Genomic DNA, 144,179 nt, shown 5'->3' with positions numbered 1-144,179 from the left:
TGGCTGGACAGGCTTTGTAGGAGAAAGGCTGGAGGGAAGGAGGAGACAGAGGAACACAGCGAAACAGGAATAAAATGCATGCTGGACTCATCAAGAATATAAAATGACAGGTATATGAAGGTTCACCTGCTTTTCTGTTTCTCTGTGTAGTCCTGGCTGTCCTAGAACTCACTCTGTAGCCCAGGCTGGCCTCAACACAGAGACACACAAGCTTCTGTTTCTTGAGTGCTGGGATAATGTATGCACTTCCATGCCTGGCCTTAGGTTCACATCGCTTCACCAAGATTTCAACATGGAGCACATCTCTTCAGGGCGGCTGTGCAGCATCCTGCCTTTCAGATAAAGACAACGCTGCTGGTGCCTGTGTGTCATTTCTGGTTTAGTTTCTGTAGAACAAGTGAAAATGTGGAGCATTTTAGAGTGTGCTGGCTCCCTTCCTCTCTCCCGTTGCCTTGCCTACACCCCATTCAAAAATAATCTTTTAGCATCTTTAGTTCGTCTTTGTGAACCTGTCAGCTCATTTTTTTTGCAGAAACAATGCCTCCCTTTCTTTTGCAATCATATCTCACCAGTTTACCTGACATGGAAGAAAACAGAATGGACACAAAAGAGGCTTGGAAGCCCAGTTCCTCTAAGCGCATGAACTGAACTAGCAACAGAACAATGTCTCAGTTGCCGGTCTTGGTGGGTGATGTGGGCTGCCTTCTGGCCTGAGCACCTAGTGTACCCACAGGAGGCAGCACTGAGAATTCCTCAGAGAGAGGGTATGTAAGGTCATGTGACCGGGTGAGTCACTTCTAGAAGCAGAAGTTTGCCAGAAGCCCCATGTGCCAGGAGTTGGGTAACTCCGAGTTTTCTCATTTGGTCCCTCTGTCATTGCTTCCGCAGTTGAAACATGCAGAATTACAAGAGAATGACTACTTGCTATGGCTGGATCTTGACTATCCTCCAAAGGCCCAGGTGTGGAAGGCTTCCGGAAAGCCTATGGCGCTATCAGGAATGACAGAACCCTTAGGAGATAGTGCCTAGGGAGGAAGTTGGGTCATTGGGGTTATGTCCTTGACATAGATATAAGGATCATAGGCCTATATTGCCAAGAATGACCTTGAATTTCTTCCCTTTACCTCATATGTGCTGGAATTACCCATCTGTGGCTCCATGCCTGGTTCCTAAGGTGTTACAAGGCAAATCCAAGGCTTGGCACGCTAAGAAAGCATGCCACTAAGATATCCCCAGGCCTCCCTCCCTCCTCGGAAGTTGATTTCTCTTAGGTGTTTTGTCATAGCAAAGGTCGGCCCACAAACACAGTGGGTGTGGCTGGGGAGGCATGCAAAACTACAGGCTTCTTCTTGCAATCCACCGCATAGCACAGGACTGATGTGGCACATTTGGGGTAGGGGTCCTGGCTTGGCAGAGCAGACAAAAGGCTTACCATCCTGCCTTAGGACGGGCAATATAGTATAGGCCCAGCTTCAGATCCCAGATTCGTGCTGGGTGACTTTGGATACCCTGTCACATGTCATCACATTTGACCCTTGTCTCCGTGAAGGAATGACTCTGCCTGACCCGCCAAGTTACTCTGAGACTCGAGTGAGACTCTTAAAGGGTTATGCCACAACAATGTTAGCATCTGGGTACATCCGTAGCAGTGAGAGACAGCTAGGGACTCTCCCCCTGCCACAAGGTACCAAGAGCCGGGGGAAGACCCCACTCTTAGGGATAGAAGCGAGGCTCTGGGAATCACTTTCTCGGGAGCTTCCTGTTCCTCTTCCACATCGTAGTTCATCATTGAAGGAAGGCAGGAACTCAAACAGGGCAGGAACCTGGGGGCAGGAGCTGATGCAGAAGCTGAGAAGGGTCCGGCTTACTGGCTTGTCCTTTGTGGCTTGATCAGCCTGCTTTCTTATAGAACCCAGAGGCACCAGCCCGGGAATGGCACCACCCACAATGGGCTGGACCCTCCTCATCAATCACCAATTAAGAAAATGGAGCCAGGTGGCACACTCCTTTAATCCCAGCACTCAAGGTGCAGAGGCAGGTGGATCTCTGTGAGTTCGAGGAGAGCCTAGTCTACAAGAGCGAGTTCCAGGACACGCTCCAAGAGAAACCCTGTCTCGAAAACAAACAGAAAGAAAGGAAGAAAGAAAGAAAGAAAGAAAGAGGAAAGGAGAGGAAAAGAGAAGCGAAAAGAAAAGGAAAAGAAAAAAGAAAAGAAAAGAAAAGAAAAGGGTCTACAGGCTTGCCTACAGCCAGATCTTATGGAGGCGTTTTTCTCAACTGAGGTTCTCTCCTCTCAAGCTAAATGACTTTAACTTGTGACAAGTTGACAGAAAACTATCCAGCACTATTATCTCCCTGTCAACTTGACACACAAACATCACACTGTTAAGTCTTAACCTTTCCTTTTCCATCCATCTCCAAGATCTCACACTAAAAACATAAATAACTTGGAAAGTCCCACAGCCTTTACAGATTCGAACACATTAAAGCTTCAGTCTCTTTAAATAGCCCATCCCTTTAAATCCAAAGTCTTTTAAAATTCATAGTCTCTCAACTGTGGACTCCTATAAAATCAAAAATAAACTAAATATACTCTCCTACTTCCAGAAGGAAGAACCAAGACACAATCAAAACAAGGCAGAACCAAACTCCAAAAGTGTAAATAATTTTATGTCCAATGTCTGTGATTCACTCTCCATCTACTGGACTCTTCCAAGGGGCTTGGGTCATTTGTCCAGCCCCGCCCCCTGCAGCACACACGGCTCGGGTCATTTGTCCAGCCCCGCCCCCTGCAGCACACACGGCTTGGGTCATTTGTCCAGCCCCGCCCCCTGCAGCACACACGGCTCGGGTCATTTGTCCAGCCCCGCCCCCTGCAGCACACACGGCTTGTCTTCTGAGGCCCAGCCGGCTCCACTCCGCTGCTGCTGCTGCTCTTGGTAGTCGCCCCATGGTACTGGCTTCTCCAAAATGTTGGGGTCTTCTGCTGTAACCAGGCTGCACTTTCAACAATGGCCTCCCCTGGCCTCTCCCGGAAAGCACCACTTTTTAAAAGATCACAATGCATGCAATGAAAGATGAGCAAAATAAAATAAAATAAAACCATCCAGAAAACTAACAGTGGAGGGAAAGTTAATTAAAGATCATTAAGCATCACCACTTGGTCAGGAGAAATCCCCAAAGATGTCAATGCTCCTAATTGATTAAATTAATTAAAACAAGATAAGCAAAGAGGTAGATATTGAAGTTTTATTAATAGCTTGTCTTTCGGTAATGCCAGGAACGCAGTATTTTAATGTATTCTGGTTTTGATTTTCTTAATAAATAAAATATTTAAACTTAAGATAATAAAGAGCTTTAATATACCTACGTTTCAATATTTTAAAGCTACCTTAATATTCTAGAAGAATTAACTATTAATAAGAGGCATAGAGATATGCTCATGAGGGCACACATATTTTTCTTTTGCTCCGGGCACCAGGCGCCGTCTGGGCTGGCAGGACGCCAGATCTCCAGAGACACCGGCTGATGAAGTGGTTTAATGAGGGCTGTCCCTCCCAGGAAACCGCCTGCGAAGCTCAACCTCACATCACAGACCTAACACACCACCCGAGCTGCTTCCTGCAAGTGGAGGTGAGGGGACCCCGGAGGTTGGTGAAGGAGACCTTGGGGGTTGGGGTGCTTCCCAGCAATCTCTACATCGAGTCATGGAAGCCAGCTCTAATGAGCTCTAACTGTTCTTCTAAAGAGAAGAATCTTGGGGGAAGGCACTGTGGAAGCCAAAAAGTTGGCTCACACCTGTAACCCTGGCATTGGGGAGGCTGAGACAAGAGAGTCATCACACTTTTGAGGGCTACACATGAGGTGAAGTCTCAAAAACGAAAGAACAAAAGCGCCGGAAAGAGGATGGCAAGATGGTTCTGCTAGAGGTGCTGGCGCCTGCCCTCCAGGCAAGGTGTCTTTGTTCTCTGGAGTCTATGTGAGGAAAAGAGAGCCAGTTCCCACTTGTCCTCTGACCTCACAGTGGGATGTGTGTGCGAACACACACACACACAGACACACACACACACACACACACACACACACACACATAATACATGAAATGCGATAAACAGTATTAGAAAGGAAGAGGGAGAGAAAATATTGAAAAAAGAGGAAGGACACTCCCCCTCCCCCTCAAACATCAGCTCAGGTATTCTGGCAAGTGGCTCTCACTCTTCACTGCTGTCCTGACTTCTGACACTGTCTACTCCTCCCATTCAGACCCAGAGGAGATGGTGTCCCTCAAGATGGCCAGTGCCAGAAAAACCCTGTCTCGAAAAATTAAAAAAATAAAATAAAATAAATAAAATAAAAAGATGTCCAAGGCTGTGAGGGCAATTGTTGCAAGGCATGCTGGGAGGTCATGCTATGCAAGGGAGTGGAGCCCAAACCACTGAGCATCCTTCGAATCGAATGAGCTCTAACACCTTGTTTAGGGACCTCCCTCTCTGTGTTCTCATCCATCCCATAGGCCTAAGATTCCTCTAGCGTTTAAAGCTATAAAGTGGAGTTGGGCACCACCTGTGGTGCCTTTGCACCACGTGAAGCTCACATGACTAGGAGGAAGCTGCTCTGCAGAGAATACTGAATGAAGAAGTTCTTCTGCGGGGCAGCCACAAAAATCAAGCTTGGAGACGGTGTTCTGAGGACTCCGAACTTTACAGAGAAGACTGGCGGCACACACTTCCAGGACTCTGCCACCTACAACCGAATGACCTTGGGCGCATCCTTGTCTGTCCCCTCCTTTGTAGAACAGTGTCAGCAATAGTTCTGCCTTCAACTCACAGTGAATGAGGAGAGTTGGAGAAAACTCTGGGAGCAGGGAAAAGGTGCCGAACCATAGGGAGGGGCCTGAGTTAGGGGCGGGTGTCTGCAGCTGAATTGGAGCTGGCTGGAATGTTGGCCTCACAGAGGACAATGTAGGAGGAGGGGGAGGGTTGGGAGCACACAGCATGATGGGATAGAAGCCCAAGACAGGCAGCCCTGAGACTTGTTTACTGGATGTCAGGCCCAGGAGGAGAGTTAGGTAATCTGTTGGCATTCTGGTGAAATAGCCTTCCCCGGCTCCCCAGCCTCTGTGTGCTTAGACTGTTGTTGGCTCTGGGGCTTCCAACCAAGTACTTCATAGCCTGGAAACTCCCTTCCCTAGTAGCTTGGGGAAAATAACCGGAGTCCGGAAGGATCTACACTGGCCTATGCTAAGAGCTCAGTCTTGGTAAAGAAGCTGACGGGAGAGGTGTAAATGAGAATCTCTACCCTCTTCTAATTCCTTGCCTTTCTTTGTGTTTTCTTCTTTAAAACAAACAAAAACAGCCTCAATAGAAGCATAATTCACATACTGTACGATGCACCCATTGAAAGGGTACAAACCTATGTATTCACAGCTGTATGATTATTGCCATCCATTTTAGAACATTGTCATTATCCCACAGGGAATGATAGATGCTTATTTAAATCAATGGATTAAAAACCCTATCATGTCAACAAGCAAACAGTATAAACATTGTTAATGAGGTATTTTACATTTTGCCAGACTAAGTCCTAAAACTCCATTGTGTATCTTCCGCTGGCAGCCGGACTCACGTGGACCACCACGGTCCCGTGCTCCACAGCCATTCAGGCTAGTACAGATGATCCTGGGCATTTGGACAGCCATACCATATGGTTCCTCCCCACAGAGGGCACTGGGCTCAGCCTAGAGCTGGGCCAGTGGTCCACAAGCCCCAACCACAGGGTTGGCTGCAGGGCCATCTGTCCCCTCCAACCAGCGGTCTAGGCTGTTCACACTCTGCCTCTGGCCCTCGGCAAGGCTCTCCATCAAGTTTCACTGCTTTCCAATCAAAGGCATTAAGATTAAGTTAAGGAAGGGAGTGTTTCTGAAGGGTCAATTCTCGGAAGTTCCTCGGGATGAACTGTACTAAGCATGGAGGTGGTCATCTTCTCCACTTGAAGGAACTCAACCAATGTGTTGTCAAGACCCATAGGTGCTCAGTGCCCCTCCCCTTAGCTAAGATATCCTGAGAGCAGGAAATTACCTCAGCTTCTGGAGACTAATGAGTAATTATAACACTGGTGCATTACAAATACTCCTAGGGCTGGCTCAGCAGTTAACAGCTCTTGCCGCTCCTGCAGAAGACAAGGCTCTGTTTTTAGCACCCACATCGTGACTCAAAACTGGCTCTAATTCCAGTTCCAGGGAATCCAATGCCCTCTGCAGGCACGGCATACATATGGTGCTCTTATACATGCAAGCTAAACACACACACACACACACAATTACACCTTTAAAAATATGTATTAGAAATCTGTCCTCACAAAACATTTATTCCTTCGGTAAAAACTTTCTTTTGACGGCCTTCTCTGATACTGTTTAGTGGACAGTCAACAGGCAAACAGTGCATTACCAAGGGGGCTTTGTGCTATTTGTAGCTTGTCATATGGAAACAGCACATTGGGAAATTACATTTGAGCATTAGCGCTCCCAAAAAGCTCCTGTCTGACCTATTCCAGGGCTAACATGTATGGTACCACGTGCTACCATGAGCCAAACACTTAAAATGTACCTGTCCTGAGACCGAGGAACAAAAGGTAACTGGTGTGTGTGTGTGTGTGTGTGTGTGTGTGTGTGTGTGCGCGCACGCGCGTGTGTGCGTATGTGTATGTGTGCGTGTGTGCGTGTGTGTGTGTTGTTTTATTCTTGAGACAATATCTCACTGTGTAGTCTTAGCTGGCCTGGAATATACCTAAGAAACCAAGCTGGCTTCAAACTCAAAGATGCACCTGTCTCTATCTCCCAAGCACTGGTATTAAAGACATACACCACCACACCAGCCTAACTAAAATGTGAAAACAGAATTATATTAAAATTTGAAATATGTACTTAAAATATGAAAAGAGATTGTATTAAATCACCGTGTGTGACTACTATATGGAAACGGGATGCTCAGGGAAGCAGAAACCCGATTTGTAAATTTGATTGTAGTATCCCAGCGTGAAGTGACACAGGTCTTAGATGCCCCTCACGACCTCATGGAAAATGTCCTCCAAGTGTTTCCTGTGGAGGAGAATCAGCTGGCGAATTTCATTTTGGTGACAGCTGGTGTCAACCATTTACCCCTCCCATTTTCATCCTGGTTAACATCCTTCAAGACTTAGGGGGTTCCCAGTCAGCAGAAAAGGACAAGCTGGGGCCAGGTTACCTGTCCTCAAGGTGCATGGCTTCCTCTAGAGCTCCCAGGGGACAGAGAAATGAGGAGAAGTGATACCAGCAGGATAGCTGCATGCTTCAAGTTAGTGTCCCCTTTGGTCCCTGGACAAACCCCTGGACAAAACCCCTTTGGTCTCTGGACAGCCACCTGTGCCATCACATGGAAGTGGGGTGAGTGGCAGGCAGGAGAAAGGGGGCTTTGGCAGAGTCTGGCTCCAGGCCAGAAGTAGAATGTGTGTTGAAACAGACCATGGTCACAGGGAGGCTCTGGAGCCAGTCCTGGGAATAGTGAGCTGTGTGGCCCCCATCCCCTGCCAGTCCCAGGAACAGTAGGCAGTTCCCCCGCACTCCCCAGCCAGTCCCTGGACTAGTAGGCTGTGTTCCCAGACCTGCAAAATACTTGGGACTCAAAGCACTGGCATTCTGCAGAGGGACCTGGCATGCGAGGCAACTCCAGACAACAAAGAAAACAAAAAAGCTTTTGTTTCTTTTCAACTCCCTAAAACGCCAAACTGAATTCTTCTCTGAGACATTTATTTTCTAGCCTTTGAAAAGTCAAGTTAGGTTTGAAATTAATTCTCTTAAGAAGCGTTTGCATCCTTTTAAAAACAGAAAAACACTGGTCACAATGACAAGTAACGGTGCTGTTGTGAACAGCAGCCAGCACCCCAAATAAACTGCACAAGTTAAAAAATAGAATCAGCCAGGCGGTGGTGGCGCACACCTTTGATCCCACACCTGGGAGGCAGAGGCAGGTGGATCTCTGTGAGTTCGAGGCCAGCCTGGTCTTCAGAGTGAGTTCCAGGACAGCCAGGGCTACACAGAGAAACCCTGTCTGAAACAAACAAACTAAAGCATTAGCCAGACTCATCGAAATAGACACCGTCAAAGTTGGACTTGCGGCTATCCCAGCATGGAGAGACTGAGGCAGGAGCATTAGTACAGAAATCATTCTGGGCTATGCAGATGGCCTTGGCCTTGTCACAAAACAAAACGAACAGACCACACACACTGGGGGCCAGAGAGGTGGCTTAACAGTTAAGGGCACACACTGCTCTTCCAGGGTGGAACCTAAGTTCAGTTCCCAGCATCCATGTCAAGTGGCTTACAACTGCCTGGAACTCCAACTCCAGGGGATCTGATGCCCTCTTCTGGCCTATTCAGGTACCTGTATTCACATGTATGTATGTACACACACACACGTACACACACACAGGGTGGGGGAGAGAGAGAGCAGCACATTCCTACTTGAAATTTGCCTCTTTGATAATATTTATGTGTATTCTCTGAATCAGTATTCACAGCGGCCATTCTCAGACATGAGCAGGGCCCTAAGTTGCCCCTGGAACCATTCTTAGTTGAGGTGGAGCCCACCAAAGTGCTGCCTTTGACTTTAGCTGTTCTTAACAAGTATTGAGGTTACAGTCAGTTTAGAACTATGCTTTTTACATGTTTCTGGTTTTTGTGTTGATTTCTTGGTTTTAAAGGGTTCCCGTGTGTGGTGTTGAAGCACGGCTAGTTCCTAAGTGTGAGAAGACTATCACACATTACTACAAAAGCATATGTGTTAGCCAAGCTCTATCCGGCCCTAACTGGAGTGTGGTTTACTGTGAATCACTAATTATCCATTACTAATGAATCAACCGTGTGTCTGTTCTGGTTGCTTTTCTCATTTCTAAGGTGAGACACTCGACAAGAGTAACTTCCAGAAAAAGGAGGGGTTTACTTTGTCTCACAGTTTAAGGACACAGTCCGTCATGGTGGGGAAGGCCTGGATGGCAGCAGGGGCATGAAGCTGTTGGTCACTTAGCAACCACAGTCAGGAAGCAATGAGAGATACTCATCCTGGGACCCCAGCCCTCCCGCTGATGCCACCCATCTTCAGAGTAGATTTCCTCTCCTTTATAAAGTGTTTATGGATATACTCCTTGGACATACCCCGAGTTTGTTTCCATGGCGATTCGAAATCTCATCAGGTTGATAATCAAGATTACCAATCTTTAAACAGAAGCACACACCAAACAGACCTATGTGGGGACTAGCTAATGGATATGCTTTGATCAGAGGCACCTGGGAATCTGACCCTGGCTCCTTAGGACCAAGAGGTTCAGGGCTCACTGATTCAGTGTCCATTGTGACTTTATGGGACACAACTGACACAGAAGAACAGACCCATCTTTGTTAAGGTTACTATTGCTGTGATGAAACACCATGACCAAAGACACTTGGGGAGAAAAGGGTTTATTTGGCTTACACTTCCACATTATAGTTCAACAGAAGAACGTCAGGACAGGAAGTCAAACAGGGCAGGAGATAGGAGCTGATGCAGAGGTCATGGAAGGGTACAGTTAACTGTCTTGCTTGTCCTGGCTTGCTTGGCCTGCTTTCTTATAGAACCCAAGACCACCAGCCCAGGGATGGCACCACCCACCAGGGTCTGGGCCTTCCCCATCAATCACTAATCAAGATCTAATGGAAGATCTAATGGAAGAATTTTCTCAATTGAGGTTCCCAACTTTCAGATAACTCTAGAGTGTGTGTCAAGTTGACATAAGACTAGCCAAAATAGACTCTAACTTTCCTCGGAGGATGTAGAAAACCCCATTCCTCTTCAGACAGCTCAATGTATCCACTCCAGAGTCTGTAGTCAGAAAACAGGACATTGTGTGTGAGAGAGCATGTACTCTCTTTTTTTTAAAAAAAAAAAAGTTAAAAAATATATGTATATGAGTGTTTTGCCTGCATGTATGACCATGAGTGTATACAGTACCTATGCAAGCCAGAAAAGGCCTTCAGATCCCCTGAAACTGCCGTGTGGGTGCTGGAAACTGAATCTGGGTCCTCTGGAAGAGCAGCAAATACTCTTAACAGCCAAGTCTTCCTTCCAGCCCATAGAAAAAGTTAGTTCTTGTCATCGGGGCACATGCACGTCTACATAGGCACACAAAAAACAAATAGATCAAAAAACATAAAAACAGTTTTTAAAGGAGGGTGCTTGAGAGAGAACACATTTTCTCTCAATTTATTTAAAATGTATTTAAAACATGAATCACACATAGGCACATGCAGGTAATTGTGTCAGAATGCAGGGTAATCCTATGTGTGTTTTCTCCCAGTCTTATCAGAGTTTTGTTGTTTGTTTTTTGTTTAGATGCCTTACCCTCCCCATAAGCACCCATAACAGCCTCTAGTTCAATAAACTGTATTTTAAAGCCTCAGTGGGTAAAGGCACCTGTGGCCAAGCCCTGTGGCTGGAGTTTGATCCCCAGAACCTACATCAGGAGAGCCATCTCCTCCAAGTTGTCCTCTGCCCTCTACACATGTGCTGTGGCTCATATGCGCTTGCTCATATGCACATTAAATAAAACAGTTTATCTTAAACCTTAGGGTATATCTCTCATTATTTTGATAATGTACAGAAGATGTGTATCACATATAATACATGTGTGTGCATTGTTTCATCAAAGTGGTCTTATGTATATGTTCCTTTACCTTTCTCCTGTCTCATGTGTGTGTGTGTGTGTGTGTGTGTGTGTGTATGTGTGTGTGTGTGTATCTTCAAAAAAAAAAGGGCCTCATTATGCAACCCTGATTGTCCTGGAACTCACTCCATAGACCAGGCTGGCCTTGAACTCAAAGTAATCTGTCTGCCTCTGCCTCCTGAGTGCTGAGATTAAAAGTGTGAGCCGCCACGCCCTACTCTAATCAATAATCTTATGACCCCACCAAGTCCAATGATCTAGTTATACAATAGGCTAAAGTGTTCATAGATCATAGCTTTATGTGGGATTCCCTTCTGTATGCTGTGAATGTGGTTTGTTAGCATGGGTTAATGAAGAATCTGCTTTGGGCCTATGGTAGACAGGATAGAGCAAGGTGGGAATTCCAAGCAGAGATAGAGGAGAAAAGAAGGTGAAGTCAGAGAGACGCTGTGTAGCTGCTAAAGGAGATAGACGCCTGCCCTTTGGAACCTCACCAGTAAACCACAAGCCTCATAGTAAAATACAAAATAACAGGAATAGGTTAAGATGTAAGAGCTAGTTAATAAGAAGCCTGAGCTAATAGGCTGAGCAGTATTTTAATGAATACTGTGTGATTATTCTGGGTGGCCGGGAAACAAACAAGCAGCCTCTGCCTACAGAAACTGGCTGGCATGCCACAATAGTGAGATTCCCCTGTACCCCGCCCCACTGATGTGCACGGTGTTTGCCTGCATGTGTGTCTGTGCCCGCCCCACTGATGTGCACCGTGTTTGCCTGCATGTGTGTCTGTGCACCGCTTATTTACCTGGTGTCTGAGGAGGACAGAAGAGGCATTGACTCCCTTGGACCCAGAGTTACAGGCAGTTGTGAATCACCCTGTGAGTGCTGGAAACCAGCAGCGCTGGCGCTGTCAACCACTGAGCCATCTCTCTAGCCTGTGAAGGGGCCTTCTGTCCCTGGATTTGTTCACTGCAGTAGCTCTGACATGACTTTATTCATGTGTGTGTGTGGGCTTTGTATTTATAAAATGATGATGCAGGAGTGGGGTTGGGGTTGCTGAATCAAAGAGCAAATCAATTTTGTGTTTTAATAGAAGCTGTAGTACGGCTTACAAAAAAGATGTTGCAATTCCCATTTCCATTAGTGATGTCTGAGACAAATTTTCTCTGTGCCCCTTGGTTTAGATTCTCACACTTCACTACTGGCCACCAGCAACCTTTCGTTGCTATTTGAAGATGTGCTGTTCTGACCTTCGGGCTAGAAGCATCTTTCCTGTTGATGGCTTACATTGCTTTTTTTGAGATCAATCTTTTCACATCCTTTGCCATCTTTTTTTTTTCCCCTGTCAGATTGCTAGTCTTTTTCTCATTAAATGTGAAGAGCTCCTGGTAGAATATATAGAAAAAATAGATGTATATTTCTTGTTATAAGTCTTACACTGTTTTTAAATCCAGCTTTGCCTGATGGCTTCAGTAAATGGATGTCGTCTGTACAAGGCTTCTAAATCTTCACATAATCAAAATGTCTATGTGTTCTGGCTCGGTGTGGGAGACAGTGGAGGAGCAGGGGGAGAGAGCGAGAGGCCAGTCAGCAGCAGGCAGATTCCGTGTCTGCCTTGAGCAATGGTCTCCTGCTCAGTCCAGATGGGTGGACTCGAGAGATATCTGGGAGGTAGAACTGACAGGACCAGAGGAATGACAACGTGTGAGTAAGGAGGGCAGGGGTCTAGGGTCCCTTTTCCCAGGTGGATGGTGACGTTATTTCCTATGGGGCAGAAGGAATAGCGCTGCGGCTGGGCTGGAAGCTGGTGCTCTAAGCTGAGGTCAGTGCAAGTGTAAGGGGCCCTGTAAACACAGAGTAGCTGTCTAGTGACTACTTGGTCGCAGGTGTGGGCTCAGGAGAAGGAGAGACCTTTAGGTGACTTAAGGAAATCATGTGAGGCCCACAACCTAGGAAGAGCAGCTAAAGGGAGACAGGGAGGCCCACGGGTGCCTTCTAGAAGTTGGCTGGAAAGGAGCAAAGAAGACCAAAAGTGATCTGAGACGGAGATCAGGAGGGAATGATTCAGTAACAACTGTAGTAAGTGACACATTACACGGGGCTGGGGAGATGGGTAAGAGATTCGGAGTTGTAGCTCTGCAGTCGTGAGGACCAGAGATCAGATCCCACAAAGGCCTGTAACCCCAGCTTCTGGGGGTGGGGGGACACTGGATGGTAGTATGGCTTGCTGATTTCCAGCCTAGTCAAGAGTGAGTTCCAAGTTTAGGAAGAAAGGAACAGAAGAGTGGTGGAGGGGTACCTAGCACCATCTTCTGGATACCTTCCGCCCTCACAGGCGTGCACACCTAATGTACACACAGAGACACTATGCACACAGGCAAATACATCTGAGGGAGTCAGTGAGAGCAATGGAGATGTAGGTGAGCAAAGGGCACTAGCAATAGGACCTGGGAAACAGAAAAAAGTGCAAGAAATTTCAGATGCAAGCAGGACTGAACACACACACATTAGGTATTTATTTTTAATTTTAAAAAATTTCACCCACATGGCGGCTCACAGCTGTCTGAACCTCTGGTCACAAGGCTCTCTCTTAGCCACACAGATACACATGCAAGCAAAACCCTGGTCCACATAAAATAAGAGGCAGGCAGATCTCTGTAAGCTAAGGACAGCCTGGTCTATGTAGTGAGTTTCAGGTCCAGTCAGTTGGGATACATAGTGAAACCTTGTGTCAACAACAAAATGTCTCTACAACAGCCCCATTTTTATCCATCATCTTACTCATGTTGTAAGTGCAATTCAGTTTTCAACTTTTTCATTTTGAAAAGTCGATCACCACCATATTCTTTTTAAAAGATTTATTTATTATGTACACAGTGTTCAGCCTCCATGTATGCCTGCAAGCCAGAAGAGGGCACCAGATCTCAGTACAGAAGGTTGTGAGCCACCATGTGGTTGCTGGGAATTGAACTCAGGACCTCCGGAAGAGCAGTCCATGCCCTTAACCTCTGAGCCATCTCTCCAGCCCCCTCACCACATATTTTTAACTCTGCAGTTACTGAATCAGAATCCCGCAGTGCCGGCCACTAATCCCTCTGTGAGTTCTTCCCTGGGTCCTGAGGTTGCAGCTGACGCTGAGGGCCGCTTCCAAATAAGACTTGGGTGGTACTTGCTTAGGGGCAGGCTAACGTATCTTACAGAATTTGGAGGGCAGGATTTCTTTGAGTTTGTTCCTAAAAATGAATGAGGCAAGTGTCGGGATCTGGTGCCAGCCTGGGCCCTAAATTATTTCTCTGGACCAGCCCCCAACATAAACTATCTCTCTGGACCAGCGTGGAGGAGCAGGAACAAAGACACAGCTCACAGGGCTTTATCAGGAGGGAGAGATTCTCAGTGGTCCCTCATGAAATCCTGAGTTCACATCCTGAAAAATTCCTCTCTTTTAGTCTCCAAACAGCCTTTATACCAAAACGTAAACTGTGGGAGAAATTGATTAGCATTCTGTTTCCTAGGTAACCAGGTGAATGGCTTTAGTCACGGTCACACCTTTGACCACTCACTTTCTGTGCCCATTTTGTCACGTCTCCCTATCTTGCTGCTCGGTATGCCAGCTCTGTACATAGGCCTGAATTAGCATCTCTATCCCAGGCATCTTCCAAATTACAAAGGAGGAGCAGAACAACATACTGACCCTTTGTTAGAGTAGGAACAGACTGTCTGGAAGGCTAAGTGACCACCTCAGGTGCGAACTATGGCTTGGGAGCCTGGCTGCCATACCATATAGAAATATGGGCCTACAGGCTAGCATAAAAATATTATTCTCAAGAGCTAGTTCCAGGACAGGCTCTAAAACCACAGAGAAACCCTGTCACGAAAAACCAAAAAAAAAAAAAAAAAAATATTATTCTCCTGCTCTTTGTGGCCTGTAGATTTAAGTGGCTTTGATGCTTAATTTTAACTGTCCATGGGACCCAGTTAAGAATCACCCTGGGAAGGGGGTCACAGTGAGGAATCGTCTAGAAGGTGTTGGCCTGTGGGAGCGCCCGTGCGGGATTTTCTTAACGGCGTTTTCGAGGTAGAAAGACCCACTCTTGAATGGAAACCACATGATCCAGAAAGGACCCTGGAGTGAGCGAAAAGAAGTCAGCCCATGCACGCATGCGCTATCTCTCTGCTCTTGATTGCTGAGACGACGTGGGCCGTGATTTTGTGTTCCGGCTGCCTTTGCTTTCCTGCTGTGACAGAGGTGACCTGGAACCATGAGTGAAAATAAAGCCTTTCTCCCCTAAGGTGGTTTTTGCTGGGCTATTTTAACACAGTGCGAGAAATAAAACCAAGGCAGCAGTTACCGTTCTTAAAAAATCATTCGACAAGAAGTCTCTCTAGAGTTTCAATACTCAACTCTGTAGACCCTGATATTTCCTTCTGGATACTGACATCACAGAATCTTGTCCCAGTGCTGAGACAGCAAGGGCAGCCTTAGGCATTGATTCCCAGTGAGCTACTCCTTGCAGTGTCTTTGGGATCACAGAGAGGCTCCTCTCTGCTCTGCAGGAAGCACCGCCCACTCCCACGAGAAGCTCTCCTGGATGATCAGAACAGCGGCCACCTGGGAAGGAAAGCCTCCCTCCACCCATCTGTATGTCCGCAGAACAGCCACCAACACTCTTTAAAAGTCCAGGCCAGCTTGGATATCAAATACGTCCAGGAATTCTCAGGTGAGTTGTTCCCGGTTTAGGAGTGAGCATGCTCCGTGGGTGTTCAGACAGAAAAGGTTACATCGCCTTTGTACCCAGGCAGGTGTAAGCAGCCTGCTTCTTCCACCAAGCTCTCCAGAAATCCGTTGCTTTGAGACGGGGGCGATGTCCCCTCAGAAGCAATGTTGAACCACGGAAGCTGCACAAACATTGACAGAGGGCTCACCGCGGGCCAAGCACTTCTCCTCAGAGGTTTACTTATCAGCTAATTTAATCCTCAGAACTCGGAGAGTTGGTCTTATTCCTTTATTCATTCGGCAAATGTTTGCGGAGTCCCTGAGAGGTGCCGGGCACTGTGGGAAGTGCTCAAGGCACACTGGAGAGCCGAGAAGACAAAGCGCCTGCCCTCTTGGAGTCTATGCTACACAGAGCACACAACAGCAGAGTCTCCAGTGCTGGGTGATATTAGGGGCTGGTGAGAAAAACCAAGCAGAATGGTGGGACTGGAGAATACAAATAACGGGGGGGGGGGGGGGAGGGGGGGCTGTGGTGGAGCAGAACCGAGTAAAGTAAGAGTGAATCTGAGATTTGGGGGGTAGAGGGTAGAATACCCAGAGGGGGAGAATTATCAGGCTACAGGTAAAGACTGTCTTCACTTCTGTTGCTGTGAAGAGACCATGACCATGGCAACTCTTATAAAGAAAAACATTTCATTGCGGCTGGCTCACAGGTTCAGAGGTTTAGGCCATTATTATTGCTATGGTGAGAAGCATGGTGGCATGCAGGCAGACATGGTGCTGGAAGAGCAGCTGAGATTTCTCCCTCTGGATCTGCAGGCAGCAGGAAGAGAGAGGGCAGTGCCTCTGGGCCTGGTTTGAGCTTCTGAAGCCTTAAAGCCCACCCCCAGTGACACACTTCCTCCAGCAAAGCCACACCTCCTAATCCTGGTCAAATAGCACCACTCCATAACAACCAAGCATTCAAATCTATGAGCCTACAGAGGCCGTTCCTATTCAAACCACCACTAAGACTGTGCGCAGAGGGACTGGGAAGTTAACAGTGAGCACTCAGCAAATCAGGGGCACAGCTGATGTCCAGGCTCTGACAATAGCTTTGAAGCTAAGTGTCACCTTGGATGGGGTCATACCTGTCTTACCTTGTCCTTTTATCCTCAGTCCAAGTTCATTACTTCTCTCTGATGGCCAAAGACACAGAGATCTGCCTGCATCTGCCATATTGTCACAGCTCCCCCACCTCCACTGGGACTGCAGTCATCTGTCCTCTCGGCTGGCGACAAACCCTTGTACCCCAAGATTATGACTTTCTGGAAACTCGCCCTACATATACCCTTGGCAGTCAATTTGTTTCTTGAATGGTTTGTGCAGAATTGAGCTGCCAAATCAACATCCTCTTGTGCTCTCTTTTTCAAAACGTTTTCTAAAGACTCCTTTTATAATTGTGTGCGTGCGCACACATGAGCTCACAGGAGATGAGTGTATGCGCCTGAAGAGGCAGGAAGGCATCATATCCCTTGGAGCTGGAGTTACAGGTGGTTGTGAGCTACCTGATGTGACTGTTGGGAACTAAACTCCTGTCCTTTGCAAGAGCAGGGCATACACTCAACCCCCACCCACCCATTGTTCCTGCCCATTCCCATGCTTTCCTGTCTCCTATACAGCTGATAAAAGGCATGCCCCACCATTGCCCTGCTCCTTTTATTTCTTATCCTTGGTATTTAAAGTCCTTCTTCTTCATGATGTTTCCCTTTAAATCTACAGATCCAATGCAGCGGCCACTCGCCACTCACCGCTAAGGCAAACAGGAATGTGGCGTAAGAGTATAGCCCACACCAGGCTCTGAAGGTTTAATAAAAGAGCAGAACAGACAATCTCTCGTTAACATTTGCTTCTAACAATGTTGAAAGGAAATGCTGTGGATTGAGGTTAAATAAAATGCATCATTAAAATTAATTTTAGTGGGGGCCCACAGGTGGGGGAGCCTGTTCTACCTTGACTAAAGGTCAGAGAGTCTGAGTTTATTTTTACTCTTTCAGAGTTGTGGACAACAGGCACGGCTCCAAACAAAAGACCCTGACCTAGGGTGTGGTTAATTAGTATTTTGAGTAGAGATGTGGATTGGCTCCACCTTGCTATTCCTGCTCCTTCAAAGGCGATTGGCAGGAGGTTCTAGGGAGTGGCTGCCTGCAGGATACTTGGTCCATTCCTTATATCATGTTAATGAAGTCTGTTACCTCTCCCCATCCCCTTTTGGAGTGAAGTATATAAACATGTGGAAAATAACCCGCGGGTAGTTCAGTATTCACTGAATTTCCCTCTCCTGTGATGTCCCGTGTTTGTGTTTCTGTCTTTTATTTCTCTCATCTCTCTGTTTCTTTTGCTTAATAATCCTGATCCTCGTGCTCCTACCCAGGAACGTGCGAACTCTGTAGAGACTGGACCCTGACAGATGACCCCCCAACGTGGAGGCTTATGACAAATTTTACCTGCTCCATATTCTATCTGTATTTGATGGCTCTCTTCCAGTCTTGTCCTTTCAAGATACTCAATCCCAGCGTGCTTGAAGGTCATGTCTACTTCCGACTGTTCCTGTGTTGGGTACGACAGAGCAGACAGCTACAGCATGCCTTGGGGGATCCGATTCTTATAGAGCTATTTAAAACTCCATGAGGCTTTTAAAGCCTGTTCTCCAAAGTCTGATTCACAGCATTTCAATACATTATTGATCATTTTATTAAAATTCCTATAATCCCCACTACTTTCCAGACACTCGGTCCCTCGCTGGGAAACTCCACAGCAACTCGTTTATGATGCACGGGATCATTACCTTCTTATTCATCTGAATGTTTTATCAGTCTCTGACTTTATTTATGGAACTTCGCGCCTTCTTCTCATGGTTAGTTGTTGCATAGGTAAAATGCACACGAAGCAATGGGCCGGCAGCGCAGTGGAGACTCCGGCACACACTGGAGACCCCACAGCCGCACTAGAGAACACTATGTGTTTCTGTTTGTTTCCATAATGCTGGGGATTGAGTCCAGAGCCTTAAGCATGGCAGGTAAGTGCTCTTCACTGAGCACCCCTAGCCCTTTTATGAAAATAAAGCGAAAATCAGGAGGATCAAGGTAAGTTCATTTCCTGAGAAGACGCCTATGTGGACCCCTCTGATGGACATGGATGGAGAATAGAATTTAATATACGGTGGTCCCACTTTCGAGGCAGGGAGCAGACATGCAGTCATTTCAGTGCCCCGAGGCAAGAGGTTATCTTACTCGCCCTGGTCTCCGTTTGATCTGTGGAGCCACGGACTAAGGAATCACCAGCCCAGGCACAAGCAAGATGTGAGAATGGCAAGAGGCCAAAGCAGCCAGGGGCAGGGAATGAAAGGATGAGGTCAAAGATGACCTGGGTCTATCTACAAGGGGATGCAAAGCATGTTCCTCCCAAGGAGCAGCAGATGTTGGGGGACCTCACATAAGAGCTCTTTCCTGAGGGTTTCCTGGTCACAATGTGGGGGCCAGCCATGATAAGCTATGTATGGACAGGTCACCCAAAGGAAGTTCTTTATTTCCAACCATTATCACCTGCCAGAGTAGAACTTGGCCCTCGATAAATTTAATATGAGTCTCAGCACCTGAAGCAATACCTGGTAGCAGGAACTGAGATTACGTGGACCACCGCCCAGGAGGAGACTTTTCAAAGGAAATGCGTAACATTCCAACCGTGGTAGATAGGATCACCTGCCAGCACTTCACCAGGACACCCCTAGACAAAGGTCAGCCAATCAGGGGTCCTGAGCCTCAGAGACCCCTCACCCCCACTTTTACTACTATAAAACCCCAATTCTAATTGAGCTCAGGGCTCTCCAGTTATTTCAATATGTTGGACATGTGGAGAGACCGAGTTTGTAAACTTGATTAAAAAATAAAGGCTCTTTGCTTTTACATACGGGACTCGGTTTCCTTGTGCAGGGACTTCGCGAATTTGGGATAACAACATGTCATATGTGTTATTCTTTTTTTAAAAAATGCTGCAAGATCCCCGCGGCAGTAGGCAGCAGAAATGCTGTAGGTCCCAAAGGGTGGTAGCGGGTCATATGGTGGCAGACAGCGGGCCCTGGGAGCAGCCAGTCCCAGGCAGAGACGGCTGCTGGTCTCAGAGCAGTGGTGGCGGGCCATGTGGCAGCAGGCAGTGGGCCCCAGGCAGAGACGGCTGCTGGTCCCCAGCAATGGCTGGTTCCAGGCAGGGAGATACATGGCGGGCAGGCAGAAGACAGAAACATGGATAGACACGACATGCAGGGTGAGGTTGAATGTTTATTCGGGGTTATGGAGGAGGAAGGGTGAAGGGGGGGGGACAGAGAGAGAAGAGGAGAAAGAGACAGAGAAGGGGGAAGCAGAGAAGTGGGGAGAGAGGCAGAAGCAAAGCTGCCTCTCCGAGAGGAAGATGGAAAAGAGAACGAGCTCAGGCCGGAAGCTGAAGATCAGCCTGCCTCAGTGGATGGGGAGGGGAATGGGTGTGGCTTGTCTCTTAAAGGGACCAAAACCATAACATTCCCAGGTCTTCCTGATAATAAAAAGCAGGCACGTGAAGGAAGGAGAAAAGGAAGGGCCCAAGATGGCAGCGGGCAGGTCAGAGGTAATGGGAGTGGGCGTGGCTTGTCCCTTAAAGCGACAGGAAAGCACAACATTATGTAAATGGTTGTGTCAGGGTTTCACTCCCAGGCCTGAGACGGAACGTTTCTGTCTAGAGAATGTGAAGGGGTCCCTCAAGTACAAGTTTCTGGCTACCCCACAGAAAAGGCTATGGACAGTCTTCTATAGCCGAGCAGAAACTACCCTAGACGAAGCCAGAGAGAGAGTGTGCAAAATTGTTTATCTAGTTCTAACTCAGTCATGGACTTTTTGTTTTGATAGTAGATAGGTTCATAAAATATATTTGATATTGAAAGTGAAAGATGGAGCTGGGTGTGGTAGCACGTGCCTTTAATCCCAGCACTCTGGAGGCAGAGACAGGTGGACCTCAGTGAGTTCAAGGCCAGCCTGGTACAGAATGAGCTCCAGGTCTCAAAAACAAACAAACCAGTGGAAGCTGTGGTGTTCCTTCCGTTCTGAATGCTAACTCTAACTGTGCACACCTTCATTAAGTTGTATAGTCTTTGAGTCTGTTTAATTTTGTCGTGTGATGCTTTTACTTATCCCCAAGGTTTCTTTTCTAATAAGAAAAAAAAAGGAAGAAAATGGGTCTGGGAATTTGTGTGATTGCCTTCCTCGTCCCCAGTGTGTGTGTGTCTAGTAAATCCAGGTAATATTGATTTCTCTGCATCAGAACAGGGAGTCTGCATAAACCAGCCCCACTTGGCAGTTTCTGCCTTTGAGGATCACGTGTAACCAAGTGTACCAACCAATTGACAAGGGTTGCTTACATCACCATGGGTGACAGCCCAAGAGAGCTGCATCCCTTGAGGGTTTGCTCAGTTTCAGGGGAAAGAGCCTGGCACCCTGCCCTCCAGCCCCCTCGCAATTGCTCACTGTTTTTCTAACCCTGGGCGGAGGAGGGGGAACCCTGTAACTTTCCTAACATCCCTTCTTCCTTCCTCCTCTCAGGAAGGAATCTTTCAGCTCAGTGGACGTAGCTACCTAACGCCCCAGCCCTTCCTCTGGCTCACACATTCTCCCCACCCTTCTTCCACAGTGTTCCTTAAGGCTTGGAGTGGGTAATATAGACGTCTGATTATCTTCTTCCTTTTAGCTATGAGTCTCTGTGGTAGGCACCACCTACTGCACAGAAGCGGTTTCCCTGCCTGAGCAAAGGAAGGCAGCAGCATCAGTGATCTATGGGTATAAACAAACTAGCAGAAGACAAACGGAAGGCACGTCACATGCATTTAACAAAACAGCAGTAATGGCCTCCCTGATGGGGCCCATGACCTCCCTAGCCACAGCTTTTGCCTTGTTTTTATCTTACGAGACGTGAATTCCCTCCTGTGAAGTGGGCCTTAAATCCAACCAGAAAGCCACTGTCTGCATCCCTGACAACCATGTCAGACTGCACCATGCGGGCACATCTTTCCTGGAGTGTTGGTAGTGCAGCAGCTTGAGTCCATAACCAAGCAGGACGGCTGATGACCATCCTCCCCTCCCCCAGTAGCACGCCAGACACCGTCCCTTCCCACAGATGCCATCATCCATCAGGGAGGGAGCCACCAGCTGAGTCCCGGCTTGACTTACTGCAACCAAAGCACGTGACGTCTTCAAGTCATTCTAGCATAAAAGCAATAACTGCAGCAATAACTTTCACGGTTTATGGAACTTCAGGGGGCCTCCATGGCTGAAACCTGCAGGGAGGTTAACTCGCCCTTGACATTGGGATTTCTGCCTAAATGTATGGGTTTTGAGACTGCCTCTTCCCACCCATGCAGGATGCCTTGGTCCAAACTCTTCAGCTTCTGTTTCTGCTGTTCTTTCAGATGCTTTCCAAATCCGCCACCCACTCAAATGTTGGTGCTATATAATGAAACTCTTGAATGGAGCACGGGCACCGGTCGGCCAAGCAGGCTCCTGTTGATCTGGCATGGCTAAAGAAATACTAGAAAGGAAGTGTTAGCAAGGTCCAGGACAGCATGCCAAGGTCCCATCACTCCTGCCAATTGTTTCAGCACAAGAACAAGGGGTAAAAGGCACTACCGCCATCTAGTCATCCGAATCCAGTCTTTCTCCATGATGTATCCTGCTTCCTATGCCCAGGACTACTGTTTTTGCAGGGCTACTCTGCCATTGCTCCTGCAGGGCTATTAGGCTTCTCTTCAGCAATATCGGTCTTGGTAGGACTGGCTTATGTTGCTTAGCCTAGCCCGTTGTGCCTGCTACTGGTGCTCATCCTGGACCTGACAGACTCCAGGCCAATATTGCGGCTCTTGCCTTTCCTCTGGCTACACCTGGCTGGTGAAAGAGCCCTGATCTAGGTGAACAATCTACTCTCACCCCCTGTGAGAAAGCTTTGGGGGGAAGACACGTCTACCTCACACTACCAGACTACCAGTAGACTCACACCACCTGCCTACTCCTCAGGCACGCTGCAGAGGACTTCACAAGAGTAGACCCTCTCTCCCAGCAATCCCTTTCTGATTTTATACTCTCGGGGAAGGGCCTTAAAAACCTTGTGACTTTCTGCATTTCATAAGCCTTGAAAGTTGTGATAGCCCGTTGAGTCTTATGGCTGTCCCCCATCCAGGAATGCAAAGGAAAAAGCTACACACAAGAAGGTTCAAGCTACTATGCCATTTTGTGCTGTGTGAACTTGGATGAAGCACTGAACCTGCCTGAGCTTGTTCTCTTTACCCGATACCCTGGGGCAATGGCAGGGACTTACGACCTCAGCTACTTGGGAGGCTGAAACAGTGCTTAAGATCAGAAGTTCAAGGCCAGTCTGGACAACTAGGTCTGACTTTGGGGGAAAGCATTGGGGAGGGGAGGAAAGGAAAAGATAGGAAAAGGGCTGGAGACATGACTCAGTGCTTAGGAGCATTGCTATTCTTCCAGAGGACCCAGGTTCGGATCCCAGCACCCACATGGCAGCTCACCACCCTCTCTAACTCCAGTTACAGGGGATCTGATGTCCTCTTCTGACCTCCACGGACACCAGGCATTGCTTATATTCACTTGGGTAATAGATAATCCATATTTAGTAGACATTTCAAAGAAAAGGATTTAGCACATTTTAAAAGTAAAAGGGTAAAACACCTGTACCCACAAAATAAAGAAAATGATGTCTACACAAAGCGTGCAATACTATTACGTTGCTGCAAAGCACCACTTACCCCGCTACAACAGTTTGGGTTTGACTTCACTATTTCTCAGGAAAAACACAAGACTCTCCGAGCGTGACTGCAGCAAATCGTGCGGACATATGTCGCGCGAAAACATGAACTACCACAGATGGAGAGACCACAGCTGACAAGCTGGATCCTCCGAGGCTCCCACTGAACACTGCGGTGGGGACGCAAGAAACTAAAGTGAACCAATGAAGGAAGCGTCTGAAAGAGGAATCGGTGCCTGAGTACAAGGAGCTCACTTTCGAGATGGGGAGACAAGGGCAAACTCAGCCACAGCCACAGCCCTGCACAGCAGAAGATGCAGGTCTGCACAAACTGATGGATAATAAATAATAAAGCTGCTAACATATTTTGTCAAGGGCAGGTTAACTGTTTTTGTTTCGGATTTTTTGTTTTTGCTTATATTTATAAGACTTTTCAAAGAATTAGCTTTAGCATATTTTAAAGGTAAAAACATAAAACACCTGGGCAACAGATTTGTATGTTGTATAAGGTAACATCTGGACCCATACTGTCTTTTATTTTTTAAATTTTTTTTTTTTAAAAAAGCGTGCATTGGTGTCTACCCTGCATATGAGGGTGTCAGATATTCTGAACCTGGAGGTACAGACAGTTGTGAGTTGCCATGTGGGTGCTGGGAATTGAGCCTGGGTCCTCTGGAAGAGCAGCCAGTGTTCTTAAACACTGAGCCACCTCTTTGATTTGTAAAAAATTAAAATATTCACATCATCACCCCTTTTATTTTCCTCTCTCTGGCCCTTCCCATGCCTCTTTCTTCAGGTTCTTTCAAATCTGTGGCCTCTTTTTATTATTTATGTATGTCACACACACACACACACACACACACATACACATAAATATATAAATCCAACCTCTGACTACCTATTTACTGTTGCTTGTATGTGCCTGATTTCAGGGCTGACCACATGGTATTGTATAGTCAACCAGGGGACTTGTCTGCGAGGAAGACCGATTGTCCCCCTCAGCAGTTAGTCGCCAGCAGTTCTTCGTCTGAGGTGGGGTCCCTTAAGACTTCTCTGCTCTACATTAGATTAGCGTTTTTACTGGTGTTGGTATTTCTATTTTTTTCCTTCCCTCCCTCCTTCTCCCTCTCTTTTCACGTGTTATATGTTTGGTCTAACTACAGTTTTAGGACTGCTTCCTATGTTTCTCAGGTTTCTGGGGATGTGCACATTCCAATCCTTCAGCCAATAGCCTTTAAGATACCAGCCCACTTGGGCATGGTCTCTTGTACTGTAAAAGCAGCTGTAAAGTCTGTGCTGGCTCTCTTGCTTGCTTCTAGCTCCCGCTTCCAGCTGCTAGACTCTTCTTGTTTGCGTAGAGGACTGTTATCTAGGACAGTGATCTTTAAGTTTCCCCCTTAAATAACCCTTTTATTATTCATAATTCTGAACTGGTGTGGGATTGTTTTGTGACTTACGTCATCATCAGGATGCAGGCAAGTCTCCCAGAGGGCTCAACTCTAATGGGGCTACAACACTCAGTTGCAAAAACACATTACAACTCTGTAAAGCAGATCCTACACACAGGTCTGCTGGCTGAAGTGACCTCAGAAGGGATTCATGGATTCAAAGGGACACCATTTCAGGAGCTTTTAGGGTACAAGCCTGGGTTCTAGAAGTTTAAAAAAAAAAGAAAGAAAGAAAAGCAAAAAACAGGAGTTCAGACATTCATTCCAATATGCTTTTGAAGGCGGCAGAAAGGAGGATGGAAAGGAAGAAGGAAGTTTGATGGAAAGCAGAGGGAGGGAGAATGATTCAATGTGGCCATACTCGGAAGCGGAACAAACACAGGGGTCCAGTGAACCCCCCCTCCCCCACAGCCCCTCTTGGGATGTCATGATGTAAGGTTTAGTTTTAAACAGCAGACGAAGCATATGCACATCGCCCATCACTTCTCCTGCTGCTCTGTGCGACCGCCTCCCACAGCTATGCCAACCCGATGAAGGCAATGAGGAGGGTCAGGCTGGGGCTGCCACTCCCAGAAGGCTGTGCCCTACGGGGTTGGCCCTGAAGTGACACCATGACAGGCCAGAATGTTTCATCCCATCAAGAGGTGTGTTTCCTCTTCCCCACGACTCAGCCCACACAAGATAATCTCCTTCATACTTTTTCCTCAAATATTAAAAGGGGCCCTTTGAGATAACTGCTAGGAAGTGGGGTTCTCCGGAGTGTCTCACACAAGCATGTCCTTTCCTTAATCCCCCAAGGACTACCAGTAGCCTTAGTTTCTCTCTTCCATTGCCCTGTTGTTGGGTGTGGACTTTTATTATTATTGTTATTTACTTTCATATCTATGTATGTGTGTGTGTGTGTGTGTGAGGACATGAGCACCATATGTATGCAGTAGTCCTAGGAGACCAGAAGAGGGCACCAGATCCCCTGGAATGGAATCATAAGCCCTTGTGACCCACCTGGCCGTTGGTGTAAGGAACTGAATCTGTCTCTCTGTAAGAACAGAGAGATTAAGTACTCTTAACCTCAGGGCTATTCTCATAGCTCCTTGTTCTTTACAGACAGGGAGTTTCGTAGCCCAGGCTAGCCTAGAACTTGTGAAAGCTATCCTTAAATTCCTGATCCTGCTGTGTCTGTCTCCCAAGTGTTGGGCTACTGATTTCTCAATGCCCCCAGGGAATCTAGGGCAGGAAGGCACTGCCAACTGAGCTCGGGCTGTCAGATCCATTCTGTCCCTTGGGAGTGACTCTCCTGGCCCCCAAGCACCCCAGCCTGAGCCTATTGATTTAGCTTTCACAGGTTTAGACTCTTCCAACCCACCAGATCACAGGCCAAATGACTAGTTTCAGACCTGCCCCTCCAGATCCTTCTTTGCTGTCCCCTTTCATGCAAAGAGAAGCATCAAGCTTGGCCCCGAGCAGCTGAAGGAGTGAAGGCATGCTTGTCTTGGGAACAGGACTCTCGGCTGTTCAACCAAGGCATGTTGCCAGTTGTAAACTTGAAGTGAGCTTCTTGCTAGCCTCTCCTTTGTCCTCAGGTAGTGACCCAGGCACACAGACATATGAACAGGAACTCATAGATGTCTCAAATGGCTATCACTAAATTCCTGGTACTGAAGTTCCACCCCATGGAAACCTTCATTTTATCACCTGTAGATCCTGGGAACTAGACAGGTGCAAGGCGTGGCCCAGAAAGTGAGAAAATAAATTCTCCCTGCCCTTTGACAGTCAGAATGTCCCCCTCCTGGGAAAGGCAGAAGAGGTGTACCACAGCTTTCAGAAGCCTGTCTTGGAGCTGGGAAGGAGCAGCAAGCGTCATATGTGAGCAGGGGTAAGGGTATCACCTGGCTGCTTTTCACAGGGTTGCTGCTTCTATCTTTCTTGCAAGGAAACTGACTTGGAGAAGGTAAATGGCTTGCCCAAGACACAGCAAGGGGCCAAGTCCAAAGCCTCCCCTTTGCCCTGCCCACACAGGAAGGGACTGAGAGGAATGGGGCTTGGAACTGAACTGCAAGGGCTGTCAGCACAGGCAGAGGCGAGCTGCAGAATGGTCAGCCCTATCGCCTGGCGCTGGGCAAGCGCCTCAGGTCGTGGTCTCACCGTACTGGGTGAGTTTGACAGACTTGTCAGACAGAGTCCAGTGACCAGTTCCAGGCCTTTCATTAAGAGAAAGGCTGTGTTCCCATAGAGAATCTCTAGATGTGCCAATGGGCCCTGCATAGCAGACTTCAGGAATCAAAAGTGGCTTATGATGCCCCATAATGCATTTGGCAGAGAGCCAACAAACTCCCTCCCATGCTGAACTGTTTCTACTTCTCTTTCTTAAAGGATTGTTTGATGTGTCTTCATCCTGTGACTGGCATGGTGTGGTCCAGTGTTCCCTTCATTACCATGGGTAATTATGGATGAGAAGGTAAGCAAAGATGGCCCAAGGGGCTTGGACCACATTTTGTGGCAGGCTGTTCTCTGTTGCTCTGGGCTTTGGTTTCACCAAACGCTGGGAATTACAGTGTAGGAATCTGGGACACAGTGACAAGACACAGTCCCCGAGCCCAAACACACAGATGGTCATTTTCATCATACGCCTCACGGGAGGTACACGTTCATTTAACCCCAGGGTTTAATGGGGCGGTCTTACTCCATTATACTCTACCCCCCTTTTAAAATTTAGTTCCTGGTGGAAAGAGGGCATGGGGAGGGGGGAGTCAAGCAAAAATAATGTGTATGACTTAGCTGGGGACCATTTGTGGGTACACGTTTTCACCTCATAAGCAAAACTAATACAGAAGACTTAACATGGAATCACTGTGGGCACCGAGGGATCAGCAGTAGCAGTTTTAACTGGGGCCAAGCTAGCAGCTGCACGAAGGTGATAAGAACACAGCAAACGGGGCTGGGAGCAGAGGAAAGCGCGTGGCCGAGCCTTGGTAAGGCGGACTGAAAATGGGAGATGGAAGGGAGGGGAGGGGGTGGGAAAAGGAGCACCTCCTCCGCTCTCAGCCTTCTGTGTCCTCCTCCTTTGCATTTCCGGTGACCTGTAAAGACCCAACAAGGTGTGACCACTGCTAGGCCTACACTATCCCAGGGCTTCAAGCTGCCTGTCGGCCACTCACAGTGACTGGTGCTCAGTCTCACTGCCTGAGACTGTCCAGCTTCCGGCCTTATGTCTAGCCGGAAAAATGCCTACTTCCATTCACGAACACTAACAAGGCTTGAGACAGGACGGTGGGGTCTGCTGCAGAGGCCCTAGTGAGCCGGCAGGTTCTCTGCATCAGTGTCCTCTTACCCTAAATTTCCCACCAAAGGAAAACGAGTCACATAACCCCTCCCAATGTCAGCTTCTGGCTCCTCCGTGTCACAGCTCCTGGGGCAGCAGTCGTAACGGGGTAGATTTGTAATACACTTCAGCATGTGGCAAAAGGATCTTGAGAAAGATTTTTTTTTTTATCATTTGTACAAAAACATAATTTAGGCTGGGCGAGGGCATGCATAGAAAAGCTACAGCTTGTAAAATTCGAATCTGGTACATCAGTGCCAAGGGTGGAACTCCAGGCCACCCACCGAGCACAGTCCCACAGCTGGAGGTGGCTGGTTCAGCGAGGGGCAGGAGGGCATCGGACTCCAGAAAATGTAAACAGCGTATTGTCAACATAATTTACTACAGTCTCTGCAGTGCATATAAAATGTCTTAGTGCAGCGGCTTACAAATAGTTTTTCCTTTAAAAAAAAAAAAACTGAAACAAACCAACAGCTCTCTACTTCATGCACGGATAGTCTTTTCAACCCATCCCTCTCCAACAATGAACGCAGAGAAACCATTGTTTGAAACGAATATGAAAACTTGCTACAGAAACACCCTGGTGAGAGAGGGTGTGGTCATAGAGTGTCCTGGGACAGGCCTAGCACAGTGGACAGGACAGGTGTCAGGAGTCCCTATGGAGTCCTTTTCTCTCTCAACTCAGAAGACCAAAGCCCAGCACACAATGTGCAGCGAGGTCATCCAGCCACTGGAGGGCACCATCACCATTCAGCTGACAACACATGTCCATGGAATCAGCCACAGAGAAGCCCTGTGGTTTTTGCTTGTTTGTTTTTCATAGAAAGCTCAGAGTTCAATTTTGATTGCATCCCCAGCTCCCAGAACATACACACACAAAAAGCAGTTGTTAAAATACTGACATTGGTTTCTTTGTTCCCTCGAACGTCCTGCAACCGTTTTGCATATTTACGTGAAGCATCAGTTTTCCGTGGCGAAAGAGCCTATCAGAAACTTTAATCCAGGCCAGCCCTCTGGCATCTCCCCATCCAGTGGCGGAGTCAATCTTCCCTCGTTGACTCAGCCTAAAAGCCAGGAGTCAGCAACTACCCACCAAGAGCCCACACCCATGAAATGAAGGAACAGAACAAAAGACATTCTTTCTTCCTGACTGAGCCAGTTTGGTCCCCGTTTGTTGATGCAGCATAAATGAGAACCAGCAGGGTAGGCACCGGAGGAATTAAGGTGCCTGGACAGCTCTCAGAGAACTAGAGGGCCAGGACAGGAGAGGAAGGTTTGTCTTGCTTCCCCTCTTCTCCTCTGCCACCCTACAAGTAGCCCACACCCAGTAGATCCCTTGAAGGACCTGTAACCACAGGGCCCAGAGGCCTGGAACTCCTGGAGCTTCCATGTTTGCTCATTCTCGTTAGATTTACTTCCACAGTCTTGGGCAGCTTTTTCCACCGGGCTCTCTATCTTGGGACTCAGGATGCAAATTCCCATGGGAAGGTATGGCTGGTGAAGATGGGGGAGAGCGGGAGTGGGGGATTCACAAGGTCTTCAGAGTGAGCAAAAGGCAGGACTCGAGATTGATGCTGAGGCTGTAGAGCAGCTAAGCATCTGGCCTGGGGGGGGAGGGGCAGGGCAGTGGATTTCGGATTTGTGGGCTGAAAATTAAAAGCTACCAGCACAACCAGAGAACCTGAGCACGCGTGCACGCGCATACACACATACACACACCCGTTCAACCTAAACCACACACACACACACACACACACATACCCTAAAACCACACACACATTCCAACAAAGCAAAGGGACAACCCCTGACTCAACACTGTGTTCCCTTGTCTGTTGAGACTAGGAGACAGCAAAGATCACAAGAAATTGCTCCTGGTCCTCTCCTAGGACAAATGGACAAAATCCCCACAGCAGTGAGATTCGGGGAGAGCAGTGACAGATAAGGAAGACCTCATCGTCTGGAAGGAAGACAGAGAGAGGTGAGAATTCCTCCAGCCTCTCCAGCAGGCTCTAGGGACACCCCCGTACCCCTCCATTCTCCCAAGCTCAGTGTGATACAGCTCAGCACCCTCCATGGGGCCACACACAGCCGCCACTCTGACCACAGCGCTCCACTCAGGCAGTCCCTTCCGGGTTCACTGGACCTGTCCCCTTGAAGATTTGGCAAAGCACCTGCAGATGAAAGCTACCTGCTCAGTCAGGAGACTGAGCTTGCCAACGACAAGCCTTCTTTCCTCCCTCCCGAATCACTGGCTTTGGTCACTACAATAGTAGGTATGTATGCTCAGGGCAACCCTCGGAAACCAGGCGCCACCATCTGGAACGCTGGACCCATCCTTCAGGCTGGTTTGCCTTTTTTTTTTTTTTTTTTTTTTTTTTGGCAAGGACCAGATCCCCTTTCGCCCCCGCTGGCAGATTGGCTCGCTGGACACCATCTAATCCTAACGGGGTTCCACAGGGTTTCTTCTGCACATGCGCAGTTCTTTGAAGCAAAATTCAATGCTTTCATCTTGACTATAAAGTGGTTCCAACAACTCCAGCTGAGGGAAAAGATAAGATACAAATTGGGCCCACGCTACACATATTTTTCAAGTCTTGCTAAGAAAGTAAAAAAAAAAAAAATGTTTGGGTGTATTTTGATCCACGGGTGGCATTTTCAAATGTGCAAAAACAAAAATGTCTTGGAAGAGATTTCTTGTTACTATAAAGTCGTCTTCCTCTTGCTTTTCAGTTGTGAAAGAAACCCTTCCACAACACTGTGAGATCCACACGGAGAGGACCAAAGGGGCTTAAAAGAGTACATTACACAGAACAGGAAACCCCGTAGCACCAATCTGAAAACACGAGACAGACTGGCGAGTAGATGCGGCACCTGGAGCTACGCACGACGGTACCAAAACCAAAAACTAGAAACCCAGGATGTTGGGTGCAAAGAGCTACCAGAACTGCCACCTGGAGGCAGTCATCTCTGTGACCAGGATCTTCCAACACATTCCAGGTCTGACTGGTTCCTGCAGGGAAACCGCAGAGTTCGGGTGCCGTCGCCTGTCCAATCACAGAGCATGAAGCAATGAGGAAAAGCCCACAGGGCTCCTCTGACCCGACCCTGCCACGGGCAACGTCTGCTGGGGGTCACCTCCCTTAGTCTATGGCTCCAGGATGGATGCTGAGCACAGGGGGCTCCAAGCAAGTCGGGGAGTAGTTGAGGTGCGGCTCCTTGATCCACAGCAGGGGCACCCCGTTCTTGCCCTCTGAGTTCTTGCTGGAGTTCCGGCTTTTGAAGCGCACCAGCAGAATGGTGATAATGAGGATGCCGAAGATGGGGAAGGGGTAGAAGAAAACAAAGTAGAAGAGTGCGTCGTTGGAGCAGATGAGCGACTGCAGGGTGGAACCTGGAAGGCAGCAAGAACTGTCAGTGGGGAGCTAGGGCTGGATGGAACTGCTTCCCGCTCCTGAGAGGAGAGGTCACCTGCCCTATGGAGCGCTTCCACACGCTCTCCTAGCCCTCCCCCTGCCTCCAGTGGCCGGGAGACTTTTCCCTGTTAAGTCTCTCACAACACCCCAGCCATTTGTTCCCCTTCAGTTCAAATGATACAGTGTTTCCATTTCTACTGGGAAAGTCTTACACTAAAGTTGATCTTATGGACCGTGAAACTCGATGTCTGGGGTGTCAGAGAAGCTGACCCCCATTCATCCTCACCTCCCCTTTGTGGTAAGCAGGTATCTACCAGGTCCTTCTGTGCTCAGTTCTGCTGTAGACGCCTCTCTCGGGGAATCTAGCACAATCCCTGCCTGCCTGCCTGCCTGCCTGCTTGCTTCAAGGAGCAACTGTACCGGAAAGACACTTGCTTAACACTCTCTACTGGCATGTCAGTGTGGGCCATGGACAGTGTCCAGTGTCTGCCTGCACAAGGTGGGCTTACAGCAGACATGGTAGAGAATGAAGCGAAAGCCCTGATACCAGGTCAGGCTGCACGGTAACTATTAGCCCTTGGCAGGCAGCTGGTCTCCCAGTGAGCCCTGTGTTCACGAAGCTTATTACAGGGATCCACAGAGCAGGTCAAGCGTGGCCTCGACACTCTCATTTCTGACACTGGTGCACATCGGTTCAGGCTCTCTCCATTTCCCTTCTGTCAGACAGTTGCACACCATCAGAACTAAGGCAGCACGCGCTTACACTTAATAGTTTGCAAATTTCTATCAAGTTATTGGTGGCCAACCACTCTCAACCCATAAAAGCTTCAGTTTCACATAACATGAGGTCAACAGGAAGTGATACGGGCAGAGATTTCCGAGCAGCCTGAACCTCAAATCAAGATGACAGAAGACAGGATGAGCAAACTGATTTGAAACGAGGTTGAAAACTTGAGATTTCTTCGGTTTCTGAACTCTAAGCCGATTCCACTGGAGCAAACACCATGGTCGGCCTGATCCACTCTACATTTTGACAAACAGGCAATCAAACAAGCATTTCCTCTAGTCTCTGTTTGGAGTGAAAGGCCCTCACAGGAAGGAGACCATGTTCAGGACCCATTTGAGGTGATAGGCTGCTGTTGTGTCTCTCCAAACTCCCCGGCTCTGTCCTTCTAGGCTGGTCTCAGTGACCAGGCAAAATCTGTGACACCCACCCCTAAGTCAGATTCCAGAATAAAAGTGACCCAGGGACATGAGGGAAGGCATGATTGACGGCTTCCCCTCTTCCCTCCCTCCCTCCTGCAGTCTGGAAACACTCGCTAAGTCACTGCAGGCTGACTTGGCATTCTAATGTGTAACAGAAACACCAAGCAAGACATGCGTGCAGTGAGATTGTACTGGCTCAGGTAGAGGTCAGATTGATCACACAAGCCACACGGTATGTCATCATTTTAATTCCTAGCCCTGTTTTTTTTTTTGCATGGGTAACTAAGGGTCAGTCAGCAATGTGGGCTAGTGTGTCAAATTCTTCCACATCTCAAACCCTACTAGTAAGTGCCCATAGCAGTGAGGAAAAGTGCTTATTAATCCACAACCAAGCTTTTTCACTTTCCAAACCCTGCAAGGACAACAGGGACACCTTCTTGTGTAACTGGGGAAACTCACTTGTGTCCAAAACCCGGATGCCAATGGGAGCCGACTCCTCCTCGGTTAGCCGGTACCATTCCTTCTGAGGGCTGGGCAGCCACTCTTCCACACGGCAGGAGTAGTTGCCTGTGTCGTGGGGGCTCGCCTCAAGCACCGTGAGCCGGTACAGCAGGGGCGAGAGTCTTTGGAAGCGCAGCCTGCCTTCCCAGGGGCTGCCTTCAGGACCAAAGACAGCATCAGGTCCCACGCTTAGCAGGACCATCCTCTCTGTCGGGTCTTCACCATCCTCTTCTTCTGATACCGCCTCCTCCTCTTGGTCCTCAATACCAAGGCTGCCCCTTCTTCCTCCACCTTTAGTCCTTAGAGAATACCAGGCCACGGCAAAGCGGGAATCCTGGCTTGATCGAGACAGGATGCTGCAGTCCAGCTGGAAAGCTGCCTTCTCAGAAACGGTAGCATTGGGGACCACTGTGTCCACCTGCAGGGCGGCATCTGGGGTGGGACAAGAACAGAGAAGGGAAAAAGGCTGATTTACTTCCCCAGGAAGGTGGCTCAGAGCTGAAAGGGCTCGCTACACAGACCTGAGTTCAAGCTGCCCCAAAACCCAAGTCAATAAGCCAGATGCCAAGGGTTTGCAGGAGAAGGGCGGGGGGGGGGGGGGACGGTGTGCTGATGCTGGGGAGATAGCTCTGTGGTTAAGAACACTTGATGCTTTTTTTTTTTTTTGGTTTTTTTGAGACAGGGTTTCTCTGTGGCTTTGGAGCCTGTCCTGGAACTAGCTCTGTAGACCAGGCTGGTCTCGAACTCACAGAGATCCACCTGCCTCTGCCTCCCGAGTGCTGGGATTAAAGGAGTGCGCCACCACCACCCGGCTACTTGATGCTCTTGTGGAGGACTGGGGCCCAATTTCTAGCAGCTACATAGAGGCCTACAACCATCTTTAATTCCAGTTCCAGGAGACCCTTCTGCTGCCCTCTGCAGGTACCAGGCACACATGTGCACTCCACGTGCGCGTGCACACACACACACACACACACACACACACACACACACACACTACTCATATACATAGAATAAAATTTTTAAATCTAAAAACTTTTCTTTTATGGTATGGTGGCACACATCTTTAATCCCAGCACTTGGGAAGCAACAGCAGGCAGATCTCTGTAAGTTCAAGGCCAGCCTGGTCTAAGAATTCCCCAGGGTTACATAGTGAGACCTTGTCTCACCACCCCCATGAGAAAATTAATTAAATAAATGCATAAATGAACAAGGGAAAGGGAGGGCAGGAAGGAGGGAAGATGGAGGGGACTCTAGACTGTGTATAGGGTCTCAGGCTTAGGGGCCACACTGGGATCACGACTGCAGCAGGACAGAAACCTGCATCCACTCTGTCTGCTCTCAGCTGTGCAGAAAATTCCTTCAGGCTCATTTTCCTTGTTAGAGAAATCTACCAGGAAGACTAGAACATCATTCTAACTGGCAGGGACCTAGCTGGTTCTCCATAAACGTTTGTCTCCGCCCACTCTATGGGGGCTTCCCCAGTGATCTGCCAAATGGGTAGGAGCTGGGGAAGTGTGTCTAGCTGCCGTTCCCTGTTCCCTACACTTTACTTCCAGGGAAAGAGAAGCACCAGCCTCCAGGCAAGGTTGCAGCAGCAGCAGCATCAGCAACAGCAGCAGCAGCAGCCGCCGCAAAACAGCCAACTATGTACACAGAAAAAGAAAACTCGAAGGGGATTTCTCCTCCAGCAGGGACACGCGCAGATGAAGTCAGCCACTGCCCTCCCCTGAGACAGCATGGCACACAGCACAGCTGCTGACTACTCCAACTCTAGCTCAAATCAGATGTGACACAAGGAGAGGAGCCTGCAATGCTACAAGGACCGTAGGAGTGCACATCAAGATGCCAGGAAGATATAAGGCTAGGTGTTTACACTGACAGGTCGCAAGTTCAGTTCCATGCCATGTCCTCAAGGGATGGTTGACTCTTTGCTGATAAGGCTCAGTGGTGTTGTGGTGCTACGGGAGGCACGGGAACGCTGCACATCTCAGTCTTAATTATGTGTTAAATGTAACAATAATTACACCCAGTAATTATATGCGTTTACACACTTTAGAAATGGCAATAGAGACAAGAGGAACAAAAGGCCACATGGAAAAGTCATTAGTGCCAGTGAGATGATTGGAAGCGAGAGTGGCGGCTGGAGGTCCTTGCTGCTTTCTGCTTAAAGAAGCCAGGCTTTTCTACTGAAAATCCACCGGCACAACTTCTGAACGCAGGGCCAGTGTTTCAAGGTCTCTGTCATACTAACCACCTGTTCCGATCTGAATGTATGCTTTAAAAGGAACATAGTCTTATGATCTAGAATAATTAACTGCTGGCTTTGATTCTAATTAAGAAATCTAATCACCTGAGGAGAAAGCCTGATGTGCAAGTTCCCGTTCACAGGAAAAACAAGTTGAGAGAATTTAGAATACAAGTGTACAATACAAATGTTCATATGCAAACAATTTCTTCCTTTTTTAATAAAAGGATTTATTTATTTTTATTTTATGTGCATTGCTTGTTTAAGGCTGTTGGGTCCCCTGGAACTGGAGTTACAGACAGCTGTGAGCTGCTGAGAATGGAACCCGGGTCCTCTGGAAGAGCAGCCAGTGCTGCTAACTGCTGAGCCATCTCTCCAGCCCTGCGGATCATTTCTTAAGGACTGTGACAGCTACCCTTTACTCGACTGTATTTGGAATCACGTAGGAGACACCACCTTTGAGCATGTCTAGGAGGGCATTTCCAGAGAGCGTCATCGAGAAGGGATGACACACCCACTCCGAATGTGGGCAGCACCACCCTACGAGCTGGGGTCCTGGTGAGGAAAAGGAGGGAAGGGAGCAAGCCGGCTAAGCAGTGGCACCCACATCTCTCTGCTTCCTAACTGGATGTCACGTGACCAGCTGCCTCATACTCGATGTTCCCCCATGAGGGGTCCGTCTGTCAAACCAACCCTTCCTCCCTTAAGTTGCCTCTTGTTGGGCATTTGGTCACAGCGACGAGATAAGTGCCTATACAAGCATCCAAAATATTCTTAACACGGAAACACGGAAGGGTAGGGGCCTTACCAGGTCGCATGACGGTGACGACTGTCTGCCCAGCTGTATCCTCAGCCCGTTTATACCACACACCACTGGGGCTGGGCAGCCACTCCTCCACTCGGCAGCTGTAGGTCCCACTGTCCTGGACCGCCACATTCTGGATGAAGAGCCTATACACGCCAGAAGAAGGGCTCTCCAGGTGCAGTCGCCCCTTCAGGTTATTTTTGGCAGCCTGTTCACCATAGTGGAAGGTGGCATCCCGGCTCAGATGGGCCACTACTTCTCGCTCTGGGTGGTTGGGCTTCCACACAAACCATTCCACCATGAGCTGGGAGGTCATGCTGGTACGGTTCAGGACCACGCACTCCAGCTGGATCTGCCGGGTCTCCAGGATGGACAGGTTCCCCTGGGCTTGGCTGAGCTTCAGGCGGCTGTCTGAACAGGGAGAAAGAGACACGGTAACGGTGACGTGACAGCAAGCAGTGCACAGCACTCTCGAGAGGGCAGCTGAACAGGTGTCCCTGGAGCACAGGAGGGCATCCCATGCATGCTTTTCAAACATGGCACTCTAAGCGTGTTGGATCCTTGGCTGTGTGGGAATCCACTGCTCAGCAACAGCTCTATCTGGTTCAGAACCCTTCCCTAAGAGGTTTCGATGTTTGGAGGAGGAGAAATAAGCAAGAAAGGACTAACGGCAGAGACTCCAAAGTGCAGAGACTCCAAAGTGCAGAGACTCCAAAGTGCGTGGTTGACAGAAGAGGCAGTTAGCAAGAGAAGGGGCAGGCGTGGGCAGAGTGACAGCCCCCTCCCAGCAGCGATAAACGCGAAGTTGAACCCAGGGTCCTGCACATGCTATGCATATACTGTACTACTGAAATATCACTGCGGTGCTATGAATGAGAATGGCCCCATAGTCTTACTTATTTGAATGCTTGGTTCCCAGTTGGTAGAACTATTTGAGAAGGATTAGGAGGTATGTTCTTACTGGAGCAGGTGTGTTCTTGGTGGAGCAGGTCTGTCACTGGGTGTGGGCTCTGAGGCTTTAAAAGTCTACACCATTCTCATTCTCTCTCTCTCTCTCTCTCTCTCTCTCTCTCTCTCTCTCTCTCTCTCTGTCTATGCCTGGGGTTTGTGGCTCAGATCAGATCAGCAGTAGTTGGGAGCCACTGCTCCAGCCCCATGCCCGCAGCCATGTTCCTCACCATGATGAACATAGACTCACCCTCTGAAACTGTAAGCCAGCCCCCCAATCAAATGCTTTCTTTTATATGTTGCCTTGGTCATGGTGTCTCCTCTCAGCAGTAGAACAGCAGTAGACAATCACCAACCCATGGAAAACTGTTTCACTAAGTTGCCCATGCTGGCCTTGAGCTTCTATAGACTAGCAGGCCTTGAACTTGGGATCCTCCTGCCTCAGCTGTCTAAGAACCCAGGATTATAGGCCCTTACCACCAGGCCTGTGTTAGCAAAAATCTTCTAAGTCTGACCACATGATAGATGGACTATGCAGAGAGCCAGAACCATAAAGGAACTGGCAAGGAACACCCAGTTTAATATGCACAGACAATGGGCCTCCAAACGGCTTCTTTTTCAAGGTGGAGAGAGAACAACATGACATCAGCACAGAAAAGATGGTACTGATGGGACTGGGAGCTGTAAACAGCTGCAGAAAAAGCTTCCTTATGTGGAAGAAGTGTACGAACCATGGCTCTTGCTGATAGCATCCCTGAAACTTCACAAAGACCCTTACGAACCCCTCTGTACCAGAAGATGCTAAACAAAAGAGCCTTGGGACCAGCTCCCCAGAGTGATTTATAAAGAGGAGACCTGACTCGCTCACTCTCTATGCTTCAGTGTTGTCTAAGTGTTTTGTGCCACATAGAAGATTGCTGTTGCAAATAAAAGGCTAAAAAACAAAATGGTTCTATTTTTAAACAGCTTGGCTAAAATATATGTATGAGATGTTAATGCTGGCACGGTATCTGAGTTGCAAGACTGACGCTTTCCATCGTGAGTCTCTGCAAAGGCTCAGTAATGTATGCTTCCTTATCAGGAGAAAAGAGAAGGGGACAAGAACAGAGAAAGAAAGAGATGAGGACACAAACCATAAAATCAACTGAAAAAGCAAAAACAGTCATGGTCAGCACCCTGTGAGCTTTCTGTACTGAGTTCACTATAGAGAGACGTCACTGTGCTTGCCGATGGGACCCTTGTGACCCTTGGCATTGTCACTTAGCTCGGCAGCAGCTTTAGGTGGGGAAACCCCTCCAATAATGTTTAGGACCCAAGAAGACCTTCTTGGCATCAAATGAAAGGAAGAAAGGGAAAAAGATTGGTGACTAGAAAAGAGACCTTGGGAGGTAGAGGTCGGAGGGGCAAAAATAATGTTATCCTAACTGAGACAAGATAGGATGGACGGCAGAGGCAGAGCAAGAACTCTGGCGGGCCTGAGAGCCGCTGTCAATCAGCTCTCGGAAGGCTGCCAGTGACACACTGCAGCATAGCTGTAACCACGGCTACTCGGGAGGCTGAGGCAGGAGTGCAGCTTGCAGCTTGGGTTCATAACGTGGTCCGGCAGGCAGACAGGACGTGGTGACGTGACGGCCACAGAAAGCACCTCACAGACGGACTTCCTGCTTTATGTACCAGAGCAACTGTCACTGTGTGGCCAGAGGGGTCCCAGAACACAGCATCCTCAGGGAAAGGAAGGGAACGGTGTCCTTGCATCCAGCATGGATCAGGCCACAGCTGGACTTCTGCCCCTGCTCCCACTGCTTTGCTGGGAGTCTGATGAAGAAACAAATCCCTGCACTCATTTAGGAGGCTTCAGCTACTGGGAGACACAGCCAACAAGCATGCCTATGCGCATGCGTGGTGGGGCACAGAGCTCCCTAGGCCCTAGTCTCTGTAGGAAAGCCACAGGCCTATGAGGGCCACACACTCCATTCTTACCTGGCTGCTTCACGGTGACCTCTGTGCGGCCTGAAACCTCCTCGGCCAGCTTGTACCAGGCATAGTTGGGGCTCAGCAGCCATTCCTCCACGTGGCAGTAGTAACTCCCGCTGTCGCTGACCTCGGCTCTCTGCACAGTGAGGCTGAACAGGCCACCTGACGCATGCCGCTCGAACTGCAGCCGGCCTCGCAGGCCCTCCTCCTCGGCATAGGTTCCGTACTCGAAGGCCGAGCTGTGCGTGGTCTTGAGGATAAGCTTGCCGTCTGCGTCCGAGGGCTTGTGGACGTACCACAGCACGGCGAAGTGGGAGTTCTGGCTGGTCTGGGATTTGACTGAGCAGTTCAGCTGAATAGGCCGGTTTTCCACCAGGGTGAGGGTTCTCTTGGACTTGCTCACCTGCAGCTTTGTCACTGTGAAGGGAAGAGGGCAACTTAGAACCGACCCAGCCATGGAAACGAGGTCCGTCCCAAGCTCACTTCCAGGCTGGGAGGCTGGTTCTGCCCAACAGGAAATACTCCATGAAGTAACATCCTTCATCCAGTGTCAGTCACCCATCTCCTGTCACCTCCTGTGCCCTGTCCATTGTCTCTGCACCACTGCTTGCCCCCAGCCAAGATGCCAATCCGACAATAACTTGACCTTGCTTTAAAAGTTTATTGGCTCCCAACTGCGGGAGAATTCATAGAAGAAAGTCACTTGGCCAGCACGAAGCCCCCTCAGAACTTGGCCCTTGCCTAACTGTCTTGACCCATCACCTAGGACTCATCCCCCAGCTCCCACAACCCACCCTTTACCCTGAGCTCTGGCCACTCCCTGTTGTTGTCTTTTCTGCCACCTCCCTGCCAGACTCTTCTTTCCATTCAATCTCTTGACTTTTCTGCCTCCCATCCCAACAGGCACGGTGTTTCCTCCTTTGCTGCCTTCTGATACCCAGGCTGTCCCTGCACCCCCATCTCGCCTCTCCCCGAGTTCCGAGGAACAGAGATCAAGCTTTTCCATCCAGACAGCTGGTATTCTCCATCACCCACTGTCCCACTAGGCTGTAAAAAGCTGAGGACCCCTGAGACTGGGACAGTCTCAGACTCACAGTGCTAACTGCTGGTGGAATTCCTCATCTCTGCACCCCAGAGCCTAGCAGTGTAGGCTTAGGAAAGCAGAGAGCCCTCCCTCGATATTTGCTGGGATGCTGGAGATGTGACAACCAACAGTTATGGGAGGCTTGATGAGAAGAGCAATGGACAGAGCAGAGTGGGCACCAGCCTCGCTACCCTCACCATCACAGTCCAGAAGCAATAGGGGTGGCCAACTTCAGATATCCATGCTCAATAATGGAGACAAAGTTCACCTTTAAGGGCCAAGAAGCCAAACTCTAGTCAAATGTATCTTAGGACGATAACTGGAGACTTCCCCTGGGCATCATTACACTTGCTTCTGCTTTTCCCTACCAACCTAAAAAACCTTCCTATTAAAACCGAACAAAATACAACAAAAACAAGAAAGGAGAAAGCAATTCTCTTAGTAGGCTGATCATGGAAGCAGGAGTCACCCCACTCCTGTCTTCACCCCTGGTTCTGGACCACTCTGCCAGTTGAGGGAAACGGGGTATGGTACAGGTCCCACAGCGAGGGGACAGCCAGGGCCCCTGCCGACAAGCCAGGCCCATCTCCAGGCCAGGCTGCGCAGCCCGTTTCCTTAAGGCCGGAGTCCTGCAGCTGGAAGGCACAGAAACTGTCCAGGTGTGGGTGGGCCCCTGGTTGTGACCCTGGGACTCCTGAGTCTCATGTACAAGGAAGGAGAGCTTTGACAGCCATAGACTGCTCCTCTGTGTAACACACAGATGGGTTCAGGACGAATTTGAGGCTGTGGCGAGAAGGCAGCAGGTCTGCACCCAACACCATTCCTACAGAAGCACCTCTGAAGATCTGTCTTGTGTTGCCAAGGCGGACTTTCTCCTCATGAAGGACCTATGAATTCACACACCTCGAGCCATGGAGCAACACCAAGATGGGCTACGGCCCCACACTCTAGTGCCCTATATTTTCTCCAGTCTTCCACTTTCTCCTTTCATCAAACACAAAGTCCTTCAGGACACCCTGGGAATCCCGGAGACTGGGCTGGCATTAGCCTGCTGGACAACTTTTCCAAGCGGACTCGGGCGAGGCCTGAAACAACCTGTTCCCTTTCATCCCTTCCGACCCAATTCACCACATGCAAATGGTATCTCAATCAGTGCAGACGACACCACCTGAATTATCTGGTGTACGGCCAGATGATCTGGATTGTTCTGTGTGGAGTAGAAAGAGCTTTAAAATGTATTATTAATTGGGGCCAGATTATTTTTGCAACTGTTACTAAGGAAACCTCAATTGCTATAGTAACCGCATATGTTAAACTGGAATCCTATGACTCAACTTCAAGTCAGTCACATGGTCATAAAACCAAGAAGCCAAGGAAGAGAAATATTTCAAAGCATTTCCAATTTTTCTTTTTTTGCCATCCCGTGTCAAAATATTATGAAGTGTTGGGGAGCTTAAAAGAGGGGTGCTTTTGAAATCTGGTGCATGTCTGACAGATGGGCAGGGGGTCAGCTCTTACTCTCAGCTCTGCCTTTCCTCCCAAGTCTCAGGGGTAGGGAGGACACGTCCTGAGGCCCCGAGGAGTCAGGAGGCTCCACAGCTAATTAGGAAGCATTCACAGGCCTGTCTCAGCACTGCCTGGGGCAAGGTGCGGCTGCTAGCCTCAACCCCTCAAACCCCCCCACCCCCACTCCCCCTGTTAGGACAGCCTGGACTTTTAAGAGCGGGTGTTTTCATCTGCCAGCAAGAGCACCGGAAGTGTGCATCTAATTCTCCTAGAGTACCCGGCAGATTAAATGCAGTAGCTACAGAGTCCAGTACCAGGCTGGGTGTACTCCGAACACTACGTAAGTTTTAGCTCTTCTCACTCCCTTTTGGTTTCTATTTCTGGTCCCAAGATCAAAGCTCATAATTAAATGGGACACTGATATAATTGGCAACTGGACTTTTAAAAGTGCTGTAGATATGGCCGTCAAGTTGGCTCAGAGGATAAGGGCACCTGCTGCCAAGTCTGGCAACCTGAGTTCAAACCCAAGGACGGAGAGAACTGGCTCCCATCAGTTGCCCTCTAATCTCCAAGGGTGTGTGCTATGCCACATACCTACTTCCTTCCCTCACTCCACGCCCCCACCCCCACACACAAAAAAATAAATCCTAAGTCTGGAGAGAAGAGCACTGACTGCTCTTCCAGGAGGCCAGCGTTCAATTCCCAGAACCCACAAGGAGGCTAACAACTATCTATAACTCCAGGTCCAGGGACTCAAATACCCTCTTCTGGCACCAGGCACACGCATGGCACACAGACATACATGCAGGCAAAACAACTATCTACATAAAATAATAATAAACAAAACATTCTAAATGCTATGGACCAGCAGCATGAGATCAATTGGGGGTGGTGAGTTTCTTAGAAACAGACTCTGGGGCCCACTAAGTCAGAATCTCCATTTGAAGAAGACCTTTAACAGACTTGCCTTCGACCAGAGAAACAAATGCTGGGCTTGGCTGCTCAGCAAACAGACTTGGAGAAGCAATGAATGCCTAGGCAAATGTAAAGACTCTCAGAAGTGAGGCTTAGTTAACCCCCCAGTCAATCACCAGGAGAAGAGAGAGAACAGAGAATGCCGCAGGAGGCAGGAGCAGAGTCAGAGAGGCTGGGTGGATGGCGGTGGCTGGCCAGGATGGCGGTGGCTGGCTGTGCAGCACACTCACACAGCGGCACCCACCTTCCCATCAGCTCCCATCATTCACAGGAATGCCCTTTCATGCGGCAGCTGGACAGTTTCCACCCCAGGCTTGGGATCAAAGTCTGTCAGTGGAGGAAAGGCCGCGGAGCTAAGAGGAGCGGGGCTACATGGAGGAGGGAGAGTGAAAAGGTGGAGGCAGCGGCAGAGAACGGCACCTGCTCCCGGCCAACCTACCCATCCTCCGAATGGATTTCATGCGTGTGTTGCTCAGGCAGACACACTTATTCCATCAGCAAACGACTCTCCTTAAACACAACCACAGCTCATAGCTACCTCACACCAAGGGCCATTTTGCAAAGGTCTTCTCTTTTTGTGCGTCTGGGCAAAGAACTATGACCCAATCATTGCTAATCACATTAATAAATGGGTGATTAAATAAAACCCAATTAATCTTTTGAAAGAGGAGCCATTAATTCTGACTGTGATGAAAGAGATAACCTTGCAAAACAGCTGCGATCCCTGAGTTGGGCTCCAAGAAACAAATGAGCAGGTGGTCAACAGGTGAAAATCGAAAGGGACCAGGCACCCAGGGCACGAAACAGGCCGAGTTCTCTGTGTACTGATCAGGGAAGAGCCAGTGGCTGGGCATGGTGGACGCAGTTCGCGAGGTCAGTGCCAAGACTGTGGGGTCTCAGGGCTGGTTCTTGATCCTGCCCACCTGTAACTCTCAGAGAGGACTCAGAGGATAAGTAGCAAAGCTGCCTGGGAACTTGTTAGACCCATACTGGGTCAGAAACAGGGGGAAGAGGGACACCCAGGGACCTGTGGGTTTGTGAGCCCGCAGGCTCTTCCGGTGTATTCAAGTGTGAGAAGCCGCAGGTATAGAGGTGCGGCAGATTCTGTGCGGAGAGCAAGGAGAGAGCAGAGGAAAGGTGAGGAGAGATGGGTAGAGAACAAAGAGGAGGAGGGGAGACTCTGTTCTCTCCACAACATCTGACAGGAATGCCAGGGACAGAGGAGGCCAGTGGCTGGGGTAAGAGATGCTTCAAGTGCAAGGAAGCAGGTCACCCAGGAGATTGGGGAGAAGGGAGAGTTCTGGGAGTACCCCTCCCTCAGGATGCACAAACACACGCGAGCACACTCTGGGAAGCAAGCAGCAAAAGCAGCTGCCACTCATGAAGTTACTGCACTTGAAGTTCCCCAGCCCCTGCCGTGCCTCAGTTCCTCTTCCCCCTCTGCATGGCCATGACCTCCCAAGCCCTAATAAGCTCTCCCTCAGACCAGGGAGCAAGCCGGGGAGTGGTCACTCCCAAGCCGACAACCTGTCCCTGGGACAGCAGTTCTCCACAAGGCAGACAATTCCCTCGCTCCCCTGCCGCAGACAGGGATCTGGAGGCAAAAAGTCTTTTCATTGTTACACTGGTTTAGGGAGTGGGAGAAATTTAATGGCTCAAATTCTCTCCAGTAAAGCTCTGTCCGGTGTCCTCTGTGACTTTCAAACGACATTCACAGGAGTGAGAATGCTGCCTTTGGGCCGAATCCTACTAGGCTTTTATAGTAAACACAGCACTCTTTCCCCCACATTTTTAATATGTAGGTCAACCAGGAGGGATCTTTATCGTCTTCAGTCGGCCTTTTGTAGTGGCTGTCACTCTGCAGTTAAGGGCAGCATTCAGAGCCCCTCTGGCCAGGACTGGGTCCCCTTGTCACTGTCTCTGAGTACTTATTTATGGTGAGATGCATTTTGCTACAAAAACTTGAAAATATATATTCTTCCTAGCCAGATGTGGTGGCACATACCTATAATTCTAGCACTTGGGAAGCTGAGGCAGGAGGATCATGAGTTTGAAGTCAACCAAACCAAACAAAGAGTACCACCCTGTTTAAAGGTTGTGTGACTAGAAACGTTACACTGAATTTTATATAACTTCATTATAGGCCAGTAAAGACCAACTGTCACCTAACGGCACATGAGGGCTGGCAAGGTGGCTGGTGACCAGCTGTAACTCCAGCTCCAAGGGATGTGACGCCATCTTCTGGGTTATCCGAGTACCCGTATCCCTATGTGCACACAGAGAGACATACACATACACGCACACAATTAAAAAGAAAATCTTAAATGAAAGGGGTATATGGTCTACACATGACCAAATTCCTAATTCCCCAAGTTAGGGCGCTCTTCCTTAACAGGCTCATCTCTTGCTAACTCCTACCCTAAGCTCTTTACCAATGTTAACTGTGTTCTTCGCTAGTCCTATCAAGTATTAGTCCCGGTTTTACAAAGATGCTTTCTCAGTCACAGAGCCAGTGATCCGGGAGACACGGAATCCCACCCGGGTCGTGTGGCTCACTCTCGCTTTTCAAAAGGATGAACCGCCCCACCCCCGCGTGTCCGTTCTCTGTGCTGGCTAAGCCCACATCTGGAAGGTCTGAATGCCCTGCCTTCTCTCCCAGACAGTCTGCACTGGAGTCCTGTGTGACAGCCACCTCTGCAGTCCCAGCAGGTGCTCAAACGTGCCCACAGGGGCATGGAGGGGCGGGGCGAAGGGAAAGCAGCAAGAGTTGGGAGGTGAGGCAGCAAATTAGCAGAGAGCCTGGCACACCCACCCTGCCAGACCTGTCTGCAGACAGAGCGGTGACCCTAATTAGCTGACACCAGTAATAAGCATCAGGTGGATACCAGCCGCCACAATGGCAACGAGACTGAAGCATGAATGGAGGTTGAGAACTCCTCTTGGGGCTCTCACTCACGTGCCCAGCAGAGACAACAGGCAGGCAGAAGCTGCGTGGGTAGCAAGGAGGAGAACCGAGGCTGCCCTGGGAGAATGCCCTGACAAGGACAGCCATGTTCACAGACCCTGGACTTATACAGTCACAGAAAGCGCCCGCAGCTAGCCCAATCTGCCAGGTCAGCAATGAGAACGCAGAGAAAACGGATTTGGCAGCAGGAAGAGGGCATTAAATATTCATCCACCTGCCCATCAGTCCAATCCCAGCAGCATGCACCCACTGACAAGCAGCCTTCTACCACCGGACGCTGTCCGCCTGGAGGCTTGTTTATTGCTTTGTCAATTTTAATGCACAATATTTAATAGCCAGAGCAAGGGATAGTCATAAACATTGGCTAAGTGAATGCTGACATTTCCCTTATTGCTTCTGTATTTATCCATGTGAAATTGGAGGGTGTTTTTGGAACTGAAGAAAATCAGAAGGAAGTAAGATGATGCCTCACAGTTAAAAGAAAGAAAAGAAAAAAGAACTGAACAAGAATGGAACACTCTGGGCTGGCTAAGTCTCGACTACAAGATCATTCAGAGAAGACTAGACTAAATCAAGGCAGAAAGGGAAGTTAAGATTGCCTTGGGGAATCACAAGCTCTGAAGCACGCCTATGGGCTGGAGGTAGCCAATGATAAATCCATGGCATGTCACTTCTGACAGCAGGTTGCTCATGCCAGCTAACCAGAGAGCTTGATGAAGTAAATAGCAGTGGTGTGGTCACCATCAGTGGCTCTGGCAGGAGTCTGGGTACAGACCACAAAGAACTTGACTGGGACAAAGGACGTCGCGATGGTAGAGGCTGATGATAAACGAACTGAGTCTGTCACTGGTGCCTGGGTTTCTTGCTGATTCTCCTCAAATAAGAACATTCCCAAAATACTCTTTAGGGGTGGATGGCAACCCTTTGGAAGATGCTAACCCAGGCTTGGCGGGGAAGGTTCTGTGGGGAAGGTCCTATGGGGAGGGTGGGAGGAGGGAAGCTGGCACTGGTTTCCCCTGGACCTAGAGCCACCTTGTGGCAGAAGTTAAATAAAGGAACCCGAAATAGGTATATATTTGATTTTGTCTTTAATAACTTGTATCTCAAGGAAGCTCCAAATGCTTTGTAGCCTTAATGCTACAAAACAAAGGTCCAGGGAATCAGGACAGCAAAACCTGACAGGGCATTCACAGCCTGGTGCTAGGGTGCAGCCATGGGAGTAGAAAAGCCCTGCACTACACACACACACACACACGCACGCACGCACGCACGCACACACACATACATAGACACACACCACACACACACACACACACACACACACACCACACACACACACACACACACACACCCCACACTGTACCAAACGATGTCATGGAGAGAAGAAAACACAAGTAAGTATAATTTTGGCTCATTGTGTACAAAGTAGATAATATAATAAAATTAAAAATTTAGCTCTGGGGCCAGACTGCCTGTTTAGGCTTGAATCCTGGCTCTTCCACTCATTGTGAGTCACTGGGCAACTTATTCACCCTGGGTGGCAGAGTCCTCATCTGTAAGCTGTGTCAGGCACCCCCACTCCCATTGACCCTGTGTGGATTAAGGAAGAATGAAGCAAGTCATCTGAAGTAAGGCATCTTCATTGGTGACAGCCACACACTGCTGCTGTTATTTATCCTACCACTGCTGTGACTTCCACACACCAGAGACATGCAAGGAAAAATATCCCCCATAAAGAATGTTATGGGGTTGAATGCAGAAGGAATAAGATGTGATTACATAGTTTCCAAAAGGGGCAAAGTCTCTCCACTCCCAGCACTTCATTAAGGCATACCTAGCTTTGAATCCCAATCTCCCACTCATTGCTGATGGTGGTGACGCTGGGGGTGGGGCACTGTTTGACTGTTCACTTATCAAAGAGTCAGTAAGAAAGCACACAGCATTAGTGTGTCTCTAGCACTGTCTCCCTGCACCCAAAGGAAAGCACCTGCACTAGCTGGGCATTCAGGGAGAAGCTCTTTGGAAAGGATTCAGTGCTAAGTGCATAGATGATTACCACAGGAGAAACAGTAACACTTAGGGGATGTGCTCCAGCGCCTTAGTCATGCTGGGAGCCGCACACTGCTGCTCTTCCCACTCTCCAGAGGGCCAGCCATAGGAGCATTGTGACAGCTATTGCCAGGACCTTTGCTCTAGGGAGGACAAAGCAATACCTCACCCTCTTAAGGTCCCAATAGCAAACCAGAATTCAATGCTACCAAAGCTCACCTGGGAGAACCAATGATTTTATTCTGCTTACTTACAGAGCAGTAGGTCAGGGGCTACAGGCAGGCGCGGGGCCAACTTTAAGGCAGCCACACTGGTAGGTATGCACCCAGCAGGGATGGTGGTTACCACAGCTGTGTAGATGGAGCCCACTTTCTTAAGTCTTTCGCCCAACGATGCACTTATGCACTCTAGCCTCCCCATGGACCACCCGCAATTAATACAGAACTGCAATACAACTAGTTGGGAGGGGTGCCTAAATACTCAGGTGAGGGTCCCATGACCCTTTCTGACCCCTCCTTCAATGAGGGAGAGTCAAGAGCCAACAAGCCCAGGTGGAATGATCTTTTTGCAAGCAAGCCCAGAAGCCTCCTGAAGACGGTGGCAGTTTGGAATGCTCAAAAGTCTCCAGTGCCAAGCACTACTTGGAGACACTTCCCAGGGAAACCACAAACAGTCTCAGTGGCATGTTGATGCTCAAGCAGATGCTGTTGCTGGATTCAGCCTTCTCAACGGCACTCCAGGTGTGGAGAGCAGGACTGGCCCCTGCTTGGACCCTTCCGCCCCGTGTGTATGAGCCATGAATGCAGTTCTAAGCCCACAGGGAGGAGCCCAATGAGATGGCAGGATGGGCAGATGTGTGGAGTCAAAGGGATCTGGCCTCTCACCTCAGGCTGAGTTTCAGCTCTACCACTTAACTAGCGTTGGTCATGGCTCATGGTGGCCAATAGAGTCACCATAAATTTGAATCAGAATCCAAGCAATGAGAACCTTAAAGGACTAAGTGCACACAAGGGCTTCAGGGCTCTGGTTGATTCCAAGTAGTAACAAAAAAGCAAACAGTAGGGGCTTATTCAGAGGGGCAAAGACAAGCAAGGTCTGGGGGTCACTGCCTCTGCTACCGCCGCAAGCTGCAAAACCATGTGACAGTACTGTCGCTCAGAACACTGACCTTGAGTGGCAGACAAGACAACAAAAACACACAATTACCACCCGTATACACTCTACCCCATAAGGCAGCCAGGGGTTATCTCCCCATCTTCCACAAGTGTTTACATCAAATGGGGTCTCCACTTAGCCCTCCATTAACCTGAACGCCCACTGAAGAAAGCCTCTTCTTCAGCACCCTGTTGGCCCAGTTCAGCTCTAATTATCTAGACATAGCCTCACCATCTATAAAACCCATTTGTTCAAATGTGGTACAGAAGAGGCCTCTGTGATGGGGTCAGGCAAAGGGAAGGATAAACTCAGACCTTACCCCTTTTAACCTTACATGCTAAAAACTTCCCTGTTTGTGGCCTCTGATGTGACCAGTCTGGGTACACTAATCATAACGGGAGAACAAGGTCCAAACCATGTTTGCAAAGTGAGTGGGTCAGAAAGACAGGAAAAACAAAAACAAAAAAAAACCAACTCAACTATTTGTAAGTTCTATCCACCACCATTGTCTGTGTGGGTGCCTTTTCTATTCTGGGGGTACAACATCCTAGACTGGGCACTCTGCTCTATCACCTTCCAACCTAGTCAGTCACAAGACAGACAGAAAAACCCAAGTTACTTCTCAAGTCAGGGGAGAGCCTGGTGAAGGTGTCTGAAGGCACCTCCATGCAGAATACCTGCCAAGTTAGTGACTTCTGGATGAATGGACTTCCACAAGAGAAAGTAATTCAGCCCATATGACAGGAAATGAGTTAAGAAAAGACTATAGAAAAAGACCACATGGTTCCTCCAGTGACCAGGCCTATGGCCTTAGGCTAGTCCCTTAATTATTCCAGGAAATGTAAAATTGTAATCAAAGGGCTGTTCTTCCTAATGGGGGCAGGGGCAGAGAAGCTTGATAAATACCGCTGTCTTTCCTCTCTCCTCTAAGTTCTCTCTCTAACATGGACAAGGGAAACCCCACACACAAAGTTACTTTAAGAGATGGGTTTAAAGATCAGAACGGCCTGCCCATGTTTTAATGTCAGTGTCTACACACACACACACACACACACACACACACACACAGACAGAGGCTGGAGATTGTTCTTGGTTAAGAGAGTGCAAAGAGACAGGACAACTTGAAGTGCTGTGTGTTCCCTAACTGAAGTCTCCTTGGAGGTGTGTGTGTGTGGTGGTGGTGGGGGGGGGGGTTACACTGAAAAACCCTGCTGAGACAACTGCAGAATTGTGGGTAATGAGACTGCACCAATGATGAATTCCTCAGTATGACAATGGGGCTGTGGTTAGGTAGGACAATGTCCTGTTCTTAGGAGTCATATGCTGGAGGATCTAGAAGTGTCCTAGTGCCCGCCACCTATAAACACACAAGAAGAAAATGCATGCAAGACATGAACTAGCCACCGAAGAAAGGGGGTGCAAGTGATTGGAATTTCTCAGAGGTGGGAAACAGATGCTGTGCCAGGGCTCAGTATACTCTTTATTTCCTCACATCTCCCAGTCACGCAAGCAGATGCCCTTCAATGTCTTACCATGTCACATAAGCAGGAGCAGACATCCTCATGGCTCGTGTATCATGGACGAGCACACCCTCATATATTATACTATGTCAGGGAAGAACAAGCATTTGGATGTCATATCATATGAGCACATATCTTCATATCACATATGCACACATCCCTGTATACCCCACTGTGTTACATAAGCACACATCCTCCTTACTGTGTCATTTAAGGGCACATTCTCATGTCTCACCACATAAGCACACACCCATGTCTCTCACCATGTCATGCAGACACACGTGGGCCCTACAGGAGGGAGGCCTCGGAGCCTGAGCACCCACCTGGCTGCAGTACCCGGATCTCCAGCAGGTTGGAGGTCCTCTCCGCCAGCCTTGTCCAGGTGTTGTTGTAGTTCCTCCGCCACAGCTCTGCCACACACTGGTACTTGCCTGCCTCAGTGTCACTGGCCCGGCTGATGCTCAGGCGGACATTGTTGCTGGATTCGGCCTTCTCGATGGCAGTCCGAGTTCGGAAGGTAGATGACCTGTCTCCCCACTGAACCCCTCCATCCCGCGTGAAGGTCACCAGATCGTGGAACTCGACCGTGCCCACTGGCTGGAACCGCCATGTCACCGACACGGGGACTCGGGATGGGTAGTGGGGTTTGATGATGCACTGCAAGTCAAAGGAGTCACTGTAGGTCACCCCTGGCGTCCGGGAGACGGCTGTGACTGCAAAACCCGTTTCTGCAGGGAGAGCAGAGAGGTGAGGCAGACACATCGGCTTCTCTGGGGTAGTGTGTCTTCCAATGTGGGTCACCTGGCCAAGCCGGTAGTCAGAGTGGAGGCTGCACGTTCCTAAGCTTTCTGCTCGCGAGCGAGCTATTTCTTTAGGTGTTGGGCTGAGGTCCAACTCAACGGTTCCTAAGACTTTACACAAAGAGGGCCCAGGCTATTCTGAGCAACCCAGCCCTGTCTCCTCCCAGTGAGACCTGAGAGCCTCATGTGGGTTTACAGCACTTCCTCCTCTAGGCTAAGACACCAAAGCCACGACCACTCCTAGCAATCCCAGAATTCTGTGCAAAGCCAGTTTCCTTCACTGCATGTACCCAACACTTTTAGATACCTGTCCCTGGTCTTCTAGTGCATGACATCCTGAAGCAGGCACATGCAAAGGGCTGTCAGCCTCTCCTCTAAGTCCCCACAAGGCCTAGGTTCAGACAGGTATTAAGGGACATATGGCAGGAGGGCCTGGTCTCCAGTAGATGGACACCTGAGGTGGGTGGGGCATCACTCTGAAATTGAGGTTCCTGCAGTCCCAGTGGGCTGTGGCCTCTCAATATTTCTCACTGACTGGGAGGCATCCCTGGCCTCTAACGTTCATTCTCAGTACAAGGGAGTCACAGTTCCTTCAGTGTGGATGGGCACATTGGCGAGGATCATATGAAAGTAATGCTGGTCGGTGTGTGCCGAATGCTACGTGCCAAGCCCGGTATGGGAGGCTCTGCATTCACCCCCTCATTGGATCAGCACTGGGAGCTCAGGTGGGCTTGCTGCACCTTTTGCAGAGTGCAGAGAAGTCAAGTAAACTGCTTGCTATTGTGAGTAGTAAATGGTAGAGTCAGGGTACAGCCCTGTGTGCACCTCACTCCAGGGCCAGCCTGGGGTTGCTGTGCCCGGGGAGTCATCAGACTGATCAAAGGCACCAACTCTGCAGGCAGTCACCTTCTTGGGACACTTCGTAGCTGTGTGACATTGAGTAAGTGATCTAAGTCCCCTCTGCTTCTGTTTTCCTTTCTGTAAAGGGTCCTTGTGAAGTTTACATGAGTATGTAGGACATCACATACACTCTAGAAAATATGCGGTTTGTCTAAGAAACCAAAGGGCTGAAATACTTTAAAGTCTGTGGTGAAACTCAAAGCCCGGAAAGAGTCTTCGGTTTTTCCCTGGGGAGTTGTTAGAGAACAGGTTGGCAAAAATTGCTGAACTCTCTGGATCTTCAATTTAAAAAATGAAGACACAGAGACCGACCCTGTGTGACTGTGATGGCCACTTAGGCAGTGGTGTGTAGTATACATGCCATAAGAGAGGTAAAGATCGCAGGGCGGTGGTGGCGCATGCCTTTAATCCCAGCACTTGGGAGGCAAGCGGATCTCTGTGAGTTCGAGGCCAGCCTAGTCTAGAAGAGCTAGTTCCAGGACAGGAACCAAAAAGTTACAGAGAAACCCTGTCTCGAAAAATCCAAAAAAAAGAGAGAGAGAGAGAGAGAGGGGGGGGGGGGAGATAAAGATCAGGGATCAGGGATACCAGGGAACAGGTCCTGTACTGGGTGTTTCTGGCTTCACATATGAAGCCATGGTGCCCAAGGCCAACACAGGCCTACACGGTGGACACAGACCAGAGTGCACATAGCCACGGTCACATAGTCACAATGGTCTGTGGGCAGCCTATTAGTTCATCCACACATCTGTCACGGTTAAAGAAGATCCATTATTAATTATAGCAATACAAACATTTTTATGTGTCACTGTTTACTTTAGATAATGACTATGGCTGGCTGGACAACCACGGTCCTAGTTCTAGTGGGAATCTAGAGAGGGTCAAGTGAGCAGAGCTGGCCTCAGGAATCCAAGGGAGTGCTACTCCATCTGTCCTGGCTGTGAGGGCGGCCAGATACATGGTGAGCTTAAGAACACTCCCAGAGCAGATTACCTGAAACTGTAAAATTCCTTCCAGGGAAAGCACCCTGACTCACCCTCCCTGGATACCCTAATGTCTTCAGTGGGGAACAATCTACACGTAGGAGATCTCAGAACCATCTCCCAGGTTCCCATGTCCAAGTCCACAGTGGTGCTAAGCATAGGCAGCAGGGACTGCGATCATCACTGGAGGAAGTTTCTAGACACAGACATCAGAGCTGCCTGGTGACTGCAGAAGGCAAGCCCATCTTTGGTATGAAGCATTCAGAAAGCTGATGCAATCGCAGTGAGGTGCAGGGGGACACAGGCTGCATCTGGGTTACATGATGCTGTGTCCGTTCCAGGGCCTAGACAGCAGCCAGTCTAACCAAACAGGCCCCACAGAATGCCAAGGGTCTAGAGCAGCTTCCTGTTTCCTGCTGCTTGCATGTCTCTTTTTACTGCATGCCCTGCTTGGGGAGACACCTTGTTACCCTGAAAAGCCCAAGGATTCCTACAACAGTGACAGGTGGCTTTCCCCCTTTTCAAAGCAGCTGGAGGGAAGCCCTGGCACGGGGGAGTTAAACATCAAATGGAAAACGCTTTATCACTAGAAAATTGAAAACAGACATTTAAGAATAAAGCCAGTGCTGCCCTAATCCCAGAAGGGAGAACAAGGACTTGGTCGTGGGCAGATCTACCTTGCGCTGCTGTCTTTATTGAGTGCTCAACAGCACCACCAGCCTTACCTGAGGTGGTGACACAGTCCCTGGGAATGGGGACTGACAAAGCTTCCTGACAACAGAAGGCCTGACAAAGTAAGTTATCTTCTCAGCAAAGCAGCAGGTTGGTCTTTTGAAACCGTGATAGATGGACTGCATCTGGCAGATAACACGGGAAGAAGCCTCTTTGGATATCCCATGAGGCGCAAATTCAATCATACTTGGTTTCTGCAGATCTCAAGGTATCTTTTCACTCCGTGCAAATGAGGAAATGCTTTTTTCTTAAGTGGGAGCTTCACAGAGGAAGAGATAAAAACACAGGCCTAAATGGGACAACTGAGCTGAGTACTGAGACTCGGCCAGACGTGGGGCAAATGCTGTGTCGTGGGCAATGGGATTTCCATCCTGTTCAGACACTTTGGGGGGCTGGGCTGTGAGCAGCTGAGTAAGACACCCTGTGGGTGGGAGAAACTTATCACTATACCTGGTCATTCCTCCTTTCCAGGCCAGTTTTACCACAGCCATGTCCTGCTAGTTGATGTCACTTATCCACTAGGGTCCTCATACCACCCAGCTCACCCAGCGCCAGGGATGGCAACAGGAGTCCCTAGCCCCAGGTGCCCCACCCACCATCTACCGTTAGTTTCCTCAAGCCCTTCAATAAAACACTCTAGAAGATACCATTATCTCTAATCAAAACTTGCTTGCCTTTTTGTCATGCGTGCGCATGTGTGTATGTGTGTGTGTGCATGTGTGTGATGTGATGCATATGAGTATATGCATGTTTGTCTGTGGTTGTGTGTGCATATGCATGCACACACAGGCCAAAGACTGACGTCAAGCATTCTCAATTGTTCTTCCACCTTATTCGATGAGGCAGGGTCTCTCAATCAAACCCAGAGCTAACTGATATGGCTGGTCTTGATCGCTAGCTTGCTCTAAGGAGCCCATGTCTGTCAGCTTCTGGGGCTAGAATTACAGGCATGTGATATGGGATTCCCCTTTGTATGTTGTAAATACTGTTGGTTAATAAAAAATCTGTCTTAGGCCTGCACAAGACAGAACTTAGGTAGGCAGGAAAAACTAAAATGAATGCTGGGAGACATGCTGGGAGAAAGAAGGTGGAGTCAGAGAGAAGCCATGTAGCCCCACCGGAGACTTTTGCTGGAACTTTACCGGTATAATACACAGATTACTAGAAATGGGTTAAATTAATATGTAAGAGTTAGCCAATAAGAAGCTAGAGCTATTGGGCCAAGCTGTGATTTAAATAATACAGTTTCTGTGTGGTTATTTCGGGAGTCTGGGCAGCCGGGAAATGAACAAGTGGCCTCCTACAACAGGCATGATGCTGGGCCCACTCAACATTTTACTAGGGTTCTGTGAACCTGAACTCCAGATCTTCACACTCACAGCATCTCCCCCAGGCCCTCCAACCAGAACACTGCTAAAAAGGGAAGGAGCCTGGCAAAAAGCATCTGCCATGGTCCCACTGCTCACTCACCGAGAGCCGTGATGGAGACAAGGGTACTGGCACGGCGCTCTCCCACGATCTGCCACTCTCCATCCACAGCCCGTACCCACTCGGTCACATGGCATTCGTACTGGCCCTCGTCCTCCTTCCTGCTGTTGAAGATGCCCAGGCTGAAGGAGTTGGGCTGCACCTGCTCCATCTGGATGCCCCCGAAGCTGCTGCGCTCCCAGTAGGACGAGCCCGGTTGCACGGTGCCGTCCCGGTCTAGCCACATGACGTTGCTGCGGCGGTTCTGCCTGTCCACAAGCTGCCAGATGACAGAGAAGCGGCCCTGCAGTCTGCCCACTGTGCGGACGCTACAGGAGAAGTGCAGATCCTCGCCCTCGAGGATGACGCTGGCATTGCTGGCCACCTCCACGGAAATGCTGCTTTCTGGGGAGGAGAGAGAGTGCCACACTGGGGGTTTACGGTCTCCAGGGCACCCCCCTCACAGATGACACAGGAAGAAGGGTGCAAACCGAATCCCATGACTCTGACAGTGAAGGTCAAAGGAGCCAAAGCTCTGATTTGCTCTGACAACTTACTGCTGTAAGATCTGGCTGGTGCAGACCAGGCATTGCCTCCTAGATCTGGTAGTCTAGAATGCTCTTTGTTTGTGGAGTGGATTGGGATAATGAGCTCCTAAGACCTAAGAGTAAATCAGAACCTGAGAAATTCAGTACAATGACAGGGTGTTGATAGCATAAAATTATTTCTGGGTGACCTGTTCAGATGCAGTTCAAGGCTTTTGGCTCGGAGTTTCGGCATGAGGAAAAACTTCCTAATCCGACCACACCCCAATCTTCCAGCATTTGGAGCTACAGCAGTCAAACAAAAGCTATAAAATCCTTAGTATGCCATTTGAATCCTTCGGGGAAATATTAGGAAGTAGAAAAGATGTCAGGAAGTACTTGGAAGATGGCACGTGCTTGTGTGTGGAAAATGGGGCACAGATGGTCTAGCCTCACCAGGAGTGTGTGGGGAGCGAAGTTTCATGTTTTCATTAATACAGAAGCTCACCATCCACCACTCCCCTGTTCTACCCACTCATTCAGCCCTGGGGCACCTCTGCTCGCCACCCTGACAGTCTGCCAAGCAAAGATGGGGATAAGAACTTCACTCCCAGCCTAGCTTGGTCTAGCCTTTGCCACTCCTTTGGATAGCTGGTCTCAGTCAAGGGGATGATTCAAACTTGACAAGTCTCAGCTTCTTCTTCTGTAAGATACCATTTTTAACTTACAAAAGATTAAAAAGCAAGTAAGACAATCACACAGACTGTGTAACACACAGTGCGCTTTTTAAAGGCGGTGTCCACAATCATGATTGATCTTACTATACTCGGATATTTCTGCCTTCATAAACAGCATGGCTAACACTTTCCTAATTATGCATATATTATTTTGTATAATTACCTATATTGAGTTCAATAAGCTCATATAAATTAAACAACACAACACATAGTGTCATAACCAATTTGAATTCGATTTTCTAGGCACCATTGACAATCGATTAAGTCAAACCCCAGATCAAGAAGCACACCCGATTACTGCAGCATTTGGATCCACTTTATTCTTCTCCCCTTCATTTCCCCATAGACAGAAACGGCAAAGAAGAGCACCGGGCCTCAGCGCCTAGCGTTTGTCATAGTGAGTAGGCTGTGCTTGCTCCATAGGAATGTGGGAAGAGCAGGCCTCAGAAGACAGCCTGCCCATGGTAAGGCTCTTGTCGACAGGGCTTCGGAGCTTGGCTGCACTGCCTGCCTCCTGACTGGAATCCTGGTGTTCTCACCAAGCCTCAGTTATCACATGCACAGTTGGGACTCTACCGAGTGTCTACTTAGGATCACGACACTGAGAAAGGAAATGGGGAAGTGGGCAGAACTGAGGCATTCCACTGCTGAGTTACAGCCCCAGTGTTATTCGTCATCACCAATATCCTTCCCCACTGTTTTCAGCTCAAGGTGAGATGCAGAAGACAGCTTCAGGATCAAGGAAGAAAACCCTCTGGTCTGTCTCATGCAGAAGAACAACCTGTCAGACATCAGTCATATGCCCTACTGCCACCCCAATGGACTCCTAAGGACATTCGGGATGGCTATTTGGAGCAAGCCTGGAAAACCTAGATAGAAGGAAAGCCTCTGGCAGCCGAGGCCTAGACAAACACGGATCTGCTGCTGCACTGCACGCTGTAACTATTTATCCGGGTTCCCAGGCTTAGAACAAGGTAAAATCCTCCGGACTGAATGAAAACTAGGACAGAATCATTCAAAATCTGAGTGTGTGTTCATAAATGAAATTCCCAATCAGGAGGCTGCCAGCGGAGCACAGGCTAAGCGCAGAGCAGCGGGTTCGGAGTTAGAGCAAATGTTCCTAATGCAATTGCAATCTCAACTGCTAACTGAACAACCGGATCAGACACTTCCCTGTGTGTGCTCTGACGTCTCCATTCACAAGATGGATGTAACGCTAGCTTGGACGGAGATTGGAGGATTGAGAGCAGAGAGATCGTTTATGCAGAAGCACTTTGGGTTCTTAGGAGGAAAGGTGCCATTAAAATCCAGGGCATTATCACCATTACCGATTGATTGTTGTTCTTCAGTAGACTTACCCAAGTGGCCTTGGGGCAGGATCTGGTGCTGCTGGGGGACTTTAACTACCCAGTTATCTGCTGGAAAAGCAATATAGCAGGCCACAGATCATCAAACAAGTTCTTGGAAGGGCTGGGGGAAATCTTTTAGTACAAAGATAGAGGAAGCAAACAGGGTGGCCGCCCTTCATGCCACCCTCACGAAACAAGGAGAGATTAGTTTTAAAGCACGGAATCTGTGGTTAGGGCAGGCACAGGAAAACAGGATAAAGAGTGTGGGCATTCAATCTGATCGTTTCAACTGTACATATATTCAGCAAGCACCTACTCTATGCAAAGCACCATGCAATTGCAAGAAAAGCACCAGAGTTCAAGGTTACGTGTGTGTGTGTGTGTTAAGTACAATAAGCATGACAGAAAACAATCCCATTGATGAAAAGAGAGAGAAGGGTGACAGGCCTCCTCAATCTATTTTGGACTTCACACTCAACAGAGAAACATTTCAAACACATAAATGTGTAAATAAAAATGTAAAGGAAATCATTACAAGGCTAAGAGGAGGAACAGTCCTAGGAGCTAAGAAAAGGTTAAAGGTTAGTTCTTAAACTGGACCATCTTGTTTAAAAATCAGAGCATTGTGAGTTTTGATTAACGTTTTGCTAAAAACAGAACTGTGAGAGAAAAGAGATTAATAAGAACGTCTCGACACCATGGATATTTTAAACACAGCATGCATGCACTCTGTTCCCAGAAGGGCACCACCCATCCTAACATGGTCAGTGTGCACAGAGGTAGAGCCCCTGGAGCAGCCTTGAGAGGCCCAAGCTCTCGAAGCACACTCCAGCAAGGCAGACACCCCATCCCTGACCATCTATGTGCACATTGGGATGAATCTATCACTTTGTGCACACTAGCCGAGTGCTCTACCACCCACTGCCTTCTAACAATGCAATTTCAGTACAGAAGAGACAATTAGGGAACTACCCGCCTTGATACCTGGAAAAACCCAGACAGCAAATCCTTCCTAACAATGCAGTTGATGATACCCAAATCCTCCCATAAGAGATGAGCTCTCCTTCAGTGAGATTTCAAGGCAGGCCTCTACCCACTTCTTCTGGGATTTAACTCCTCCAGAAGAGCAAATGACTTTCTGGTCTTCTCCCAAGCTGAGCTGGCAAGGCTGGTGCTTTACACCACGCTGCGTGAGTTCAAGTCTGCAGGTACCATCTCCAGCCAAGACATGCCCCTGCTGCTTTGTAGACCCGGGGCTGGAGAAGGCAGAGAAGCCCTCTCTCTGGTCATCTTATCCCGGTCTGCCCCTTCTGCCTGGAGCTATTCTCTCTCCACTACTTCTCCAATATGGCACTAGTCACTGCACCAGGAACTAGTAAGCGATGCACTTCTACTTACTGAGGGGAAGGACGACGATGGGGATGTTCTTGGGACGCTTGCTTTCCTTGTCGATGAACTCGCCAGTGACAGTCTTCTCTCGCTCTGTCACCCGGCAGTTGTATTTACCGCTGTCTTCCTGGCGAAGGTGGTATATCTTAAGTACAAAGACACCGTCACCCTCTTTGGCCACTTTAAGCTGTCCCTTGGCTTCACGGTGGGCAAATTCACTGTTGAGGACCGGCACAGCGTTAGGCCCCATGGTGGCGATGAGTGAGCTGTTGAAGGCCCAGGAGACGGCAAAGTACCGGTCAGGAATGTTCTGAGCCTCTAGGATACACCTGAACTCCACTGCCTCGCCCACTGTGTGTAGCCGCTTATCTGTCTCCAGGCGCACGGTGAACTCTTTGTCTGCGAACACAAACAGACTGGATGCATTCTGGGCAAATGAGGGCTGCAACCCAAACTGCTTCAGGAAATCCCTATTCCCCAACCTTCTTCATGACACTAACCACAGAGACGACTCAGTGTTCATCTTGAGAGAAAAACCCAACTCCAGCCATGCAAACTCTTAGAGTCCCAACCAAACCCAGGCGCTCTTAGGAGCTTACCACTTGCATCTAGAGCAACGGGACTCTGTCAAGGAGCACACTGCTCCAGATTAAACCTCCGGCGCCTGCAGACAAGCTTAGTCTCACTCAGTGGCAGCTGGCAAAGGTCCAGGCCTGAGTTCCACTAGAGCAGCATGGTTACAAGGACGTTTGTCTGCTCAGCAGATCCTGTAAGACTCACCTCACAGAGGTCTGTGAGACAAAATCAGGCGCTGACCCCAGTTCTAATCAAAACTCAGGTGAATTTACTGAGATTCTTCTCTACCACTATAAGAATACTGAGAATTAGATGTGGGTAAGACAAACTAGCTGCATCCCACAAAATGTCTTTGCACCAGCCTACAACCCACTGGTCATGACTTTACTCAGACAGAGCAGCACAGAATCTACTTTCACTAACAGCCAAACACCTCTGGAAATGGCCAAGGATCAAGGCAGGAACTCTCCCAAGGGCTGGTATCTATCTAGGCCCAGCGGTATCACCACAGCAAACAATGCCACGATCTCCAAGAAACAGAGTAGTTGATGGTCGACTCAAGAGACTTCACCCTGTAGCGGGAGGCACTCACGGTGGAAGTGAGGGGACAGGAAGAGGACTTAGGACTCGGGGGAAGTGGCACCATCTCCCCTTGCTGTGGGAGCCCGCAGCTCCTAACTCCTTCCAGTTCCAGCTATACTCCTTGAAGAGACTACAGAGGGAAATCCCATCATGGTGGAGTGTGAGCGTCTAAGCACTCATCAACCTCAATGCCATAATGCCCTTCCCTCTGCGGCATTTCTGGGCCATCACTACCACCTTCGAGATCCATGCCTCGGTTGTCCCGAGCCCATCCCTCATGCTCTTCAAGCTCATGAGCGTCCTATTTCCCCATGGAAATGGACCGTGGAAAAGGAAGCGTTGCTCTTCTCCAGTCCACTCAGTATGTTTTCTCTTCGTCTCCTCCTTCCACACAGGTCAGTCTCCTGCGTCAGACACCATTTCTTGCTCGTGACTAGCTCCTCCCTGTATTACCCAAAGCCCTCTCAAGAATACCTGTGACGTGTCAGCTGTGGCCTCCGCCCCACCTCACATGAAATAGTCCTGGGAGACAACGGCAGAAAGCAGAAGGATTTTATTCTGCTACCGTCTGCTAGGGCAACGTACCCAGATGAGACCGTGCCCACGTTATCCATTGTCATTAGCCCTCTGATCAATAAAACACAGTGATTCATAATCCATCATCAACCCTAAAAAGCACTCCTTCCAGGAGACTGCCCATGTGGCATACAGGGGATCCCAGGGTCTCAGACCTTCTCATCTGTCCTAGGCTAAGTGGGCTACCGCCAGGGCTTTCCTCTTTTGGCAGCCCCGGATGCTGCTTATCCCATGAGGATGCCTCAAGTTCCATGGAGCCTTCACATTTCCTGGAGATGCAAACCCCCCTTTCTTCAGAGCAATCTGCTCTTGCTTATACCCAATCAATCAACTATGGAATTTGACATAAGCTATATCCCCTTTTCCTAGCCCGCTGACATCTGGCTTCCTGATCCCTTGTCCACTGACCTAGTGAGCAACACCAATGGCTGACCCGACCCTCATCCTCCTGAGCAAGCTCTAGCCTCTGGGGCTGCTCTCCTCCCTTGGTTCCAGGACAGCATCCCTTCTGCCTCTCCCTGCCTCGCCTGACCATTCTGCTCCTTTCACAACAGGGCTTGTTCTCGGACCACTCGGTACTGCCATGGGTCTCTTGAACTTGGTCCTATTCTTGCCCTAAGGGCTCTCACAAGTCCTCCTCACTTGTGTTAAGTCTTTAGATGTCCATGTCCAACGACACGATGGGTGTGTCATGCTATGAGTGTCTCTGAGAGTCCGCTTACAATGGACCCCTCGACTAAGTTACAGAGACTGCCACCAACAGGTGAACAGACCTCCCAGCAGGGCTCTGCACATCCCCATGACCCTGCATCACTGCACAGGGAAACGTCACTCATCTTGGCAGCCCTGGGGCCTCGCATCACACCTTCAGTGCTGGAAAGACTAATGTCTATTAAAATAAACATGAAGAAAAAGGCCGGAAGGTGGAGTTGCAACTTCTGAGCCTGAATATGTACACACCGTGAAGATATCAACGTTTATTTTTTCCATTAAAATTTTCCTTTGCTGGCTTAGTCTGGATACATTTGCAGGGCAAGTTCAAAATGTCCTAATTCTAAATTGGTAAGATTAAAATAAAGAAGATTAGCTGATGCAACCTAATTTAAAAGCATTAAGACTCGAAATTAGGCCCAGACTTTTTTGACACTGATCTTAAGATCAAGCAGGAAGGCAAATGATAAACAGGAACTAAAGCCTCTTGGGTAAACTTAATATTAGAAGATTCAGAAGGCACTAAGAGCCCTGGTCCTAAGTGTGGATCGAGCGTGCCCCTCTCACCAAGAACCCCACCTCCATTTGTTTTCACGCCCGCTGGGTGTTCAGAGAACCTCCTAGTCTGCTCCCCCTGGTGCTGCGATAGACAGAATGCAGACCAGTGAAGAAGGACCTGGGGAGTCCATCAGAGACACAGCTTCCCCAGCCCTGGCCCAGGAGTCTCTGAGGAGGGACTTCCGGGATGAGTCAGAAAGTTCAGTATCAGGCGACTCGGAAGCATTGCTCTCAAATGTCCCAGCACCTTTGCAAGGAGGACAAGAGACAGTGCTGACAAGAACACTGCCACCTGTTACACAGAAACATCCTTTCATCAGCAGGACCAACAGCCCTCAGCAGGGAGAGGAGACAAGGCCCTCCAGTGACAACCATCCTCCAACCAAAGCCAGGCCCACATAAGAACCCGCCCCAGCTCAGCCAACACCGGCCACAACAGCATCAGCTCTCAATGGAGCTCTGCAGGTGCAAGAACCTAGAGGAGAACCCGGAGTCTCCAGAAATATCAAGAGAAGCTGTGGAGAGCTGCGGCTTGCCAGGCCACCATCACTACCTCAGCCTTAAGGACTGCAATTTGCTAGGCCGCGACCACTACCTCAGCCTGAAGCACACCATTCTTCCCCCTCAGGGACCCTGCCAGGCCTTCCCTTGACAAAGCGTCCACAGCAGGAGCTAACACTCTACACGGGCCTCATAGCACACATCTGGCTACTGCTGGGACCACACCACAGAGCACTGTATTCGCTACGCTCAACCGCAAAGTGAGGAAGCCATCCTACCTTGCTCCACAGACATAACAACATGTGTTAAAGCATTTTAGAAGTTGTAAAAAAAATTGGCAGGAATATTAATATAAAAATAATGGTATGCTAACATCTGCTTTGCTTGATGGTTCACACATCCAACAAAAGGCTTATCATCTCAAATGTCCTCTGCAATCGAACCCAGAGTCATAAGACACAAAGATTTTCTATGGTATCTCTCATTTTAAATTTTTTTAAAAAAAGATTTACTCATTTTATTATGTGCCTGCATGTATATGTGCACATCATATGTGTGCTTGGAGATCAAAAGAGGGTAAAGGATCCCCTGGGACTGAAGTTGAAGAGTTGTGAGCCACTGTGTAGTAGGAGCTAAGAATTGAACCTGGGTCCCCTGCAAGGGCAATACACGCTCTTGGCCACGCTCCAGCCTTCTCTCCAGCCACACTTTTCTGCAAACTCTCTCATTTTTAAAAAAAACAAATTTCTTATTCAAAATAAAGGATGATAGCATATAGTAAAGAAAACACGATGAAGAGCAGGGGCCGTACAGGCAGCTGTCTGTGACGCACTGCAAGTTGGGTCTGTGTGCCCGTTTTCTCCAGCCGACGTCACAACCATCTCTAACCTCACCCAAAACCCTACTGTGTTGTCATGGTCACCAAACAAGGTGTCCCCACACCCTCCTAGTGTCTGACTCCCCACCAGGTAAAGGACAAGAAGCTGAGAGAGACTGACCAGTGGGCTGGACGTTGACCACAGCACCCTCGGAGCGCTTCCTAGTCATGGCGTACCAAGAGCCATCTGGATCTTGGATCCACTCGGCAGCCTCGCAGTAGAACTCGCCCTGGTCGGAGGGCTGCAGGTGGAAGATGGTGAGGCGGAAGGTGGTTCTCCCCAGCTTGTCCAGCCGCACCTCCCCCAGGCTCTGCCGCTGGGCGTATTCACTGCTGGAGTGCAGGATGAAGTCTCGGCTCAGGGAAATGACCTCCACTGGCTTCTCACCACCCTTCCGCCGAAGCCAGGATACTGAGAGGTGGCTGTGCTGGTCACTCTCAGTGGACACTTCACAACTGAGCTCCAGTGGGTCCTGTTCCACTTTGTGCAGAGTCTGGGGGACAGCTGTGGTCTGCAGGGAATCTGGGATCACTGTAACAGAAAGTTCCAACAGAGGAAGGTTACAAGGTTACAGAATCTGAGACTCACTTTCTGAGAGGCGAGGGCCCTACTCTACACAGAAACCACTATTACTGCCTCAACAAAAGCAGCCCTAACAATCGATTCGAGGCCACAGACAACCCCGAAAGGCATATAAACCTAAATACACTTTTCTTTTATGGTAGCCAAGATAATATTTTTGGCACGGACACCTGCTTGGTATTTTAATAACACTCAGAGCAAAGATGGACTTTATTTTAAAAATGTATACAACAAAAAAATTCCCTGAGAAAACTGTGTAAGAATAATCGCTGAGGTCTAATAAGATTTGATGTTGGTTTTGGTATTGCTTTGAGATACCTTCACCTCACTTCTGACTGGGAATGGCTCCTGGACCTTCTGGCTTTCCATTCCTAAACAGCCCTTTCCCTCTTCCCTTCTGGACCCTCCTCTCCATCCCATCTCCCAGTTCACCTCATCCGTGCACTGTCCTGAGATGTGGGACTGGGGAGTGGGACTAGAGAAAACCATCATCATTCCCTATTTTCCCCTTGTCCTGGGGAAAGAGCCTAGGACTTGAATAGGCAAGTACTCTACCACTGGGCTCCAACCCCCACAGTCTATCTCTTTAATTTGGAGACCAAGTCTCACAATGTTGTCCAAGGTAACCTTGAACTTGTGATCTCCCAGCCTCAGCCTTCCAAGTGGCTGGATTACAAATGGGTACCACTAAGCCTGGCTGCACCCCTGTGCCTTCACAGGATTCATCAAAGTGACTACAGCTGTACACAGAGGACTCAGGCAAATGCAGGCACTGCTGTGTCCAGTGACTGGGTTTTTTCTGACCTTTATCTTCCTGAAGACTATACGTCACCCTACTCCGCCGCCTCTGCTGCCTCATAAAGGCCAGGGGCATGTTTTCCTCCCTGTTCCTGTGCCAAGGTTGATGGTTAAAGTCCTCTTACTTTAGAGGCTCATTACAGAAATGAAGACGAAGCAAAGGCAGTGTCACCAACAGGCCCTGCTGAGCTCAGGACTTGGGTACAAATCACAACAGCTTTGCTGCTATCTGCCTTTCTCACTGGCAGTGGTAACCGGAGGGGCCCACGCGAAATGCTCCCGACGCTTCCAGCTTACATCCTCTCCGGCACAGAGAGCAACGAGAGAAAAAGGCCGTCTGTAGCTTCTTAACACGCACACAGGGAGGTCTCGGTACCCGGAGCCCTACTCTCTCCCAGGACCTCAAAACCTGTCCTTTTTCCTCATCATGTCTGAGAGATGGAGTCCAGGGAATTGCACCCCAAAATGGGGACACTTCCTGTCGATTACTTCACACTGAAGACAGACCCTTTGGACAGTAGTGGATGCTTCAAGCAGCGCTACTCCAGTGCGTGTCTGCCCAAAGAGCAGGCCTGCTGAAGAAGCTCTCACCTTCTGCTTCTTCGCTGGATTTTCTATGAATTGAACTCAGATCAACAGGGAAGGAGACTAAAAAACACAACTGTTCATGGGCAGCTTCAGTCACAAGCTCCCGTCTGTCTCTGAGATCCACTCAGTTCCCAGAAGAACCATTACTGTCTGAGAATCACTAAAATCACTTACTATATCTCAAATGGTCTCATTCCCTTCTCGCTCTCTGTCCCCTCTGAGCATCTGGAATTCACTGGGTTATCTGAGCAGGGACTCTCCTGAGATTGCCCTCACACACATTACCGCCCTCCTGCAGCGATCCTCCTGTTGGTGTCTATCTACTGCCACTGTCCCCGCCTCTGGAGGGTGGGACTTTTGCTCTTGCTCTTTTAGGGGCTTTGCTCTCTTCCCGCTGACCTTACCCCTTTATCTTCTGAGCCATCCCTCCAAACTGTCACCCACAAATGTTGTTGCCTTGCCTCGGCCTCATGGATGCTGGGATGATAGACATGAGGCACCACTCCCGGATTTTGCCTTTACATACTCATACTGCCCTTGACCAAGAAAGGCCTGGTTAATCACTGAAGTTCTTAATGTCTGCACAAGACTCCCAAGTGTCAGCCTCAAATAGTGTTCACAAGTGTACATGGAAATTGTGTTCACTTATGCTCCCCTATGTATCCTAAGATATTTGGGGAATCTGTCTTTCAGCAAAGCTGTATGGCAACAGAAGGGGCTCAGGCTGACACTGGCCACACGAAAGCAATGTCTCCTTACCCACTAGGTTCATCTTGGCGCTGTAGCTCCCAAAGTAGCGCTCATCCGTGTTGGGGGTGTGACATTCATACTCCCCAGCATCCCGGGCTTGCAGCTCTGTGATGTGCAGCAAGGCCGAGTTCCCCTGGATTCTTTCCACGTAGATCTTCCCGCCTCGGACTCGCTGGGTGTAGATGGCGTAAGGGAAGGACGAGTCCACTGTGCTAACGATCTGGACTTCACGTTCCGGAGCGGAGGGTAGGTAAATGGACCACTGGAAGTTCTGCTCAGAGGGACCTTGGTAGCCACTCACATTGCACCAAATGGTGATGTGGGAGCCCTCTGTGCGGTACAAGGGTCCTTCCTGGACGGTGACCTGTCGCTGTGCAGACACCACACCTAAGGGGAGACAGACACAACAACGTGCTTACTTTTCTGACTAAATGCAAAACAGACAGCACTCCCCAGAGGATCTGTTATTGTGTGACATGATGGCAATATAAATAGGTTACTGGCCCTTTCCACGGCACTCTGTGATTTATAAATATTAATTAAAACACTGTAGTAAAGCTCTGGATCTCATCTGCATATATGAGCATTTGATCGCACAGGACGTGGCTCTGTTACTTATTCAACGCTGACCCTTGTGAATTTCATTTGGTCTCTCTGTCATTTATACGGCAGTTTTATATCTATTTATTAATACTGTTTATAAAGTTTTTAATAAAATGAACAGGAAAAGTTGAATCCTTGGCACAAATCCAGCCAAAAACAAATAAAAGCAACCGCCTTGTAATCTGGTTGAAATTAAATGTTTCTCCCATGATTAGCGGGGCTGGCCCAAGAAAGCCACTGAGTCTTTTTTATTTGGGGGAGGGGTGGGGCAGTGCTTCATTCTTTCTTCCATCTCATCCCAAGGAGCAGCTCCTTTTCCCTGCACAAACAGAGGCCAGCAGATCTGGCAATGGGAGTGAGCGGGGGTGTGAAGCAGGGCAGATTCCCACCAGCTGGCACAGAGGGGCGGCGCATAGCAGTACTGAACCAGGGTTAGCTGCTCTTGGGCTCTTGGTTCTGACTGGCCCATCAAGTCCCTGCCTCTTGGTTCAGGCACAGCTCTCCAGGGTCACTTCTGCCTCTGCCTACCCTATGTCCTTCACATTGCATCCTCTGGCAGGGAGGGGCAAAAGTTAAATCTGGAGACTCAAGGTTCTCATCCCATGGTATCTGCTCTGCTTTCAACAGGGTCTGAGTGTGTTCCATAAAGGTTCATATGCTGGTGAGGAGAAGCAAGGGGTGGAACCTGTAAGAGACAGGGGCCTAGGACAAGGTCAAGAGGACATGGGAACACTGGAAGGGATCAATGTCAACAGCTGGGATGAATTAACTTCCACAAGGGTGGTGTGTGTGTGTGTGTGTGTGTGTGTGTGTGTGTGTGTCTGTGTTTAAAATCCTCCAAGTCTGACCTCCTGCCCCACGATATGATGGTTCCTCACTCTTGCATATTACACTTTCCAGCCAGGACACCATCCACCATGATGTGACACACTCAAGAGGGCCTTCACCAGAAACAGAACACACAGGGACAACCAACCATGGGCTAAAGAAACCATTTTTTAACACAAAACACTCCAGCTGGATGGTGGTGGCGCACACCTTTAATCCCAACACTTGGGAGGCAGAGGCAGGTGGATCTCTGTGAGTTTAAGGCCAGCCTGGTCTACAAGAGCTAGTTTCAGGACAGGCTCCAAAGCTACAGAGAAACCCTGTTTCAAAAAAATCTAATGAAAATAAATAATTAAATAAACCAGAATACTCTGCCTTAGGATTTTGGTACAGCAATAGAAAATGGATTGCTAACTGGGTGGTGGTGGCGCATGCCATTAATCCCAGGACTTGGGAGGCAGAAGTTGATCTCTGTGAGTTAAGAGACCAGCCTGAAACCAGAGACAGAGCAAGTTCTAGGATAGCTAGGGCCACACATAGAGAAACCCTGTCTTGAAAAATTAAAAAAGAAGAGGAGGAAGGAGAACAAGAAGGAGGAAGAGGAGGCGGGAGAGGAGGAGGAAGAAATGGATTGCTGTATCTACCCATTCCACTAGAACAAGGAGAGCCACCTTAGAAGTCAGCACAGCTCAGCCCAGATACAGCCGAGTCACCTTGGTACCCATTTTCATCTCCAGACTCTGGTCTCATCTTACAAAAAGACTTCAGAGAGGACAATGTTGCGATGCTGGCTCTGTCACTTATCAGCTGCTGGGACCTTGGGTAAGGCACTTAAGGCCTACAAGCCTCAGTTTCCTCATGCACAAGATGAAAAAGATTGGATGTCTACAAAGCACTCAGTAAAAAGATGCTAAGTCTCAAACTAGCATGGACCTGGATCTGGAGAATGACCTTGGTCAATAACTGCTCAGGGACATTTCTGTAGCCTCCTGTGAATGACCACATCCTGGCTGCTCACACCTACTCAACACTGCAGTCCACTCCCACGAAACCTTTCCTTTTACCCAGTAGAAACTCAGCCTAAGCAGACTCAGCTGCTACAGAGGTGGGACAACAGCAATGCTAGTGGGCCCAGCTCAGTCTAGCCCACAGGGTCTTTGGACCTCAAAGCAAGCTAGCCTAATCTGCAGGACAACAGACTCCCAAAGGCCAGCTATGCTAACAATAACAAGAAGATAATTAGCTTTTGGGGGCTGGAGAGGTGGCTCAGTGGTTGAAGCACTGGCTGTTCTTCCAGAGGTCCTGAGTTCAATTCCGAGCAACCACATGGTGGCTCACAGCCATCTATATAATGAGATCTGACACCCTCTTCTGACCTGCAGACATTCAGGCAGACAGAACACTGTATATATAATAAATAAATAAAAGATTTCCTTGCAAGCAGAAAATATTTTAAAAAGAAAATAATAAAATTTGTTGTTGTTGTTTTACAAAGGGCAGGGAAGGGTTGAGGAGAGAGCTTAGTTGGTTAATATGCTTGCCACACAAGAATAAGGAGCACAATTGAGCCCCAGGACCCACTGGCTAAGCACAGTAAACCCTCATCTGTAATCCCAGCACCGGGCAGACAGTGAAAGGAGAACTGGGGCTTGCTGGCCAGCAGAGTCAGCCAACTTCTGGGTAGTGTGGGCTGAGCAAGGGGAGCTCCGGGTTCGAAGAGAGATCTTGTCTCAAAAGGTGACTTCCCTCTTCCATACACATGTACATGTATGTCTATGCATGCACACACACACCCCAACCCGAAACCTCTCCCACCCCTCGAACGCCCCTGCACACGCACATACATGGGGAGAGGACACCTAAGCAGGACAAAAGTGACATGAGAACCTGCTTGTTCTGCTTGATGACAGCCATTGCTATATTTAAAGTCACAGAGGAGGCAACTGACGGTAATTTCCAAAGTTAGTATTCGGCACCTAACATGAGTTAGGCGCTTTTATGAAATTGAAATACACTCATACATTGTGACAATTCAAGCAAACATTTGAGTTCTCCTGGACTGCACAACACTATGAAGACAAGTTGGCTGCAACCCTAACATTAGGTCTCCTTGACATTAGGGCTTTGTACTTCAGTGATCCGACACTGAGCAGCTCATGCATGCCTCGCCCATTGCGAAGGAGGCTGGGGGCAGGTCAGAGAACTCTAGCACCTTCCTTCCTAGACTGCTTCTCCTCTTTGGACCCACATGGAAAAACGGTGGTGAGGGAAGCCTCACAAAACAACAGTGACCTGATACCCCCTATGATGCCATTACTCTGGGCTGCAGCCTGGGGGAGTTGGTTCTCTCCTTGTACCATATGCTTTCCAGGGACTGAACTTGGGTCACAACGCTTGACGGCAAGTGTCCTTACCATCTCACCAGCCCCATGAAGTGCGCAGAGGAATCAAGTTTTAAATGCCCTCATGTAATCCCAAATATGTGTCTCAGACATAAGAACTGTCTGCCTTGGGGCTGGGGAGATGACTTTATTGGCCACACAAGCACAAGGACATGAGTTCAGATCCCCATCGCCCGGTAAGAGCTGACACAGAGGCGCAGGCCTGTGATCCCAGTGCCGGGAAGGCGCAGACAGGTGCACAGTCTAACAGACTCGAGAGCGCCAGGCTCAGTAAGAGATCCCGTCACAAAGGAAATAAAGCTGAGAGCAATCAAGGAAGACATCCGAAGTTGAATGCTGGCCTCAAGTGCACACTCACACGTGCGTGCACACACACGTACACAAAGAACTGACAGCCTTAAGATGTCTCTTTTCTGAATAGAGCCAGTCAGGTGCCTCCATGAATGGACGCAATGTAACTGTAGATTCCACAAAGTGCCATTCTCCTCCTGTCTTTTCTTGTCCAAAGAAAACAGCTGAGCTTCATTTCGTCTGGTGCAATAGATGATAATGAGTTTAACTAGAGTGCATTCAGCTCGCAGACCTTGCACAAGCACAGATCCTATACCCCCCGCACCCAAGGGTAGACAGTGTCAAGTGCCTGAATGAGCAGGGCAAAAGGGTCAGAACAAGTCGTGCAGACCGGAAGCAGATTACCATCTGTCCTGACAAACACGGTAGCCGCAGCCAGCCATTCCTGTATTATCCATCTCTGCCACCCCGCAGCCACCTTACAAACAGCTCTCCAGCCCTGGAAATGGGCTGTTCTTACAAAGTGGGATTTTGTTTGCTTGTTTATGTTAGTTTTTCAGACAGGATCTTGTTCACTAGTTAACAAAGCTAGTTTGGAACTTTTGGCAATCCTCCAGCCTCAGCCTCTCAAATGTTGGGCTTACAGGCATGTATCAACATACTCCGCAGGGAATACACCTTACCACAGAAATAAAGTGAACTTTCTTCTCATAGACGAATCCCGCTTCCTCACTCCAAACTCACAATGCCCTGGAAAGTCTCTGTGACACTAAACACTACTCTCTGCTGCCTTCCAACAGAGCAGTACCTAACTCTGTCCACATTATCCACCTGGCCATCTCCTTTCTGAGCCTACAACAGCAGGTTTCTCCCCATGAGGACCATTTCTTTAAAAAATAGTAATTACAACTTAAGGCAGTCTATACACTTCAGATCGCTATGTAACAGGCAAATTCCACTTCTGCAATGAGAAAAGAAACATCAAGTGTCATATATAACAACATAAAAAGGACCAGAAAATAAATACTGGGCCATAGGACAACAAGTGATTTTATTTTCCTTTATATTTATTTTTAAGATTTATTTACTTATTATGTACACAGTGTTCAGCCTCCATGTATGCCTGCAGGCCAGAAGAGGGCACCAAATCTCATTACAGATGGTTGTGAGCCACCATGTGGTTGCTGGGAATTGAACTCAGTACCTCTGGAAGAGCAGTCAGTGCTCTTAACCTCTGAGCCATCTCTCCAGCCCCCTATTTCTTTTTTTATATTGCAATCCTCTACAAGGAGTATGAACCAAAACTTTGCCCCCCCCAAAAAAGTGATACTTAACTGCAGTATAAAATTTCTTCTTTAGTTACTAGTATAGTATAATAAACATTTGCATGCAACATCTATATTGCAGTATATATATGTGAGATATATATGCATATATGTATGTAATTTACATGCACACACTTCATACCCTTGGTCTAAGCCCTAACTCCCTTGCAATATTAATGAGAGGAGGCTTCTGATACCCAATGAGCCTCCTCCAACCATATCATGCGCTAATGAGATGACTCAAGGTAGGCCCTTAGAGTTTCCAAAGTTGGCCATGAATATCAGGTTGGAAATTTCAGCTCCATGTGAGACCTACAGGAACAGGATGGGGCTAGAGACTAAGTTCAATCACCAATAACCACTAATTTAAAGAGGCATGCCCATGTAACCAAACCCTACACAGAAAACCTCAGTGACAGCCAGGCACAGTGGCGCACACCTTTAATCCCAACACTCTCAGGGGACAGAGGCAAAAACAGGCAAATATCCATGGGTTCAAGGCCAGCCTGGCCTACATAGCTAGTTCCAGGCCAATCAGAACTACACAGTGAGACTCTGTCAGAGAGAGAGAGAGAGAGAGAGAGAGAGAAGAAGAAGAAGAGGAGGAGGAGGAGGAGGAGGAGGAGGAGGAGGAGGAGGAGGAGAAGAAGAAGAAGAAGAAGAAGAAGAAGAAGAAGAAGAAGAAGAAGAAGACGACCTCAGTGATAGGTTAAGATGCCTTCTAGGTTCATGAACACACTGCACCAGGAGGATGGTGTCCAAGACAGGCACAAATGCCCTGCCCTGGGGGCTCCATACTTTGCCTGATAAGATGAGTAGGGTTGACACGTGGGACACAGGACCCGACTTCTGAGGATGGATCTGTCTCCTCTCAGATCACATATTCTGTGTGAGAACATCAAAGCAGCTAGATGGGGACCCACCCTGAGGCTTGGTGCCACCAGCCAAAACTAACTTGCTAGCGGCTGACAGAGCCACCAAGAGCGGGTCTTCCAGCCATAATCAATGCTTCACACGCCAGCCAGCTGGCCCAGAGAAGACGGTTGCTTCCTAGGAAATCCCAAGCCTAGAATACTACTGAATACCTGAGTCAAGAGACACCCTGTGCCCTTTAAATGTAAATGTTTGTTGCTGTTATTAGGGCTAATTTATTCTAAGCCAATACAAAACAAAGACTCCTTCCAAGCCTAAGATTAAACATAAAACTGCATCACTTGTATTATTTATATATTCTAGGGAGACCCTCAAAAAAATTATTCAAGGCCCGAAAGAGCCATGGTCTATGGGTAGGGGAGTCGTCTGTCTCCAGCCACAGAAACACACACTGTCACCTCACTAGCTTTCAAGACATTGCTTGTCCGAAGCTGGAGAGACGGTTCAGCCATTAAAAGCTAGGCTCACGACCAAAATGTCGAGACATTGTTTGTTCAAGGGTGCATCCATATTCACTATGCTCAACTTAGTGAGGCCAGCTCTGGATGACAAGACTCAGCAGCTCAGGACCAGGGAGCGGCCAACACACTTCACATCCATTTCTTAAAACATGCCATGGGATTCAGGCACATACATCTCTCATTACAGAATCCATTATTTTATGTTCAAGATGTATGACTGAGCAGGTGGACAAACATCCAGACTCTGGGAACACAGCTCTTGAGGACAGCTCCGCCCACAAAGCACCAGGCACAAGCTTGAGGGCCTGAGCTCAAGCCCCACCCCTCAGTGCTCACTGAACACTCAGGATTCTGCATGGGACTCAGACACACTGATTAACCAGAATATGGAAATAGGGCTTGACAGTTCAGTCAGCAAAGGTTGACACATAAGCATAGGGATTCAATTGTAATAATGCCCAGAACACACATTAAAAAAAAAAAAAAGCTGGGTGTGGCAAAGCCCACTTGTAATCCCAGCTTTGGGAGGGGGAGATGGGCAGGTCCCTGGGCCTTACTGGCCAGCCAGTCAAGCCTACTTGAGCTACAGGCCAGTGAGAGATTCTATATCAAGAAGCAAGGTTGATGGAGTTGGAGAGCTAGCTCAGCAGTTTTAATAACATTGGCTGTTCTCCAAGGGTTTGGGTTCAATTCCCAGCACCCACACGATAGTTGGGTTAACTCTAGTTCCAGGGGATTCAACAACCTCTTCTGACCTCTGCGGACACCAGGTATGCACAAAGTGCACAGACATACATGCAGGCACAACGCCCATGCACATAAAATGAAATTTAAGATAAAAAACTAAAAGGTTGGTGGTGCTTGTGGGACAACACCTAAGGTTGACTTCTGACTTCCAGGTGTGCACATGTGTGTATATGCACAGGCACACACATACACACACGAATGCATACATACATACACACATACATACGTGCTGCATGGAATTAAGCATAGGAATGATGTAACGCACTCTGTACCAGTCTCCTGGGGAACCCTGAAGAGCAAATAATACTTGAAAGCCAACAAATGAGTATTTTAAAATTTCATCTCACTTCTACCAATATGAGATATCGATCTAAAAATGGGTCTCATGAAAGCTCTAAGTATAGAAGTATTAAAAGGAACATTAATGTTTAACTTTGGGTTAAAGATGCAAAGCAGCATATGTGCACAGGGAAATACGCTGGTAACCCTGTCCCTAGAAAGTAACAAAGCATTTTCAATAATGTATGGAGTTGCTGGATAGTGAGGGCAGGGTTGCCTCTCACTTGTCACAAGAACAGCAACATCTCCTCTTTCCCATTTTCTCACTTTTTTTCCAGTTTTTAAATTAGCAAGTATATGGCATCTGAAGATGAAGATGAACGAGGCTAGTGAAGGGCCCTGCCCTCAGTTTTGCGCACGTCACCTCACCTGGACTCGTCCTGGACTGAATGAGGTCGATTTCATTATAGCTACACTTACCAGAGGAGGAAATGATCTTCAAGGTTAAGTAACTTTCTCTATGACACAGAACATGACTAATGGCTTTCCCCTCCCTGGCGCCGAGGCTGGTGAGTATCAGAGATAAGTGAGAAGGTGCCTATCTGCCTCCTAGCTTAGTTGGCACTGAAAGAAATGATGGGGAACCTAGAAAGCCCCAAATGTCTAGGCGAACCTAAACAGGTCAGCTGAGCAAGTCAAGGCAGTCTCCAGACAGAAAAGACCAAAGTGCATGTCAACCAACACATCAGTGACAGCATTTGGGAAGTCCCCACTGTGAGCTTCAGTCAGGGGAGGATCGGAAGTGGAATAAGCTAAAGTGATCTTTGTCAGACCCCCTTCCAGGTCAGGGGACAGGCAGACACCAAAGCTTGTCATTGTCAGATGGGCTCACTGAGCCCCAAACAGTCTGTGGCACTGTTCAACATCCACTGCACAGATGACCTGATCTAATCCTCACGGCAAGTTAGGAGGTTTTTTTTTTTTGGTTTTTCGAGACAGGGTTTCTCTGTGGTTTTGGAGCCTGTCCTGGAACTAGCTCTTGTAGACCAGGCTGGTCTCGAACTCACAGAGATCCGCCTGCCTCTGCCTCCCGAGTGCTGGGATTAAAGGCGTGCCACCACTGCCCGGCACAAATTTGGAGTTACACCTGCTTAGTGACCTTGCAGCCCAGATGCCGAGGCCTGAGGCAAAGACTGGGGAGAGAGCACAGTGGGGCTAAATGTACCTGCACTAGATAAAGTACATTAAAGATGGAGGTTATGGCTAGGTCAGTGCCATGCCCGTGCAGAGACAGGCTAGTGACATGTGGGGTGCAAAGATTGCCAAGCCTCACTGTGTAAAGAAAGCCACAGGTACACGGAACTGGATCAGAGTCCTCACTTTCATCAAAATGGTCCCTTCGGAAGAGAACAGAGGTGGGGGAGGTGAGACCAAAAGGGGTAACGTGATTGGGGCGACAAACATGACAAACACCATCAAAGTATGCCATAAATCTCTCAGCCCTAGGAACCTCCCCGGCTAAGGCCTCGGCCAAGCCCACTGTGCCTGGCCCAAATTTTCCAATCTACAGATTCTGTGAGCACAACACAGCATCCGTTTTAAGCTGCTTAGCATTGGGATGATTCGTTACACAGCAAAGAGAACCAGTGCCCGAGCTCCTCTTCCACTGCTGTGTTCTCAGAACCTGCCGGATAGCAGTGTGAGGGAAGGGTAAACCCAACAGCTTCATCTTAGCTGATGCTCCCGATAGAAAGACACCGACTACTCTAACCCAACAGGAAGGATGGCAGCAGCGAGGTGCCGGATGAGACCCTCTTGGTCCATCCTATCCACAGGAGCCTCTCGGTCCGATCCACAGGGGCCTCACAGGCATAGCGGCCTCTGAACTGTTTCAGAGGATGCGGAGCAGGGCGTGCCACATGGAAGCCTTGCTGCATCCCTGGATGAGCATGAAGGTGGCCTGGGTCTGTCCTGTGACTACAGGACCCTTCAATTTCAGTTAGCAGAAGGCACAGAGAGACATTAATAAAGGCAATCTTCCTTCAGGACTGGAGAGCGGAGGAGGGTACAGAGGTAAACAGGGAGACGGATCAGATTCATATTTCTGAATCCTCGCTCTAAGAGCAGCTGGAAGACAGAGCAGAGGGCAGGGCTAGAAGCGGGGATACCAAATTAACAGTCAAGGGAACCAGCAGGAGAGCTGGCCTGCTGAGAGACTCAAGGGCACAGCTTCATCCATTCATCTTTTCAGTATTTGGGGGAAAAGAATGTGAATCTCCTCCAGTGATACCTAAAATAGAAATGGCCTGAAGAAGATTAATAAAGGCTAAATTATTAATGCCGCTTCTAAGAAGGTGTAACTACCAATGATTCATTTTGCCTCTGATGACTTTATGTCTCTGAGACCTGCACGGCTCGGTGGCCAGCACATGACCAGTCCCACACACAGACACTCAGCTGGGGTCTTAGGCAGGGTCTCCGCTTCCATGTAGTCCTTCATGAGCGAACGCTAAAGCGCGTGGCTGTCAAACCTCAGCCTGGACACACTGGAGACACTGTGCTCTTTACTTAGGCCAGAAGACTGGCTTCGGGTGTTTTGCTTTTTTGTTCTGTTTTTATTTTTTAATCAGATCATCACAGAGTCTTTTGATCGTTGTACTGATCTTGTTCCCCTTCATCGTCTCAGACTGTCTCAAAATGTACTTCAGGGACGACTTTCTCAGACCTCTTATACAGGGCTGTGTGTACACAGCCACTGAAAACATGCAGTGTTGCTCAGAATTCTTATCTAACTATCATACTTTAGGGGCTAGAGAGTCGGCTCAGCAGTTCAGAGCACTGGCTGTTCTTGCAGAAGACCCAGTTCAATTCCCAGCACCCACGTGGTGGCTCACAACTGGCCATGACTCCAGTTCCGGCGGATTCAGCATCCTCTTCTGCCTCCGAAGGCACCAGGCATGCGTGTGATACACATACATACGTGCAGGAAAAGAAATCTTTAAAAGATTAAATATACTTTATAATGATGTGCACTCCTTTATAAAGCTCAATATTCTAGCACATGGTCATTTCATATCGATGGGTATTTGGATTATAGATAGACAGACAGAGACAGCTATACATCTTTTCTTATTACAGACAACCCTTTTTCACACGTTTGTCCTTTCCTCATCTGAACTGATACAATTCCCCATCTTTCGTCTCAGTGATCACTTAGTGAAGCTCCAGTAAGGACCATCCCCAAAGCCGCACCTGCCTTTCCACTGCCTAGGCTCCCTTCCAGAGGACCTTCTCATTCCTCCAGCGACAGGCTCAGCACCACACAGCCCAAAGACCACATCTCCTGTGCTCTCAATTCTACCCCTCCTGAAGAGGTAAGGGAAGCAGCCCAGAGTTCTGCTTCCCTCTCTACACCCATGCTAAAGATGGCAGGAAAGAAGCTTCCAGAAGGATGGGCAGCAGGGGACAATGTGCAGCCTGTCGCCAACCCAGTGCCCACAGCCACAGGGTAGACACTTCCCTCCACCCCACTTGGAGTCAGCGCAGTACTCAATCACAGTGTTTCTCTCTGAATACTTTCTATTTCCTAGATGGGGAAATTAAAAGATGGCATCAGATTACTTGCCTGTAAATGCGAGCCTTATAATCACCCTGCCCACTCTTCCTCTGGTCTCAGAAATGACGGAAATGGGCTGGGTTTGAGCTGCTTGCTGCAAAGAACGGCCTCATGGTGCTGTTCTCTGGGAGTCGTGGACCACAAACTTCGTGTGACTTCCTGTAAAGGACTGCCACAGAGAACTGTCACAGGGCATCCACAACTCCTGCTGTCACTATTTCGGGCTTTGGATGCCAGTCTCCCCAGATTCTCTGACTGGCAAGGTGGCTGCTTTTTAGCAGCCCCACATCCCACCCAAACAAAGAGGTCCAGAAGAACCTACTCTTCCTCGGCTTCCAGAACTTAGTCCCTCCTGTGTGTCCTCCCAAAAGATCCGGGGTGTCATCAGCATTCCCTCCATGCATGACGCCCAACATGGCCACTAGAAGAAGCTGCTGAAAACAGGCATGTCAAAATGTCACTCACTCAGGCAGCAGACCAAGACAGCAGGCTGGGAAGAGCTTCACCAGCGGCCTCGGGAACAAGGCCTGGCTATAAAGAGGTGGCCACTGCTCCAGGACAACTTAGGGGAAACTCAGTCTACCACATCCATCAGCACATTGTCTTCATCCTGCCCCCCAGTACCCAGGCAGTGGAGTTAGAACTAACGGGGTATACAGCCCTCAAGGAATGCATAGGCTCTCAGTGGGGATGGTCAAAGAAGCAGAGCATTTCCTAGTTCAGGAAGCCCCTCTAGCTCTCAAAAAGTGCCTTGTGCAAATCTCCAGGGCTCTTCACACTCCAGTGCCTTCCTGACAAGGTCCCTCTGAATGCCTGGCAGAGCTGCAGTGGGCCTCTCAGTAGGCAGGTGGAATGACCAGGGATGAGCCCGCCCTGATAACCACCGAGTATCTGAGGTGAGGGGAGAGGCATGGAGGACAGACAGCAGACATGAAAAGATGCATGGCGGGATTTCAAAACAGCCCCAAGGATCACAAGAGGAAAGCTCTGTAGCTTGGATCCCTGCTCATCCAAGCATCTGTCCCCTTGTTCCTGTGCTGTTGAAGGCCCAGCTTAGAAAAAGCATTGGAGGAACCAGGCTTGCTAAACACGCGGACCTCCAGAGGAAGAAAGTGACTGATGCCTGGCCACTGGGGAGGCTGGAGTGGGTGTTGTCTAATCGGGTGACTACCTTCGTGAATCCCCCAAAATCCTGAGCATTGTCCAGGCCCCCGATCCTGAGCTTTGTCTCTCAGTGAGTAGAACCCACCCTTAAGAAACGGGTCCCAAGCACTTTGCATCCTCCATAAATAGAATCCATCCTTCTGCTTATTACAAATGCTTCCTCCTTAGGGCTTGCCCTCAGCTCTATTTATCAGCCAACAGAAACTATTCTTATTTTAAGATTGGAGGTGCTTTGTTACTTTGCTAGGAAGATTCTATGGAGCGATGTCTAATGCTTTGTTCTGATAACTGTCAGGTGGAAACATCTTTCCAAAAAGTTTTACTGTGCTTAAATGTGTAAGAAAAATAAACCGCAAGGTCAGACTCTGGAAGGTTTAACCCTGGTCCTGCTAAAGTACGTTGACCCAAGTTTCATCCTTCACCTCACAAGGACTGTTTCCCGCCCAGCGGTGATGCTTGCAGAGCCTCCCTGACACTCTGCCCTCTAGGGCACGTCCTTCTGCCAGCCAGTGTGAGCTCCAAGGGCGCTGCTTACACATGCTCTCTCCTGTGACTATTGCATCTACACATTCTCTAGGCCAAGCTCAGACATCCAGGCAGTTTACAGCATGGCCACTAGCTGTTATCAGTGCGTGTATGAATGTGCGCATGACTGTGTGGGCAGGTGTATTCCAGCGCGTGTGTGGAAGGCATGGGACAACTCTGGGGAGTCTGTTCTCTCCTCCACTGTGGCTTCCAGGTCTCTAAGCCGTGCAGCAGGAACTTTAGCCTACTGAGCCACCAATGGCTCAGTTTGGGGGTTCCCTCCCCCAAGCCTTTTCTTTTAAAACAACCCATTATGGCATGTATTTACTCCACCCAGGTCAAGCAGCATTTGGTCAGGTGGGCCTGGAGTCTTGTCAGCCAGATTTAACGCTTAGGGTAGGGGTTGAAGCATGGGTGCTTAGGCCCCTGAAACACATTTAGCATTATCCAGAGAGCAATCTCTGCACTCAACTAAAAATATAAATAGTCTCGAGCACTGATACAGATGGGGGGGGGGGGGGTTCCCATGTACCTGTTGCTTATGGTGACTGTTGTAATCTGCTGGTCTGTTAGCTGTGTACCCTTTCCCTTTAAGAGACAAGCCCCGCCCATTCCCAATCTTTCCTCCTCCTTCTCCCCCCCCCCTTCCCGCTGAGATCTCGCCCACCTGGACTCCATCTCTCTCCCCCCTCTCTCTCACCCTCTTCTGAAGAGGCAGTTTCTGCCTCTCTCCCTTCCCTTTCTTCCTTTCTTCTCTTCTGTGCGCCCACCTCTCTCTCCCCTTCTTCCCCCCCTTCCATAATCCCTTAATACCGTTCCCAAGACCCACTAAATAAACTATACCCAAGATCTCTCTGTGTGGGGTAATCTGTCTCCCACCCTGGGTCACCCCCCCCACACACACACACACACACGCCTTCCCTCGTGGGACCGGACTCCCTCCCGACCCTCGTCATGAATGGTAACAGTGACATTCATCATTCTGCCCTTTCCGGCATCCCTGGTGTTCACTGTTGGTGTCCAGGGCTTCCTCTGTGGGAAGCCCTAGCTTTGCACAATCCAAGGAAGATGCACTGAGCATGACTACACACAGGTGTGAGCTGTGGACCCACCCACCTGGTTTGTTCACACAGGTGTGGGCTGTGGACCCACCCACCTGGTTTGTTCACACAGGTGTGAGCTGTGGACCCACCCACCTGGTTTGTTCACACAGGTGTGAGCTGTGGACCCACCCATCTGGTTTGTTCACACAGGTGTGAGCTGTGGACCCACCCATCTGGTTTGTTCACACAGGTGTGAGCTGTGGACCCACCCACCTGGTTTGTTCACACAGGTGTGAGCTGTGGACCCACACACCTGGTTTGTTCACACAGGTGTGAGCTGTGGACCCACCCATCTGGTTTGTTCACACAGGTGTGAGCTGTGGACCCACCCATCTGGTTTGTTCACACAGGTGTGAGCTGTGGACCCACCCATCTGGTTTGTTCACACAGGTGTGAGCTGTGGACCCACCCATCTGGTTTGTTCACACAGGTGTGAGCTGTGGACCCACACACCTGGTTTGTTCTTCTGAGGGACACACAAAGGAACCCAGGGGCAGAGACGAATTCTGCAGCAACTCAGACAGGAGAGCAGTGGATACATGGGGCCAGGAAGGTGTCAGGCTGCACCATGGAAGGAGCTCACAAGAGAAAGCAGAGGCCCAAGAACCAACAGCTCAGATAGGCTGGGGGGCGCACACCTGGAAGCCCAGTGCTTGGAAGACCTAGGCAAAGGGATCAAGAGTTTGAGGCCAGCCTGGGCTGCACAGTGAGACCTTGTCTCAACTCTTTGAAACAAAAAAAGCAAACCAAAGAATGTATCAAGTAAATCACAGCATCTGGCACTAGTGATCTGGCCACTAAAAATCACAGAGAGGATACTAGGAGTTTAGTTAGCTCTGCAGTAAAGTGTTTGCCCAGCATGCGCTGGGTTAAGTCCCCAGCAATACCCCACCTCTGCCTCCCCCCAAAAAAAACTCATAGAGAAAATAAAAACATCTGAAAACGTTTAAGGATGTTACCAAGTAGAAGGGAAAGAAAAGAAATTATAAAAAGAATTGAAAGTATTTTTCCAGATAAAACCGCTCCCCCACCTCCGAGTGCATGGGGGAAGGATTGGGCTTTTAGCCCCCGTAGAGAAACGCCTGGTGAGTAACAAAGGATGGGCTGCTTCCCTGCACTGTTTTCTAATTCACAGCAATGAATCATGGCCAATTTCTCAAATCACTTGCTTTGCAGAACCCACAGGAGTCACGAGACCGTATTTTGATACAGACTACCCTGAGGTTGTGTAAATGTGACAGGATTGTGATCAAAGGCTTCAGGTGGGACAGGAGAGCAGAGCTGGGAAGAAAAGGACGGCTGGAGCCAGCCTGGTCAGGTAAGCTGGGCAGGTGTATGGGTGTCAGTTGCCCTCTGCCCAGATCCTAGTTGCTTAGGGGCCTGTATGAACAGATACGACCTCATTTGCTTATATTTTTTTAAGCTTAGTCACTTTCCTGAAAACTCCTTATTTTTGAGTTATTAAACTTTCAATTCCACGCTGATCCTTTCTGAGCCTTCTAACACAAGCCTGCTGCTGGTGTCTCCCAATCCAAGCAGCATTAACAGACACCACGAGCCCGGGTTCAGATCAGCCTTCCAGGACATACAGAGGGCACCTGAATGGCAGATGGCCCAAGGAGTCCTGAGAAAGCAGAAGCCAGAGCACGAAAAGACAGGCTTCCTCTGACTGACTGCGGCAGGCCAAGGATGACACTCAGTGCAGGGCTATTTCTAAAGCCCTGGTGGGGGCCCTGCAGGAACTGCGAAAGCAGGATTTGGGGTGTGAACACCTGCAGCAGGGGCCGACCCAGCAGGGGGACTCCAAAGCCTCCACCCACCTTGACGCAGCCTCAGCTCTGATTCCTTCCATTCGGGGCTCCCTAAGGTGCACCCTACTACTTCAGGTTGATTAAGCCTTCTCTGGAAGACAACAAAAATAGGAGAGGAATTATCTTGAAACAAACCTTCCTCCTGAGACTTTGTTCCTCATGGGTTTGTTTGTTTTTGTGGGGAAGAAAGGAGGGGAATCGAGACAGGGTGTTACTAGCCCTGGCTGGCCTGGAACTCCATATGTAACCAGGCTGCCCTACTCACAGAAATCAGCCTGCCTCAGCCTCCTGAGCGTTGAAGTTAAGAGTAGCCCGTGAAGCTGGATCCTGGAAACCGGACTGGGGAATACAGGGATGAAGAAAGGACAAATAGAAGACAAATACAGACACAGACAAGCTGGGGTAGATGGGCCTCGAGCTCTGATGGAGACACCAGCTGCAACTCAGAAACTCCAAGTTTATGCAGAATTAAGGAGATGGATTTGGATTTACTTTATGCAGGGAGTGAGGAAGCGGGTTTAGCTCATCTCAGTAGGGGTCTCTGTAAAGGAGCGGTCTTGGGCTGTAAACATCTTGCAGGAGGAAGCTGCAGTGGCATTTCTGGCACATATGTGTACAGGGAACAGAGGAAGGCTTTGCCATACCCAGGGGTCTGTGCCCTTGACACAGTCGCATTCACATCAACAAACACATTCACTCAACACTTCACCCACTCCCCAGAGGCATGCCCGCTTCTTCCAGCTTTTCTCCAAGGTTTTCAACAGGAGGGGAAATGGGGCTGAGTGCCTGTCATTCCAGACCCCATCCAAACCTGTGCTACACTAGCACTTCCGCCTGGGCCTCCGCAGGCCGCTGCATTAGCATCTACAGAAAAGAGGCTTTGAGACTCCAGGCTCAGTTCACTCCTTCTGCAAACACACATGGTGCTTCTTCTTTGCTGAACAAGATGCCAAGAGGCCAGGCTACAAGGTCATATCCCCAGTATAGGAAGGAGAAAAGGTGTGTAATGGTGCTTTGAACGTGCAGAACAAGGGGTGGGGAAGGGGCGGAGTCAGGAAGGGTTTCACAGAAGGGGGGGGGGGTGCCAGGCTTAAATTCAGAAAATTGGTCTTTCCACACAGGGACACAGGATCTCACTAGAAGGCAGCCTAAAGTCTAAAGAGCCATAGTGGGGAACTGGAGGCCCAGGAGACAGAGTCTTGCATTGTTGGGTGGTAAGTACACACGGACAATAGTGGAAAACCATGAGGCAGCAGCAGAGTAGCCGGACCCAGGTGGAGCCAGAAGGCTGGCTGACAATTTGATGTTCCTTCCGCCTGTGTACGTATAGTGGAGGGCCAATGAGGAGGAAAGGTAAAGGGTGTGCACTTCAAACTATGTCTTAGCAGACAGGTCTAGAAGGAATGATCAAGTCTAGAGCTGCTGAGACCTCAGCCAGAGCAGCCATTGCTGGAATGGGAGAAGGGGGTAGGCAGTCTGGCAGGAGAGACATGGTGGAAATGTGGACAAGAGACAGGTGTACTGAGAGCCGTCCAGAACTCCTTCCGGGTACAGAGGGTGAACCGAGAGCCCTCCGAAACTCCTTCCAGGCCTTGAGTAACTGCTGCAGGGAAGAAACCCACCCTGCCCTGTTGCCCTACATCTTTGCCTGCAGCCGGAGCTCAGCAAGGCAGAGGGAGCTGACAGGACGGCAAGCATTCTGACAGCCGGTGCCTTCACGGCCACATAACCTGCCCATCGATTGCAGAAGGATGCCAGAAGATAGTTAATTCAAGGCCGCTTTAAAACACCTGCCATTCGATCCCCTCACAGTCCCGATCACTTGTATAACCTGAAGCTCCCAAATAGGCTGTGCTGGCCACAAAGGGCAAGACATTGCCAAAGTCACCAAGGCAGAGCCCATTCCTGGAAAGCAGTGGACTCCAAATTTACACATTCAATCAAGGAAGGGCTCAGAAAGCTGCCAGAGAGGAGAGGGGAAGGACAAAGGAGACATTCATGCTGGAAAATGACTCTGGCAGGGAGGAGTGGGAGTTGGCCTCAGTGGTAGGCCATGAGCTTAGACTAGGGGAGGGGACCAGGTTCCAGCAACATACATATACACTCCCCACCCCCCACCCCCAAAAAAAAGCAGGACCAGAAGAGAAAACAATCCATGAATGACTGTCAGCTGTAGAGGTCGATACCATGATGGGGTTGAACATTTCAAATGCCTTCCTGAGAACCAACACTCAGAACCAGTCAGCACCCCCAGAGGACTCCCATTCTATCTATTCCTGGGGAAAAAGATTTCAGAGCTCTTCTGTGTGCAGCAAGGTAAGATAGGGATCTGAGGAGGGGCCAGCATCCCTCCACAGCAGCAAGAAGGCTGCTATCGGGCGGGCGGTGACATGAGCACTAGGGTTTAAGCAGCATCTCAGGCACCAGCTTCAAGATAAGTGCAACCCAAGGCTTCAGCTTTCCAGATAAACAGCCCTGGGAGGCAGGAGGAGACAGGGCAAACTCACAGGGCAACGAATGGGTATGTGGGTCTGAAGGCTAAGCTTTCAATTTCCCCCTCAATCTTCTTTCCAGATTTGGGAGAGTTGTCAAAGGAAGTTCTGGCTCTAGGGGGTAAAAAAGAGAGTGTATGCCCATTCATTGCTGCTGACCTTGTCTGACAGGATTAGCTGGCCATACCTGTCCAGCCACAGGGCCCAACTCCAGCGGGGCGGGGGTAGGGGGGGAAGCAGGCCCAGCCCAGGACAATGAAAGGCCACAGCAGAGGAATAGACAAGGCCACCAACAGAAGCCGCTCTGGAGAAGTTCTAAATCTCCCCCTCGAGGGACAGTGACACAAGCGTGTTTACTGGGCATTTGATTTACTCGCCAAGGCAAAATTCCAGAAGAGAGCCTGGGACCCGTGCACAGTTTTTCACCGCTGTGATGCCTGCCAGGCTCATTGTAAAGTAATGAATTTTGTGGACGCTTGCAGAGAAAAATAGCTTCAAATGCTACGGATCGATGATGCGCACTGCAGAGACACAGCTCACGGCTTCCTCAAGCCACATCTGGGCATTACCCAGAGTTTAGTGGCAATCTGTCTGTCCCTTTGGAGGCCAGCTAAGAAGTCAGCCCCAGGCCTAGGCAGGGCACACGAGCCCACAATTCAACCACTGAAGATGCCCTAGCTCACGCATTCCTGTCATAGCTGAATCAAATGTTTCTCTCTTCCGGATCCAGGGTATTGGTTGGGGGAGGGGAGGTCACAGAATGTCACCATCTACCCAATAAAGTTCAGCGGGGTTCCTTCGGGTTGGGGGCATTATGTGTTGCGGATACAGGGATTTGACATTATAATTTCCTTTCTAGGGATGAATTCTCTATATACCAATTAAAAACAAAAGGAAAACAGATAATTCTTAAAATCTCTTCTCAGCTCCAAAGTTGTGTAATTCCAGGAACTTAACTGTGAGATTCAAAGCACCTGTGGTTCCCTGACTTACGTGGCGCGTGCCTCTGTGCCAGGAAAAGGCGCTCCCTTAAGTGATAGGAGGGAGAAAACTGCAGAATCCTGATCTCAGGATCAAAACAACACTGAGAAACCATAGAAAGCCAGGATTCAGGGATCTGACTGGAATTAGAAGCAGCACTTAAAACTGCAGGTTTAGGAAAGGCTGGACAGACTCCAGGGCCGAGGTGATCTCTGAGCCTGCAGCTCTGCCTCCTCTGGAGGTGGGTAGCCAAGTCTGGAGGTGATGGCCATGGCAAGGCCTCCATGCGACGGAGGCTGAACCTAAGTGCTCGAGATGAATTCAGTTCTGCAAACGTGAGCAGTTCACATCGAAGAGTTGAAAATAAAGGAGGATACACAGAGAAACCATAAGGTGGAGAGGGTTAGGGAAGGGATGGGAGAGCATGAGAAGCTGATTTAATCTGTGCTGACTCACTATTTTGTACTTTTGTTTTTTAAGGTAGGGTCTCACTAGGTAGCCCCTGGCTGTCCTGGAACTAAGTAGATCAGGCTGGCTTCAAAGTCATAGAGATCCACCTGCCTCTACCTCCCACATACAGGGATTAAAGGCATGGCCACCCCGCTTTTTTCTGGTACTCCTTTTAGGAAAGCACATATGTATGCATTGCCTACTCAAAAATAAATGAATAAAAATTTAGACTAAAGTAATATAGGGAGATGGTAAAAACAGACAAAGATAATTTTAAACTCTTTCCTAATAAAATATTGCTTAAAAATCTTTGGATAATAAAAATAAATGAGGTGAGGGGGTGGCTGGAGCAAGCAGAGAAAACAAGAGCATGTGGTCCAACCACGCTCACCTTCTTTCCATCCTCACCTGCCCACAATTGCCTGTGAGCACCCATATCTATCCTGACTTGTGCCCAGAACACCTCCTGGCTTTCCTCCTCCATCCCCCACAGAGCCCTCAGTCATCTGCCACCTCCTTTCCTGTCTCTTGGCTGTCACCAAACCCTGGGTGATGCCCAGTGCTCTCCTCCATCCCTACATGCAATGAGACAGCTCACCTGTCATTTCCCCTCCTAGGCCAGAGTGAGCCTACAGAGCCAGTGGCGACTGCCCTCTTCCTCACCCACCCGACAAGCGACATTGATCCCTGCTGGAGGGGTGGGCTCTGTGCTTCCCTCCTCTTTATCCTCATGACTCTAGCATGAGTCCCACTTCAATCCTAGATTTAAAAAAAAACAAAAACAAAAACCCCCTCTATACAACTTCCACAGGCAACCTGGGATGCGCATCTGGAGCCAGGAGCTGCTGTGTGCATTCTAACTGCTTTAAGCCCACCATACACTGAAGAAACCGGAGCCAGCACCCACCTCCAGTTCCCAGTGTCCCTGTCTGCAACCTGAACCAGACCCAGCACTTCTCTCAAGTCTTATTCCGAATTCTTGAAAGCCACTGAGACCTAAGGTAGCACTAGGTAACTGTGGCCTTTCCCTCTAAGCAGTGGACCCAAAAACCTAGCCTCTTCCCCATTCCCTTAACGGACTATTTTTTACTGGTTTTAAGGCCTTGAGCCACCAATTCCAGACACTTATTTAGATAAATTCACCACTGCAGCCTGCCCTGCCCACCCCTCCAGACAGCCCCATTGTTGCGGCTTCCTCCCTCTCTCTCTGGCCTCCAGGAGTCTGTTCTTTTCCTAAGTTGACCCTCATCAACAGTCCTCCCTGGGTCTGCTCTGTCCTAACACCTGTTGGCCCTAGCCCTCTCCTCCCTTCCCCCTCACAGCTTGGCCACTTCCCAGGCGCCTGCACCTGGGGCTACATCAGCCGCCTCCCAGAACATCACCCTTTCCAACTCCCCACACAAACAGAAAAAAGGGCTATTTTTTATTTCCCACCCACAATGTTCCAGAAAAGACTTAAGGCTACAGCTCAAGCACCAAGAGTTCTCCTCTTCAAATACTATAATGACCATCTTCTGGCGGCACTGAAATGCAGACCCATCATCCCAAGAGTTAAATGAACACTGGCCCATGGGTCTCTGGCCTGCATCCACAGGAGGACTCAAAGCCCCTGAAGTCCTTCACCAGGGAGAAGGCCTGTGCTCCTCTGGGCCCCAGCTCCTGACTAGTTAACAACATAAAGCCCTTCCGTCTGCCCTCACCGCCTTCATCAGAAGTCCTCCTGTGTTATGAGTTCACACCACATAAACATTCCCCCATACACACTTTACCCCCTGGGCTGAGGACCACCACCATCCAGAGCCAATCTTGCCTCATCCTGTGGTCAGTCCTGTGTGCCCCAGGAGATAGGTGCCCAATATAAATACTTCTGAGACGAATCACCAGTCTTTCCTGCCGCCCCCAGTCCAGTGCAGGAGCAGCGCAGACAACAGCACCTGTCACAGGTCCTCCCAGAAGGCATCCCATCAAACAAAACCCCTGTCCCCAGAACCACATTCCCTGGGAAGGAGGCCTTCAGCAGCTAGCTCTACCATCTCTGACTGTCACATATACCTACTCTGCAATCCGTGCCCTCATGAACGCTTCTCACTTTCCCATTTAGGCTTTAAATGCATCAAGAGCAGAGGTTAAGGATTTCTGAGCTCGGGTCCTTACGTCTGAAGAAATGCTGCACGTAAGTAACATTAGTAAAATAACGACGATATGTGTCATCTTAGGTCTTAATTAAGGCTAGAAAGAAATACCGGTACGAGATCCCCAGTCCCTAGAATGTAATGTCCCACAAGATAAGAGCTCAAACAAGTAAACAAACAACAACATCAGCTGAATGAACAAATGAACGAATGAACAAGCGAACAAATCGTCATCCTGTTTTAGAGAGGATGAGGTCTGCCTAGCCCCGTCTGCACCAGGCACCATGGCAATCACCAGTAAGCCCAGAAGGGGATACCAGGTACCTCTTCCTGGCAACACAGCACCCTCCTCTGTCCAACCCCGGGTTTCTCACCACCCGCCCCTTTCAGTTCCAAATGCAGGGTTCCATGGGAGGGCCTGGACAGCATCCAGGACTATTTATCTTCCAGGCTTTAACACAAACTGTGACAAATGGCTCTGCAGATCTACTGGGCCATGGAAAGAGCAGATGGGACTGCAATTCACACCACTAGCTTAAATTCTCTCTAGTGCTGTTTCAAATTAGGGCATTTCACCTCGGACTTCATAAGAAGCACTGTTTGGCAACACGGTCACACCTGTAAATCTGCCAGCTGCCCTGGCTGATCAGTTATCTCATTCTCCATGTTCGCTGACCAAAAAGCCCCAAGTGGAGAAGAAGCGGGTTTTCGGGGTGCAGAGTCATAACCACCACCCAAGCCTGACCGCCCTGTCTCTATAATGACCTCTATGAAGGTAGGGTCTCTACTGACACCAGCCCTGGTGGGAAGCTCTTCTCTGGGGCTGGGGATATTGTTCAGTGGTAGGGAGATTGGCTAGCATATGTAAGATCCTGATTCCAGTGGGGGTTGGAGGGGAGAACGTGGGAAGGAAGAGAAGGAGAAAGGATGGAAGGAGAGGGGAGAGAAAGAATGCAAGGAAGAGAGGGGAAGAGAAAAGGGAAAGATAAGGAAGGGAAGGAAAGGGAAGAAAAGAGAAGAAAAGAAAAGAAAACACAAAGTTCTCTTTTTTAACCGACACCAACAGGGCTCTGAGATCTTGGATATGGGACAAGCTCAATCTCATGTATCTATTCAGTGGGTAGCAGCTGAGTGCATACCATCAACAGGATGCTGGCACTGGCACTGAGACTCCAGGACATTCATGGGCACAGTCTGTTGGCTTATGGACCAGTTCCGCTCCCCACTTCTTTCAAACAGGCTCCAGTCTGTCGACGGCCCTCAGTGTTAGTCGGAGCTGCATGCTGTGTCCCCTTTAGGTCTGACCAGGATGGAGCAAGCAGATCCAGGGATACAAGACAGCTTTGTTTGGGGGCCTCATGGCACGGCCGAGGCCTGTCAAGTAACAGCCCTTATCTAGCCCACCAGTCTCCACCGCACACGGTGCATCTGGAGTCAGAGTCCAGCAGACCCAAACCATCAGCCTTCCTCCTTACTCGCCAATCTGTGCACCTGCTGCCCTTCCTGCTTCACCATCATACGTGCACGGGCTGGGGAGGTGGCCTGGTGGTAGAGCGCTCAACTAGCACGGTGAGACTATGGGTTTAATTCCCAATGCTAAGAAGACAGACACACACACACACACACACATATACACACACATCCTCAGATTAGTGAAATCCCTACTTTCATTGAACTCACTAGGAAAATGAAGTTAAAGGTAGAATCCCTCAACACACCCAGAGAAAATCCTGAAAACACATTCTTTCTCTGAAGTCCCCAAGGTCTTACTGTATTTTGGAGGTGCTATCACTGCTACTCTCTACATTGGCTTCATTAATCTACCCCATCAACCACTGCCAGACAGGTCTGCCCACAGCTGGCCACATCAAGTACAAAATTCTCTGGACACTCAAGGCCTTGACATTTTTAAAAACAGGATCTCATGAAGCCCAGGCTGGCCAGAGACTCGCTGTAAAGGTGTGATGATCTTGGAGCCTGAGTCTCTAGGAAAGTAGGATCAGATCACGAGTACACACGAACATGCCTGCTCAAGGCTTGGATGTTCCGACCCTACTGCATCTCTGCAGCCTGACCCACACTGCCTCTCCCAACACTCCTCGGTGACCTGGTGAGGGGTGCCATCACCCTCCCACAGGCCATCACACACCCCCAGCCCACACCTCTAGGTTTTTCCTTATTACTGTTTGTTGGTAAACAAAAACCAAGGAGGAAAACAAAACAGAAATGAAGAGGGGCAGAAGAAGGAACAATGGGGAAGACAGCAAGGAGCTCTGACAGCCCAGGCCCTCTACAGGGGCTGTACCTGTGTGACAACATACAGCTCCATCACAGCCATGGGATGCAGACAGCACTGCAGGAGGGTCCAGCTGGACCAGCCAATCTGCCCAGGCTCACGCAGCATTTGCAGCCTGGGTCACTCCACCTAAATGGCTTCCTAGGAAAGTCCCAGGAAAAGGAAGACAAGCATGAGATGAAGGATAAAAGCAGATTTGGTGCCAGTGTTTGAGGTACTGTGGGAGGGCGGGTCACTCAGGTGACATCAGAGTCAGAGCATGGAGGGAGCAGATGAGTCTGGCAGATGAGTCAGGTAGCGGGGAGCCCCATTCCATTCTGCTAGGGCTTGCAGGGCACTTGTGTAGTCAGGGGCAAAACTGCAGTCACTGAGTTGGTGTGTGGGGTCTGCTGGAAGGGGAGAGATACAGGGAGCAGCGGGGGAGAATGGACAGGCAGGCAGAAGTCAATGGATCGTTTGCGACACACTAAAGACAGATCCTGCATCCTGTAACATCTACTCAACCATTCCTTCTTGCCTACTAGCCCCTGATATTCCTTAGCAAGCCTCCACGAAGGTCTCATCTCCTCCATACCCATCTTCCCTACTTTAATGCAAACCACAGGTGTGGAGACAGGTGCGAACCACCTGCAGGTGACAGAAGGAAGCTGTTTTTTGGATGGATCGGACTCAGAGGCCAGAAGCACTTCTGGTTCCACCTTCTCTCGGAGAACAGTGAGAGGCATCAGAGCGGCCTCTTCCCCAGGTCACTGGAGATGCCTAGCTCTGCTCTCTCTACCTCTCAACACAGACGTCCATGAAATACCTGGAGTCACTGGCCTCTCAGAACTCATTAGATGTAGGTAAAGCCATGAGCAATTATTAGGTGATGAAGAAACACATTTCCTCAGGATCAGGAAAACAAAAAAAGTTAGTCAAGAGACTAACAACAGAAGACACGGTGTCCCCATCCACCTCTGTTTTATCTGCACATGTGCACTACTCACGAAGTGGACATCAAGGCGTTGATTTATACACTATTTTTATTCACTTATTTTATTCATCTATTTGTTTTGTTTTTCAAGACAGGGTTCTCTGTGTAGCCCAGGTTGTTCTGGAACTCACTCTGTAAACCAGGCTGGCTTCGAACTCAAGAAATCCACCTGCCTCTGCCTCCTGAGTGCTGGGATTAAAGGTGTGCACCATGGCTGGCTGGCTTACTTTTTCAATAGGGAAGATTTTAAACATCCAGAAAGTGTAGATAATAAACACCCGTGCACACCCATGGTGTGCCAATCCCTGACATTTTGCCCCTTTGCTCTAAGCTTTTTCCCAAAGAAGAATCCATCATAGATTCTGCTCGGGTCCCTATTTTGCCACCTTCTCAACCCTGTCACTCCCGCTTGCCCCAAAGTAGCCAGGTTTATCACTCTTACACACTTAGACTTTTACTACACAGTCATAAACAACAACACAGAACCTTGCATGGCTTAAAACTGTCAGAAATGGCATCGCTCTGCAGGTACCATTCTGCATTTCTCTTTTTTGACTTGAGGAAACGTTTTCTAGGGTAGTCCTCGTGGACGCAGTTAGAGAGCTTGTTTCAGCGGCTGAGTGTCAGAGCGCACTGGACAGCCAGCAGGAGCCGCCCGGTGAACTCATCTTCCCGCTGATGGACTTCAACTGCCTGCAGCTTTCCACTGTAACCTAGAGTCTTCTCACTGTCCCCAAGGGTCTCCTCACCCACACCAGGCATTGTTCAAAGCTCTGCAGCAATGCTGCCCTGATTTATAGTCCCAGACAGCATTCCAGTGTCCCCGACTTCTGTCCCCTCAACCCCTAGTATTGTTTGACATTTCCACTGACCCACTGCGGATGAAAGGCTACCTTCTTGTTACTCTGAAAATGAATTTTTAAATAGAAAAATAAATGCCTAAGAAATTCAGTTTCATAGACAAGAGTCTTGAGCAGCACACGGAAAAACACTAGCAGACCTTGTATTTTCTTGGAAGTCATGTTGGGTAGTGATGCACATAAAACAAGATGAGCCACAGGCCGGCAACTGTTAGAAGCGAGAGCAGGGAATTTTGTTATCTCACTCCCTCTCCTTTGGTACCCGGTTGACGTTTTCCGCAGTAGTAAGATAAGAGAAAGAAAGGTGTGGGGCTTCTGCCAGGACTCTCCAGAGGGGGAGGGGAGCAGCGATGACAGCAGGAGGGTCCCTGCTGCCAGACTCCTGAGAAGATCTACCTTGACTGCAGGAGGCAGCTGATCCTACAAGGAGAAGCAGAGCCTGCTGGTAAGGCTAAAGGACAAGGAAAGGGGGCCAGGAGCAGTTTGTGAGCTGTCTTATGTCTTCATTCAGAAGTTACCAACACTAGTAAATTTACATTTCTAGTGACCCTGTACCACCTGGCAGCACCTAGCAAAATGTTTTGAGATGTTTAAGAAAAAGAAAAAAAAAAAAACAAAAACGAAAGCTAGAGAGACGGTTCAGTGGTTAAGAACACGCACTGTTCGTGAGTTTAGTTCCTAGGACCCATATTAGGCAACTTACAGTTCCATATTACCCCAGCTCCAGGGACTCTGGCACCTCTAGCCTCTATGGGCACGAGCATGTGCGTGCACACACACATACTTAAAAAATCAAATGGATTTTGAAAATTACATAAATATTTTTAAAAAAAAATCACTGAAGCCAGGCATTGCGACACATATTTTGAGAGGCAGACACAGGTCAGTCTCACCAAGTTCAAGACTAGCCTGGTCTACATTGTGAGTCCCTGTTTGGAAGAAAAAACGAGGAAGGGAGGGAGGGAAGGAAAAAAGGAGGGAGGGAGGGAGGAAAAGAGGAATGGAGGGAGGAAGGAAGAAAAAAAGGAAGGACTCAAGGTTTTATTACTAAATTTTTTATTTGAAATACAGAACATTTCATTTATTTCATATCCTGCATTTAAAAAACAGTTGTCTGAATTATTATTTAAAGCACAAAGGCCAGGGGGTCAAGATCAAGATGAGGAGATCTAGAGGCCCGAACCAAGCTTGTGGGAACTCAGGAACTCTAGATGGACAGCCATGGAGTCTGCATGGGACTGAACTAGGCCCTCTACATGTGGGAGACAGTTGTGTAGCTTGGTCTGTGTGAGGGGCCCTTGGCAGTGGGGACAGGATCTATCCATGGGGCATGAACTAGCTTTTTGGAGCACACTCCCTCTGGTGGGATGCCTTGCTTAGCCTTGATACAGTGGGGAGGGGCTTGGTTCTGCCTTAACTGAATGTACCAGGCTTTGTAGACTCCCCATAGGAGGGAGGCCTTACCCTGTTGGATGGGGGTGGGTTGGGGAGGGAGGGAAGAGGGGAAATTGTGGCTGATATGTAAAATGACTAAAAAAATTAAAAAAAAAAAAACCCACAGAGGCTGGAGAAAAGTCTCCACATGTAAAAATGCCTGCCCCACAAGCCTAACAACCTGAGTACAATCCCCAGAACCCACTGATGTGCTGGGCACATCTGCAATCCCAGCACTCAGGCAGTGAGGTCGGGGGCAGAGGCAGGAGTCTCCTGGATGTTCACAGGCGGCTAGACTAGAGCATATGGCACAGCAGCAGAACAGGACAGAGAACCCACTCACAAAAGCCTGCCCTCTGAATCCACATTTGCACACAGCCTGTAAAAGCATGAGGATGTACACACACGCACAACATGTGCACACACACACAAACAACACATGCATAGTTATAGATTCAAAACTCTTCAGTTGGGGCATCTGAGTTGCTGGGTTCTTGGAGAGGAGGGTAATTCTGGGATCATTTGGCAAGGATAAGAAGTCAAACTGTCTTTTTCCAAATGGAAATACAAGAATAGTTAAGAACACTAGAATTCTGGGTTCTCTTGGAAGCTGGAACAGGTGTTAAGGAGGGAACCTTTGCGTAATGAAAGCGGTCCAGGAGCTGGAGTTGGTCAGGGCTCCTAAAAGGTAGAAGATGAGTTGGAAAAAAAAACAAAACAGTAGGGCATGATGAATTACGTTGATGACCCAGCACTGGGCAAACTGGGGCAGGAGGCTTGAAACCATCGGCGGACATCCTGAAGCCAGGACCTGGCATGCCGCAGACAGGGCTGCTCGGCAGAAGCACTTCTGTGGCAGCGCCATCCATCACGTCTCTGTGCTAAGCCCTGGGAGCTCCAGCAGCAGATGTCAGCAGAGGCCATCAGGGCCACCTGCCAACAAGCCATGGGCAAAACTGCTTAGCCCCATCACTCTTGGGTGCCTCTGCCTAGTGCGGCCGAGAACATCTCCCTTCCGGGACCCTATCTGTCCCGAAGCAGCAGTCCTCCATCCTCACCTCGGCCTCTGAAGCAATTATCTACTAACCCCAGGGACTTCCACCCAAGAGGCTGCCATGGGAAGCGGCTCCTCTGTGTAGCTCCACTCCCCAGTGCAATGAGGTCATCGACCCTGCCCTCTCATCTTACAGAAAGGAAACTGTGATCCCAGCCTGTGGAAGGTTCCCCTGGTCCTGATTTCCTGAGAGGCCCGGGGAACCTAGATTCCCTATTTCCCAAACCCATGCTCTTGTGCCTGCTCTAGAGATCCAAACAGAAGCCACCCCCATGATGCATCACAACCATGTCTCCCTGTTCTTCCGGGTCACTGGAGTGAACTTCACCTTTGCATCTCACCACTCCTCAAAGGCTCGGTCCTCCTCTGACATTTATTACTGACACTGTCAGTCAGAGGCCCATAAAGACACTTCCACACCTGCCTGTGCTCAAAGGCAAGAAGGGAGCCACTCCTGGGCACCCGGTCCTCCTGGGTGGACACCAAGGGACCAACTGGATAAAGGGAGAGACAGCAGGTGGCTTTCTGAGTGCCAGCCTTGCCTCCACAGCTAAGCACATGCTCAGAGACAGAGCCACCTCTAGATGTCACACTGTCACATGGGTTAAAAGGCTTCTGAGGTGACGCATCCTTTATCCCCTGTGAGACCAAATGGAACTCCACAGTGAGGAAGGCAAAGTCCAGAAAGGCCAGGTGATCCTGCACAGTCTCTGTTCCTGGCAGGAGCAGGGAGGGGCCAGGAAGAACTCTCACTCCCAAGGCCAGGTCTGGCTGGTAGGTGAGCTCTCCTGCCTTCTCTACCTTTCCCAATCACGCACTGGGCTGGTGAGGCTGCTTCCAGACACACACCCTGCAGGATGAGCTTCCACGCTCCACACACTGCAAGGGCGGTCCTGCAGAAAACATGACTTGAGCTGTCATTCACTGGAGCCTCCAATCACAGAATGCCTAGCTATCAGTGGTCCCCACTCTGGAAATTCTGCCTCAAAGGAAAAAAAAAAGTAAATCCAACCACATGTTCCTGCTTCCCTCTCCATTTCAGACTCCACATGGAGTAGAGCTGTAACCTAATAGCACCCCTGTCTGGTTTTGGCTCTTTCAAAACACAGGGGACCTAACAGGAAAGCAATGCAGGAAACTGCAGTCTGGCTGCCAGTCAAGAGGAGCCCTTAGCAGGGAGAGCCAGGCCTAAAACAGGCTAGAAAACAGGACAGCCCCCTAAGAGCCTGCACACCATCCATCTCTCTCTCTCTCTCTCTCTCTCTCTCCCTCCCTCCCTCCCTTCCTCCCTCTCTCTCTCTCTCTCTCCTACAGAGATGCTAAGGCAGTGTCCCCAGCGTCCCATACTCAGGTGTCTCTAACCCCAGCTCTGGCCAGGAGCCAGTATCTCAGGTGTGAACAAAAACATGGGACGTGAGTCGCACAGCACGGACTGTTCCAGTGTCCACAGGCTGCAACTGGGTCCCCGACAGAGCAGAGGGAACTCCACCAGTAATTCTTAATGACGTTCAAGGCTATAACAGAGATGAAAGCCAGCAGGAGGAGGGGGCAACCTTGGGGGAAGGGGCTTAGGGTTTCCCCAAGGAAACATCTCCACCATCAACGGGCTCCCCAGGGGTTAGCCTCTCCCTGATACCCCATGTTAAAAGGCAGGCTCAAGACACAGGGACATTGTAATATTACAGGAGAGGTTCCGACTTCTAAGTCGTAAGTTCCAGGTCCTTTTCATATAGGACTGGGGGATGGTGCAGCCACTTGGGTAAACAGCCTAGATACTCCTTATGAAGTTAAACATAAAATCACTGGAATGCCCAGCAGTGGCACGCCTAGGTGTCCCCCCAAGAAAAACAAAAGCCTGTGTCCACTCAAACACCTAAGCGTCACCACGGCTTCATTCTTAACAGTCACAAACTAGAAACAACACCAATGTGGTACAGGCACACCACGGAATTCTACTGTGCAATACAAAGGAAGAAACGAGATACACACCAACATGAAGCATTGTGCTAGAAGACAGACCCAAAAGACAACACTGCATGACTCTGTGCGTATCACACAGGGAAGTCTGCAATCGCAGGGTTCGTATCCCCTGCTCCCAAGTACCTGGAAGTTGGGGAGGAAGCCAACCGCAAGGCACTACCATTGAGTAGGATCTAATATAATAGACCTAATGGCTTCCGTGTGTCCAGGCTGCCCAACCTAGCCACCCTTCCTGCTGGTATGTGCAACTGTTCACACTTAACGATATTCAGACCACCAACCACATACTTTTAAATCAGTGAATTCTGTTTAATGCAAACCACAGAATAAAATGAATTAAAACACCAATCTCCTTAGCCTTAGATTGAGCGCAAAAACATGGTCATGAGTTGACAGTGACCTGAAGAAATGACATGACCTTCTGGGCCTCAAGTATCTGTAAGGCTAAACGGAAGAACACACGTGAACACACAAAGCCTGGACTGGCGTGGGAGGACAGGAGACACCCACTCCCGCCCGCCTTCCTCGTGCAGAATACCGCAGAGAGCCACAAAGCCTCTAGGCAGCTAAGTCAGAGATCCACAGGACAACAAGCAACAGACACTGAACACAGCCAGACCTAAAGAGTGGTGTGGCTGAACCATCCTCGGGCTCATGGAGGCCAGAGGCTTGAGAAAACTGGACTTAGGGAAGCCACGGATGAGGGGAAACAGAGGGCACATGGAAGTCAGAAAGTCATGCTGCTTGCTGGAATGTGGGGTGCAGAAATAGCACAAAGCAGGGGTTTAGTGGCAACAGCTTGACCATTCAGCTCAGGGTCAAGCACTGGCCTCCGCATCTCATTTCCTGAGGAGGGGTTGTGCACATGCCCTCCCTCCAACGCCACACAACGTTCCCTTTATAACTCACTGTGACTTGCAGCTTGTTGCCACTGTCTCCGTCTGAAAGCCTGCGGCTGAAACATGGACCACAGGCTTCTGCGGCTCCCCGTCATTTCCCACAGGCCTCACTGCATGCGAACAGAGTACTCCCTGCTCTAGCCTCGAATAACATGCTGTTTTATCCAGGAAGACAGAGACTTTAGGAGATGGGCCAAGAACAGAACAGCTCCCAACACTTCTAGGAACTTGAAACTATTAAGGACACAAGAGTTCACACACAGATCACTTCTCCTAGGATGACTTATCCATCAAGGCAAGGTCAGTGCTTGGCTTGCCAACAGTGAGACAACTTTCCTCGATTAACTCAAAGAGAGCTGGGACCAGGCAAAAGTGGCACTGAGACATAGTCCAGGTAGCCCGGATGGCCAGGGGCAGAAGCTGTCAGCTGTGACGCTGGAGGAAGACGGAGCTCAGCTGAGACGTAAAAGGCAGCTGAGAGACCATGCCTGAGGCCACTGTCACCAGCCAGGACAGCCTGATGGCTGACCAGTGCTCCTGCCCATTACCTGCCTATGTTTTGAGCAACTCTAACTCGGGAAACAGACTCTGACCCTCCCTGCCCACCACTCAGTGATCAGTCAGGCACCTTCCCCAGCCCCCTCTAAGCAAGCGCTCTGACCCTGACTAGTGCTGGTTCCAGCCTCACCTACAGCCTGGGATACGATGACTCAGCCCTGTTCTCTGCGTATAGGGAGAACGGTAAACAAAAGGAATCCTCACCACCAGGCCAGAGAAGGACAGGACTGGCAGGAGTCTGGGAGGACAAAGAAGGGTTGAAATACAAATGTCTAAATGTTGAAGGGGCACCGACAAGTCACAGTGTAACAAGTGGTTGAAAAGGTAACAGCAAAGGGCAAGGGAGACCTAGGCAGTGACGCCCGGAGGATAAGGCGGAGTAGCCAGCACTCGCCCATCACATTCAGGACAGGTAAGCAAGCACTCAGTGACAACCAAGTACAAGTTTAGCCTTCTGGAGGGCAGTTGCAATGGCCTTATCAAAACTGAAACAAGAAAGACATCTCAAGGGAGATGAAAATGTGGTCAAAGGTCACAACTTTATGATCTGAAACTATGTACCATGGCAAAAATCCAAACTCCAAATGGCCACACCATGATGAAAGCAACCTGGGGCTGGTCAGCTGAGGAGTGTGGCAACCCTGGCCTGGCCAACACTAATGGTGCCTGCCACTGACTAGGGCAGGAACTGTGTTTGCACCAGGCCCCATGCCAAGTGCTTTCCCTTAGGGCTCCAGCTAACTCTCACCATGCTCTCCCCTCCTCATTTAAGGCCCAGGAAATGAGACCTTAAAAGAGTTCAATAATTTGCCCAAACTAATGCTGCTATCTCCGAAGCAAATGTCTGTTGAATGCTTGTTGGGGAAAAGAGGGAGGGATGATTAGAAAGACAGACAGACAAATGAAAGGCTGGGCCAAAAGTATCACCCTCTTCCAGGGATTCAATGTGACATGGGCCTGTCAGAAGAAAGAAGAAAGCTCGGGGCGTGAAAAACGAGTGGCCGCCAGGGAGCAAAATGGCCTTGACAAACTCATGACGACACCCTGGGTTATGGGAAAGCCGAGGGAAAAGGACTCGCTCGCTCCATTAGGAAGACAGACGGTGCTGTCCCCGTCTTTAAATTTTTCAGCTCAGAGATAAAAGTCCCAAGCGGGCAATGCCATCTGTCTCCCGAGCCTGAGGGGTTTTCTTCCGGGTGCTTCGGGAGTCAACGGCGGGAGCTCCCACAGTTGCACAAGGGAGAAGGAGAGGGTCTCGCCTCTGCCTCAGCTTTGTTTAGAGGGAGAGCTGACTCCCCCACCTGCACTCTCACTGCTGCCTGATGAAAACCAGATGCCAAGTGCCCCCGGCACTTGTGGGGCCCTGTGCTCTTAGGAGAGTAATGGGAGCCAGACAGCAGACAGACGACACCCCAACTAAGTGCGCAGTGCAGGCTGGCAGCGCCTAGCTCTGGACTCCAGAACCTTTAAGAAGGGCGCCTTTTGAATGTCTTCAGAGCAGGGAATGATAAGGTGTGAGGGACAATTCGTGCTACTCAGAGACTAGAGCTTTTGCTTGAAGCTCCAGTCGCCAAACAGTGCCCTCTGCAAGACACTTGACTTTTTAGGGGTCCATGGATTGAGGGAGAACAGCCCTGTCACTCATGAACAAGAATTCCCTCCCCTGGATAGCTGAAGGGTCCTGAAGCCAGAATGAAAATCTGCTGTCCAAAACAATGAGAATCCCGGGGATCAAAAGAAGCCGACCTGTAAGCTCTAGCTCGCTGCAGAGCCCCGAGCAAACCGGGGAAAGGAAAGCAGCTACAGCCTGAAGAGCACAGGCCACGCGGAGCCTGCACCCACGACAGCCAGTGGTGCCCACCACACTCCAGTGTGTGTCCGCTGACCCGTGGTCTGGCATGTCACAGTAATTCCTGACTTCTCATTCTCAAGAGTTGAGCCCATTGTCTCACTGAATTCAAGGCCTCCTGACGTGGCTTTCCCATCATTACCCCAAAGCCCCATGGCAAAATACAAATAACCTCTCCCTAAAATCCAACTCTCGCAAATTCTCACGGCATGTCATTTTCCACATCATTACACACATGGCCCCCAGAGTCGGCGTGCAGGTTTCACTGCCCCTCAACAGCCAGGCCGCCTTTCGCTGGCTGTTCTCCTCCTTTACAATCTTCCTGAGATGGCTTCCCCACCACCCCCATTCCCTACACTCAGAATTCACCCCTACGAATGACTGCTTCGGTAGCTTAACCTGTCCACTTAGCTTTGACCCCCGCCCTCCAGTCAGCCTGGGTCACAGCTCCTTACTCCTACTCGCACCCCAGGGTCCACGCTCATCAGGCTCTCCTCTGCCCGAGGGCCCCCACCCAGTACTCCCAGGTATAAACCAAGGGTCAAAGTCTACACACACAATCTGAGGTACTGTGGAATCCCAATGAAACTGGGACATAATATCCCCGTTCCAACAATGCCACCTCCACAGGTCTGCTCACGCTGGCCCCCTCCTCAGACGCCCCCTGCTCTTCCACACAGACCCTGCTCCTTCAGAATCCATCCACTCCAGATGCAATCTCCTCACTCGTGTGTTCCCTCACTGTGTATTTTCCGCTCTTCTTTCCGGCTTACCGCAGGGCTGAGCACTGGCTGCTAACAATATGCTTTTTGAGGACAATCTGAATGGCACTCTTTCACGAAAAGAAATCCCATTTCATGCTCACTCGGGGAGTATCTGATACAGGTTGCCTCCAACTATGGCAGCCAAAAATATCAACTCGTCCGATAAACGCAGAGAACAGAAAGTATGGAGGCTGGACTGCTCGCTCTCCAGGACCTCAGTCAAGAACCTTAATCCCTCCCAGTTTCTTCTCTCTTGACAAACTTGCCGTCCTCATGGTGACAAAACAGCGGCTTTGCCTCCAAGAATCTAATGGGAGGAACTTTCCCCTTTCCTATGACTAGGAGAAAATGTTTTTCCCAGAATTCCCCAGCAGACTTCTCAAGTTTCGTTGACCAATCTCATTGGCCCACATCTCAGTGATGGACTGCTGGGACTAGCTTAGACTGATCAGCACTTACTCCAGAGCTGGAAGGAGGGTCGTTTTTCCTGGAGTGGTGTGCAGGGAGCAGTGTGACACCCAAACCAACCCCCCCCCCACACACCCAGCAGGAAGAGAAAAGAATAGCAGTTACATGAGCAGTCAATTATCCCTGCACCAGCAGAGGCCAGGTCATACATCTGTGTTCCCCTCACACGTCAGCCTCATCCTGTGCTGGCGCAGGAGGACGCTCGGCAAATAACTGGGCTTGAGCAGAACTAGAAATTACCCTGCGTGCCTGCGAAAATGCTGAGCCTCATAGCGTGGGGGTACAATTGGACATTTGTGTACAGAAACTAGAAAGACAGCCATGAAATCCCAACAGATGCAGAGATGTTCTCATAAGAGAAGGTTGGGGTAGCTCAGATCCAACTCTAGCCTGGGCCCAACTCCCAGTGCCACAGATAGGGAGTGGGACCCCAGCCAGAAGCTGGGCTTCCAACAGGCCCAGCTGGGCCTTCTCCTCAGTTCAACTCTTGCCTCTAATGGACAGGCGGGCTCCAGGCCAGCCCACAGCTCACCACACATACGTTCCAGGCTCAAAGGAGGCTCCTGAAGAGGAGGATTTGTGTTCATCAGTGACAGACCGTCCTGTGTGTGCACCTGTCAGTCTTCCTTTCCTGTGACAACACAGTTGGGACAATCAAAACAAGGACAGCTGTTTGGGCTCAGGATTTCAGAGGGTTCACCCCGCAGTTGTGGGTGCTTTTGCTTTGAAGCTTGTGGCAAGGCATAGCACCATGGCAGGGAACAAGAGTGGACCCAAGGGGCTAACAACCTCATGGAGGCAAGGAAATAAAGACATGAACGGGAAGTGGCCTTTTGAAGAACATAACCCCAAAGACCCAACTTCCTCCCATTAAGCCACACCCCCTAAAAGGTTCCATGGCTTCCCAATAGCATCACAGGCTGATGACCCAATCTTTAGCACATGGGCCTTTGAGGAACATTCAAGATCCAAACCATAGCTCTGTGGCCACACGAATCCGTCAATGAATGCACAGGTTCAGAGGTGCTGGCCTGGAGGGGGATGCCTTCTCTCCCGCTCTTTCCTGCCCAGGCCAGCCAACCCTACCCCACCTTCCAGTTCAGACTTACGGCATACTTCCCCAGCTTCTCCGGCTATCAACAGCGCTACAGGCCCCAAATACACGTGTCCCCGTGTGGGGCTGTAAAGGGGCCTAAAAATATCAGGGAAGTACACAAGAAGAAGGTTCTCCACCCCTCTGCCCTTCCAGTGCCCCCAGGCTGTATCAGACTACACGACTTGAGGTTTAGGAATTCCCTTCTAAATACTGTAGCTGACATTTCCTTGGCTAAAGAGAACCACATGAAATACTCAGATGTAAACCAGAAGGCCTGCCCAACCCACAGTCCACAGTCTGCATGCAGCTGGGGAAAGCTGAGAACGGCCCAACACAACATCATAAAATTATTTAAACCATTATACAATTTTAAATTTGACTGCACCATTTTTTGGCATCACCTTTGTAAATGACAAGGTCACGTTGCAATATCTAAAGACTGGACACACCTATATCGTGCGTTTAACCTTCAATACAACTGAACAAATACTAGGTTGAGCCCTATGGCCCTGCTGACACTCGGCTCTTTCTCTGACCTTTGAAACTGTAACATCATAGTGTTCATCTTAGTATCAACCCTGTGCCAGGCAAGAGCAAGAGTCTGGAGACACTACAACAGGTAACAGATACACTCTCTGTAAGGATGGGGGTGCACAGTCCAGGTTAAATCATTCACTACAAAAGTAACCCACAGTTTAGCCTCAGGGTCGTCAGCAATGACAAGGGTACCAATCCTCTTAGGCATGACTTCACTGTTTGTCTAAAAATGGCATCCTTGCTGATTGCCTGCTAGGGCTGTATAGGCTAGCACAGGCAGCTGAGTCCCCACACACACACTGCCAAGCGCACAGAGCACATTACACATGCGTTAAACATGTTGGTTTCTATCGTGACAGACAAATACAGGTGTGTGGGAGCATTTGGAGGAGAAAACTGCGCAATCTCTGATACTGCCGATATGGTTGAGCTAGGGTCTTAACAACACAGATCTTAACACAGCATGTAAACTACCCGCATCCGGGAGTTTCACGGGGACTATTTAAAATACTTAGGAGAACAAACGGTTCTCAGGCACAATCTAGTATTTCGGAAACTCCATTTGCATCAACAATGGGTCTGCTAATTGCGAATCATTCTTCCTTCTCTCCTGTAGCGGGTCCCCCAAGGATCTTTATTAGGCTCTCCATTAGCCTAGTCTGAGTTACAATATTTACTTACAAGTAATAACAGTGAATTTCTTGAAAAATATTTGGTAATTCAGGCATTTCACTAATTTAACTAATCTCCCTCATTAGTCTACACTGTTAGGGATTTGATCATTCTACCAAGAGAAATGACTGAGGCTGCACTTGGGATCGTGCCTACCAAACTTCCAAAGGGTACCTTTGATAGTGGGCACGTGAGCTCACATTCAAAGTGGGTGGAAGCAGGAAATCAATACACAACAACTTGAAGAGCCACTGTAATCCAATTTAGTCCAGCACACAGATCCGTGTGAAGTCACAGCCAAACCAGAAGCAAAGCGCATGGAAATGTCAGACCCGCACCTCTGATGTTTCAACGAACCCGATCTCATTTGTGGGCAGCGGGTCTCAGATGGGTTTTACAGCATCTCCCTGAGCCAGCTCCAGACACACAGTGCAGAATCATGAGTGAGCCAGGATGAGATCTTCACTCCAGTTTGGCTTCTTATTGTTCTGAGTATCAGCATGGAGACTTAGTAACACACTGGTCACATTCACGGAGCATCCTGAACTCTCCTGACATGGCAAATGAACATAGGGCCTTGTCCCTCTGCCAATGACACACAAAAACCTGCTGCCGGCTAGAAAGACGCCAGGCCTTTCCAAAGAATACCAGGGCCCATCCGTCCTCCTCTGCAGAACCCTTACAAATCTCCCAGACGCAGGCAGGATGCTCATGGGCTGGGGAGATTATGTTTTGAATGTCTTAAGAGATTAGTTACTTAAAATCCTCTCCGTGACTTCAGTCATTCCTGCCACAGATCACAGAGTAAAAGGCTCCTTGATTAAAGCTGAATGCTTACACACTGGCAGAGGGGGAAATATGCAGAAGGAAACAGGAGTTGGATTCCTGATAGGCACAGCAGCAGCTCCAGGACGGGAGCTGGAAGACAGTGACAGCGAGGATGCACAGGAACCATGCGTTCAGCAGCACCGCCAGGCTCCTGGATTCACTCCTTCCCCGCCAAACACAGATAGCAGAGATGGAAGCGAGATCTATCCCCAAATGAGGCCCTGTTCTCCCCAAAAGCCAAATATGGGAAACTGCAGATCCTCCGCGGTGGGGTAAGAGAGGAAAGAGTTTATCTCCTGAGATGTTCTAAGCACAGCAGAGCCGATGTTAGGGGAATTTTCCAGCCCTTCTCCACACCTTCACTCTCTTCCCACAAGGCCACCACCAGCCTTTTCCTCACCTCTAGAATAATTTACCTCTATAATTAAGAAGACTGCGCGGGAAATCTGCCGGGATTCTTTCAAAATAAATTCAAGTCTAGGGACACATTAGTTCCGGTTCTGCCGTCTCCTTCCCAGAAGCCCACTGTTCTATTCTCCTAGCCAGAGACCATCACTATTCCCAGGGAGGGACAGGAAAAGAGCCAAGCAGGGTGCTCGAATAGGATCTTGCTTTGTCTTAACAATGCGATACCACAGGCCCACAGGACTGTTCGGTCTGCAGTGTTTCATTCCCAAACACCAGAAGACAATATAAAACTGCTCAGCAAATCATCTCTAAGCAGAGTCAGAAAGGGCTGTCTAGTTTGGGGCTAAGCCTGAAACAGATGCGGAATACCACCCCCCTCCCCAAATAACAAGTGCATACGTGCATCTGCGCATCAGAATTCTCAGACCAAGGCAGAACCACTGCCAAACAAAACCAACGAGGAAAACCAGAACAGCCTCAGGCAAGCACTGCTCACAGCGAGAAAGCGGGGCTAGTGCAGAGCTCTCGGGGGCAGCAGCTGCCTGCGCTGGACCACAGCCATGTCCACCAGGCCCAGTTTATAACCAGCTTGAACCTGCAGACTTAAAGATTACTGGAGGAGAGAGAAGTCCCTGGCTACCCTGGAGGCCAACAAGATCTCAGAAGAAGAGTGTAGAGGTATGCCTTCTCAGAGTCACCACTAAGGCTGTAGGATGCCTGGTAAGGGTGGGGCCCAGCAGTGGTGTAGCCTGGGCTATGGACTCCTTGACAGAAGTCAACCCGCATGGTGACAGAGGACAAATGGAAGGCAAAGAAGACCAATCAGCTTTATCACCAAAACCCCAATACAAGGAGAAAGCCTGGTGTGGACACCATCTCCTATCCAATGGGAAGTGTGCCCTTTTTCTATTTCTCTTATTCTCGTTTCCTAGAAATTCAGAGTCAAAGGTGAAACTCCCAGTTCCCCAAGAAAGACAGTATCCCCAGGAGTCCATAACAACAGTTAGTCCCCATATCCAGATAGCATCCCCAATAATCAATAGCAACAGTTGGTCCCTGTATCCAGACAGCAATCCCAAAAGCCAATAACAGCTGGTCCCTGTATCCAGACAGCATCCCCAACAGTCAATGACAACAGTCAATCCCTATATCCAGACGGCATCCCCAACAGTCAATGACAACAGTCAATCCCTATATCCAGACGGCAACCCCAACGGTCAATAACAACAGTCAATCCCTATATCCAGACAGCATCCCCAACAGTCAATCCCTATATCCAGACAGCATCCCCAACAGTCGATGACAACAGTCAGTCCTCATAACAGCATCCCAGCAGGCAATGACAACAGACAATTCCCATATCCAGACAGCATCTCCAACAGTCGATGACAACTGTCAGTCCTCATATCCAGACAGCATCCCCAACAGTCAATAACAACAGTCAGTCCTCATAACCAAACAGCATCCCAGCAGGCAATGACAACAGTCAATTCCGGTATCCAGATAGCATCCTCAATAATCAATAGCAACAGTCAGTCCCTGTATCCAGACAGCAATCCCAAAAGCCAATAACAGCTGGTCCCTGTATCCAGACAGCAACCCCAACAGTCAAAGACAACAGTCAATGCCCATATCCAGACAGCATCCCAGCAATGACAACAGTCAATCCCCATATCCAGACAGCATCCCCAACAGTCAATAACAACAGTCAATCCCTATATCCAGACAGCATCCCAGCAGGCAATGACAACAGTCAATTCCCATATCCAGACGGCATCCCCAACAGTCAATAACAACAGTCAGTCCTCATAACAGCATCCCAGCAGACAATGACAACAGTCAATTCCCATATCCAGACAGCATCCCCAGCAGGCAATGACAACAGTCAATTCCCATATCCAGACAGCATCTCCAACAGTCGATGACGACAGTCATTCCTTGTATGTAGACAGCATCCCAGCAGTCAATGGGAATAGCCCACAAATCCAGTGCTCAGGATACCTGCATATTTTCAACAGAAAGAATTTTCTCTGTACCATCTATTACTTTCATCTCCCAACATGGGCAATATTCTAAATCCTTTCCCTAAAGTCCTTTGTCATGGGCTGCCCTGGGTATCAGTAATCCACAGCCATCAAAGAACTGAGGATTTAAAAAAAAAGAAAGGATGTCAAAGTGACAGCCAGAAAACAGACTTACCTTAAGGGACAGGAGAGGGAGGGGGAGGGAGAGGGAGAGAGGTGGAGAAAGACCCTTTGTATCAGGGTTTTTAATTAATCCCCCTATTTATTAAAGATTAAAAATACTTATCAGGTGAATGCTTAGACTGTTCGTCATGGCGTTAACTTTTAATTCCGAGGCATTTGAGATAACAGAACAATGAGCACTTGGAGTAGACACTCAAATATTTCCTGGGTGAATGGATAAAAGGTTTCGGGAAGTCTTAAAGTAGATTCTAAGAGAAGAGCTTCTCTGGTGGTCTCAGGGAGGGGCGGCAGGAGGTCAGACTGCAGCCTATGAGTCTCCACTCTGAGATGGGAATTCAACAACCATCTCCCCAAATAGCAGCTACTTTGGAAAGGCAGTGGAGAGAAAGGTGGGCCAGGCTCTGGGAAGCCATAGCAAAGAGCCTGAGAAGAAACCCATCCTCTGAGGGAGTGACCAGCACTGCAGGCAGCAAGGGAAGGTTGTCTTCCTGGAGTGGTTCCACCCTCCCAGCCTGCAGGTTAGTTACCTTCACTGTGAGTTGGGGGAATTGCGTGGAAATGGAAGACTCAGTTCTTTTCCAGTCCACGAACAAACAAGAATGTCGGGTTGAATCAGACACAAACCCCACCGTTTATGGCTGTCTCCTTAAATTCTCCATGGGTTTCGTTTATAATCTAACAGAATTTCAACATTGTGACAAGCTGGTCAGTAAAACATGAATGAGCTTAATTTGTCAATTTATGTGTTTCTCAGAGAAAATATGCAGAATAAACAAGTCAATTATCCTCATTAAATACACTAACATTCAAGGCCAGGGTTTTATTATGACTCTTGGTTGCCTGATGATGGGGAGACGAAATTATTCTGTTGTATAGCTACTGAATGAGTTCACGATTCCCCGGTGACTTTACAAATTACAGCTTCAGCTAGCTATAAAATAAGCAAATCAGTTCTGATATGACTATAAAATTAAGCCTGAAAAAAAGAAGTGAGGTAAATCACCCCTTAAAAACCATGTCGCGGAACAGAATGTTCTGTGTGCCTCCATTTCCGTCAGAAAGATGTGCATCCGAGTATCCACACACAAGTGTCTGCGAGACCATATACTAATCATGAGGAAGATATATCAGTAAGGGGTGTGAGGCACAGACAGGAGTCTGCACATTGGAATCTCTATTTTTCCCCTTTTCTCTTTTTTTTCAGTGTTAGGAATGACATCCAGCCACCCTGCTGGCAAAGCCGGCGCTCTTCCACTGAGCCAGTCCCCAGCCTTGCTTCCTATAGATCTTATGACAGTCCTCTTGCTACCTCTGCCAAAGAACAAAAGCCTCAAAATTAAAAAATAATAAAGTAAATATAAGCTATCATCTAAATTAAAACCAGTATCTCATCATCTTACTGTTATAGAATACTCTAGCCTACAGCACTTTATTAACTGCTTTAAATTATGACTTCATTCAAACCAAATGCTGTCTTAAAAGAAAAATTAAAAAAAAAAAAAAAACACAACCCTCTACATTTCCTGTAGGCAGGGCCTACCTAAGAGACTGTGACATTTCATTCTCTGGAAGTCTTTTTTCCCTTTCTCTCTTGACTTTCTCTTGGGACTGATACAATACACATACTTAAGGAGTCTAACTCTGTGTTTTGATTACACAATGTGTACATTCTCTAGAAGTCTTTCAGCAAACAGTGTGAGAGTCCTCGGGGCGGGGCAGGGCGGGGCTGGGCAGGAGCAGCTTGACCTGCAGCACTGAGTGCTAAACTCGGCTCCAGGCTCCTCCCAGCTCTCCACTGAAAGTGCTTCCTGGCTAAATCAGCCAAGGTTAGTAATGTAAACAAGGAACGCACACCACAGAGTTACCCGAGGTCCCAGTGGCCTCAAGCCGCCACTTGTGGTCAGGAAGCTGGCCACCTTGGAGAAGTCAAAACACTTGAGAATGCTGCCACCCCCAGACCAGGACCAAGGTGCCAACACTCCAGCACACAGGTGTGTGTGGACTTCACCCACTTTTGCAACCCACAGCACAAGCCTGGCAGCAGGAGCATATGAAAGTCAGCTATCGTACTGATTATCACATAGGAAAGGCACACTAATTATGACTTAATGGGCAGTGTCTCTGAGAAAAAGCTTTCAAAATGGGTAGCTCTCGGGGACCAGGGAATGCCAGACCAGGCCCTTGAGAAGTGGAGGTTGGAAGCCTGCCTCTAGACCCAGGCCCTGCGGGGAGCAGAGGTCACCAGAGCAAGGGATGTCAGCAGACAACACTATGGAGTATCAGACAATGGTGTCTGTCATGGGCAAAAACTGATCTGTAAGCAAAAGTAACACCAACTCAAGGCAAGCCTGGGCAAACAGCAGAGAAGCACCACAGAAGGAACGCATGACCAGGATCAGTTGGGTGGCATTTCTCCCTGTTGTAATAACGATAACAATGAGCGCCAGCAAACTGGGGGCTGGGGAGGAGGGGGACACTGACTTCTTTGGATCCCCAGCTCTGTGGGCTGCTGCTTCTCTGATTATCAGGAGATGAATACAGAGAACTGAGAACTTTGAGAGCAGGCATGCGGCTTCCCATCTTTATCTCTGGATCCCTCCACCTCGGGAGCCTGGGAGCTCAGCCACCATTTCTCCCAGGGATCCTCCAGAATTCCCACTGACAACTTTCTCTGCCACCTGTCTCTGACCCCAAAACCCAGTTTTCAGACCAACTGTCTGCTCCAATTCTTACCAACCAGGAGGACCTGGCTCACTGACAATCTTCCCCGCCCTCCTAGAAGTCCCCAAATCCTGCCAGAAATGTCATTTAGAAAAATGTCTAAAATTTAAGCTGCTCCTGAAAGCAGAAGGCACTTGCAGATGGACCAGTGACCAGCTTCTCCAACGTCTTCCTCGCCTGCAGTCTCTTTGCTGTTCTTGCTCCATGCCCCCCCCCCCAACAACAGACACCCCTCCTCTAAGAGTGTGTAATATCAGTATTGGCCAGTCTATTTGTCTATCAATTTACCTTTTGTTTCTCTGGTGACCTTTGATTATCACACCCGAGAGCAGTGATTCTCAATCCTCCTAACGCTGTGACCCTTTAATACAGTTCCTCACGCTGAGATGACCCCCAACCATAAACTATTCCATTGCTACTTTACTGTTATGAATCGTAATGTAAATATCTGATATGTGGCCCCATGAAAGGGTTGTTCACACCCCCACCCCCCAAGTGTCATGACCCACAGGATGAGAACTGCTGTCCTAGAGGGCTGGGTGTGTGCGGCGAAGCCTCACCCGGATGGCGGAGAAGACACTATCTGGTGAACTTAATTAAAGGGCTGGGCAGAGACTCCGCCTGAACGCTCGTTAGTATAAAGCCGGATTATAAACCTTTTTAAAATGCATCTGACCACCTTCCAGCCGGGGAGAGCTAACATAATTTAATCTTCGATCTAGGATCATGCAGGGCCCCAGGCTCATCATTCTCTCCTTGCTACTATAATTATAGATCCCAAAAATTAAAAAATAAAAACAGAGAGACTGGGTGGGTGGACAACTGCTTGAAAACTAAACCGGAGAAAACACCTCCAGCTTTGTGAGTGCTGACCTTCTGAAGGCGGAGTCGAACAATGAAAACAAACTCCACTTTGGGTTTAAGGGAGGTCTGCTGCTAAGGTCTTTGTTGAGTACCTGCCTCTGTGGTTCACAATTAGTCACTTAATAAAGGGTTCTTGGTGAGGGAATTTGGCAACATGTGATTTTGACAACTACAAGCTGGATTTTTATGTAACTGCTCATTTCTTTGAAAATCAGGGGGCATTCACACACAGGTGCCCTAAATTTTCTTAAATTGAAAAATCAACGTTTTACAAGCAAGAGCCATGCTTCACTTCACTGGGAAGTGGAAAAGAAGCAGGTGCCTGCTTGTGGAAGTGAGGGGCTCCCAAAGGAAGCTGAACATGTGAGGGGGGGGGGCACACCCGCGGCCAGGAAGCACCACAGGCCAGTTCTCTCCAGGAGCCCTTCCTCCAGTGTCAGGTTCCCCAGTGAGTATGAGCAGACTGAGCTCTGGATTCTAAGTCCAAATCCCAAATTCACTACAGTCTACAACAATCATCTTTCTAGCACCATCCACCTAAACTGGAAACTTCTACTTCAACTTCAGGTCACGGAGTCATTTCCTGAGTCCCTAAAATGTCACCCCCATGCCCCATCACTGTAACTGCTGCCTGCTGCCCACCCCTCCACACCCTGTCCACTCTAAACACTGGGAAAGACACCACATTAGAGCCTTTAACCTCAAGGACGCATCCATATGCAAGTGATCTAAACTTACTTAACTGGAAAAGCCAACATTTAGGAATTAGAATATTAGAGTTTCTAGCAGAGCAGAGTGGTAGTGGCACAGGCCTTTAATCCCAGCACTTGGGAGGCAGAGGCAGGAGGATCTCTGTGAGTTCAAGGCCAACCTGGTCTACAAGACCTAGTTCCAGGAGAGCCAGGACTGTTATACAGGGAGACCCTGTCACGAAAATAAAAAAGGGAATATTTGAGGTTTCTCCCCCAACCGCCACAACTTTTTGGGCTTGCTATTGAACTCTGATCGTCTGTGGGGGAATCTAGGAGGTATGTAAACCTGAAGAAGGGGGAAACACGCCTTTATTCTCATTAGCCTCTAAGTGAACCTTTGATTCCCCCAGAAATGTTTCTAGTATCAGTGATTCTCCAAGTAGAAATCACCACACTTTATCAATGAAGTCAACGCAGTCTCAAAATACCCAACGCCCATCTCTATCACAACACTAATGCTTACTGGATTCAACATCAGGAGCTGCCGGGCTAATGTGTTATTAAAGAGGCATGCTACTAGATCACATAGTTCTTTTTAAATATTTTGATAGCTCTATTTCAATAGAATTGATTTCCTTTTATTTATGCATTTTTAAACACTATGCTTAGGATTACCAGACTGCCGAAAGGACTCACCGAGGGAACAGAGAAGACCCAGAACCCCCGTTTGGTAGACTGAAGGCTTGAAGCCACAAACAGCAACACTTGGGTTCAAAACCAGACCCTGACTACTTCCAGCTCTTCCTAGACCGGTGGTTCTCAACTTTCCGAATGCTGCAACCCTGTAATACAATTCTTCGTGTGGCGGTGATGCCCAACCATACAATTATTTCATTATTACGTCATAACTGCTATTTTGTTAGTCTTATGAGTCATAGGGTAAACATCTGATATACGACCCCCAGGCTGAGAACAACTGCCGTTCTAGAGTAAAATGCCTTCCGCACTTTCAACTGTGCTGTGGCAGCCAATAGGAAACCAGTATTTACTTTGTGAAGGCTGGGAACATAGCTCAATGGTAATTAAGGTACCTCGGGTACCATGGGTCCCGGGGTCCACTGCCAGCATTGCAAAGCAAACCCAACTAAAACATGTATACCCACCTTTGAAGCCACTCACCAAAAATTAACTGAACTGCTTCTTCCTTGGTGGGAAGCCCAGAACAGTCCTGGGGCTCGTGTAGAGACTATCCTTAAGCCTTCACACTGAAGGCCGCACTGCGGGAAGTGTTGGCGTACACCCTATAAACACAGTACTCACTGCGAACGCCACACATGCTCTCTGTAATTATATGCTGGCTTCTGCTGCTTCCTCGGCAACAACTGTTGGTTCGTCTAGCTCATGTCTTCCCAATAAGGCTCCTTATTGGCCAGAGTCTGGGCCTCACTCTCAGAAGGGACTGCTTGTCTGCTAGCAGAACCCTGGATTTGGAACTGACAGTCCTGGTTTCAGCGCCATACTCTGCCACTTAAAAGTTTGTGGCTATGGCAGAGGCCGATATTTGTCCATCAAAGCCTGCCATCCCCTTAAGGCAATATAAGCCTAGGTTTTAAGCACGACCCCTGCACTTAGAATGCACACACTTCCCAGCTATTCTTGCAGTTAAGTATGGCCATTGTGCCCAAGTTCAAGCCAATGAGAAGAAATGTTCATACCTTCCAATAAGTATCCTTAACGTCCAAGATTCATCTCAAATCCTTCATTAATCCTTTCCTCCCTCCTGTCGGCTGGAGCCAGAATGGCCATACTGAACCCTGAGGTAATACTCAGAGTAAATGCCATGCACAGGAAACAAGCCTGAAGGAGCCTGGGACCCAAATACTGGGCAACACATTAACCTAGCCAGAAATCCATTTTAGGCACGTTGCTTCATCTCCTTGGACTTCAACATCCCCATCGATGAAAGGATGGGATGTACGGTACCTATTGCCTGAGGTGGCCTTGAGGACTGAGGGATAGGCTTGGTTCACCTCAGGACTGGAGTTTACAGAGCTGGGATTACTGTTGCTATAGCAATAACTGGAGCCCTGCTTCAATGGACAGTATAGCAAAAGGGGCAGAGCACAGCCCTGAGTACAGACAGGTGACTCAAACTGCTTTTACAGTCTAAAGATGCTATTGTTGGGATGGTAAATGACCCCTTTCCATCCAAAGGTTTGGGCCACAGGGTGGTGGTATTGAAAGAAGGCACTGTTCAGAAGTGGGGCCTGATGGAAGTCTTTGGGTCACTGAGAGTAAGCCCTTAAAAAGCACAGTAGGACCCAGTTCCTGCCCCTCCTTTTACATCCCTGGCAACGAGGTGTAGTTCTGCCTGGCCCACTGCTTCGCCACCATGGCGCGCTCTCTGCCCCAAAACAATAGAGCCAACCCCTAAAGCTGTAAGGCCCAAAGGAACTTTTTCTAGGTTAGTTATGTCAGGCATTTTGTTTTGATGGAAGGCAGACTACCAAAGAGGCGTCCTGGCCAGGCCAGTACTCCCGACAAGAACCCCTTTCTCCAGCACCTTCTCTGATGGTACTCACCCTTCCAACAGTGTAAGAACAGTAGTGCTGGCTCATCATCCATCAATCATGATGCCCTTCCCTGCTTTAGAACCCTCCCCTGAATGATGTCAACCCCTCCTCTGTCATTTGCTCCCTCTTTCTCCTCTGTCTTTGATCACCACGCTCCTGCCTCTGAGTTCATGCCTATCAGTACATCAAAGTTTCCTGCCATCTCTTTTGGAAGCACCCTCTGGCCTCTCCCTAATAACTGGAAGTGAGTGAGTGGAAGTTCATCCCACCCTGTTCTAGCACAAGGCTTCCCAAACCCTACGAATCGTGTGTGTGTGTGCACTGGAGAACACAATGCCCGCTAACCCTCTGCTAACCCTCCGGATGCTTTGTGTGCATGCCGGTGGCTCATCTCCCGCGTTTCTCACTAACACTTCCAAAGCTACTTCATCATACCTGCAACATCCACACTGGTCTGGGAGGTGTAAGTCTTCATGGTACACAAAGCTGAACCGTGCTTTCTGTGTTTACAGCAGACATGCATCTTTCCGGAGTGGCCTCTTCCCCTTTAAGAAGACATAACCCTTCTTCTCTTCTGCCACTGCCAGTTTTCCATGTCAGTCACTCACACAGGCTGTGCCCAGGCACATGCCAGTGACCCCATCTCTCCCACCCCATCCCCTCTTCTTCACACTCAGATGAGCCCCCTGCATCTTCTGACCCTCTGGCACCATCCATTCCTGTCAGCGGAGATGCTGCTGTTCACCAGACCAGGCCTAAGATGCCTTTGGAAGCGACACGAAACAGTGGTAGCAGCCAATGGCTGCACACTGGGAGAGCCATGGGGGACAGCAAAAGAACAGAACACTGGGCAGTCAGAAGAACAGGGACAGACACTGGCATTATCAGTGTCCTGAGCAGGCAATAAAAGAAAAACCTGCCAGGCAGTGGTGGCGCACACCTTTAATCCCAGCACTCAGGAGGCAGAGACAGGCAGATCTCTGTGAGTTCGAGGCCAGCCTCGTCTACAGAGCAAGATCCAGGACAGGCTCTAAAGCTACAGAGAAACCCTGTCTCAAAAAACCAAAATAAATAAATAAGAGGACCCTGAACCAAACTCCACACCCTGGCAAAGAACTGGAGCAGAAATGTGCAGGCCGGAGGTCACACACCTCACAGTTCACCTGAGGTCCCCAGCACAGACGGTTACGGATTTTCTAGCTCAAATCGCCGGTTCTGGAAGCTGGTCCTTTGTCAGTCTCACAAGCACTAAACCTGGCTCAACTTTTGTACAGTTTTATTCCAGGTGTGTGTCCAACACAGGCTCCAAACCACTGGATTCTTTGCTGTTTTAAATTCACATTGATCCACATTACACGGCAAGAATGCTGACACACGAAGAGGACCACGCCAGGCGGCAGCAGGAAAGAAGACTGACGTGTGCGTCTCCCGGATTAAGACAGAGCTCCACAGTTCCAAACTCCACTTTCACACACATGCAGCCTTCCACTCCAGGTGCCTTTTATAGCCACCGGGAGACTCAGCTTCCTCCAGGGCTCCTCTTTGTACACTAGGGCCGGGGTGGAGGGAAGATGGCAGCACTCACTGGGTGCCAGGGTCCCAGCTCCCTTCCAAAGAGGGACCCGGAGAGTGAACAGCAGGGGGACCAGCAGGGAGCCTCACATCTCTTAAACAGCTCAAAGGGAGAAAGGGAGGGAGGGAGGGAGGGAGGGAAGGTACTAATGTCATAGTTCCATTTTCCCCTTGGTGGCTCCTTCTGTCCTGAGTCCCACCCATCCATCCCCACAACCATATGCCTGGGAAGTGGGGCAGGAGTGGGGGTGGGGCTGTTTGTATCCTCGAGTCCCCATGAATTACTAACTGCTGATTCAAGCTGAGACACAATGACAGATCCCGCACAACACCTATAAACACAGTCAAAGAGACCAGCCAAGGGAAACCGACCTGCTTGCTTTCCTGTACCTGAGCACACAGGAGACCTGGGGATCCTGCATCCCAGCAACAGCACAAAGGGACTAAACTCTCGGCCAGCCAGAGGTGTGCACGCCTGGGCATAAGTGCACTAGGCAGGCAACGGCTGGCACTTCCGGACTCACACACTCGCTCCTCAGCTCAGCCGAAGACTCCACTCCCACACCGGAGGAGAATCTGCCGTCGCTCCTCCAAGGTGGTTACCCGACTCAGCCTGTACCAAGTTCATTCCCCACCGAATGAACACACTGATTATGAGTTTCAAACACGGTGCAAGGCAGTCAAGATTTTTTTAAGGACATCTTACATCTCTTAATTGCAGACTTAGGATGTTTTATTGAGATTCAGATGTCAATCAAGATGAGGCTGAGATGGCAATTCAAGTCTCTAACTCCAAAGTCCACCCTCATTCCACACACCTGTCAACATTCGTAAGGGCACAGATAATTCAGAGACAATCTCCAAGCATAAATCCCGTAAGTTCAAGACACCTAGAACAGAGAAGCAAAGGGCCAACACCGACAACTTCTCCGAATGCAGAGGGTACAGTCACACCAAGGAGCTAGGGGGTGTGTCCATCCTCCAGGTCTGAGATCTGGTAAAGGAATGCGCTGGGTGCCGGCTATCAAGTTTATTATAAACTGACGCATTGGCAGATACACGGTGGGGATGTGCTTGAGGCAGCACAAGAATGGGCAAGGGGGTGGGGAAATCTACAGTGGAGATGAGAGCCTTAAGAGAGGCGTCAAGGGCTCACTTCTGAGACCACAGTTTCTTCCTCCTACTCTGAGCCTTCAGACTTTCCTCTGAGGGTATGAAAACCAATCCTCACGTACCCCTTGCGGGCAGCTCCAAGGTCCCCAGCTTCACCTCCTACGAGGACCATGAGCTGGGCTTCGTTGGTACTGAGACACAAAGCTAGTGTCTTCAAACACATTTAGCCTACAGACTTCTTTGGCAAGACAAAGCCTCCCTTCAACCCCCAGCCCACCCACTCCCACTTCCCCCTCCAAAAACAACAAAAAGAAAAGGCACCGTCATTCATCAAACCACCTCTCCCAACAGGGTGAGAATTATGTTGTAACTTCCCTGGAACCAACATAGACCAACACAAAAGTGAAAACCCTGGAAGCCTCAGCCCACACACCAATCCCTAAGCCACAGGGGCTTCACCCAAAGGCCCAGGGCAGTAAATACTCCTGCTTAAGGACAACCCGTATTTCACCATTCTTCCTGGGTCAGAAATGGACCCTCTTGGTATACTTGAATCCACTCTGTCACACTCTGGCTACCCCTTGTTGTCCCCCAGAGCCCGGTGTTGATGGGAGAGAACCACAAGGAATTAGCAATGGGAGCAGGCTAAACTTTCACAGCAGCCATAGAACTGATCAGCAGTCACTTACCCAGCACAGCCAGACAGCCCAGCACTGGGAAAAAGCACTTCATTTCGGCAGCCGCAGCAGGAAGAGGACACGGCACAGGGCACCGTGCTTCTCCCACCGCCTAATCTCTCATTACTGCCAATCCACTTATAGCTCCAGGGAACAGTTTGGAAACAGAACTTCACCAGGGAAAACGAGATCCAGTCAACGACAGCAGGAGAGAGTTGGGGGCAGGGGAGGGGAGTGGCATAGGCAAGAAGAGTCCTCCAGGCTAAAAAGGCAGGGTCCAGAGTGATTCCAAAGGCGCTCTAGGCTTCTGCCACATTGTATGCCTTGCAGTCTCCACCGGAACTGTGGAATCTAGTGGATTAATCCTCAAGGAAAACGGTTGGAAAGAGAGTCTGCGAAAACCCTTTCATCCGTTGATTATACAGAAATGTCCTTGGCTTTCGCAGTGAAGGTGTCTGAGATCTCTCATTCGGATCCCCCGGAGAGAACTAGGTAGGTTTTGTCAAAACCTTGGCCAGTCAAAGCACCCTGACTGGTAAAGACACTTCGGGTTTCTTCATTGAAAAGTCCATCTCCATCCATGGTGATAGGTCACGGTGCTGTCACCTGCCCCCAAACCTCCCAGATGCACACGAAGTAAGCTGGCATTCAGTAGACCGGGAGCGGTCCCACAAAAGCCGGCAGATTTCTAAAACAAACACAGCAGACGTTTATCCAAGGCCAACACAACCGCCGCAAAACCAAGAGAGGCCGAAGCGCCGGGTTGGCCGAGCCACCCGGGTCCCCTCCCAGGGTTAGGGGCAGCCCGCGTGTGCATCCTGACCTTGTACAAGTCTTACCTTCCCGTGCCCTACGCCTCAGTTTCCCCGCCCAGAGCAGGGCAATTATGATTGTTCTCAAAACACTTTCACCAAATGCCTCTCACTCGCGGGCTTTTCCCGTCGCGGTCCACGGAGCGGGGCGCGGCGGGCAGCCCCACCCTCGGCAGCGCGGGTCGCCACGGGGCTGGCACGGGGCCGCGACTCGGGGCGCCGGCCGTGGGAGCCGGGGCGCGCCGCGTCCCAGGTGGCCCGCTATTGTTTTACCTCCCCGGCGGTTGATTCTGAGACGCTGGCAAAGAAAAGGCACCGAGAAGAAGGGGGCCCGGGGCTCCCCTCGCCGACCGCCGAGCCCGCTCCGCGCACGCCGGGTTGAACAGAGGAAGGGGCTTGGGCCCGGAGCGGGACGCCGATCCCCACGCCATGCTCCCCGCGCCCCTGAAACCCGATCAGCGCCCGCCCGCGCTCACCTCGCCCGGGGTCCCGCAGCTCCCAGCGGCCGACAGTCCGCCCGTACGTGTCCCGCACGCCTCCCAAGACGCGCAGCTTCCTCCTCGCCTCCCGCAGCGGCTCGCGCTGCCCAGCTCCCGCCCCGCCCCAGGCCCCGCCCTCCAGCTCCGGCCTGGCCCGCAGCTCCCGGCGTGGCGAGCAGGGGCGAGGGCGGTGGCCTCATAGGGACCCGCCCCCGGTTCGCCCCGCCCACCGCCCCGGAGCTCCAAGGCTGAGCCGGTGCGCAGCTGCGGACCACCTGGTCTGAGCTAATGGAAAGTTAACCCCGGGTTCGCGCACCGTGGCCCCTTACCAAACCCCAGGCTCTAGGGTCGCGTTTTTTGCCCCATAAACAATAGCAAAGCGCTTTGCTGAAGACTTAAATTTGGTTTTGTAGTGAACTCCCACATTGTGTTTCACTCTAGTACAGAATCTGGACCCCGAAAACAACCTCGGCTCTTGCCCAGATGCCTCCACTTCTTAGCTGGGGGCCTTAACCTCGGTCTTAACCTCCCTGTGCCTCATCTAATACGAAGAGGAAATAACCCCCGCTTAATAGGATTGTGTGAGATGTCCACGTCGCTCTTGTAAAGCACTTAGCGGAAGGCCTCATATGTCAAAATCACTCAGTAAAAATGAACAGTCATTATTTTAAAACAGTACTCGCCATGCAAGTGCCTCCATATTTATTCGATATTACCAAACGCAAAGTGCTAAAGCGACTCATTACAGACAGAGAAAGTCAGATCATACGGCCATTTGAGGAGCTCGTTTTCTATTTGGGGACACTAGCATGAGTCCTGCATCACTGGAAAACGGGGTCAAGGAAGGCCCCCAACCCTGTGTGTTACGAGGCGGGATGCTGGGCAGGATGGGGCCAGCATCTCCTAGAGAAAACAGAGCAGAATTCCTTGGAACAGAATATAAGGGCAGGGAGATACAGAGGCCATCACAGGCCCTGGGAACACACCTTCGGAGGCCCAGAGGGGGAAAGACTCAGTACCTACAGCAGACAGCTCTGTGGGCCCCTAGGTGGGCTGGAGGGAAGACTGGCGAGAAGGGAATCTGTAATAAAGAATCAGAAGTTAGAAGGGTGAAAGACTGGGCCTTGGGCTTGGGTCCAGGGGACTCCCTTGAAGGGTTGGAGTAGGGAACTGTGGCTGACAGTTGTGTATTTTATAAAACCACTCAGCTAAGGCATGAAGGGATTTTCTGGAAGACTGAAGAAGTCATGGCTCAGGATGGCTGAAAAATCCAGGAAATGGAAGTAAGCAAGACCACACACGCAGCTACAGGGATAGAGTGGGTGGAGCAGGCCTTGGGGTCACTCCGTGGGATGTCCAAGTGAGTGAGAGAGAGGCTTGGTGACTGAGATCAGTACTCACCGGATCAAGATGAAGGTTTGAGCTTGAGATATGCAAGCAGCATCTTGATTGGATAGCCATGTCCAAAGAAACAACCAGCCGATTCCAGAACTCCAAAGGACTTACTGAATTGTATGGGAGCAAAATACTGTACTAAAAGAAGACATGCGGAGATGGTTTGCTTGGTAAAGTGCTCCCTGTGTAAATCCCCAGAACCTGCTTGGGGACAATGGTCTTTTATCCCATCACTTGTATTATTTTTAATAAAATGCTGATTGGCCAGTAGCCAGGCAGGAAGTAGAGGCGGGCCAACGGCAACCAGGCAGGAAGTAGAGGTGTGACCACGAGAATTTTGGAGAATTATGGGAAGAGGAAGTTTCAGTCTGCAGTCATTACCCAGACACAGATGAAGCTAGACACAGAGCAAGCAAGATGTGACTGCCTTTCTGGAAAAGGTACCAAGTCCCGGGGCTAACACAGACAAGTAATACGGGCTAATATAAGTTATAAGAAGCTCAGGCTTCTTATTAGCCAATCAGTTTGTAATTAATGCAGACCTCTGTGTGATTATTTGGGACTAAACGAATGTGGGACATGGTGGGACAGAAACCTCTGTCAACAAGAACTCACATTAAAAAACAAAAATGTGACCTGGGCAGTGGTAGCACATGCCTTTAATCCCAGCACTTCAATCCCAGGAGGCAGAGGCAGGCGGATCTCTATGAGTTCCAGGACAGCCTGGTCTACAGAGTGAGTTCCAGAACAGGCTCCAAAGCTACACAGAAAAACTCTGTCTCAAAAAACCAGAAAAAAAAAGCCGGGCGGTGGTGGCACACGCCTTTAATCCCAGCACACGGGAGGCAGAGGCAGGTGAATCTCTGTGAGTTTGAGGCCAGCCTGGTCTACAAGAGCTAGTTCCAGGACAGGCTCCAAAAGTTACAGAGAAACCCTGTCTTGAAAAACCAAAGAAAAGAAAGAAAGAAAGAAAGAAAGACCAGAAGAAGAAAAAAAACCATGTGGATAGCACCCAAGGGATCATGCCTGAGTTGTTGTCCTCTGGGTTCTACACACAAGGACACACATATGCAACAAAAATGAATGTATTAGAAAATACTCATAACTCACTCACCCCCCCCCATTCAATACCTCTAGTGTACAATACAACGAAGATCTTGTCATGGGGTACCCAGATAATTGGAAAGTGTGTGTTTGTCCTTTCCCCTCTCCCTTGGATGTAACTCCTTGAAAGCAATCTGCCCTGTAACTATCATTTATCCCCAAATAACTCTTGGCATTTGATCTGTATATGTAATTGAACTACAAATACTTCTATCATATCAAATTGAACATTTCTTGCAGATTTAAAACATTGTATTAAAAGTCTCCTCTCATAGATTACATATTCTCTCTTTCCCCCAAGACAACAGTGGCCCTGGTGTCTCTCAGCTCTTGCTTACTAGATGTCTTTGTTTATTTCCTAAATATCTACGTGCTGAAGAAATGTCTCTGTTCTCTTCGTATATTCTCTTGAGAAACACGGACAATGAAACAAATGAATATATAGCACAATGGCCTGTGTTCTAAAGAAAGTGAGGTGATGGAATAGTGTGTGTGTGTGGTGTGTATGGTGGGTGTGTGGTGTGTATGTGTGTGTGCTGTGTATGGTGGGTGTGTGGTGTGTATAAGTGTGTGCTGTGTGTGTGTGATGTGTGTATGGTGTGGTATGTATGTGTGTGTGGTGTAAATGTAGTGTGTGTGTGTGTGGTGTGTAGTGTGTGTAGTGTGTATGTGTGGTGGGTGAGGTGAGGAGCAAAACTCTGTTCTAAGTGCGCTGTTCAATGAGGATCTCTCAAAGAGGTATTGAAACAGAAACTTGATTTAGACGCAGGAAGGAGAGAAAACGGTGATGTTTGCAGGAAAAAGCAAGTGCTAGGCCAGCTAAAATGCTCTGAAATTAAAGGTTTTTTTTTAAAAAAAAAAGATTTATTTATGATTATTCTATGTGCATGTACAACTGTATGCCAGAAGAGAGCATCAGATCCCGTAATAGATAGTTGTGAGCCACCTTGTGGTTGCTGGGAATTGAACTTAGGTCCTGAAAAGCAGTCAATACTTTTAACTGTTGAGCCATCTCTCCAGCCCCCTAAAAAAATTTTGTTTTGTTTGTTTTCTTTTTCAAGACAGGGTTTCTCTGTAGCCCCAGCTGTCCTGGAACTTGATCTGTAGACTAGGCTGAACTTGAACGCAGAACTCAGAGATTCACCTGCCTCTGCCACAGTTGCTGGGATTAAAGGTATATGCTACCACTGCCCAGTACTTCTAACATAGAATAAAGGAGAAATAGGAAGAGAGTGATCCGAAAAGCCACAGAGGTCAGACCAGAGGACCTCGTTGGCTGGGAAGCACTTTGGATCCTGGGCTGCAACAGGAAAGGAAGCAGAAGGCAGATGATGGACGGGCCCTCTGACATTGCGCGGTGAGAGGGGTTCATAGCTCCGCTGAGGGTAGTAAGCATGAAGGTCGTGGTGAATGGATGGAGTCTGGGAACCTTTCAACTGCACTCACTGAAGAACCGAATATGGAAAAAGTGAGAAAGAGGGGTCAAGGACTCTTCTTGAAGGTTCATCTCGGCCTGTTGAGAACTCTCGGCCGTACCAAATTGCCAGCACCCTCCCCAAAACTCAGTTTCCTGGTCCTCTACCTGGACCTCCAACCTTGAACCTCTGCAGTCAGTAATCCCTTGTCGGTTTCCCAGATTTTTCCTTCTCACCCTGCCTCTCCTCCACCATCCGGATGCCTAGCAACCTCCTCTTTCAACTTTCGGCCTACATCTCCATAGCGGATTCCCAGCATTGGGTTCTTCCTACATTCCACACTTAGGAAACATACACAATATGCAAAGAATTATGCCAGCTGCCGGATAGGGAGAGAAGGCCACCGTTAAAATGCCTGTGTCTCCCAGACACAAAAGAAACGACGGGATGAAGTAAACGTAACTGTGAACAGGAATTTGGCCCCTTCAAGAGATGAGAGGCAGGCGCAGAAGTGAGCTGAAAAGGGACTCGAAGGGGACAAAGACATCGGCTGGGAGGACAATGCAGAAGACAGACCCCTGTCAGCAAATCCACCCTGTGTCCTGCCTATGCAGTGGCTGCTTGCTTCACCTCTACACCCCAACTTCCCAATCCCCTTCTAGACTGGCCTGGAACAAGGAAGGTAAATTTCGTGAATCTTAGAAGACTTTCCCTTCTTCATCAGGGAGCTCAACCCAGGCTGCCCGTGCAGCCAGATGGAGAAACAACAAGAAGAGGAACTGGGGCTGGGTGGGCTAAAGACACAGTCCCTAGGAATCCCAGGCAAGTACCACTGTTAGGCACGGAGGACCCTGGTATCTGAGTTTCCTACTTCGAGAGAACCAGGGAATCTAGACTAGATTTTCTAGAATCCTTCCTAATGTCTAATTTGTTAAATGTTCATTATTTTGTGTGCACATGTGTCTGTGCTTGTGGGGAGGTCAAAGGACAGCTTGCAGGAGTTAATTCTCTCCTAGCATGTGTGCTCTGAAGATCAAACCCAGGCTTGGCTGCAACCTGCGCTCTATGTTATCGCTTTGGTAATCTTGGGGACTGACCTTGGGGCTGCCTACATGCTCAACAAGTGCTCTACCAATGAAATATGTCCACAGCCCTCTTTTCATTTTGAGACGAGACCACTAAATTACCCAAGCTGATCTAGAGTCGCCTGAGCCTCCTGCATGACCAGACCCGGCGTTTAAATTCAATGCTGTGGGGAACAAATTTTGTTTTTAAATAAGGTATGGCCAAGAGATTCCATGAGTTTGAGATTTGCAGACCCACAGATGGTTATAATCAAAAGGATCAATTATAAACCCCAAACCAGCAAGATGTTCAAATTTTAAGGCAAAACGAAAAAGGGTGTCTACCAACGCTCTCCTTTGTCATCAGAAAGAAAGTTGGGAGCAAAGCGTTTTGTCTAAAGATAGTAGGCATAGACTCTCACAAGCAGCCCCAACCCCCCGACTCTCCCGTGGCGCTGACTGCTCTTCCGTGTACCAGGAAGTGTCCTGTGAAAAGAGCAGAGCCTCCTACCTCACAGCTCAGCCTGAGCGAGGCTCGAAGCGTGCGCTCAACAGTTCTCCTGAAAGCCAGCTTTCCTCAGCGATTACCACCTACACAGACAAGGATCCCCGGAGCTGAGACTAGGAATAGCTTACGCAGGCTGCCATCTGTCTTCAAACACAGAGACTATTATATCTGGAGACCAGGGTAGAGAGTGGGTAGTCCCCGAAGGCTTCACCCACAGGTGGGTGCTCAGAACCTTCGAGGCGCCACCTAGCGTTAGAGGAGTGAGTAGGTTTGCCCCAGTGCTACTGACGCCTGGGTTACCTCCAAGGGGAAAGTCTAATTCTTTTTAGGGAACATTCTCCATTCTCCACAAAACTGTGCTTGCTGCTTTCATTCCTGAGAGAGAACAGTGGCTCTCAAAGCTAAGGCATGAGTTTGGGGTCCGAGTCTGTGTTTAGTGACACATAACTCTGAGTCAGGCTTTTTTGTTTTGTTTTTTGAGATAGGTCCTCACTGTGTATCCCAGACTGGCCTGGAACTCACTATGTGGTCCACGTTAGCCTCGGATTTGAAGCAGTTCTTATGCCCCAAGTGCAAGGATTGCAGGTTTGAGCCTCCGTTCCCAGCTACTTATCCTTTCTGGTCTGAGGTTCCTATTTATAAATGTGAGTTACAGTACCACATACCCTCAAAGTGGGTTTGCTCATGTTAGTGGTTTGAGGAGTGGAAAGAACCTAGCCAAATGCCCGATTCTCAGTACTCATGAGAGTATGCATTTCTATACTAATGCATACTTCCCAACGTCCAGCGAGGAATTGGCCAGGGCTAGAAATTCCAGCTTCCCATGCAGACTCTGTTGCTATGGTCTAAGAACCTTCTGTAAAATAAGGTTGGTTAAATTAATTAGAAAGCCTTAAACTGGCTATGCACTGGCTATGCAGACACACTTAAAAGTATAGATTCCTGAGCCCATCTAGAAGATTCTATTTCTCTACCCCTGCTTCAGACTTGACTTCAAATGGCTTTTAGAGCCAAAATGTCAGGATGTGTCAGCTGTAGTTTTAATGTGGTTCCTTGGCATTTGACTGCCAATGTCACAGTGTTAAGAGGTGGAGGGACTGTGAAGAGGTGTTTAGATCATGAGATCATGGGGTCCACCTCTGTGAGGGCGTCACACCACAGGAAAGAAAGCAGGCTATCTAGAGCTTGCTCCTTTCTCTCTTACTGCCTCTCTCCCAGCCTCTTCAGCCCATACCTGCTTCCCCCTCCTCTTTACCAGCATGTACCAACATACCACGGGGCTCTCACCAAAAGACCACGCCAGTGCCAGTCTTAGGTCTCCAAAGCCATGAGCTAAATAAACCCCTTTGGTTTACAAATCAACTAGCCTTTTTTTTTTTTATGGTGAATGCCTTACTATATAGACCAGGCTGGCCTTGAACTCACAGAGATCCACCTGACTCTGCCTCCAAAGTGAAGGGATTAAAGGCGTGTGCCACTTAGGCTGGTTCATCACGTGGTCTTAGGTATTAAAGTTACAGCAACGGAATGACTAAGCCCAGAGCTGCCCGGATTCACAACCACATCCTCTCTGATCAGTGTTTCTGGTTTGACTAAGGAGGCTCTTGGCTACACTGCATCACCTGGAGTCAAAGAATCAAGAGTTAACCCCAACTGTGGTCCTTGGGCACCCTTGTTCCCAGCCCCAACCAAACATTGAACATCTGAGGGCTCCCTGGCTCACCATCTCAGCAAATCCTGCTTCATGTGTTTGTAACTTAGCAACCTTGGATCACCCCCTTCTTGCCCTTCCCTCTGTGAGCGCCCTCCTTTTGCTAAAACACTGAGAAGCCCCAGATGCTGTGGGTAGGCTGGGTGCCATGCTGCTTGTCTTGTTGGAGTGACTTCTCTGGGTCAAATTGGCTGACCCCCAAGCTTTCTCCTGCTCCATGTCATAGGGCTGCTGGGCTGGGTGCCCAGGCTGGCTGCCACTTCCAGTCACACTGTGGTCCAGGTGAAAAACTCTGAAGAATTTGTCTTGGTCCCTCTGGTGAAGAAAAAAAATGCCTATCCTTCCTTGTACACGGGGAGGTGTTTTGGTACAGGTCTGAGATTTTAAGAATCCCAACGCTGAGTGCAAAGCCTAACAGAACCTTCTGGAAGGGGTGCTTTTTCTGAGACATCTGTTACCCCATGATCGCCAGGGCTGTCTGGGCTGATTGGGCTGGCATGCTGCCTCTCCCCATAAAAGAGTGCAAAGACATTGGCAAACCTCCCCCCAAATATACATGAGCCTGGCTGACAGTTTCAAAGTTCACTTGCAAGTTAATTATTTGGAACTCAGAGCATATTTTCCCATAACAGTAATATGATAGATGCCGATTATATTTCCAGAATGACATGCAAGTGTGCTTAACCCTTCACATGCCTGAATGTTACCCACTGAAGCAGGGGGACACAGTGAACCAACACTGTAGCTCAAGTGTCAGGCATTCAGTTATACTGAAAAAGGGCACAGATGCAAGACTTCGGTCTTTTGGAAAAGAGAATAAAAAATATTCAGTTAACTGAAAACAGTGCCTTGAGGTGTTAAAGAAGGTAGTCCTCAGGACTGGAGCAATTGCTCAGTAGTTAAGAACTCTTTCTGTTCTTACAGAGGACCCAAGTTCAGTTCTCAGCATCTCCATCAGTCAGTTCACAACTACCTGTGATTCCAGCTCGAAGGGATCCATTGCCTTCTTGGGGCTTCCACCAGTACCCGCGCACATGCGGCATACAAAGACATAGAAACCCGTAGACAGATAAATAGAAGTAAATCATCATGAGCACTGAAAGAAGGCAGTCCTCTTTTCTGTCCCCCTGGGACTCTGGTATATGTGCTTCTCTGTTCCTTGTATGTCTTCCCAGGAGGATGGAAGCTCAGAGTTGCTGGAATTGCTCTGCCTGGCTCTCCGGGGTGTGCTCAACACTTCAAATCAAGGCTAATACACAGCATGTGCTCAGCAAATGCTAGTTGGATGAACAAATAAGAAAAAAAAAAAGTTAGCAAAGAGAAATGCTATCAAAGCCAGATGTGGTGTCGCTTGTGTGGGGGCAAGAGGATCTCTGAGTTCAAGATCAGCCTGGTCTATAGCAAGTCCCAGGCCATCCAGGGCTGCATAGTGGCTTAGTTTATGTTTTAACGACCTCACTCTCTTCTATCTGCCCTACAAAGTACGCATCTTATCCCAGTACTCCAGGAAGTTGAGGCAGTAGTATCTTATGCTCCAATTTAGGCTAGCCTGGTCTACGTAGTTAAGATCCTGACTCAAAACAAAACCATATCCTTTAAAAGGTGTACGTGTACATGTTTCTAGAGCACAGATGGAACCCTTCTGAGGCTGCTACATGCTTACATAGGACCCAGATTCCTCAAATGGGTTCTAAGCAACCCCTTAATCATCTCCACCTCCCCTATGTTCTACCAGTAAGCTGTGGTTTCCCTGCCGTGTCTGTGTGTGCCAGGGACTTCGAGAGGTGAGTGCTTCCTTTTACTGCTGCCTCTAGCTTGGCAAACTCCCACCCTTTTCATGAGTAAAAAAATCTCTCCTCCCCCCTCTTCCGGAGTGAGTTCATGTCTCCAAGAACCAGGTAGAGCTAGAGGGGTTGATGGCCAGGGCAATGCTTTCCCACCGACTTGACTCTTCGTTTAAAGCGTGTTTTTCTTAGTAAGTTTCTTGAGGTTAGAGACTGGCTGCTGTTAACTGAGTAACCATGCTGGCACTCGGCAGGCAGTCAATGGAAGCATCGCAGAATGGATTCAGGATAATGAATTGATTCCATGAATGAATGCCTTTGAACTTATTTTCACCACAGAGTGGGCCTCTAGCCCCTGGGCTCTATGACACTGCGGTAGCTGGGATGGGGACATCATGTACATTTTCAAGTAGGGTGACTTGGTCACAGCACCTGACTTCTTAGCTCATATGGGAGGTGATTCACAGAGACACTGAGAACAGTTTTTTTTTTTCTTGACTTGTACAAAGAACTTTAATTACTGATCACTCCCTTTAGTTCATCCACAAGAACTTGGAAGGACCATCTGCCAGGGATCTCCAAATCCCATACCCAGACTCGTCCCAGAGACCCTTGGGGGAGCAATCACCAGCAGCACCCTCCCCCAGGCCTCAGTGCTGCCTGAGTTTAGGAGCCCCCACATGGACCTTAAGTTCACCGTGCAAATTACCCCACATGGATGCCAGCAAGCTTTCCTCCAAGTCGCCTGTAATTTTTGCCACACTCAATGGCCCCTCATTGTCCCCTTCTCTGCAGTTATAATTTGCTATTTATGGACAAGAGCTGGGAGCCACAGAAAAAGAGGAAAAGAGCTGGGGGAAGAAAGAGTGAACCAAAGGAGAACTGGATGGAGGGAATACAGAGGAGCAGAAGGGACAGAAAAGAAAAAGAGGGGGCGGGGAGGGAGGAGGGAGGAGAAAGGAAGGGAGAGAGAAAAGCTTAAAGTAACCACAGATATCTGTGAAAGATGTCTGAAGTGTTTCAAACCCAGCAGGGACCTCCCAGCAGATCTTCCACAATTAATTGCCCAGAGACTCCGGCACAGAACAAAGTCTTTTTCCTAGCAATCTCTCATTTCATAACCGAAATACAGGGGATGCTTTTTTCCCCTCCAGATTCTATCCACTACAGCCATCTGTCTTGGTTCTGAGCTGTTCAAAACCACGTTTTTTTCCTTCACATGTGAGTGAGTGTGTACGCAGGTGTGTCTGTGTGTGTCAGCTATCAACACTAGGGCCGAAGTAGCCTTTACTACAAATGGCTGTCTTGTGGAATTCCGCAGTTACTCCCCCAGCCACTCCTGGCCCCCAGATGTCAGGCAGTCTAGTCTGCCCGCCTTTCATCCTCACCCACAGCAGGGCCACTTCAGCCTTGTGGTGGAGGACGTCACAGACATTTGTGGGCTCCACCCGGGATCTGAATGAGGTCTAATCTTGCCCGAGGCCAGCTATGGGGGTGGAAAGAGAGCAAAGTCACCTGGAAGTAGGACTGGGTTTGGGGAGATTTGTGCCAAACGTTCAGCAGTGGCTGCGTAAGGAGAGCTTGCTCTGTCTGGGAGTCTGGCCTTGGCCACCAGGAGAGAATAAGAAAGGACACAATACCAAAACGTGTGTGGACCGCTGTAAGCGGAGGACGAGGAGGGGAGCAGGGACTTCCCTGGGGGTGTTCGCTGTGTGGCTTTTTCTCAGCTGGACATGGGGACCTGTGTCATCCTAGGCATCATCCCTTCACCGGGGCCTCCATCTTTTCCCTCTTCCAATTTCTTCTTTTTTTAATGCATGTTTTACCCTTCCCCTCTTTCCCTTTTTCTTCTTCTTTTTCTCTCATAACTACAGATTTACAACAACAGGATCAGATCAAGGTGGTCAGATAGATGTCCCACCACACAAAGACACTTCTCTCAGAGGCCTTGGAGCTAGTGGTCCTTCAGGGATGCGAGGAGACAGATGAAGGCAGGCGACATTAAACTCATCAGTTAACTCAAATTTCACACTTCCCCTGTCACCAATAGCATTGATCGTCATCTTGACAGGCTCTTGAACGGAAGGCAAACCTCTAGCTATACCTGTGAGGGACCTTCCTTTTTTCCTTCCTTCTTCCCTTCCCACACACTGAAAATGTGGAACAAGATGGCCTTGAACGCACGAAGACCGGCTGCTTCTGCCTCCCTGAGTGCTTGAATTAAAGACATTCACCGCCTCCACCATACCTGACTGGGATTCTCCTGATTATGATAATTGGTGTGCAAAACCCGTCATAACTGTGAAGGGGATCCTACTGTAGAAAATGGGGAAAGCGGGCTGAGCACAAGCCCGCCTTAGTGGTCATCTATCACTTGACTGCTTCAAGCTCCTGGAGCCTCGACTTCCTCACCGCCTTGACCTGTGACCCAGAACAAGCCTCTTCTTCCTTAAGCAGCTTTGGTTGGGACATTGTATTACAGAAACAGGAAGAAAAAAACCAAAACAACTAAGATGTTCTCTTTCGCTGGCGGAGGGGTAAAAAAGATTTCTCCTGCCTTTCAAAGGTTCTATTGACGTGAATCGACACTAGACCGATTATTAGAAAGAAAAGGGGTATAAATTCATGAACAGGACAGGGAAAGGAACCACAGAGCGTGTCAGCTCCGAGTCTTCCCAAGGGCCAGATGGTGAAGGCTTAAGTAACTTCCGGGAGCTGGAAAGCCGGATTCCAGAAAGGTCATCTCATTTTGCAGATGAAGTCTCTGGGGTAACCTCTGGGTCTTCTTGGGGGAGAGCTGACAGATTTGGGTTTAGGTAAGAGTTCCAGAGCTTAGACACTTCTTCCTCCTTCTAGTTATTCAGGGAGATTCCTCGGGAGCAGACTGAAGACAATTACATTATCTCCCCGCACCACCATAAAAAGCTTTCCTCAGTCATACAAAGGCATTCCTAAGAAAGTCCCTCCCTGCATGGAGTCAAACTGAGGAGGGACGGGTCACAGAAGTTTGGACTCTGAGGCAAATTCTAACCCTTCTGGCCCATCAGAGTGTCACTCTGAAACATCATTTGGTTTTTCGAGACAGGATTTCTCTGTGCGTAGCCCCAGCTATCCTGGAACTCACTCTGTAGACCAGGCTGACCTCAAACCCACAGAGATTGCCTGCTTCTGCCTCCTGAGTGCTGGGATTAAATGTGTGCACCACCAACAACAGGCCTCGAACTATTTTTTTTTTAAAGATGTGGGAACTAAGTGGGGCAGTAGCGAGGCACGCCTTTAATTCCAGCACTTGGGAGTTGGGGCCAACCTGGTCTGCAGAGCCAGAGCCAGCACAGCCAGGACTGTTACACAGAGAAATCCTATCTCAAAAAATTAAAACAAAACAAAACAAAAACCAAAAAAAAACAAAACAAACAAACAAAAAAACGTATGAACCATGATGTGAGTGCTGGGAACCAAACCTGGGTCCTATAAAAGAAAAATGCATGTTCTTAATTAAAGAGACATTTCTTCAGCCTCCCCCCCCACTTAAAAAGAGGTTTATTTTAGTTTTATGCATGCGAACATATCTGTGTGCGTGACTAAAGCAGCGAGAAGAGGTTATGAGTCATTCAGTGTGGACACTGGGGACAGAGCATCTGTCATCACCAGGGTCAGCAAAGGCTTAGCCACAGCACATCTCTCCAGGCCTGGGAAATTATCTTAGTCAGCTAGCCTGTTGCTTCATCTGCAGAGTGGTCACCGGAGCAGCTGCTTTACAGGGAACTTTCCTCAGGGGGTTAGTGGTGTGATTTGTCTTCACTGTCGACTTGACTTGGAACCATCTAGGCGACGTCCAGAGGTGTCTCTGAGGGGCGTGAGGTAAGAAGACGAGTGAGCCCCAAACACGAGTGACACCCATCCCTAGGCTCGGGTCCTGTACTGAAGTGATCTGAGCACCAGGTTAATCTCATCCCGCTTCCGGAGCGCAAGCATACCGTAACCAGCTGTACCTCACACCTGCCGCCACAACTTCCTGCTACAACAGATCATAACCCCGCAAATCCTTCTTTGTTTTTCGAGGTAGGGTTTCTCTGTAGCTTTGGAGCCTGTCCTGGAACTTGCTCTGTAGACCAGGATGGCCTTGAATTAAAGGTGTGCATCAACACATCAACACCACCCGTCCCCTGTACGTGTCTTAAATTGCCTTTGTTAGATTTTTTTTTAAAGATTTATTTATTTATTATGTATACAGTATTCTCAGTACTCTGCCTGCAGGCGAGAAGAGGGCACAGATCTCATTACAGATGGTTGTGAGCCACCATGTGGTTGCTGGAAATTGAACTCAGGACCTTTGGAAGAGCAGGCGGTGCTCTTAACCAATGAGCCATCTCTCCAGCCCCTGTTAGATGTTTTGTATTGAACAGAGTCCTGGATATAGTTAGCAAGGGAAATAGCAGCACACAGTAAGTGTGAAGGAAATTCAGCCATTTAACAAATACTATTGATCATATTAGATTATCCTCTAATCATGTAACATTGACATTAACAAATAAGAATAGCAGGTTAGCTACCTACTAAATGCAGTAGTGTACTCCAGGCGCTGGGAGAGGGAGAGAGACAGAACTGCACTCGTGGAATTAGCCCTCCACAAGAAGAACCGACAAGCCAACAAATACGTGAAACATATGACATCTTAAAGGGAGGCAACAGTAAGCGCATCAGATGATGGGAAATGCTTTGAAAAAGCCGAGAGGGGTGAAAAAGGAGCAGCCTAGTACTGGGTGGAGGGCTGTACAGCCGCAATTCCAGCCTTCAGAAGGCTGAGACAGGGGGATTAGCATAAATCTGAAGCCGGCATGGACTATCGAAAAAGACCCTGTTTAAAAACAAATACCAAATGAACAACAACAAAAATCCAAACCAAAACTACCACTGTGGAGGTTTGAATAGGAATGGCCTCCATAGACTTATGTGTTTGAATGCATGGCCCATAGGGAGTGGCACTATTAGGAGGTGTGGCCTTGTGGGAGGAAGTGTGTCACTGTGGAGGCAGGCTTTGAGGTCCCATATATTCTCGAGCCACGCCCAGTGTGACAGTTCACTTTTTATTGCCTGCTGATCAATGCGTAGAACTCTCAGCTTCCTCTCCAACTCTATGTCTGCCTGCGTTCCACCATGCTTCTGGCCATGACAATAATGCTTTTCCTTTATAAAAGTTGCTGTGGTCATGATGTCTGTTTACAGCAATAGAAACCCTAACTAAGCAACCACCCAAAAACCCCAAACCAAAAGTACTCCTTCCTAAATAAAAAACATAAGTTCTAAAAAGAATTGCAGAGAGAAGAGGGGCAGCTGCACTATAGGAACAGTCAGAGATTCTGTAGATGTGATCTCTGCAACAGACAGAAGAGATGAAGAAGCCAAGAATGCCCACATCTGAGGAAGGAGCATCTTGAGTACAGAGGACTGTGCAGGACCTGACAGGGTCGTTCAGGAGCTCAACTAGGGTGGGGCAGGAGGCCTGTGAGAGAGCAAGCGTGTGTGTGTGTGTGTGTGTGTGTGTGTGTGTGTGTAGGGGAAGGAGCTGAGTGGTAATGTGAAGGACCTTGCCCGCCATCGGAAACCTTTGGTGGGAGCAGGAAGCGTGCCAGAATCTGGTTAATGTTTTAACAGGGCTGCTCAGGCTGCTGTGTAGACTAGAGAGTATGCAGGTGAAGGAAAAGGGAAACCAGTTTAAGATCAACCAATAATCCAGGTAAAAGACTGCACAGCGTGGACCAGGTAGTAGTGACAAGCAATTGCATTCAGATTTTTATCTTTTTTTTCCTTAAAAATAATATTTGTGGGGCTGGAAAGATGGCTCAGTGGGTAAGAGCACAGGCTACACTTCTAGAAGTTCAATTCCTAGCACCCACATGGCAGCTCACAACTGTCTATAACTCCAGTTCCAGGAGACCTAACATCCGCACACAGGCATACACACGGTCAAAACACCAACACACATGAAATAAAAACAAATTTATAAAAATAAAAAGAAAGAGAGAGAAAATATTCATTTGTAACCCAGGCACACTGACACATGCCTTTCTTCCTTCCTTCCCTTCTCCTTCCTTCCTTCTTTTCCCTTCCCTTCCCCTCCCTTCCTTCCTTCCTTCCTTCCTTCCTTCCTTCCTTCCTTCCTTCCTTTGACTTTTCAGGGTTTTTAACAGTCAAACACAGAGGTCTGGTTCATCTGGGCGCCTTCACTGCCAAGCGGGGGATGGGGGTGGGGGTGGGGGGGTGGGCTGTTTCGACTTCGTGGCCTTCTCCTTGTCTGTGATGATCAGGGTGTAAAGGTGGCTGCTGCAGTGAACCTTGAACTTCACATTATCCTTGTTCTTCTTGATCTTGACAGATTTAGCATCCTTCCGCCATGCTGTGAACAGAAAGTCCCTGATTTCCTCAATTTTCCAAGGCATGGTGACTGTGGTCAGCACTGGAGACTACACCCAAAAACTCAGTGATGAGAACTGAAGAGAACAAAAAAAACAGCACACGCCTTTAATCCCAGCACTCGGGAGACAGAGGCAGGCCGATCTCTGTGAGTTCGAGGCCAACCTGGTCTATGTAGTATATTCCAGGACAGCCAGGGCTACATAGAGAAACCCTGTCTGAAAAAATTAATTAATTAAATATAAAAATAAAAATCTGATGATCTGGCACAAAATCACGAGCAGTCCTGACAGAAGCTGGTGTGAGTGGGAACGTGTGCTGTGGGGAGATAAACCTCAAGTAGCCAATTTTAAAGCTACCAATGAAAAGGCAAAAGGGGAGCAGATAGGACTAAGTGACCCTGAAGAAGTAGTCTTCTCAGGCTCGGTAACATACCCTTAGTCCCAGTGCTCAGGAAGCAGAGGCAGGTGTACATCTCTTATTTCAAAGTCAGTCTGGTCTATAGAGAGTTGTAGGCCAACAAGGGCTATCTAGAGAGACTTGGAGATGGTGGAGGTGGTGGCGGCGGAGGCAGCACATGCCTTTAATCCCAGCACTTGGCAGAGGCAGAAAGATCTACAAATTCCAGGTCAGCCTGGACTACAGAGCAAGTTCCAGGACAGCCAGGGCTGCTTAGAGAAACCCTGTCTCTAAAAACCAAAGGGTGCGGTTGGGGGGAGGGGGAAGAAAGGAAAGGAAACAAAACAAATCAAAACAAATGTCTACACAAAGAAAAGAAAAACCTAGCTGCCTGAGGCCCTATGGGCTGACCTGTCCCTATCTATTCCTGTCTGTAGAATGTTTTTACTCTAATGCATTTTGCTTCCTCAGATTCTGTGGGTCCTGGCGAAACCTTTCACTCTCAGAGAGAACAGAAGAACCGAGGTGCCCCCAGGCCAGGTGAAGCAGATTTGGGCATGGCAGTAGAATAGAACATGGCGGATGTCATACATTCTCTCTTGGGCTTTGTGAGAGATTGATACTTTAACAGGCCTGCCTACCCCACCCCAATCACTCACTGGGTTTGCCATACATAGAACGCTGCCTTCGTCATGTGAGAACCTCTAGCCATTCTCAAACACCGTATGAGGGGAAGCCCTGCCCAGTAGGCCCAGCCAGTGGACCTCATGAACCACCCAGGCCCAGTACTTCTTCAGAGGACTTCAGCTGTGTGGACTGGAGCCAGGGGAGATTCAGAACCATGTAGCCAAGCCAAGCCCAATTTGCCACTAAGACTCACATTGTTTTGTAGTCGCTGGCGCAATGATGTGACATCTGAGGTGTTAGGTGGACGTTTAAATTAAGGTGCCATGTAGGCAGTTGGGTGACTGAGTTTAGAATCCGGGGAAGATATCCAGGCTGTGAAGACATATTGAGAGTCATGAGCATATGGCCAATAGTTTAATCACAAGGGGGACGAAAACACCAAGGAAAGAAGAGAGGACATTTCACGAAACCCAAGGGCAGAGGCCTGGGACAAGGTAGAACCTGAAAAGGAAGGAACCTGCACGTGTGATAAAAAGGCCAGCCAATAGGTAAAACGCCTGGCCTGCGTGAGCGCTCAGGACAGAATGTGTTTCTGCAAGAAAGGGGAGCTCATTGTGTTGGAAACCTGCAAGTGTTTACATAAGATGGCGTGATGACTAAGCTTCACCCTTAGGTTTAGAGCCCCTGTGGAAACTCGCATCTGAGGCATATTTCCAGAGGGCGTTTCCAGAAAGGCTTTAGCGAGGAGGGAAGAGTCACCCTGACTGTGGGTGGCTTCACCCACATAGACTGCTGCCCCGACTAAATACAAAGGAGGTAGCCAGTAAGACCTTTCAGTGTGCTTGAGTGCAGACACAGTGTGAACTGAGATTCCGTCATCTTCCCCACCATTGTGGACTGTACGCCTTCAAACCCTGAGCCCAGACACACCCGCAGGTGGCTTTGACAGATATTTTGTAAGAGTACTTGAAATAGGTATAGGTGAGAACCGAGCACTGATCACTGGGCATGGCCCACGAATGCTTGGGTGCTTTGAAAGTTTCAGTGAAGCTGTAAATGAGGAAGCCGCAAATGAAGAAGCCGCTGTGGAGAAGTTACAGGAAGAACGGAGGGAAGGAGTTGGGAGTTAGGATGACTGATAACCCCTTTGAAGAATTCTAGAAATATCTGTCTTACAAATGGAAAAGAGAAACAGTTCATAGCAATAGAAGGACGTGGATTTAAGAGAGCAGTTTTTTGTTTTGTTTTGTTTTGTTTTGGAGACAAGGTTTCTCTGTGTAGCCTTGGTTGTCCTGGAACTCAGTCTGTAGACCAGGCTAGCCTTGAACTCACAGAGCTCCACCTGCCTCGCCTCCCTAGTGCTGGGATTAAAGGCATGCACCACCACCACCCACCACCCAACTTGGTTAGGGGAGTGTTTAAGGGTGAGAGCGTGCTGTATGGACAGAGTCTAGCAGGCATTTGGAAGCTGCTTTTGCTAAACTAAACCAAACAAACAAACAAAACATTGAGTCCCTCACTTGGGACTAAGCACAGACAAAGGCCTGGCACCTGTTCCATGTCTGGCTCCCTTGCTTTGGCTCGCCCACTTCCACTGGTCAGTGTATCAGTCACTCAAGGAATGTGTATCTAAGCCCGTCCCACCCCTTTCAAGGCTGCACAGACTTGAAGAAATTCACCTTCTTAAACCTGAAATTATCTTCAGTTTCAGGAGTAACAGAACTTGACAGGAGGGACCATTCCCAGCTGAGGTCAGTTATCCACGGAGGGGATAACCAATCAGAACTTCCTTGGGTCACTTTGCCAAACCAGAACTGAGACATCGATGGACAGGACCACATCTTTGCCAGGACTGCTTCATTACGGGACTTCTTGCCCCTTCCCCAACTCTTCCTCTGTTACATCCGAAATCTCACGGCAACACACCCCAAAGACAGATTTAGGGGAGACAGGATTGCTTTATTTGATCTTTTTCCCAACGTAGCCACATTGATTAAATCTCTCTGCTTTTCAGTGTTATTCATCTAATTGGCTTGACGGGACAGGCAGCCAAGCTTAACTCATCAGAGCAGCAGGAGCCCTGGCCTTTACCCTAAAAACTATGCTAACAGAAGGACCTAACAGGGAGGAGAATATCAGTAACTCAGGTGACAGGAAGGAGATCAAATGGATGAGGTCCTTGAGCAGATGATTGGCCTGGGGGGCCCCTGGTGTGTGAGAGCAAACACTGGCATGAGCTGGAAGCAAGAGTATTGCATAGATTTCTGGAGGAAAGGCAACATAGTCAATAATATATTTAATTCCTATGTAGCTGGAGGTACAAGAATGTGGATATCTTGGTAGAGCTGAGGCTGGAGGATGATATTTTAGAGGGTTGAGGGGAATGGAGAGAGGAACTTCTTATGTAGAAATGTGTAATTTTCCTTCCTTTCTTTCTTTCTTTCTTTCTTTCTTTCTTTCTTTCTTTCTGAGACATTGTTTCTCTATGTATCCCCGACTGTCCTGGAACTGGCTTTGTAGACCAGGCTGGCCTCGAATTCACAGAGATCCATCTGCCTCTGCTTCTCAAGTGCAGGGGTTAAAGGCATGGACCACCACCTTTATTTATTTATCCGTTGCTATTACATACCTCCCCGTAGAGGGCAAAGGTTGCCAGTGAAGGCAAGTAACTTCCCCCATGCACCAGTTTTTACTCTCCCCGGAAGCGCTACAAAATGACATTAAACTCAATAAGCACAAAAGACATAACCCACAGGAAAGAGAACAGGGAAAACACAATAGCAACACAATTTGGGGAACTAGAGAAAGCAGAAGGCTGGTAACTGACTTAAGTTGAATCAATACTGTCTTTGTTACTTTTCAATTGTTGGGAGAAATACACCAAGGCCAAGGAAACTTATAAAAGCGAGCATTTAATTTGGGGCTCCCAGTTCCAGAGGGTGAGAGTCCATGGCCATCGTGGCAGGGAGCATGGCAGCAGGCCTGGTACCGGAGCAGTAGCAGAGTGGTTACCTCTGATCCACAAGCATGAGGCAGATGGAGCTAACTGGGATCAGCATGGGCTTTCTGAAACCTCAAAGCTACCCCCAGGGACACACCCACTTCAACAAAGCCACGCCTTCTAATCCTTCTCAAACAGTTCCACCAAATGGGGACCAAGCGTTCAAAGACATGGACCTACAGGACCATTCCCATTCAAACCACCACAGGTCTAAACATGCTTAGATGTGTAATAGTCATGTGTTTAGGCTGGGTTTTTTTTCCCTAACCAAAGCTGTTAATTTGAGTAATGTGAGTCAAGCAAAAGAATTCCAGTTCCTACGCCAGCAACTGTTTTAGGTATGAATGCATTGCAATTCTGACCAACAATATACAAGTCTTCTGATTGTCTCTTGGTAAAGATAAAAAGATAGTCCTAGAAATGTTGTTTTTTTTTGCTTTTTTTTTTTGTTTTTGTTTCTTGCTGTTATGTACAAACAGAAACAGGACTTGAAGCAACTACGGTGACCAAGGCTGATCAATAGCCTGGCAGTCTGTTGGTTTGTTTGCTTGTTCTCGAGACAGGGTTTCTCTGTGTAGCTTTGGAGCCTGTTCTGGAACTTGCTCTGTAGACCAGGCTGGCCTCGAACTCACAGAGATCCACCTGCCTCCACCTCCTGAGTGCTGGGATTACAGGTGTGTGCCACCATCACTGGGCTTTGGCCTGGCAGTCTTTAGTGATGTCCCTGAACATCAGGTGCAACCCTGGAGCCTCCCTCCCTCCAGATCTCTTAGTATGCGAGAAAAAACTACATCTTTTTCTCACCGACTGTGACCTTTTGTATTGACTCATGTGTGATTCTCAATTGAAAGAATAGTGATACAGAACATCAGCCAAACAAATACAGAATCCGGCTTGCATCATTGAGGATACAAATTGAGTTTTGTGTAGACAAAATAAGAGCAACATGTCCCAAGCAGTCTAGACACAGATGAGCAAACCTCCCCTACCCTGTTTATTTCATAACAAAGTCTTTAGCAATGAGTTGGGGTGACGAAGTGCAGACATGGCCATTCTAGAAAGCAGAGAATGTTAGGTACCTTGAAAGAGAGATGAGATGGTGAAGCTATGGGTTAGTGTTCATCAAAGGAGCAGGGGACCCCGAGAAACCAGGATGGGGCAATAACAAATATAAGGCAAATTTCTGGGTGCTCTTTAAAATCAAGTGGTCAGCCCTGTTTGGCAACCTAGCTACAAAGGAGCCGTGGAGATGATGGCACAGAGTTGTTGTGGCTCAGGATCGGAGAAGTCTTAAATTATACCGAGAAATCAAAGCTTGGTTTAGGTTAGAAATAGCGGCTGTGAGAGATTTTTGTTGTTTTGTTTTTGTTTTTGAGGCAAGATCTCACTATGAGGCTGGACTGGAAATCACTATGAAGACCAGGCTGGTCTTGAACTCACAAAGAATCTCCTGCCTTTAACCTACTGAGTTGATGTTTTTTGATTTTGTTTTTTATTTTGGTTTTGGTTTTTGGTGACAGGATTTCTCTGTGTAACAGTCCCGGCTGTTCTGGATCTCACTCTGTAGACCAGGCTGGCCTCAAACTCACAGAGATCTGCCCGACTTTGCCTCCTGAGTGCTGGGGTTAAAGGTGTATGCCATTACGCTTCACTTTCTCTCTCTCTCTCTCTCTCTCTCTCTCTTTACTTCCTTTCTCCTTTCTTTCTTTCTTTCTTTCTTTCTTTCTTTCTTTCTTTTTAATAGAGAAGATATATAACCTGAGCTGGGCATGGGAGACTCACACCGAGCAGGGAATAGAAGGCACTTCTTTCTTATCTGATAATAACTGTTTCAGACATTAACCACACCCTCAGAGTACACAGATGTGGGAGATAGACATGCCTAAAACCTCAATGAGCAGAAACACGACATAAACACATTTTAGACCCAAGCAATGGGAGGAAGCAACATGGGTGGAGAACTCACCCTCCACTCAGACAAACCCCTCTCATCCTCTTCTCTGTATCTTACTGGCTCCAGCTAGCCCTGTGGTTACCCCTTCCAACCATAACCTGCCTCCCCACCCGTGGTTACCCCTTCCAACCATAACCTGCCTCCCCACCCGTGGTTACCCCTTCCAACCATAACCTGCCTCCCCACCCGTGGTTACCCCTTCCAACCATAACCTGCCTCCCCACCCGTGGTTACCCCTTCCAACCATAACCTGCCTCCCCACCCGTGGTTACCCCTTCCAACCATAACCTGCCTCCCCACCCGTGGTTACCCCTTCCAACCATGACCTGCCTCCCCACCCGTGGTTACCCATTCCAACCATGACCTGCCTCCCCACCCGTGGTTACCCCTTCCAACCATAACCTGCCTCCCCACCCGTGGTTACCCCTTCCAACCATAACCTGCCTCCCCACCCGTGGTTACCCCTTCCAACCATAACCTGCCTCCCCACCCGTGGTTACCCCTTCCAACCATAACCTGCCTCCCCACCCGTGGTTACCCCTTCCAACCATAACCTGCCTCCCCACCCGTGGTTACCCCTTCCAACCATAACCTGCCTCCCCACCCAACTTGCTCAAGTTCTTCCACAAGCCTGGCTGATCAGTCACACCATCCGTGCAGAGCCCTGAGAAATACCGATAGATTCAAGTCAAGCTGCAGCCTATGAATTAGCAGAACATTATATAGTGAGCGCCTTTATGCTTAAATTGATTAAAAATGTTAAACTTAATTAAATTTACAGACACTAGCAGACAATATAAAACTATAACCATAAGCCCAAACACCTGTCCATCTAAAAACAGAAAAAAACCCAATCTGTCAAACTGAGCACCGTGGGCTGTGTCTGGTTCCATTAATATTCATTTGCTGCTTGCTAATTCTCCTTGTCATCTGCCCAGTGGACAAGCAATAACAGGTGCCAACGATTTAATAAAATTGTAGTGAGAATAAAGCACTAAAAGCTGAAGAAATTCTACCCATTACCTTAATTTTTCTGGGAATGAATGTTTCTTTATTCAGTTGGAGATCGATTGAGCAGTGACCGTGTGTCAGGCACTGTGCCAAACAGAGAAGGCAGGAGGAAGTGAGACATGGTTCCAGCTTCCAGAAGATCATAGATCCCCAGTGAAGGAGGAATGGAAGGTCAAGGACTGCCTGGGCTAAACTGAGTTCAAAGCCAGCCTGGGTAACTTAGAGAGACTTTGTCTCATAATGAAGAATTTCTGATACATATGTAAAATTATCTTTGTATTCCTGTCTACAATAATTTATATGATGATACAAATTCTAATTATATTTGTTATGTTAAGTATGTGTTGATTGCCTTTGGGTGGGCTACTCAGTCTAGGGGTTGTAACCCACCCTGCAATCAGTTATTCCAGGGTCACGGAGAGGCACTACCTGGAAGATAATGGGCTAGGAAAGCGGAATGAGGCTAAGCGAGAATTCTTGTCAAAGACTCCGTTTATTAGAGACGGGGTACAACTTTTATAGGGTAAAGAGTTGGGGGGTGGGCACAGGGGCCTGGGCTCTTGCCGCGTGGTTCACGTTGGTCACATGGTCCGAGTTGGTCATGTAGGCAGGAGGTTGTCTTCGGTCAGGTCACTGTAGGCCAAGAAGTCGCGAGTTGACACACCTAGATCCCTAGATAGTTTGGAATGTGGGGTGGGTTCCGCTAACAGATAGCTCTCATTAACAGCCAATTTGGTGTGGGGTAGGCTCTGTCAATAGAACTATTCCTAACACAATTAAGGGTGTGGGGTTCTCTGCAGACTCCCCAGGGTGATGGTTCCTGTAATGATTTTAGGAGGAAATTGGCTCCTAACAAGTATGTTCCTATTTCTGTTTACAATATTTGTGCACATATACAAAGTTATTTTGTCCCATTGTATGCATGCATGTTTCTACCTCAGCTTAAGATATTTTGTATATTGGTGCAATTTTAGGATATATTTATCATATTGCATTTATATTTCTACCTATAATCAAGATATATATATATATATATATATATATATATATATTATTTACATTTCAAACTCATTGTCCTCATTTGCTGCACTTCTGTTTAAAGAATGTTTATTTTTATAATGTGAAGCCTTAGTCTTTAAGCTATCTAGGTACTAAGAATTACAATAGTCACCCATTTTTGTCATGCTTATAGTTAGGCTAGTCAGGTTCTCGAGATGCACAGAGCTTGTACTCTGCCTAGACAGGTAATCTTCAAACATTTCAATGAACTATAGAACATAACATTTAAATAACTCGGGTTCTGTTGATGTGAGACATGATTGCTCTATTCCTGAGAGAATGTTAGGTATCAAAGACACTCCTCTTGGAGCTTGTTTTCTTCTTGGCAAAACTGGCCTTTTGGCAAAGAACTGTCCTTGCCTCAACTACTGACAGTATGCACATTGTCCAAACTGGACAAACAGGGTACAAGCAAAATGACTGAGAATGTTGCCAAGACAGGGTAGGACAGTCTTTGGAATTTTCCTACCTCAGACAATGGTCTGCTAGATACTTTAGGCCTTAGTCAAGATTGTTTGTCCCAACTTTGCAAATGAGGCTTTTAGTGATTGCTTAGGTAGCCAACTGTCTCTGTCATTTCTTGCACCTTTTAGGAGTCACTTTCTTGCACTTACTGCTAACTCAGCTAATATTATTTCCCTTCTCAGGTCTTTGATGGGGTTGAAGACTAGATTGTCATAGGTGCTTTCCTCTCATAACTTAGCTAAGACATTTTAGTATAAGACTTAGACTCCTCAGTACAGGACAACTATTGAAATATTCTCTGTTATTTGATAATTACCTTAGCCTGGACATTTAGCACGTGTTTCTTGTTTGATGTTGTTCTTGTTGGTTGTAGTTCTACTTTTGTGTATGTTTTTGCCTTTACTTCTTCTTGGACAACACTTGATATTTGTTCTTATTGTATATAGTTTTGTATTAGGCTTAGAACTCTCTTATTTAGACAAAAGGGGGAGGTGTGAGAACACCAGTCCATTAGATCGTGGTCTGAGGGACTGCATGTTGACTGATAAGCACAGATGAAAAGTGTGCTCGCTCTCTTGGGTTGTGGTTGGAGTTCTGCCAGTGCCCACAGAGAACTGTGACTCTCTACTTGTATTGTGAGGGTCCCCCCAAATAAGCATTTGCTGTCCTTATTCTGAGCTCTCACAGACTTTCTTAACTATGCCTACAGGAGCTGACGATGTGGCTTAGTAGTCCAACACTTGCTCATGTGGTTCAGGCCCTGAGTTTCATCCCCAGCAATAACTACAGAAGCCCCAGGAAGGAGTGGTGTACTCTGGAAGAAGAAATACTGGAGCCTGACGAATCAAGGGGCTAGGACTAGAGTGTGGTGAGGCTCGTGAGGCTTAGCAAAGCGTGAGTCAGAAGACCTAAGTCTCTGTCAGGCAGTGATTCTCAGAACAGGATGGCACACCCCAGGCTGTTATCCATGGAGCTGGGGGTGGTGGTATGGCCAGGGCCACCTCAGGGTTATCAATTTTGCTATTTAATGGGACGTTAACTCAAATGACCATCTGCTAGGGTCATGATTTTCGAGAAGAAAGGGCATTTTAACATTGTCAGAAGACATAACTGGAACGAGTCTACAGCCTTCACTTCGTGAGTTTAGACGCAGGCGCTTTTGCTGCCCAGAGTAAGTGTTCCAGGGGACTGAGCAGATGAGCTTGGTTTCCTAGACAGAAAAGGCAGTAGAAAGCACAAACAAAGAACAAAAAGCAGATTGCCTGTTCCAAAGCCTCAGCCTTGTGAGGCAAAGGAGAGAGACAGAACAATAGAAAAACAATGAACTGTAACTTCAGGTACTTTTGTGGGGGAATCGTCCAGAAGGGATTAGGGCACAG

At 48.8% G+C, this 144,179-nt stretch overlaps 1 protein-coding gene across 2 annotated transcripts; it reads right to left on the bottom strand.

Moving 5' to 3' along the window:
* Positions 1-28,393: 28,393 nt before the first annotated feature.
* On the bottom strand, positions 28,394-118,993 carry Igsf3 (immunoglobulin superfamily member 3). 2 transcript variants are annotated; one of them, XM_041637991.1, is made up of 12 exons: positions 118,887-118,993; positions 117,611-118,286; positions 66,370-66,747; positions 63,763-64,173; positions 59,270-59,659; positions 57,881-57,940; positions 55,265-55,666; positions 50,703-51,107; positions 39,132-39,542; positions 36,207-36,614; positions 33,109-33,582; positions 28,394-31,421 (listed from the first exon to the last, which is right to left on the bottom strand). In XM_041637991.1, the coding sequence occupies exons 2-12, from the start codon at positions 117,651-117,653 to the stop codon at positions 31,171-31,173; spliced, it is 3,633 nt and encodes a 1,210-aa protein (XP_041493925.1). In that variant the 5' UTR covers positions 117,654-118,286; positions 118,887-118,993; the 3' UTR covers positions 28,394-31,170. The 2 variants fall into 2 exon arrangements, with proteins under 2 accessions (XP_041493925.1, XP_041493926.1); XM_041637992.1 differs by lacking the exon at positions 57,881-57,940.
* Positions 118,994-144,179: the final 25,186 nt, after the last annotated feature.

The sequence above is a fragment of the Microtus oregoni genome, unplaced genomic scaffold (assembly GCF_018167655.1).
Source record: "Microtus oregoni isolate MIOR12 unplaced genomic scaffold, Mior012 000054F_ref0000373, whole genome shotgun sequence".
NCBI lineage: Eukaryota > Metazoa > Chordata > Mammalia > Rodentia > Cricetidae > Microtus > Microtus oregoni.
The sequence above is the reverse complement of the archived record's forward strand: the minus strand, read 5'-3'. Positions and strand labels throughout refer to the sequence as shown.

What these genes read in the sequence shown, in the direction of transcription:
- Igsf3 (XM_041637991.1), bottom strand. Translation starts at nt 117,653, where the DNA reads ATGAAGTGCTTTTTCCCAGTGCTGGGCTGTCTGGCTGTGCTGG. An exon ending in GGGCTGTCTGGCTGTGCTGG is followed by an intron (nt 66,748 to 117,610) that starts GTAAGTGACTGC and finishes GTCTCCCCTTAG; the next exon opens with GTGTGGTGTCTGCACAGCGA. An exon ending in GATCCGGGTACTGCAGCCAG is followed by an intron (nt 39,543 to 50,702) that starts GTGGGTGCTCAG and finishes TTCCCTTCACAG; the next exon opens with TGACAAAGCTGCAGGTGAGC.